Consider the following 120,321-nt stretch of genomic DNA (forward strand, 5'->3'; position numbering starts at 1 on the left):
TGAAGATGATGCAGTTTCCAATAATTTTCTTAAACTATGGAAGAAGATAAGGTATACACATGCAATAGGAAAATAAAAAAGGTACAATGTGCAACTTGCAAAGCACAAAAAGTAGACCAAAAAATCAATTGTTATTTCTAACTTTCTAAGCCAGACGTTTTGTATCCTAGAGCAATGTGTCAATTAAATTCAAAGAGGTTGAGGATCAATTGTCAAATCTCCTTACATCTTACAAAATTTACAAAACTTTGAGCCATTTTTCTTCTTAAAGACTTGTCAATTTTTCCTTTCACTTTCCAACTTCAACGGAAAATTAAGGTATGTAATTAAATTTGTATATTTAGATTTAAATTGTTGATTTTTCCTTTCACTTTCCAACCTTCAACGGAAAATTAAGGTATGTAATTAAATTTGTATATTTAGATTTAAATTGTTGATTTTTCCTTTCACTTTCCAACTTCAACAAAAAATTGAGGTATATAATTAAATTTTTATATTTAGATTTAAATTGTTTTTTTTTTTAAAAAAAAAAAATTAATTGTTTTGATATTTATATTGCTATTCTAGATAATTGTTTTTATATTTAATTATTTATTAATTGATATAGTTTTTGTTTCATATTTTAATTGTATAAAATAAATAATTGTAGTTATTTGAGATTATGAAAAAAAACAACAATTTTATTGAGCTTTAGTCAAATTCTAAACGAGCTCATGTTAAAATTGGTGAGTAGAAACAAATATTATATTTCCAACCTATTAACAATCATGCCTTCTTGGACCCCTGTTGCAAGGCCCGTCTTCTACAGCCTCACAGATATTTTGCATTTTGTCCGACTACAGTGAAAATTTTTTGCTCCCCCTCAATGAATATCCTGGCTCCGCCCTTGATGCTAGTGGCTCTTTATTATCGTGCATTTCAGTTGCTTAAATAAAAATATTATAATTTAATAACAAAATTATTAAATGAAATGAGGCTCATATATAAACCACTAATGCGGGCCAAAAGAGAGGGAGAGACATTAATATATGAGCATATTACATAATCAATTATTAAAAATAAATAAAACTAATAATAATTGAAGTGTGACAATAACAAAATCCAAAGGAATCAAGTAAACCAATAGATTTTGAGTGACCAAGAGACCACCAACCACAAATGCTATTGGCCTCGTATATTTTATTTTTTGTTCTTTCTTTCAAACAACCTTTACCCATCAATATCTGCATGCATCACCCTTCATCTTCACCTTGATGGCTAGATTATCATAGTTGCCCAAATTAATCAATTTAGTAAGAAATGAAGAAATAATAAAAATATGTGGCTTTTCGTAGTTGGCTTGTTCATGTACATGCAAGACTTAAATTGAGGTGTCACGCGTTTTCAATTATTCATTACGTCACGTAAGCCTCTACTTGACCATGGCATGTATACTACTTGAACGTACTTCCCATATGGCGTGACTTGTAAAGTTTGCTTATATTCACGTTATTTTAACAAGTGTGCATTTGAGAGCGTGTGAGAGTGAAATTATATATGCCTAACAATTATTTATTTATTTATCTGTGATGGACCTTTTTCTCTCCAGGTGGTGTGGTTTTGACGTGCACCAGCACCACCATTGCACCCACCACCACACAAAAGAGTAGGGGACAAGTAAATGGTTGTGGGGGAAAATAAAATAAAAATAAATGGATTGTGGGAAAAAAATAAAAATAAAAATAAATGGTTGTGGAGAGCCGTAAGAGCATAAAGAATATGCCGTCAACGAGGGTCACGACCATGGTAATAGATGCGAATCTTGCGATACTGTGAGAGAATATTTTTATAGTTTCAAGTTTCAGAACAAATATTTTTATAGTTTCAAGTTTCAAATAAATCACCCAGTAGATCAATGGTGCCAAGGAAATTTTTATGAGGTTGGACATGCAATAGGTCTGGGTTCGATTCCCGTAATAGGAATCTCTTAGCCTATTAGCGTTATCTACCTTGAGTTTCATTGATGTTCTGGTAGAGTGGGTGTTAAGTTATGACTCGAACAGTCTTAACTCTTGAGGGAGTGTCTGCGGTTCCTACCGTTTAAATTCCTCCTGAGCGGCACTCTGCGGGTTGGTGATATTATGGTCACGCTTAGCTAAAATAACTACAATTTGCCTCCCCCACCAACCTTTTTAATTAAAAAAAGAAAAAAAACAAAAAAAGAAAAAAAAGAAAAAAAAAAAGTGTCACAACTTTCTAGTTGTATCAAAATTTGGCCTCATTTGTTAATATTTTTTTAGACATAAATGTAAAAACAATTTTAAGTATTTTTTGTTTTAAAATGTTTATTAATATTTTTGTTTTAAAAATATAAAACAAAAGGGAGAAAGAAAATGTGTTATCAGACAAAAGCTATTTTTTAAAATATTTTACTCGCAGACTAATTTCCTTTGAGAAGCAGAAACGGTATTTAGGGAAATAGTATGTAAATTATTGCCGAAAAATAACTTACTTGGTATTTTATTTATGGTATAAAATACTTATGGTAGACTCTTTCAAATTTCGACTATTATTTTTTCAAATTAAATGGTTGAGATTTTACTATTTCAATATTAATCACTTTTAACAGCTTAGTATATTTATCACTCGAATATTGCTAGACATCATTCCGTCCAGATTCACTCTTTTTGCAAATCTATTATTAGATTTATGGAATTCATGCGGATTCTATAAATTTAATGATTAATTTACAAATTTTTTGTACAACATAATGATTTTTATCATTTTTCTTTATTACTTTACTATTGTTTTGTATTAGGATTACTCTCTGAGTCTTCGACTAGCTCTCATAAATGACCGGCCATCAGGTTTAGTTTTCGGAGCACTCCGACTATCATTCTAATTTTACTTTTAATGTTTATGTAATGCAGTATTTTTTTTTTTTTTTTTTTTTTTCTATTCAAATAAGGAAAGGGAAAAAAGAGAATTACAACAAAATATGGGTTGGCAACCCAAACAAAAAACCACTCAATTAAAATGATTAATTTGAATTGAATTTCCTTTTATTGCACTTCCTTGACCGATCACATAAATCAGGGAGCCATTATCTAACGGGACCCAAGTAAATTAGAATCCCGACAATCCAAATCTACGGTCCTAAATTTTCCAGAATCATCGACATTACATTAATAATCATGTGACCGAGAAACCACCCAGAAGAATCTCAGAAATTGACCACGGCTTTTGCCTGCCTGGGGCAAGGGACGTGACGAAATCGCTGAGCGACGCGAAAGAGACCAACCCAATGAGAATGGGCCACGTGGAAATTCGACAAAGGCGGCCTAGTGTCGGAATAGCGTCCAGGTTCAATGAACCGCAAAACTCCCTCCTTTCTCAGGCCCTTATTTAAGCCTTTCAACTGATTCCGGACTAACAAACACCAGAGAAAGAGAAAAACATTAGATTCAGAAATTAAAAAAGAAAAGCTTCTTAGAAAAATTCTCAAATGGCGTTCGCTGTTACTTCTTCATCTTCCGCCGCTGTATCTGGCTCTGGCTTTCCATTTTCCAGTTCTTCCTATGAACTCAAAGGTACATCATTTTTTTTTTTTTTTTTTTCGATTTTTCACATGCGTTAGATTTTGTTTGATCAATCGTAATGTAGCTGTAACTGCTTGGTTTCGTTGAATTTCAGTTTGAAAAACTGAAATGAAACGGCGTCGCTTAAGAGAGAAAAAATTATTTCTCGTGAATTATGTCTAAGGCGTGTGGTTTGTGTGTTTCGGTTTTCAGCTCCACAAATTGGTTCGTTTCGGCTATCGGAGCGGGCTATGAATTTCTCTCGGAGACGGTGCTCGGTCAGACCGGTCAACGCCGAGCCTAAGCGGAGCGATTCGGTTGTTCCTTTCGCAGCAACTACCGTTGCCCCTGGTGAGTTTTGTGCATCATCATCATCGATTGATTAGTTGAGGATTAAATTAATGATAATAATGAGTTGTGTGAAAATTCTGATTGTGTTAATTTTTTTCTTATTTTGAATAATTTTGCAGAAGTGGTGGAGAAAGTAGAGGTAGAGGTAGAGGACTATGAGCAATTGGCTAAAGAGCTGGAGAATGCTTCTCCTCTTGAAATCATGGATAGAGCCCTCGAGCAGTTCGGCAACGACATTGCGATTGCGTTCAGGTAGGATTTCTCTTTGTTCAATTCGATTAACTTTTGTGTTAGTTCATAAGATAAGCAGAGAGTTTTGGTTAAACGATTGTATTTCTCTGCACTGATTACATGAAAAATGCTAGACCTTTTTAGCGGCTATTAAATTGATTTAAATTGTTAATTAGGTGATTAAATCAATTATTTTCTATTAGCTTAAATTTTTCGAGATAACCGGAGATTTAATTGCTCGACTCTTTACCTTTCATTGCAATTAAAATATTTCAGATAAGGGGTGATTTAACCAACTGTAATTGCAGCATCACTCTTACATAGCATTTCTGAATTGAAATTTTTGCCATTGAAACAATCTGATTAGTAAACACATTGTTATTTATTTCTGCAGTGGTGCTGAAGATGTTGCTTTGATCGAGTATGCACATTTAACCGGGCGACCATTTAGGGTCTTCAGCCTGGATACTGGGAGGCTAAACCCAGAAACTTATCAATTCTTTGACGCGGTGGAGAAGCACTATGGCATCCGCATTGAATACATGTTTCCTGATGCTGTTGAAGTTCAGGGATTAGTAAGGAGCAAGGGTTTGTTTTCCTTTTATGAAGATGGGCACCAGGAGTGCTGCCGTGTGAGGAAGGTGAGACCCCTGAGGAGGGCGCTTAAGGGTCTCCGTGCCTGGATCACCGGCCAAAGAAAAGATCAATCTCCGGGTACTAGGTCTGAGATTCCGGTTGTTCAGGTGGACCCAGTTTTTGAGGGATTGGATGGAGGGAGTGGTAGCCTGGTGAAGTGGAATCCGGTGGCAAATGTTCAGGGTCAAGACATATGGAACTTCCTCCGTGCCATGAATGTGCCTGTGAATTCATTGCATTCACAAGGATATGTCTCAATCGGTTGTGAGCCGTGTACGAGGGCTGTCCTGCCAGGGCAGCATGAGAGGGAAGGAAGGTGGTGGTGGGAGGACGCCAAGGCCAAAGAGTGCGGCCTCCACAAGGGAAACATTAAGGATGAAAACGTAAATGGTAATGGAAATGGAGCACTCCATGCTAATGGAACCACAGCCACGGTTCCTGATATTTTCAACACCCAGAATCTGGTTACCTTGAGCAGGGCCGGAATCGAGAATTTGGCACGCTTGGAGAACCGAAAAGAACCATGGATTGTCGTGCTCTATGCGCCATGGTGCCCCTTCTGCCAGGTAAATAATGTTTCAGACTATTTCAAAATTCTTTTACTTCTCCTTCCTGGATTACTCTAATCGGATTTTGTTTGAATTTTGAACAGGCAATGGAAGAATCATATGTTGAGTTGGCCGATAAGTTGGCAGGGAGTGGGGTGAAGGTGGGAAAGTTCAGAGCAGATGGTGAGCACAAGGAGTATGCCCAGCAAGAACTGCAACTAGGAAGCTTCCCCACAATACTTTTCTTCCCCAAATACAATTCTCGGCCAATAAAGTATCCAACGGAGAAGAGGGATGTTGATTCCTTGATGGCTTTTGTGAACGCTCTCCGGTGATGTGAATCGGAAATAATATAATCAAAAATCGTAAATAGAAGAAAGTCGGTAGGCAAAGGATGGAGCCATGGAGGTGAACCCGGAGTTCCATCATAAACTATCATTGGTTGCGGCCCAGCAGAATTGGTACTTAGATGTGCCAATGGCATTTAGAGGCTAGAGTGTTTTGTATATCGTTGGTATGGAAGTGTCTTTGTTTTTGTGTTATTCTTGTAAGAGTTTCCTTCAGATGAAGGAATCTGCTTTCTTGGTTTCTAGATGAGATTGTCTGGGATCAGTAGTCTGTGGGTGGAATAGGATTATGTGTAGTCTGTAATTTGCAATTTTGGATGTTTATTGCCAATTTTGTGTTCATCTTGTGTTTCATTGGAAGACAGTAGCATAAAGCCCAATTGGTCTGCTTGTTTTCATTTGATATCGGAATCGGAATCGTAAGATATGACGGTTTTTATTTGGAGAATAACTTCTATAGGGTCTTGGCACAAACCAAGGTCTTTGTGCCCTCTAATAAGAAGGCGACACATCAGCGTGGAACACTATAAAAAAAATATGATGTTCCACCTAATTTTTTTTTTAAAATACCTAAAACAAAACATCTTATAGAATAAACTTTTCATATTTTTCTCCAAAACTATCCCAGCCTCCAACCTGCTGCCGGAGACAACGCCGGCCAGTACAGAGAAAGCCGGAGATGACGTCGTCCGGTATAGAAAACACCGGATCAGAACGGTGCTCCTCCTCCCTCTCTCCAGTGCTTCTCTCTCTCACCGGCGGCAGATAAGTTATGTCGGACGTTAGATGGTTACAACCCCCGGCTCAGCGGAGCGGCCCCAGCTGGGACCTAACCATTTCCGTAATTTTCACTACCTTCGTGAGAACTCATTCAAATCCCCCAATTTAGTTGCCGGGAAGGTATCAGACAACTCAGGGCCTCTACTTGTTTGGGTTTCGAGAATAGCGAGAAAAAGCAACAAGACAAAAAAGACCCAACATTGAATGAATTCTATAGATTTTGTTCAAAATCCAAACAAGTCACTCAGTACAACTCGAGAGAATTCTCTCTTCTTTTTTGTTTTTACTCGGCAACAAATTAAACATCTTTAGTCCCCAGATCTTTCCTTTTCCCATCATTATCCAGGGTAACAAACACAAACCACCCACAGATAGAATCAAGTAAATAAATCCAAAACTAGAGCGAAAACAATCAACAAAGAACAAGTATTGCACCGGGAGAGGGAGAGGGAGCACCGGCAGCAGAGAAAAAAAAATTTCTCTGTTGCCACTGGTGAGAGAGAGGGGCACTGGAGAGAAGGAAGAGGAGCGAAAGAAAGCAAAGAAAATTGCTTTTGGCGGAATGAAGTCTCAGCTTCGTTCTCATTGTATATATAGGCAAAGAGTTACAATTGTAATCAAGTTTGACAAACCCAAACTTGATACAAACTAGGAGACCTAATTCAATACAAATAAGTAAAACAAATACAACTAGAACACTAAAGAGAAGAGATAAGAACAACTATAAGGATAATACTAAAAGATAAGAACAACTATAAAACAGACTCTATTGGTTCCTTAACAGCCCCCCTCAAACGAATGGGAGGGGGAGTAACCATGAGTTTGTCTCTGAGGAAAAGAAATCGAGAGGAGGTAAGGCCCTTTGTAAAGATATCAGCACATTGATCTTGAGTTGGGATGTAGCTAGCACAAAGATCTTTGTGAAGAATTTTCTCACGGATGAAGTGGTAGTCAACTTCTATATGCTTGGTACGAGCATGGTAGATGGGATTAGAAGCTAAAGCAATAGCTCCTATGTTATCACACCAGAGTACAGGAGGATCATGGAGAGAAACTTGCAATTCTTTGAATAGCATTCGAAACCATGAGAGTTCAGCAGCTGTAATGGCCATTGCACGATATTCAGCCTCGGTGCTAGATCTCGAGACAACAGGCTGCTTCTTGGCATGCCAAGATACTAAGTTGGAGCCGAAGAAAACACAATACCCTGTAGTGGATCTGCGATCAAGAGGATCCCCTGCCCAGTCAGAGTCACAGTATGCCTGAAGTTGAAGAGGACCTGAAGTGAAGTGAAGACCATGATCTGGTGTGCCTTTGAGATACCTTAGAACTCTTTTAGCAGCCTTCATATGTTCTGTAGTTGGACAATGGAGAAATTGACACAATTGATTGACAGTGTAGGCTATGTCACGTCTTGTGAGTGTGCAGTATTGTAGAGCTCCAATGATATGACGATAGGTTGTGGGATCTGGTAGAGTATCACCATCAAGCTTGGTGAGCTTCTTGCCTGAAGTGCAGGGTGCGGCATAGGGCTTTGCTCCAAGCATTTGCACACGATCAAGTAAATCAATAATGTATTTACCTTGATTTAGATGCAAGCCAGTTTTGTCACGAAGGACATGGATGCCTAGGAAGTATGAAAGGCAACCAAGATCTTTCAACTTAAATTCCATTTGAAGGCCGTGGATGAGAGTCTCCATGATAGATGAATCTGTACCTGTTACTATGATATCATCAACATATATCAGTATGTAAATATGAACAGAGCCTTGATGAAGCATAAAAAGAGAGGTATCTACTAAGGATCCAACAAAACCAAGATGGAGAAGAGCTTGTGACAATCTATGAAACCAAGCTCGTGGGGCTTGCTTTAGACCATAGAGGGCCTTTTTGAGCTTACAAACATGATCTGGAAAAGCTGCATCAACAAAACCAGTAGGCTGCTCCATGAGGACTTCTTCATTCAAGTAACCATGAAGGAAGGCATTAGAGACATCCAATTGCTTGAGGGGCCAATTGTAGTGGATTGCTAAGGATAGTAGGATCCGTATAGTGGCTGGTTTTATAACTGGACTGAAGGTTTCAGTGTAGTCAATACCATCTCTTTGTTGGAAACCCTTAGCCACTAGTCTTGCCTTGTATCTTTCAATAGTACCATCTGATTTTTCCTTTAGCCGAAAAACCCACTTATTCTTGATGATGTTTCGATGTGAAGATCTAGGGCAGAGAGACCAAGTACCATTGTCAACTAAAGCTTGAAGTTCACTTTCCATTGCAGCAAACCATTTAGGGTTAGAAACAGCCTGAGCAAATGTGGTAGGGATAGAAGGCAAGTGTGTAGCATGAAAGGATTTTAGTGGATGCTTGGTTGATTTTAAGGATAGGAATAGCTGATAGTTGGGAAAAGACTTAGGTTTGGAGTTTCCAGTCATAGATCTTGTGACAATATGAGGAGAGGCTGGTTCAGTAGGTGCAGGCAAAAGCTGAAGTAAGGATTGATCTAGGTGGGGGATAGGATCAGGGGTAGGTGGTAGTAATTCGGCAGTAGGGGTAGTCAGGGGAGTGTTTAGAATAGGTACTTGTGCTGGGGAAGGCAAGGTGATTGGGGGTGAGGTCTGAACAGTATTAGAGTCAGAATTATTCATAGAGTAAAAATGAGAATGATCAAGAACAATACCTGTAGGGGAAGGATCTGATCCGTTAGGGGATGAAGATGCTGCTCTATTCTGTGCAGGGAACACCAATTCATCAAAAATAACATGTCTAGAGACATATACACGATTGGAGATGGGATCAAGGCACTTGTAACCCTTTTGGTGGGTACAATATCCAAGGAAGATGCATTGTTTGCTTCTGAATTCCAATTTGTGTTTGGCATAGGGTCTTAAGAGAGGATAACAAGCACAACCAAAAGTTTTTAAAAAGGTGTAGTCTGGCTCCTTATTGTAGAGTTTGGTGAAAGGACTTGAATTTTGGAGAGTAGGGGTAGGCAATCTATTGATGAGATACACGGCAGTACTGACAGCTTCAACCCAGTATTTAGAAGAAAGGTGGGATTGAGCTAGGAGACTAAGACCAGATTCAATGATATGCCTATGTTTTCTTTCTGAAACTTCATTTTGTTGAGATGTATGTGGACATGTGACTCGATGAAGAACACCATGTGTTGACAGAAATTTAGTAAAGTTATGAGAGGTGTATTCACCACCCCCATCTGTTTGAAGTTATTTAATTTTAAGGGAAAATAAATTTTCTATCAAGCACTTGAATTTAACAAAGGTTTCAAAAACATCTGATTTGAGTTTTAGAGGAAATAGCCAGGTGTATCTAGAGAAATCATCAATAAAGATAACATAACATTTGCTTCCATTGATTGAAGATAAAGGAGAAATCCATACATCACTATGAATAAGCTCCAATGGAGCAGTGATAATACGACTTGACTCAATAAAGGGTAATTTTTTGCTCTTTCCTAATTGACATGAAACACAAATAGATTGACTCGACTTAACTGAAGACACAGGAAGGTAGTAGTTGTGAAGCAGATGCTGCAAGATTTGATGACTTGGATGCCCTAAGCGGTTGTGCCAAACTGAAGAAGACACCCTGATCCCAATTTTCCCAGTAAATGCTCTAACTTTATTTTTGGTGAAGTGTTGTAGCCTTAATGGGTAGAGACCATCTTCACTTGCCCCTTGTAGGAGGATCTTCCCTGTGAGGTTGTCCTTAATCAAGAAATAGGTATCAGTTAGTTTAAAATGACAATTATTGTCACGAAAAAATTTATTTATTGAAAGTAAATTTGTTGTAGCATCAGGACAATGTAAGATATTTTTAAGATGTAGGAGTTGATTTGAGCGAAGAAAAGAGGAAGAGCCAGTGTGGGAGATACCAAGTCCATTACCATTACCTACTGCTACTGTCTCATTACCCTGATATGGTTGCTGCAGAGTTAGATTTTCCAAGTCATTAGTGATGTGAGTATTGGCTCCACTGTCAGCAAGCCATTCATCTTCATCTTGTAGATCGTTGGATTGGGAAACCATTGCAGCAAGTTCAGATGGTGGATGTCGTCCTTGGAATGAATAATCCATGCGATGAAAGCAGTCCAATGCTTGATGATTGGAGCGGCCACATATCTGACAAAGAGGTTTGTTGGATGAGAGGATGCCAGGTTGAGAATTTCTCCTTGTAGTGTAGTTATTTCTCCTTGGAGTGTAGTTGTTGGGAGAATTGCTTCTTGGAGTGTAGTTGCTAGTGCTTCCAGTAATAGTTTTTCCTTGGGAGAAAGCAGGGGTTGGGAGTATACCAGGAGATCCGTTGAAAGTCTTCTTTGAGGGATAGGAATTTCTGTAATTGGAGAAATGTTTCCTTTGGTTGTTGAATCTCTGTTTGTAACCTGGCTTCTGAGCCGTCATGGCAAAGGATTGTGGTTCATCAATGGCAGCCTGATGTTCAATGAGTTGCTCGTGTCCAAGTAATTCAGACTGAAATTCTTCAAGAGACATAGTGGTATTCTTTGTTATCATGGAGTAGGTCATGACAAAAGAATTGTAGGTGGAGCTTAATCCACCAATGATGTAGGATACAAGGTCATCATCGGTGATGGGGCTGCCGGCGATAGCTAGCTGGTCAGCCAAGGATTTTGCACTTCGAATAAAGGTAACACATGGATTATTACCTTGTCTGAGAGTCTGAAGTTGGCGTCTCAATTGAGTGACGTGAGACCTTGATGGAGAAGCATAACGAGTGGCAAGGGTTTTCCATACTTGATTGGAGGTTTTACACCCATAAATAGTAGGCACAAGTGGAGCAGTTAAGGTTGCAATGAACCAACTGAGAATACATTGGTCTTTCTTTTCCCAGAGAATATATTCTGGATTTGGGACATCAGGAGTAGTTTTGTCCGGAGAAGATGGAATAAGCTTTGGTGGGCATGGCTCAGAGCCATCAACAATGCCCATCAAGCCGTTAGTTTTGAGGATGGGCTTAAATTGAAATACCCATCCGAGATAGTTGCTGTCATCGAGCTTGGATTGACAGAGATGCGCAATGTTTGGCATTGTGAAGGATAGAGCAGCGTCGCTGGATTGCGTCATGAGTGCAGTATCAAGGACACGGCAAGGAGATGCGGCTATGGTCTAGTGCGGCAAGGAGAAGAACAGCAATGAGGCTGTAATTTGGTGCAGCAAGAAGAAAGAAAGTAGGTGCGGCAATCTGGTGCAGTGCGGCAATGTTGGTGCAGTACAGCAGGTGCGGCAAGAGAAAAGGTGATCTGAGGGCAGCAAGAAGAGCTGCGAATTTGCCTGGAGAAGAAGCTGATTCCGTTGAAGAAGGCCCAAAAATTTGAGAGGGTCAAGGATCTTATTGAGAGGGGTATGAACCGTAAGGCTCTGATACCATGAAAGAAAGCAAAGAAAATTGCTTTTGGCGGAATGAAGTCTCAGCTTCGTTCTCATTGTATATATAGGCAAAGAGTTACAATTGTAATCAAGTTTGACAAACCCAAACTTGATACAAACTAGGAGACCTAATTCAATACAAATAAGTAAAACAAATACAACTAGAACACTAAAGAGAAGAGATAAGAACAACTATAAGGATAATACTAAAAGATAAGAACAACTATAAAACAGACTCTATTGGTTCCTTAACAGAGCACCGTTCTTACCCAACGTTTTCTATACCAAACGGCGTTATCTTCGGCTTTCTCTGTATCGGCCGGCGTTGTCTCCGGCATTGTTTCCGGCGGGGTCTCCTCCGGTAGGTTGGTGGCTGGGATGGTTTTAGAGAAAAATATAAAAAATTTATTCTAGAAGGTGTTTTGTTTTAGGTATTCTAAAAGAAAATTAGATGGAACACCATATTTTTGTTATAGTGTTTCACGTTGATGTGTCGTCTTCTTATTGGAGGGCATAAAGGCCTTGATATGTACCAAGACCCTATAGAAGTTATTCTCTTTTAGATTTAATATTGGAATTGCAAGTCTCTCGTCTCTTGTTATTGTAGGCCGGCAGAATGCTTAGGAGAAAGGATTTGGATCCCCTCCAATTACTAGAAAATTGAGTTTCTATTTTATGAAATTTTAGCGGTCATTTGCATCTAAAGGTATAAGGTATGTCACATATTACCAATATCAAAACTCAAAAACAAACACAATCACACTAGCTTATATATCAAATCTAAATTAAAAAATTAATTTTTTTTTTTTAAATAAAATAAAATGAAAAAGACAACCCTCCAAAGAAGAGAAGCCACCCTAAAGGAAGGTGGGGGCAACTCGCTGCCACCTCCACCCATCTAGAATGGCGCAAGGCCACCCCTAGTCCATGGGGTGGTGCGCAGCCACTCCAAGCAAATCAGGGTGGTGCACCCCTAAGCCATGGGAGGCTTCTCCTCCTTGGAGAGTTGTTGTTGTTGTTTTTTTTTTTTCATTTTGTTTGTTTTTTTTAAAAAAATAATAATAATTAATTAATTTTTTAATTCAGTGTGATTGTGTTATTTTATGGGCCACGTGGCTACCCCCAACAGATCTGGGGTGCCGCACAACCATCCCTATGCCATGGGGGTGGCTACGCGCCATCCTAAATGGGTGGGGGTGGAGGCGAGCCGCCTTCACCTCCCTCTAGGGTGGCTTCTTCTCTTTGGAGAGTTGTCTTTTTCATTTTTTTTTTTTTAAATAATTAATTTTTTAATTCAGTGTGGTTGTGTTATTTTAAGGTTTTGATATTGGTGGATATGTGGCATAACTTGAACCCTTAGAATGAAATGACGGCTAGGATTTCAAAAAATGAAAAATTCATTTTTCTAGTAATTGGAGGGGATCCAAATCCTAGGCGAAATAGGCAATAAGGCCTCAAGTAAAGATACTATCATTAAGTTTTTTTTTTTTTTTATAAAAACAAAATTAAAGCCTAAGTTATTACACACACAAAAAAAAAAAAGGGTTAGTCAATGCTCTTTAATTAAGGTCAAAAAGTAATATTATGACAAAAGTTTCAAGGCTCTTTAATTAAGGCCTCAATTACGGTGAAAAACTGATAACTGAATTTTAAGATATTAAGACTTTGGAAGATTCCCTAATTTTTTTATTTTTTATTTTTTTTAATTTGAGATTTTTAAATTCATAAATCTTAGCTGTACATTTTATCTAAGCGTCTAAAATAAATCATGTTTCAACATTTAACGAGCAAACATGGCTTATTAAATTCTTTGAGGATAGTTTCCTCATTAAATGCTAAAACATAGCTTATTTTAGACGCTTAAATAAAATGAACGATTGAGATTTATAAATTTGAGAATCTCAAATTTAAAAGGAATTCTAGAGGATCTCAAGAGGAAAAGAAGAATTAAGGTTCTCTTCAGTTCAAATGAACCGGATAATATCCAGTTAGTTATATTGAAGGGGTATTTTTGTCATCTCAAAAAGTGAAAAGACAAAAACACTCATTCCACTATAACTAACTGGATATTATCCAGTTCTGGAGAGGATCCTGTTCCGGAAAAGAAATACAAAAATAGAAAGTCACATTAATTACACCCTTAAAGCATTTACTAAACTTATAATTTCACATGAATATAACCACCATACTGGCTAAATTCATTCATTAAAATAATGTTTAGAATAAAGTAAATTTTGTTTTGTACAAATTAAGTTCTACGCAAAAATAATTATACGTATCTCAATATAAAAAATATGACATTTGTTGAAATTAAATATCTCCCAATAGAGATGAATTTTGCAAGTTATTTGAAAAAAAAAAAATTAAGGACAAAAAGCAAGAAGAATGATTTAAAATAAAAATAATTTAAATATAAAAAAGGCGTTATCTAAATTAATTGCCTTAAGTCTTAAAATCACTAAGCCAACCCTAAATAAGATTTAGAAAAGGATAAAACGATGATTCATACATGCAATAATTAGTCCTAAACTAGATTTGTTGCACTCTCCAAACCATGTGTGAAACCACAGAGTTTTCGTTTAAATGGGGTAGGAGAAAATTCTTCAAATCAAAGTCTATTTGACATGTGTTCTTTAAATATATGAAAAAAAAAATACATATAAAAATCACACGTAATAGCTGAATAGACTGAATTTAAAAAACTTTATTGTGTGTAAAGTAATACTCTTTCCCATAGCATGTCAACTATAGAGCTCGCAACCTTAGCCCAGCCCGATTTTATCTTGGGCTAGGATTTTCTCGTATTGGAACGCTTATCGTATGTAGGTTTATTGTCAATTGTAAATACCATATCAACAAAGTAAAATGAAAGCGTGGTGAATATCATTTCTCTTATCTATATAGTAAACAAAAGTGGATGAGTAGGAATTTTATTAGTTTACTAGCGAAGAGAATCCTCTAAACTATTACAGGATCCAGCACTTTGTCAATTCACTAAAAGTTTGTGAGTTGTAACAAAGGGAAGCAACCACTAAATGGTGGGTCAACCATCATGTTTTGTGTCCTCAACCATCACCTCCCTAATTAGAATTTCAATTTTAAATTGCTCAGAATCTCAAACCTTTTTCTGAAAGCATCTTTCCTTTTGCTAAATCAATCTAGAAAATTCTTCTAACTCAGTCTCGGACTATTCGCATGTCGTTTGAGCTCGGGATTTCAATAAGCATGACCAAACTTGGCTCTGCAGTACCAGATCAGCTGAGCAACCAAGTGGGGTGGTTGAACAACATTATACATTCCAGTCTTTATACCCACCAAACCTTTTTGGAATTCTCTGTTCTCTGTAAAGGAAGAACTTATACAAGGGAATCCTGGACATCATTCTTGTCTTGTCTTTTTCTTTTTCTTTTTTATTTGACAGTGACCATGTAAGCAATCATAACTAATACAATGGGCAATCAGCTAACAAGTTCTCGCTTTCTCTTATTACTCTTGTCAAAAAGCCCAAGAGCAATCACCTAATATGTCATCAAGGCAGATGATTGATTGTTCATTTGAAGCCCAAAAACTTCCTACAGGATTAGGTTTTACTCGCTCCTAACACTGCCAAATCTGGCATTAGGTAATGTTGTTGTATCCTCCTTTCTTGAATGTTGATCAACTTAATTAACCCTCCTAGAAGACTAATTTAGAATCGCTTATAATGCATAATCTCTCATACAGTAAGGAATCAATATAAGATTTAACACCCAAACACTGACAATATACCTACGGTCGGACTAACTTTATGTAAAGTAAAACGAGTGTCTTCTTCAGATTACAATACACAAGCTAACAAGATCTTCTTCTTTTTTTAAAGCAAAAATAATATAAATAAAGGAAGAGAATAAACGTGGATATCTTATCACAGTAACCCCTATTCACTCGAAAACCAATATTCTAAGAGGCATAAATGATAAAGGAGCCGCAAACGCTCCCTCAAGGAAATTGCGGCTATAGCTCTAGATATTAACATTGTTCTTGTGATTCAATCCACCTATTCTTTGCCATTGGACCACACTCAACCTCTGACAGTGTCTTCACACTTCCAGTCTCTGAAAAATTTCAAATAGTTTATATGTCGTCACATAATTACTATGAAACCTTGGCCATTCATGGCACTTGTACTTATATTATATTATTACTCCTCTGGGCAAAGAGTGTTAAAAAAAAAAAAAAAATGGTGGGTCACGATCACAAAGTGGGCCGGGCCTACTTCAGTAAAGTTTATGTTGAACAAAATTTTACAATTATGAGTTTAAACTATACTTTTCAAATGTGTTGCCTTTCTACTAATCACAATTGGCAGTGTTAAGCACTAGCAAACACTTTTCCTTATGTCAATTACACTTTACTGACGTCTTGTTTATCGCCAAAAGTGATTACTGTGTTCAATGGAAGAGATTGTTTAGCAACTCTAATCATGCTTTTCGTGTGGTTTAGCGGTTTTAAAACTTGCGATTTCAAAAAATAGTAGTTTTGTTTGTTGGTGTGTTTTGTGAGGTGTTTTTTTGTTTTTGATTTGAAAAAAATATCGTGGTGTAATATAAAAATAAAAGTAAATTTGAGTATTTTGTATTTTCTGCTGTTTGTTAATGATTTTATTTTGAAAGTAAGAAAAGAAAAAAAAATAGAGATGAAGAAAATTCTAACAAAGAGAGCAGGTGATTTTAATGCACTCTTAGTGAAAATGTACTTTTTAAAAATATAATTAAAACTTTGGTAAAATCTATCTGGACAGAAATTTCCGGAAATATCATTCAACCCATTTAAAATAATGCAAAGTGTCTATAAACATTTAAAATGTACATTAAATTCTTAATATCATTAATAACAGTTTACTAATTTAGACTAAATTTAATGTGCCATTTAAATGTTTATAGACACTTGACACTATTTTAAATAGGTTGAAGGATTTACTTCAAAACTATGATTTACTTCAAAGCTTTTTGCTTTGTTTGTAAGAGCTTTAGGCTCGCAACTTTTATCAATGAATGAATATGATATGTTTCAAAAAAAAAAAAAAAAAGGTTGGAGGATATTTCCTCCAGACTGGTTTGAAAGAAATTTATGTCCAATCTATAAAATAGCGTTGTTTATGTGATCAATCTTTAAAATTGTATGTTTTTCTAAAAAAAAAAAAAAAAAGGAGAAATGTTATTTAGAGTATGTTTGAGATTGTACTTGAGAAATAGAACTTTTAAATAAATAAATAAAAAACGTTTTTTTTGGTAAATGCTTTATTTTTAAACTTCTGCCAAAAATGCGTTTTGGTAATTTTTAACTCTTAAAAGCGCTTTTAATTTTTTTTACTAAACATGTATTTTTTTTTTAAAAAAATAATCTTTTAAACTCCTAAAACGTGCACCGAAACTTGCCCATAACATTTTAAGAATGCTAAGAAAAAAATTATTTATATATTATTATATGCTGCAAAATTGGGTGTAAATTGTAAAATGAAATAAAAGAGAGGCATGAAGGAAGAGGCGGGTCCATTTCCTCCGTGAAAAGACGTTGATGAAGGTGAAGTCCAAAACGTGTAAGACTTGATGAAAGTAGACCATAAAAGCGGCTGCAGTAACGTCTCTTTGAAAAGGCCAGCCTGTAAATTCAATAACCCTCTCAAATGTCCATGGAAATTTGCTTTTATCGTCCTTTCCACATGATTCAGTTTACAATATACTCCAAATCTCCAAACCCCTCTCTCACAAAAGCCCCCCCCCCCCCAAACATGTTCCCACAGTGCCTTCTTACTGCTGCAAAGTGTTCCAAAACAGCTAATATATGTTTTTTTTTAGCTTGTCTTGGTTGGTGTATTTTTTTCATTTTTTATTTGAAAAAAAATAATTTTAAGTATTTTGTGTTATTAGTTACTTGTTACTCTATACACTCACTCACTTAACGTATTTTAAGTGATTTTTCACGTTAAATTGGAATTGAACAATATAAATTAAGCGTGAAGAGGAGCAGCGTTGCTCATTTAACAAAAGGGAAATGCTAGATATTCTTTTACTATTTTTCTGGTGTTCTCCCAATTGTGATGTGACTTTTAAAATTATCGTTAAATTTGAAATTATCATTATTGACTTTTAATCTATTGATAATTTTAAAAGTCACGTCATAATTAAGAGGACACCAAAAGAACACTAGAAAAACATGTAACATTTCCTTTTTTTTTTTAAAAAAAAAAAAAAAAAAAAAGGGAGGGAAAACAAAAGATGTTATTCCATGTGTTTCTTAGTTTCCAGTTTTAGGGTTTAGGAAATTTTTCCCAATTATTGGGCCAAAAAATCCAAAAGCGAAAAAAATGTATATGACCTTTTTGCCCCAAGTTCACAAAAGGCAAAAGGGAAAGCGACAGAGGACGTCACTTCCATAAGACTGTCGGCTAATTGATTTCACAGGGTTATTTGAGTGAATACAATGAAAAGAAAAAGAAAAAAAATGTTGAGCTAAAACTAAGCATCTTTTGTGAGGCAGAAAAGTTCAGAAACCCCAAACCACACGGAGTCCTCTTTTCTGTGTCTGAGAGTGTCTCCTCTCTTCTTCACACTGTAGATCTCTTGCGGGTCTGTCAGACCCAAATCTTACACACCAAACTCCCCCACCCCCAACAAAACAAAACCACAAATAATAAAGAAAAAAAAAAAAAACGCCCAAAAGAAAAGAAGAAAACTTGGAAGATAATGCAAGGATCTGTAGCTGAAGCAGAGCAAGAGGGTGAGGAAGTAAAGCTCAATCCCCTCTTCGACAATGGCAACTTCTAAGCTTACCCTTCTGATCATCATCCTCTCTGTTTTCCTTTCCCCTGTCTCACAAGGTAAATGAAAAAGAAACAAAACCCACTTGTAAAAAAAAGGCAAGAAACCAACAGTTTTCTCATTATCTTTTCAATTGTTGATGTTCTTTCTTGCAGCTGAATCTCCGCCATTACTGCCAAAAATCAAGCAGCTGCAAAAAGCGCAGAATCAAGACGCTCAACCCTTTGTGGGAGTGAACATTGGCAGCGATGTCTCCAATCTAGTATCGCCATCAGCTTTAGTTTCTTTCCTTCAAGTTCAGAAGATCTCCCATATCCGAATCTACGATGCAGACCCCGACCTTCTCAAAGCTCTGGCTCGCACGAAGATCCGCGTCATCGTCAGCGTGCCCAACAACCAGCTCCTTGCCATTGGCTCCTCCAACACCACGGCGGCGGCTTGGATCGGAAAAAATGTCGTCGCTTTCTACCCCGAGACCCTCATCACAGCCATTGCGGTAGGCGACGAGGTTTTGACCACAGTGCCCTCCTCTGCCCCTCTTCTTCTCCCAGCCATTGAGGGACTCTACAGCGCATTAGTGGCAGCAAACCTTCACACCCAGATCAAGATTTCGACCCCACACGCCGCCTCAATAGTTCTTGATCCTTTCCCACCTTCTCAAGCTTTCTTTAACCAAAGCTTGAGCTTTGTTGTCCTTCCTCTGCTTCAGTTCCTTTCGAGAACTGGGTCCCCTTTGATGATGAACCTTTATCCCTACTATGTCTTTATGCAGAACAAAGGCGTGGTTCCTTTAGACAACTCTTTGTTCAAGCCATTGACACCCTCTAAAGAAATGGTTGATCCCAACACTCTGCTCCACTACACCAACGTGCTCGATGCTATGATCGACGCCGCCTATTTCTCAATGAAGAACTTCAATGTCACCGACGTTCCGCTCCTCGTCACCGAGAGTGGCTGGCCTTCAAAGGGTGACTCCAAAGAGCCGTACGCCACGGTTGACAATGCGGATACGTATAATTCGAACCTGATCAAGCATATTCTTGACCGCAGCGGCACCCCTTTGCGACCGGAGATCACGTCCAGCGTGTACATATACGAGCTCTTCAACGAGGACCTGAGGTCTCCGCCGGTTTCGGAGGCGAATTGGGGGTTGTTTTACGGGAATTCGACGCCGGTGTACTTGCTTCATGTTTCGGGAAGTGGGACTTTTCTGGCCAACGATACGACGAACCAGACGTATTGTGTGGTCATGGATGGGGTGGACTCCAAGACATTGCAGGCGGCGTTGGATTGGGCGTGCGGTCCCGGAAGGGCCAATTGCTCGGAGATTCAGCCGGGGGAGAATTGTTATCAGCCTAATAATGTGAAGAACCACGCTTCTTATGCGTTTGATAGCTATTACCAGAAGGAAGGGAAGGCTGCCGGGTCCTGTGACTTCAAGGGTGTGGCTATGATCACCACCACTGACCCTAGTAAGTGTTTTATTATGTTTTAGCTTTGAAAGGATTTTGGTGTTTGAGATTTTTGTCTTTGAATTTACTGTGATTATGCTGCAATTAGCTGCTAAAGTTGGAAACTTTGGTATTTAATGAGAACCCCAATTTGGCTAGGCACTTGAGGAGGGAGGAGGAATGATCTTTCCTCTGTTCCTTGGGGCCATTTGTGGCTAAATTAGGGTTATCAATTCGGGTTTGGTCGTGTTGAGACATGAATTTAAAATTATATAAGGAAAACCTAACCTAGTCCATTTAATTAAACATATAAGACTCTTAACCATAACCGGCTAATTTCATGTTAGGTTCGGCTTGGATTGTGTCAAAAATTGTTAGTTCTAAAACATGGTTATACGACTATATAAGTCAACTCTAACTTGACTCATTTAATTAAACGGATCATTCTCCTTAATTCTAGTCAGCTAATTTTGTATTGAATTAATGTCGAGTTCGTAAATAGTGTTAAAAATTACGGCCTTAAGAGCATCCATATTAAGCTCTTCAAATAAAAGTTAAATTTGAAGAGTCACTTTTAAAATGAACCAAATATCAAATTCTATATCTTCCTCTACTTTAGTTAAATATTATTATTTTCTTATGTTTTTAATTTTTTTTTTGTTCTTGGTAGATGAGAGGGAGAAGGAAAATGAATATATAAAATTAAAAAACTAAATAACTTTCACTTTTTGAACACTTTGTATTTGGAGAACCTTGTTGATTAAAAGTTAAATTTGAAATAGAGTAGAAAGCTTGTTAAACACTATTTTTACAAGTTTTTTCAAATTTTTTAAGAAAAGTCAAATTTAAAGAGCTCAATGAGAATCCTCTAAACCTAGATAGCTAGTAAAGGCGTGAAAAAGCATTTAGCTAGGAACTTTGATTGCTTTGCTGGCTAATTCCATTCCACCGTGGTAAAGTACTACATTCCAGACTTTCTAGTGGAGACAACACATGCTCCACGGCTGCAGACACGGAGAGAATTCAGTGGTCACAGGGCATCACTCTGATGGCTTCAGAGACTGAATGGTGTGTGGCACCCACTTGGCAGAGGTTCATTGTCTCTTGTGTGATTGGAATGAGGAAAAAAGGGGTTGGTAATTGCATTTCCTAATTGGAAATGTGAAGGATTCTCAACAATGATCTTCCTTTGTGAACCCCATATATATTTATGGCCAGGCTCTGCAAAAGATTCTAGAAATGTTGTCCTGGTTAAGATTGCCTTGGGCATGAGGTCGCTTTCCTGCAATGTTATTGCAAGCAAAATTCCATTACATGAGCATCCATTATTGCCCTGCATCTAATGGAGATTGCCTCGGGCAAAATGGGCTCCACATTATTTGTACATTTTCTTCTTATTCATCTGCCCCATATAATACGAGCTTTTGTTTGTTTCCTCCCTTTTGGGGAACTATTTGCAGGTCACGGGGGCTGTATATATCCTGGAAGGTGAGAAAAAACTGGCTTTTATTCTTACTCTTTCCCATGAATATAATAATGAGTAATGCTACTCTTTTTACACTCATTTATTTATTACCATGTTTTAAGTGGTTGATATGAGAAATCTCTTAAAACACACTACATTGGCCAGTGTGAAGAGTAGCGTTACTGTTTTCCCATGAATATAATAAGTACAATATGTAGTTTTATGCAGCAATTTTCAGTTCAACTTTCAATTTTTAATTGAACTTGCATTATGTTGTTCTTAGCAAAGTGTATTTAACTTTGTGTACAGTAAGATGGTAACCAATAAGACAAGACAGGTAGTGAACTCGACAGTAACAAGCGGTGCAGCCGACAGTGTAAGATTCATGGTCACCTTGGGCAGCTGCAGAATAAGTGCAATCAACAAGGGGTTACACGTTTTGGTAGTTATAGCTTTCAATATTTTGTTGTTCATTTCTTTTATGGCTCCATGGTGAGGTAAAAAATAGAACAATTTTTTGAAATGTAATTTAGTTTGTAATAATCTTTCTTATGATCTGGTGCTATTTTTTTTTTTTTTGGAACAAAAAAAAAGTGTTCTTGATGTAGTACAGAAGAACCACGTCTTGACTATAAGCAAACAAGAAGCCAGGAACTTGAAAAGAACACTTGAAATTGTTCTTATCACCAAAAAGCTAATAATCTAAAGAGGGAAAGATTCAACTAAGATGGTTGGTAATTGAATCACCTGAACCACGTCAAGCTGGGTCTCCCGTTGGCGCTCCACTCGAGCGGCTATCAAGTAAATGTACGTAAGAATCACATGCAATAAAGGAAAAAAAGTGAGTTTTGTAGTCTAAACTTTAGATAGAGAATGCAATAAGCTCTAACAGATCATTTACAACAATTACAATCAGTTCTTCGGTAAAATGAGCTGCTTCATGGCATACCTGTAATTTAAAATGTGCCATGAAGCAGCAGTTCTCGAGCATAGTATAGCCCATCATATTATGTTAAATAACCAGCAAGCCCATGGCGAGCTACCAAAGCAAAAATAAGTCCAATGGCGGATTAGCGAATTAGCTATTTGAACAGGTAAATCTCAGTTTTTTTTTTTTTTTTTTTTTTTTTTTTAATATTTGTTATTCAAATTACTAATAGTCCAACCAGCAAAATGAGTTATTAATACGTCCAGCCATGTCAAAGAATTTTTATTTCGGTCAAAGTCAATGAGTTGTTTCGCTGACGACTACCTCGTACCTGACGTCTCTATACAGAGAGTAAAGTTGCAGTTGCATGCAGACTGTTTTTGGTCTATGAAAAAAGAAAACAAAATTCCACAGTTCTTGGCGACTATCAGCAGCAGCAGCAGCAGCTCCAGAGCCTGTGATGGTCCTCTGAATCCGGTAACTCCAGAGCCACTGTTATAATTCTTGTTTGTTGGAATCATTTTGACATTGTGTAGGTTCTATTATCAGTTTAGTACACAGCTGGATAATATTATAGGATTAACTAAAGTGTTGTTTGGTTTTATGTTAGACTTTCTCTTAACAATTTTGTTGTCTGATCGTAGATTTTTATCTATCTGTTAGAAGGCCTGGCTCTCTTTCTGTACTGAATTGGATTTTTTTTCTTCTTCTTCACAGAAATGAGAATTTAGATTTTTTTTTATCTATCAGTTGTATGAGTAGTTAATATGAGTTACTGGATGTTATTTATGGTTTTGAAGAATTGTGGATGAAGACTGTTTGTCTTCTAAGAAAAATGAAAAAGAAACGAAGAAAAACAAAACAGTTATGGTCCTCTCAATCCGCATAAGTCAAATTCTTGTTTCTGTCCTCCATGGCTGATGGCTCCATCTTAATTGTTACTATTAATGGTGCATTAAGAATGTCTTTTGACTGTTGATATTTCTTGTCTTTACATGCTTATAATCTTGTAGGTGTTAGATTTGGGTTATCTTTGCTCTTCGATTGAGATATTCATTCTTGATTATGGATTTTGACTCGGATGATGCTGGTTGCCTAAAATCGGATGGAACCAATTATCTATTATGGTCATATATGATGCGCAATTTCGAGTTGGAAGGAGAATTATGGGACCATGTCAGTGGGTCAGTGACTCGTCCTCACCCCAAAGATAAGAGTTATGCCAATTTGCTAAAGCAATGGGAGTCTATGAATGCAACAGCTCTGTCAATTATCGAAATGTATGTTGATCATTCCCTTCGAAAACATTTGGCGAAATATAATTCTGCCAAGAGTGCATGGGACTACTTGGCCAGGTTATATGCCCATGATGATGAGTCCAATTTTGCTAAAAAGTATCGGCTTGAGATGGAGATTCAGGCTGTAAAACAAAGCGGTTTCCCCATAACAGGACTATATTGTTTCATGCAATGTTATTGGCAGCAATTAGCTGAGATGGAGCCAAAGGAATTGAGTGATTTAGAGAGCTACAATAAGTACCGTGAGGAGTCTCGGTTACTGCAGCTTCTCTTAGCTTTACCAGATGAATTTGAGCCTACTAGAAAGCATATACTTCAACGTTCCACTCTTCCCAGTGTTTCTGAAGCTATGCGAGAGTTGTTAGTTGTGGAGCATAGACTAATTAAGGCTCAATTGTCATCTCTATCATTTGAGGACAGCGATAAGAGCGAGACAGGAAGAGATGAATGTCTTTATTGCTATGGAACTGGGTGCCAGAAGCTGGATTGTCCCGCCAAGAAGAAGAATGATCAGACAAAGAGAACGGGTGGAAGTAGTAAGGATTCTCATCAATCTGGTGGGTGTCAGCCATCTATCAAGAAGCCTATGCAGTGCCCAGACAAAAAATCTCAGCCATCTTCCTCCTCATCTAAATCTGCATCATCTTTGACCCCAGATAACAATCAAACTGCTCTCTCTATTGACCAGTATCAATACATGATTAACATAACGAATCAAGTGGAGTCTGATCTTTTTGGTAGATCTCCACTAGAGAGTGGGACGTATCTGCCTCCTTCCAGAAAAGGTTTGTCTAGTTTTCAGTCCCTAAGCATTCCGTCTTCACATTGGAATATGTAGTTTCATACATTTATGAGTTGCTCTAAAATTACTTCCTCCCCCCTCCCCTCTCCATAAAAAAAAAAAAAAGAGGAGTTGTTCTGATTCTTGTCATTTTATCTATCTCTTTTAATTTATCACAGTATATAATGTTGACAGTGCAGATGAATAAAGTTGATTAAATCAGTTCCATAAATATCAATTTATTTTAATTCCATTTAATGATCTGTTCTATGTGAGTACAAAATATATTAATCTACAGCTTCGATGACTTGGCCAGGTGATAGAGGTGCCCTTTTGCAGAGGCCGCTTCCATCTCGAGACCCTTTCCCTGCAGTGAAGGAGGCTGTTCCGGGGAGGAGTCTTATCCGGCGAGGCTTTCTCAACCCCCAGCCCCCACCGGTTGCTTTGGGCTTGCGTAAGGAAGGTGACTTCAATCTGACAGGTATGGATCCTTAGCCTTCTTTTGAGAAGAATCTTGCGATCCCTGCTATTACAGGTGGGGTTTCCAGCTTACCTAGTATGAGCTTTGATCCCATGGAGGAGGTGGCGGTGGTGATCATGGCTATGGTGACAGTGTCTAGTGTAGACCAAAATGTTGGGTTGTCTTTGTTAGGCGATGCGGAGCTTAGTTTATCTGGTTCGACGTTGGAAGCCCTACGGTTGAAATGGAATTTTTTCTGAGGCTTAGTTCATGGGGTCATATTTATAGTTGCTTCTAACTAGGGTTTCATACGGATGTATTATTGACGCCTCTTCTATTGTCTCCCTCAAAAATAGTGAAATCTCGTTGAAACTCTGTGAACGTAGTCCTTAGTAGTGAACCATGTAAATCTTTATGTTCTTTAATTTTGTTTGTTTGTTTGTTTGTGTTCTTCTTAATTTTCATGTCTTACCGGTTCTGGGAAATATGATAGATTTCCTAATAGTCTTTGGCTGTGGTGCCGGCACCAAAGGAGGAAGATGTCTGTTAGGTTGGGTGTGAACCAGCGTGCACCGATGGGTTTCCAAGGCTGGAGGGCTTACCGGACATAGCCCTGATGTCGCCAGTAGGTCTTGGGGTCTTTAGGTAGCCTGCCGGTTGTCTTGGCAGAAGAGATCCGGGTTGTTGAGTATGCTTTGCCGGTTGTTTTGGTGTCCTTGTCATTGCCCACTCCTAAATCTGCAAAGTGTTACAACTATAAGTTGTAGGACAACATATTTTTATATATGGATGATAGCCGGATCGTCAAGGTAGTGTTGGTTTTCAGTGCTCCTCCTTCAGAAATGCTGGGCTTGGATTGTCTCCAGGCTTCGCCGATTGCTGAGCCCCCTATTGCTGTTGAAAAGAAGACAGACTTGGTTCAATCCCAAAAGTGGCCGGTTGGATTTGCTTTTGGACAGTCTTCGAAGTTGGTGGTGAGGGATCAGGGAGGGCGATTTTTGGAATGAAGAGGACGTATATTTTCCTTACCCTTTGGGTGATTTTCTCCCTGTCACTCTCTAAGATTGGACTATGATGGGGGATTCAAGCGAGGGGATTGAAGACTTTGAAGTGGTTCTCCCTTGGAAGGTAAAAGGGTAGAAGGGAGCTTCTGAATTTAGAGTGCTCATCAACTATGATTCTAAGGGAGCGTCCTCTAGGTGTAGGAAAGGCAAAGCTCATGCTTTCTAGCTTTGAGTGCTTTGTGTGGCCTTCGTATGGGATTCAGGCTTTTGGTGCTCTGAGGGTTTTGGGTTTGAGGGCTTTTCGGGTTTTGTGGGTTTGTGGGTGGTTTTTTCTTGTTGTTACGTTTTGGTTTTTCTTTTGCTCGTTTTAGTTATGAACTTCTTGTGTACTTAGAAGCGCCTTACTTTTTTTTTTTTTTTTTTTTTAAATAAAATTTTCCATTACTAAATTAAAAAAAAAAAAAAAAATCTTTTAGTACCTGTTGGGACTAAAATTCTTTTAATGTTTACTCTGTTTATGTCCTTGAGAAATTTGCAAATCTTCTTTCTTCTGTAAGGTGGTGCTCAAGACTTGCTTCCAGTTCTCATTTATAGAACATGTTTATGGGTGATGGTGATGTGTTATGTTCTGATGTTTGTTGATAAGACCATTTCTTGCACTTTTGTTTTCGCCAAACTTCTCGTCAATTATGTGCTTACTATGTTATTATTATATGTGTAAACGATAATTAGGGAATTTATTTTATAGGGAAAGAGGAAATATCCTTTATAATCAAGTACACTGCAACTGATTCCAGAAACCTAAGAGTGTGTCAGCTCTCAAGGCCAACTAGGGTGGTGAGGCAAATACTAAGACTTCCGACAAACGGACTCTTCTCTTAGCTAGAGAATATTTCCCTAGGTTTCAAATAAAGAAGGAACTGCCTAATTCCGTAATTAGGTAGCAACAACAGAACAAACTACCGGACTGGTTCTTGAATTCATTTTGGCGGTATTTTCGTTGGTTACATGTATTGATACCGTATCAGTTTTGTGTTCAATTTCTCTGATAAAACAAAATAAATAGAATATGAAAGTTTTCAAAGTTTTTGGTCTTGTAATGAAAGCTGAAGTATTTTCAAGATTGTGTCTATTTTATTAGAAAAAGGTTAACAAAAATCAGAATTGAAGTGCCAAAAGCACAGACAACTAATTGGAGTGGAAACTGGTAAAAGATAAATTTAAACGCATTGTGGCAATAGTATCCAAATATAAAGTGGTTACAAAATCATGCCTTTCCCTGCCCTGTTCCCAGCAAGAATGGAAGATGTTGATGCCAATCATAAAGAGTTATTTTAGTGCGTGTTGTTTTCTCGTATTTACTGGCCACATCTAACTCAGATATTCCATCTTGCTTATTTTAATATCCATATTGCTATATCGGAATCTTTTGTTATATTAAGATAAGGCAGTTCTAAAACCCAAATGTGTGGCAGGGGACACTGGTTTGGTTATGGCTTTGAGTACAACACTGAAAATTCTAAGTTATAACGTCTGGTTTGGAGATGTGGAGAGAGATAAGAGGATGGAGGCTCTGGGTGACATTATTCAATTGCATGCTCCAGATGTCATTTGTTTCCAGGTGTGTCATTTGGGTTTCATCACATAGGTCTTCTCCAATTAACTGTTTATCATATTTATGCTTAGAATGTTTGCTGGGCAGGAGGTTACACCCTATATATATGACATTTTTAGGCAATCAAGTTGGTGGAAGGCATATAATTGCTCAATTTCAGATGAAATGGCTGTTACACGACCATATTTCTGCATGCAGGTTAGATGTTATTCTTCTTTTTCAAATCTAGGTTGAACTTAGTTGCAATTGCAAGCTTATTTAATGAAAAAAATTGCTGTCTAATGGATCACATATTTCACTTCCGTTTGACCTTTTAAGGAGGTCAAGCCTATTACTTGGTTGTTCTTGTGATTTTTCTTCTATATTATATCTTGCTTATATATTGCACTCTCTTTGGGTTACGGCTTTCAAGATGTATTATTCTTCTATATTCCAAATTAATGCAATTTGAGGGAGAGTGGGAGTCTAACTTGGTTTGTCATTCGCAGTTGAGTAAACTTCCAGTAAAATCCTTCAGCCTCAAAATGTTCAGCAATTCTATAATGCTGAGAGAACTGTGCATGGCAGAGATTGAAGTAGGGGGAAAACCGCTGATTGTAGCCACAAGTCATCTTGAGAGCCCCTGCCCTGCCCCTCCTAAATGGGATCAGATGTACAGTGAAGAACGCGTGGCACAGGCAAAGCAGGCGCTTAACCTTCTTGAGAAATATCCAAACATTGTTTTTGGTGGTGACATGAATTGGGATGACAATTTGGATGGGCAGTTTCCTTTATCTGATGGATGGCTTGATGCCTGGGCAGAGTTAAGGCCCGGGGAAAATGGATGGACATATGATACCGGTTCCAATTTGATGTTGTCTGCTAACCGGCCTTTGCAAAAGCGGTTAGATCGATTCATTTGCAATTTGCATGATTTCAAATTAAGTGCAATCGACATGATAGGAATGGAACCTATACCAGGACTATCATATTGCAAGGAAAAGAGGGTAAGAAATAGGGTCCAGAGGTTGATGCTCCCTGTGTTGCCTAGTGATCATTATGGCTTGCTCTTGAAGGTTAATAGCCAGTAAATCATTGGTTTGGCATGATAACTGGTTCAAGAGAAGTTACTGCTGTTTCTGCAATCCTGTGATGCTGTTGCATTGTTGTGTGCTGCTTTTGTAATATTCCGTTTCTATGTTATGTTATGTAATGTAACTGCTATGTTATGTAACTACACTCTGCATTTTGTTGGTATGGTTTATATCATGGAAGACTTTATTATTAATGTTGTTTGTATGCATGTCTGTTACTTACTGTCTTGGTTTTATTTGTTTGGTCTGTCTTTGAAGTATTTTGGTTGCTCTTCATTGTGGAATCTTTTAGATGGAAATGAAATGCCTTGTTGCTTTCAGATATTACTCTGAGCTTCAGTTATGGTGGTTTCAATACTGTAAACTTTGATCAAGAGGGAAACAAAGGGGAAAATTGCATCCTAGATAACTTGGGTGACCAGGCTTGTGTTACCCTTTGCTTTTGCAATTGTCATGAGGGATATATTTTCTTTTTCTTTTTCTTTCTTCTTTCTATGAGATCTTAGGTACATAAAATGCTTAGATGGGAAATGAAAGAAGCAATAAGAATAAAACTCTATACCACACCATTTCATTATTTTCTGTTTAAATATGTTGAATCAATTTCATTGGTCTTCAAAATTGCCTATCATAATTCATAGTAGGAGTTCTATGATTAACAGAGTTGCATTATGAGCATTGTCTATTCAAGTAAATGATTAGTTTGCTCATATTTAAGGTAGAAATTTGATCTATTAAGATAGGTGCTGAAATTGCATATATATATATATATTTGGAAGGTGATATATAACATTTCTCATGTGTTAAAATAAAAGAATATATATATTCTTTTATTTTTTTAAAAAGACAACCATGCTGTCTGGATTGAACCACAGCCACAGGCCCACAGGCCCACAGGGCGAATATGGGTCCAAAACGTGCACCTAAGCGACTTGTCGTGTTAATTCAACGACACCTTTAATCAGAGTACAAACTGCAACGAAGCGGAGCGGGGCGCACAGCAAAAGCGGCAAGAAATTCGAAATGGAATTCTCAATTATAAAACACAGATTTTCATTCCCTTTCTACACTCGAGCTCTCACAGTAAACCCCAGAAAACCCTCTCGTCTCCTTTCGATTCCAATGTCTTCTTGGGCCTGCAAAAAATGCACCTTCATCAACCCTCCTTCTCAAAAACCCACATGCCAAATCTGCTTAGCATCTTCTTCTTCTTCTTCATCATCATCTCCACCTTCTCCTTCAGCCCCAAAATGGCCATGCAAGGCCTGCACTTTCTTGAACCATTACAAGAGCTCGAACTGCGAGGTCTGTGGCACTAGGGCCTCGGTATCGAGCTTCGATGATTTGAACGATATTGATCTTGATGATGATGAGTCTGGGTTGGTGGGGTCCGTTTTCTTGCCATTGCAGCGTTGCAAGAGGAAGGTGCGGGACCCAGTTGTGGGTGACGAGGATTGCGTTGAATTGGGTGGGTTGAGAGGGGCTAAGGCGTCGAATAAGGCAGTGGCTGTCTTGGGTGAGCTTTTTGATTCTTTGGGTGTTTGAAAGTTTGGATTTTTCGGTGTTTTGGCTTGTGGGTTTTGGGTTTGCTTTGTTTTATGCTATAGCGGTTCAAATATGCAATGGTTATTAGTTTCATTAGCTTTCGTCTGTTATTAGTGTAAAGGGGTTATCTTGCTTCTGCAATGTTTGGAGATTCTTAGGGTAAAGTTTGGCTTTTGTGTTTTGGCTTGTGAGTTTTAATGGGTTTGCTGTGTTTTATGCTTTAGTGGTATAAATGTGCTTCTTTTGTTACTCATTCATTAGTTTTCCTTTGTTATTAGTGTAGATGGGCTATCTTGCATTTGCAATCTCTGTTAGGGTAAAGTTACTTGTTGCTGTTAAATTGCTGGGCAGTGTAAATGAATGTGAGTGGTCTAAACGTGATATCGTTTCTTTCTTTGACAAGCTATAGTTTGCCCCTTAAGTGGAACTCAAGGGGCAAACTATATCGTGATTGGTAATTGTGGGAATTGCTAGAGGTTATCTACCATATAGACAAACAGATTTCAATCTAGTGGAACTCAAGAAATTATTCTCTGGAAATGTTTGGTTTCTAATGCGTGTTTAGGTTTCTACGACTTGTATAATTGGTGAACTTTAGACCAAATGTGATGGACTTCAATTAAACATGTGGCAGAGGAGACTGGTTCAGGTACAGTATCTAGTTCGTTGAAGATTTTGAGCTACAACGTTTGGTTTCGAGAAGACCTGGAAATGCATAAGAGGATGAAAGCCCTTGGTGACCTTATCCAACAGCATTCCCCTGAACTCATATGTTTTCAGGTTCTCTCTATCTCTCTCTAGATTTGCTTTATATATGAATAAATCTCAGTTATGGTCACTTTGATCTGCAGGAGGTTACTCCTAATATATATGATATTTTTCGCCAATCCAGCTGGTGGAAGGCATATCATTGCTCTGTTTCATATGAGATTGCTAATTCAAAAGCTTACTTCTGCATGCTGGTAAGGTTTGGATCACCTCCTAGACTAAAGTTCATACTGTATGTTTATTTATCATAGTATTAACATGCTTTTGATATGCAATACTCACAATGGATAAGTACGTCTTTCCTGTTATGCTTGCTGCCAAAACCTATTACATTGTCAACCGCTTTTCCAGGATTTCTGGTATTGTGTGAAATAAGGCATTGTTGATTTAGCAAGTTGCGTGGTTTGGTTAGTTGATGATTTGTTTTGGTAAGTTATTTAATTGATGATTATGAGCTACTAACATATCACATGCCCTTTAATTGATATGCAGTTAAGCAAACTGCCTGTGAAATCCTTTAGCTGTAAAGCCTTTTGCAATTCTATAATGGGAAGAGAACTATCTATTGCTGAGGTTGAAGTTCTGGGGGACAAAACTTTGGTTGTTGCTACTAGCCATCTTGAGAGCCCCTGCCCAGGGCCCCCGAAATGGGATCAGATGTATAGCAAGGAACGTGTAGAGCAGGCAAAGGAGGCAGTCAACCTTCTCAACAAGAATCCAAACGTGGTTTTTGGTGGTGACATGAACTGGGATGACAAGTTAGATGGTCAGTTTCCTTTACCTGATGGATGGGTTGATGCATGGCCAGAGTTGAGGCCAGGGGAACAAGGATGGACATATGATACCAAGTCCAACCAAATGTTGGCTGGTAACCGTTCACTGCAGAAACGGCTAGATCGATTTATTTGTAATCTTTGTGATTTCAAGATAAGTGGAATTGACATGATTGGGATGGATGCAATACCAGGCGTATCATATAGCAAGGATAAGAAAGTGAGGAAAGAGATCAAGAAGCTGGAGCTTCCTGTTCTGCCTAGTGATCATTATGGCTTGCTTTTAACCATTTCTAAACAGTAGTGTGTTTCTGGTGAAGAATATGGTGAAGCTTCTTTTTGTCAATGCTTCTGTGCATGCTTTTACATGCAGTTTTGTATAGATTTCAAAAAAAAAAAAAAAATGATGTAAATGAGGGGCATCTAGTTTTGCTATCTGTATGCAACTTTTTGGAAAGAATGATGTACTTTTAGATATCTACTGGAATGTTAAATTGACTATTTTGTCTTGTCATCCTTAGCCTCAATTCACAGATTTTCCATAACTTAATTGTTTGTTCCCTTCTTTTCTAGTAATATTGAATGGCAGCGTGTTAAAACAATTACAATATAAACTTTTTATTATCAATAAGTTCCATCATAACAAGTTTTGTGGTAGGCAGGCACAGGAAGAACAAACGAGAGATATCTTTGTTGAAGTTCTTATGTTCCTTTGCCATGGCAGGAACACTAAGCCAATGTTCGTCTTGTTTGAATTAGGCTTTATCCCCTGCTTTTATTCATTCAACCTCTCATATCTACCTGAAGTTGCAGGAGCTTCTAGTCTAAGATAGTCGTAGAGGATTCCACAGAGTGCGTCTCCACCCCTGGCCTGTGTGAGAAATATGGAGTTATCTCCCTTGACCAGCAATGATGAGGAAACGCCAATGCTAAACAGTCGGTACAATCCATGAATCCCATGTCTACAAACTGTGTTATCTGTCCCTAGGTTCAGAACTTGGAACACCAGATGTTCTACATCCATGTAATTGACATGGACCTGCAAGACAGTATTAAAGGCAAAAACTTAGAGAAATTGAGCAAACTGAGGGATATGATTTTCTCACAATTTCACCAATCTTTACCTTAAGATCAGAACGAGTTGCTGATGCAATGGCCAGTCGTAGTTTGTAAATTCCACTGGTTAGTGAATCAAGGTTAAACTGTATTTTCCATGTTGTTTGAAGATACTTACCATCTACTCCCTTTCTGTAAAAATTCACTCCCAATGTCAAGACAAAAAGTTCATTTTGAAGTGCAAAATTTCAAAAGAAAAAAAAAACACTTTGGCCAACTAACATCTGCCTCTCCTGCTCATATTATTGTAATAGAAATACAGGTGAAAGTGCATTTACATTAGGTTCTCGTGTAAAGGAAAGAAGGAAACACCTGTCTACATGGGCAAAAAACCAGTCTTTCTTTGGATCACTGATGCCTATAGTAAAAACTTGATCCAGTTCTGGGTGTATGTCAGTATATCTGTCCCACAAGCCATATTGCCTGAACCTGTATCTTGATACATATGCAGGTTAAGGAATATACGGGTTTGGCTTAGGTGTTGTATAGTTTTTTTTTTTTTTTTAATTTATTTGTTATTTATTATTTATTTATTTATTTTTATGAGAAAGAGAGTGAAATTAAATCTGAATAGTTTTTTTAAAAAATTATAGCACACCCAAGCCAAATCTGGAATATATAATACGTATTACAAAAGAGAGGCCAAAGTTGCTTACTTCTAAGGGCTATAAAGAAATAACTTGTTGACATACATCGGATTCACATCAGGAACGAAGTAACCAATAGCTGTACGATCAGGAAAGCCAATTTCCCATACATTGGGACCATCTCTGAGGGGAACAAAGGTCAAATTTCCAAGTTGTGTTTCTGAACCTGAGAATTCCAATATTATGTATGCCAAAACAGAGTCCCATGAGTACTTGAGAACATTTCTTCATGTGATTTTTTTTATATAGTCCACAATCAGCTAGTGGAAAAGCAAGTTTTGGATGAGCTCGAGGTAAACTACTTTAAGAAAGAGCACAGGAGTTATATGAAAACTGAAAAGTACCTGCAGAGAGGGTCACCTGTGCTTTCTCTAAGTAGTCACCGATGAAACCAGGAACCCAGCCATGGAGTCCATAGACCCCAGGAATAACATTCTTGATGGTGAAACTTCCATTTGAATCTGCTTGAACTCAAAACTGATAATCCTACATGCATGCGAAACCTATAACGTTTAGATTTACCATAATATGCTGAATTAATTGGAAATTTATTGTCACAGAAGTGTGCAAGATCAGTACAATGAAAGCATTCACATTTGCGTTTTAGTTATTACCTTACTTTCTATTTGCCAGGCTCCTTCAGTTCTAGCAGCTGAGAGACCAACGTATGCATATTTGGCAGGGATAAGAGAATCAGAAACATATCTGGGGTGAATGTTTACAATGAGAATGAACAGCAGTTAATCTGCTAGTGCTATGGACAAGTACAATAGACAGCATTCAAAAAGGCTGCTAGTAGTTTTTGCCACTTTCAGCCCCCATAATATTACTTTTAGGTAGTCATAGTGATGTCACCATTTGAATGTTTTGAAAAGCAGAGGGAATTATTGAAGCTCATGTGAATGGCCTTTTCCTAGAGACAATAAGTCATTACCTGTCTTTAACAAACAGTCTTCCTGATGCTGAACCACGTTCTTTAGCAGGAAGATAATAAGAGGATGAGACAAAATCATAGGGCCAGGCTGCCTCTTCAAGCAGCCTCTAAGATGAGCCAATCATGAGAACAACCCCATTAGTAAAAACTCCATAGAGCAAATCCCATATAACCTAATAAACTCTCATGGTTTTGAGTATTTGATCAGTCCTATTCTTTGCATACCAGAAAGCAATAAAAAAAAAAAAAGTCAAAGTAAGAAGTCTATGGAAAACCAGGCTGAGTTCTAACAGAGAAGAACTACTGGTGTGCCTACATTTTCTGTTTTGTTCTTGAAAGCCAGATGTTGGTCACTGAGATGTACTTAAAAGGTGCAATTAAGCCAATGCTATGAAAAGGTACCTGCTTTTTGGCGTCTGTCCATAGGTTGTAAGCATTTGATACATCTGCAGTTGAGTTAAGATATACAAAGATTGGGCCAAACATCTTCCTCCATGCCTCTCCCTTCTCAAAATGTGCTAATATATCACTCCCAATATAATGGGTTCCATGAAACATCTGTTACACCAAAAATCCACAAAATTCAGCTAAAACTATAATATAATTCTTCCCATTGGAATTGGATTCATATTTCAGTTATAGTTTGATAGATACTGCATTTTTTTTTCCAACAACTGTGATTCAAGTTATAGTACTTCTTTTGCCTATGGATTTATGCATGATATCTATCATTTTACTTGGCGCTATTCCACTGAAGTCTCAAAATTTTCTTACAGTATATCAACTGCTTTAGACAATTTATGATAGAATTTGCATCTTCCTGCAATTTTAGAGCTGAGAAATTTACAGCGAGGCAGGTTGGACCGGTGTGGACAGTGAGATTTTGCTTGGTAGGACCACCATTACGAAACTCATTGCTAGGGAAGATGACCCAGAATCCTATAATGGGACCAGAACTTATCCATCCATGGACTCCACCATCTTTGTTGTCCATTGAATACTGGTACTTGTCATCAACCTGCATTCAGCCACATACAAGATAAGGCAATTTCTAGAACACGGTCTACTCAACAACATAAAAAATGTTGGTTATATTTATATATATGCAAGCACCTCGTCTTTGAGATCAGGATTAATGGGATTTATCAGCAAAACTGATTCTGGAACAATCAGTTGTTTGCCTCTATCTGGTAGTAGATCTTCTGGCATTGGCATTATCCTTTGCTTCTCGTCTGTAATTGCCATGTAGAGGAACCTACTCCAGTTTCATGAGGTAAAGATAGATTATACCTCATAGATTTTACAAGCATCAGAGTTGGAAATAGGTAAAGATATAGATTTTACTTCTCTCTTCGCAACTTAAACACCATCCTTGTCTGAGCAAGATCAAAGGGTTGGCATCCAGGAGGACGCTCATATATTGCATAGCAGTGGAAGCCTGAAACACCACTCTTTAATATGTACCTAAAAAGAAGATTGTATGTCAGAAACTTGGAATAACTCTGCAGATTAATTGTAAACAAAAACAAGAAGCTTTATGTCATGAAATACAACCTTGTGTCCACACTGAGCGGCAACTTGATTCCTGGAGTTGATGGATCATATGTACTCTTGAATGAAACCTCTAAACGGTCATTACTCATCTGGATGACACTATATTCAGCCCCGCGGAATCTGCGTCATAGAACAAAATAAGTTTTAGCTCATTGCAGATCATAGTTGTGTGTTTTTTTTTAGATAAAAAATCAACACCAAGTGTAACAAATTTAGGTCCCAAGAGAACAAAGCATACAATTGATATCTATCCTGCCCCCCTGGCAAACTCCAGTTGATGTCCCAATATCTGCACATAGAGTAAAGGTAAGAGTAACAAGCCAAAACAAAAAGAACAACAAAGTTAGAGTTCCAACATTTTATGGAGATTACCCTCTGCTAGATTCAGTTGATTTGAGGTCTAAAAGGTTGTCCATTCCTCCATACTTGATGCCTGATATATACCCTTGAGGTTTCAATATTGTGAGCTTTACCAACCCATTGCCCAGTATAACCTACACCAATACCAAAACTAAGACATTATACAGAGAGATAAGAGAGAAGAAAGAGGGACTCATGGGGGGCCATAGAAAAACTCACAATAGGGGCCTTGGGTAATCAAGCTCACTTTTTCATTTGCCATAAAAAGAAATAAATACTTCTTTCCCTCTATTTGTAAACTCTCTATATAGAGATTAGTGCATATGAAGATGGTTGTTGGTTATAAGGGAATTGGTATATCCTTGAAGTATCAACATCCAAAAGTTTGACCTTCACCTTGTTGATATCACCCATGTTAGTTCTTATGTTTTGGAAGTTGTATGCTGAACAAAGCTGCTTAAAGAGCATTAGCTGTCAATGAATTTTCTTCAATTGGGTATGTCTGAAAGTGACAAAAAAACTGGTTTCTCTGAATGATATTTGGCTTGGAGAGACAGAAGAGCAAACAAAGGATGGAAAAAAAAAAAAAAAAAAAAAAAAGAGTAGAAGAATGAAAAATGCGGTGAGCGTGGATCGAACACGCGACCTTCAGATCTTCAGTCTGACGCTCTCCCAACTGAGCTATCCCCGCAAGTTGATAAGATCCTTACTTATATATATTTAACTTATAACATCACGCTCTACTCTTATTTGGTTGATAACCTACAACTTACTGATAAGTTCACCGAATTTTTTTTTCTAAGAAAAATATTTTTACATCCCCCAATGGCCCAATTAAATTAAATGATAAGACAAACCAACTGGGCCAAATCCCACTAATCTCATTAGGGCCTAAACTCATGCTTGAGATACATCCTCTTGCCCAAATTGCAGGGGATCGTGTGCAATATTCAGAGGCCTTGTTTGGAAAAATAGATCCTATTAAAGGCCTTTGACAATTGCTTATTCAATTGCAGGAACATGCAAATTGTCCAAAAATCTCAATCCACAAAAGAAAAAAAAAGCCTCCCCATGACTGCAATTTACACCCATCTTCGACTATTTATAAAATATGAATACTATTTAATAGACTGTTATATGGTTGCATATAACTCCATGATATGATATTAAAAATCAGTCGTTGGATGATTCCACATATATATCAATCTATTATATAGCATGGATAATTGAAAAGAAATCATGAATGACTTCATCCAGGTGAAAAGTACAAACATGAAGTAATTGAAAAACTCAGCAAATAGGTGGGTATGGATCCAATCATGGTATAATGCGTCTCTAGAAAAACTAGAAGATCAATACAAGACACCCAAGAGGGGGGGAACAGGGAAGATCGATAGAAGGGTCGTAGACATTGGATCTAAAACCCAATTGGGCAGTTGATTTTAAAAGTAATAGCACCGACAGCATATAGATTAAAGAAATCAATTAAGTATTTGTACTTGTCTACTTGATACCTGAGTCAACCAGAACACCATGCCTTGTACTTTTATTTAACCTCTTATTTCTCAAAAACAACAAACTTATTTAGTGCTCACGTATACTCCCTCCACCTTCTGCAGCATTTTTCTTCTTTATCTACTTTCTTATTGGTGGGCATCATTATGGGGTATGGGAATTTTTTGGACTGAAATTTGGCAGGTGAATAGTTAATACCAAGGCACTCAGAAAGACCATGAAAAGAGAGGATAAAAGGTTAGAAAGGTTAACCGGAAATTCGACAGAATCACCTCTTAAGTTGGTAAAGGTGAAAGAAAAGAAATTGATATAGTTTGAATACGGGTTATGAATTTGTACTTATGTATAAAGTTTGAGTAAGAGTTATGAGTTTGTACTTAGTCAAAGGTCCTCATTGTTAAAAGATAACCAATACAATATGATATTTGACTCTGTCATTTATCTTCTATTTCAATTAAATATTTCACGTAAAGAGAAAATTAGTTATAGTGTATTCCATCGAAGTATAGGTGTATACTTTATTCCTAATACAGGGTAGGTCTTGGGCTTCTCCTTAGGCGGGTGGCATTGATGTCCTGATAGCTTAACGGATTTCGACAGATGTGCTTTATGGGCTTAACATAGGCTATATACAAGACATTTAAACAATAATCATAATTTGCAGCACCATTTCGGTAAACTCACCCAAGTTTATGTAGGGTGGGTTTTGGGTCTTTGGGTCCTCTTTTCGGTCTACTCCTTTGCCAAACATAGCCGTAATAATTGAATGGAATTACAAGGAACAGTTGATCCAGAAAATGGACATGATCAATGGGGCTGCATAATGCTTGTAGCCTGTCCTCCAAGTAATAAATTTTGACCTAACTTTGCCTTTGTTCTATGACTCATAGTAGCAGTAAATACGGCAGCAGTAAAAAGATTATCAAATAATTGAATGAAATAAACATAATCCAATAAATTTCACGGCCAAAGGATCTGAGGGGAATAATATTTGCATTTAGGGCAGCCCCCCAATAAGTGCACGTGAAAGGGGTAGCTTTGTAACTTTATCTCCTCCAATACATTGAAGTTCTAAACCAATCAAGAACCGTCCATGTCAAGTGGGGCCTACAAAATAATACCAGATCATACTGAATGAGCGGCTCGTGATTGAGCTGGACCATCCACCATACTATGTTGAACGCACTCAAGTGTTTAGACCGATGAAACACGCTGACAGCTCACAAGCCATCTTGCTCTGCTTCTTTGCTTCCCAAAAGCAATGGTGAGCTCTGCTCACAACAAGACAAAACTTGAAAGAATATACTTATAGTCAGATTTGGAGAGTGAAATGAGAGACACCCATCACCTCTATCTGGTTTCTTTGCAGAGGTGCAAAGTTTCTTTGTTTATGGAGATCTAAGTTTTCCATTAAACTCACTTTCTAAGCAGTTACTCTCAAAGCTTAGTAACAGAACAAGAACAATGGGAGAATGCAGGGCTTTTTGTTTTCTCATTGCTCTGGTTCTTGCGGTTGTTCATGGCGTTAATGGTGAAGACCCATATCGGTTCTTCACGTGGAAAGTCACGTACGGCGACATCTACCCTCTTGGTGTCAAGCAGCAGGTACTTAATGAGTTCATTTCTCTTGCTCTGCCTCTTCAACTCTGTTTTTTTCTTGCCTGCTGATCTTTGGAAAATGCTTCTTGCTTTTTGAAACCAAAAGTTATTCTTTTGCTAGATTTTTGCGTCGGAATTACGAAAAATGCTTTTCTTTTTTTTAATGTCTGGGATGCTTGAGTAAATGTGAGAAATGTTGCAGGGTATCTTGATAAATGGGCAGTTCCCAGGTCCTCAGATCGATGCTGTTACAAATGATAACTTGGTTATCAATGTGTTCAACTACCTAAGGGAGCCATTCCTCGTCTCTTGGTAAAAAGCCTTATCTTTTTCTGTTAGGATTACTTTATATTCTTTACTCGGGGGAAAAAAATGCGGTAAAACGAAAAATAAAAGAGAGTAAAATGTATAAGTCCAGTTGTTTGATTGTTTGATACCCTCGGAAAGAAAATGTCCTTCTTTTTTGTACTAAAACTGTAACTTTTGGCAACAACCAGTGAGCAGTTACTGTTCACAGTTCAAAACATATATAACCCCAATGCAATTTTCTATTCTTTCTCAGCAACCAAACAGAGAATTACACCTTTTTTTTTTATTAATAAAAATCGATTTTTCTGTTTTGGAATAATTGGATTCCCGAAATAGTTTTTCTTTTTGAGGGGTGCTTTTGTACGATAATCTTATAAAAGTATAGTTCCCTTTATAGTGACTTTTGTCGTGATGGGTCTTGTTAATTTACATCTAATGATCTAAAGAAGTTAAAGGCACGTTTGTGTCAATACAGACATTAACTTTTAGAACCTGACTTTGTTTGAATGGTGGTTTGTGGTTAGATCTTTAACTTTCTAGTTTCTATCTTATACAGCTCCAAGGACTCATTGATTGGTTATTCAAAAGTCCTTTTAAAAAAAAATCAGTTTGAGCAGCTGATGAGATATGATAAATTTCAATCTCCACGAGCTAGATCTGTGTATTCCCACATCTATTTTACAATAATTATATACTATATTACATTTACATAGTAAAAATGGGTATATCAGAGTTAATTAATGACCCTTTTAAGATGAGGTCAAATTCAGGTCCTGAATCTTACCCGGCTTACCTAATGATATAGTTTTTACACTCAAGTTTTAATACGATTTGAACTCGACACACTACATTTAGGTGGGTAATTTTTTATATTGTCCACAAACTCGATACGAACGCAACACAAAATTAATAGGTTATAATTGATGGTTGAGAGGTATGATTCGTTTAACTAAATGTGTCGGATTAGGTTTAAGGCATCTGAATCACTTCTTTTCAACGGTCGATGGTGTGCACCAATGGGGTAGCTGATATCCTTTATGAATGAGTAGGGCCTTTAGTATTAAATTTCACAGCTGCCATACAATATGCAGCTTTTCCATTCTGTGGGGTTATGGAGCAAAATGCTGAGCAACCGATATTGAATTTGACTACTTTGTCGTATCTCATGTCTACAGGGATGGCATACAGCAGAGAAGGAACTCATGGCAGGATGGAGTTTATGGCACTAACTGTCCAATCCGACCGGGAAAGAACTTCACTTATGTTCTCCAAGTGAAGGATCAGATCGGTAGCTACTTCTACTTCCCATCATTTGGATTTCAGAAAGCTGCCGGAGGGTTTGGTGGCATCAGAATATGGAGCCGTCCAGGGATTCCAGTTCCCTTCCCTCCTCCTGCCGGGGACTTCACCATTCTAGCTGGGGACTGGTTCAAGAGAGAGCAACACGTAAGCAGGGGCACCAGATCCTTAGTGTCATTTCACTTTCTTGGTTTACAGGTTTTGTTTCCTTAATATTTTCACTTTGGTTTTATAGATATTGAGACGATTCTTGGACAGTGGTCACAATCTCCCCTTCCCTGATGGACTTCTCATCAATGGTCGTGGATCAAATGGTTACACGTTTACTGTTGATCAAGGTGTCTATTAATGTACTTCTCTCTGTCTCCTTCACTGCAATTGCTCTTAGCCATTGAACTTTTCATAACTACTGCCCTTGTCTTCATTGTTGTCCACAATCTGAATTATGAACTTAATGATTAGATCTCTGAATTACTTGATACACGGTTTTGGCAACAAAAATAAAACTAGAGGAGCGAGTACAGTTAGGATATACATGTTTATAATTAATCTCATAATTAGGGATCACATTATTTCAATAATTTGTTTGCAGGTAAGACTTATAGGCTGAGGATATCAAATGTGGGGCTTACGACATCAATTAACTTCAGAATTCAGGGACACCTGATGAAACTGATAGAGGTAGAAGGGTCTCACACGCTTCAGAACACCTACAGTTCACTTGATATCCATCTTGGCCAGTCATATTCTGTCTTGGTCACAGCTGATCAGCCTGTTCAAGATTACTACATTGTAGTTTCTTCACGCTTCACCACTCGGGTGCTGACATCAACAGCCGTTCTTCACTACAGCTATTCACAGAAGGGAGTTTCTGGTCCCGTCCCTGTTGGGCCTACCACTCAGATTGCTTCGTCCGTTAGCCAGACCAGATCTATCCGGTAATTTATTTTCTTTCAGATTCTTATGTCTCTTACTGGCATTTTCAATTTGCCTTTTGGGTTCATACTCTTTCTCTCACCAACTTTCGAGCCATATGATTCTTTCCATTTTAATATTTGTTGCAGCAGAATGTTGCCTCGCATGCATATTAGCACAAAAAGTGTGGTGCTTTGATATATACTTATGCTAAATGTTTCTAGAGAGTAGAGAAGCAATCACCTTAAAGAAACTAGCTAGATTATTTGTGGAATCTTTTAATGATTTCTTATTTAGCAGAACAAAATATTTCATGTACATATTTCATTCTCTCAAATCAGTTGGAATCTGACTGCGAGTGGGCCAAGACCTAATCCTCAAGGTTCCTACCACTATGGAATGATCAAGACTAGCCGCACAATCATGCTTGCAAACTCTGCTCCTTATATTAACGGCAAGCAGAGATATGCAGTAAATGGTGTCTCATTTGTTCCAGCAGACACCCCACTGAAACTTGCTGACTTCTTCAAGATCCCTGGAGTTTTTAGCGTTGGAACCATTCCTACCTCTCCCCCCGGGGGAAATAATGCCTACCTCCAGACATCCGTTATGGGTGCTAATTTCAGAGAATATGTTGAAATTGTGTTCCAAAATTGGGAGGACACTGTCCAGTCATGGCACATTGATGGCTATTCTTTCTTCGTTGTGGGGTAAGCATATCTTTTCCAACTAATTATATACTTGCATTGGAAAGCCACAATCTTTCAGCTTGTATATCTCAATGCTAAAATGTTTGTTGTCAATGACTAGAATGGATGGAGGGCAATGGACACCTGCAAGTAGAGCACGCTACAATTTGAGAGACACAGTTGCCCGCTCCACTACTCAGGTACAAGAAAAGTTTCATTACAAAATGATTAGTCAATTTAAAACTTTCTTAGAATCACTTATAACTCTTCGTCTCACCTAATAAGGAATTAATGAGTAATGAGCTACTCATCTTCTCAATGTGGGATTGGGGTGTTACAGTTTTATGATTTTTCTTGTTTTGTTTATGTTTGTGATTGAATGCAGGTGTATCCCAGAGCATGGACTGCAATCTACATAGCTCTGGACAATGTGGGGATGTGGAACATAAGGTCTGAGAACTGGGCCAGACAATACTTGGGTCAGCAGTTCTATCTCCGGGTCTACTCCCCTGCAAACTCTTGGAGAGACGAGTTACCAATCCCGAGGAATGCCCTGATTTGTGGAAGGGCGAGAGGCAGGCGTACAAGACCTTTTTGAAGTGGCTAGACATAAATTATTGTCACGAGAGGGTGGCATGATTCTTAGTCTGAAGTAGGCGGTAAATTAATAATGCAAGAGCTCAACTTGAGCTTTGAGTTAGTTGTTATTTCTATTGTTCATTCGTCCCCCATATGGGTTCTGTCTCAATGACTCTTAGAAGAATAGGCAATATGCATTGTTTGTAGAATTTCTTCTTTCATCTCCACTGTCCATCTGAACACCATTATTGTTAGATTTGTAACTTTATCATCTTTGGATTGGAGATGTGGGTATGTTTGTTAATGTATTTTGACGTGACATAAACGTGAAAATAGTTCGTGTTTTTAAGAGTGTTTTGTGTTGGAACAAAAACATAAAGTCGTTAACAAAGATGGGTCTATGCCATCACTCTGTCAAAAGTAATTATAGTACTAATTCAACTGAGATTTATACTGGAAAATCAAATTAAGCAGAAAATCTTTCCATGGTATGACAGTAGTCAAGCTTTGTTATCCTCCTAAACATTAGGATTAGTACATTCACCTTTGTAATAACCATGATCATTATCATTTGTTAGAACCTAATATTTAGCTGGGCCCTTTGTGGATCATGCTTGACAAGAGCACACTTGGGTTTGTAGGATAGTGGGTATGGGAATGGATTTATAGTTGGAGTGTTTAGTGATTCCGGGTTAACAGGTTAATGGTTGGGCTAAGTGGGCCTAGTGTTACGGTTATGTGGGCTTGCCAGACAATAGCCCATTATATAAGTGTGATATGATAATAAGTAATAATATATGTATGTATAGGTGACGTGGCTGCTCTACTCCCAGCTCCGGACAAGTCTGCTCTCTATTTTCAATATTCTTCGACCTCCTTTTCGCCATAGCCATTATTCTCTCGCTTACGATATCACAAAACACTTGTCCGTGCTTCTGGCAATGCATCCAGAGAATATTCCCCAATTCGAAACCGCTTCCTTCTGCACTCTCCACCTTTTCTGTCAGCAAAAGATGGCCATGGATGGATGGAATTACCCCACGTCCCGACATGCGAATCTGGTTTCACCCATTTTGGCTTTCTCCACAGAAACTCCCGCCATGCCATGCCATGCCTTCATGCAACCATACATATGTATGTAAATCACGCGTGCGCTTTACATGACCACCAATGCCCGACCGCCGTGACGCCTAGAATGTCTACGTGTCCCCCTGAGAAGGAAGGCCGACATGCGAAGCTTGTCTACGTGGCACTACACGTGCTGTCGTGTTAGTGATGATCATCATTTTGCATATATATATATATATATATATATTACCGATGAGATTAATGGGAATGTGAACGTGGGGATGTGTTTGAGTAGACAGTCTTTCGATCAGGCGGAATAAAGGGAGTTTGTTTGAATTTATGGAGTCTTTGGTATGTTTCCCTAAGGACATGCACTGCTTATGTCACAACTATGCTTTTAACGTCTGGTTTTTCTTTGTTTTTTTGTGGATGCCTTTAATTCTTCTCTTATAACGTTTGATGGTTTGAATATTTTAGTCAATTTTGTGAGAATTTAAACAAAAACGGTTTGGTATATGAAATTAATACTTTACTGGTCAACTCGTTTGGTTAGTATTACTAAACTGATTCACGATTCTTGCGGCCGGATAGGATCGTGTTTCTGAGGTTTATCGAACAACGAAATATAAATATTGTCTTATAAATTCACTTGATGCTTCGCATGAATATCATGTGACATATTATTTATGGGTGAAAAAATTAAGTAACAAAATTTGATAAGTAAATTTAATTATTTAATGGGTAAGATGTAAATGTAAGTTAATAATTTCTTTCAATTTTTCCTTTTCTATTGACGACAAAGAATATCCAGAAAAGACCCAAGAAAAAAAGGAAAGAAAGAAGAATATGTTTAGTTTGAACTTTGCTTTTGAATTTCACCTTTCATTTTCACCCAATCACGAAGGCATTTTTGAATAAAACAAAGCCTGAAATTGCGTGTCAAAATTTTCCCTTCTCCAATCAAAACTCCGAAGGACTTAACTGACCTCTAAGCCTGTGAGTAAGAAAAAGAAGCACAAAAGGCCAAAACTATGTAACAGAGAGTCTCAGTATTTATTCTCTTCTGTTGCAGACTAGGCCAACCCTCTCTCTCTCTCTCTTAGGAGATCATGAAGAGGGTTGAAGACGAGAGCTCTTTTAAAGGGTCTCCATCATCATCATCTCTTGACAACGAAGAATACCCTTCACAATTACCATCCCATATGAGAGTTTCTATGCAGCGTATGGACGACAAGTTGCCGGAGATAAGCTTGATTCGGTTGAAATCGGCCGTTGTTAGGCCGTATGTTCGATCAAAAATGCCTCGGCTTCGGTGGACGCCTGAGCTTCATCACTGCTTCGTGCATGCGGTTGAACGTCTTGGAGGAGAAGACAGTAAGCTAGCTGCATGTCTTTAATTAATTACCAAAAGAAGAAGAAAAAAAAAAAAAACAAGAAGTAACGTTACATATATATGCTTTTTCTCAACAAATTAAGGAATCAGGATATAATTAATTTCTGTAGGAGCTACTCCGAAGATGGTTTTACAGATAATGAATGTGAAGGGGCTTACCATATCGCACGTAAAGAGCCATCTTCAGGTTTTGATCTATTTAACTACAAAAGTGCTCATGGTTTTGATAATCTTCTAACAATTGTGCTTGTTATAATTTACAGATGTATAGAAGCATGAAGCATGAGCAGATGATACAAGGTAACATGTAAATCACAAGTTTACTATGAATAGATGTTATTGTTGATCAATTTTTGGACATTTTCCAAGATCTGGTTGTTAGAAACAGAACTTGAAAAACATATATAATTAACATCCAAGGCGACCTCTTCTTTAATCTGTATATATGCATGTGTGGTGTTTGTTGTGCGCAGAAGCAGCTATGGCAGCGAAGAGGATTAATGGTAAGGCACATGGTATCCCAGATTCAAGTTACTTGAGCTGTTGCCAACAAAATCATCAGGAAAAGAACAAGGGATTGGTTGATAACAACTCCTTCTGGTTCAGAAGCAGCAGCAGTGGGAGTTACTGCAAAGAAGAGCTTGCTCTCAGGACTAGAAGCATGGCTTCCCAATGGTTTGTCTATTTGTAATATTATATTTCTTATAATTAATATGACTACTCTAATCCAACAATATCCAGACAGCTTCTTAAATTCATGAGAATAAGAATCAGCTGAAAATGGGAGTCAAATTATACGTATTTCAGTTTTTGTCGACTTTGGTGGCAGGGTGGAGAAGCAAGAAATGTGGATTGCAAACAAAGTGATGGACCAATTACCATGCCAAGAAATAATAAGCAAAGCATGGGAGCAAAAACCAGATTCTTACATCATCTTCAAGGATCTGCTCAAGAACCGCGCTATTGATCAAGTATTCTCTCTCTTTCACTCTCACAAACACAAGCGTTAAATCACCATTAATTTATCTCAAAAGTATAAGCTAAATGGAAGAGGTGTATTTAATGAATAATACTAGATATCATATTTTATTGCACAATTATTCCACAATGCTCATATATCAATTCTAGTCATTTTTTTATTTTTTAAGAATATTTATTGATCTAAGGGTTAAATAGGACTAGCATATTAGTATCGTAGAATAATTATGAGATAAAAATGTGGTTTCTAACCTTATTCATATTCTATTAAGACTAAGGCTAACACCATATTTTTATTTTACAACTATTATCCCACAATGCTAACCTGGTAGTCCAACTAACTCTTGAATTTTTTTTTACTAATCCAAGGGTGGGTTAGGGTTGCCACGTCAACGTTGTGAGATAGTTGAGGGATAAAATGTAGTTTTTAACATTACTCTTTAATTATTTAATTAGCATTTTAACACTCTCCTTACGTGTATGTATGTGAGATTGTAGGAGTCAGGATTTGAACTCACGACTTTTGCTCTGATACTATATTAAATCACCACTTATTCTATAGTTAGTTAATGATTTATTTGATTAATTATCTTACTAGTATTGTATAAGTAAGAATCATTTGCATTATAAAATCAATCAAGCAATAAGCTAGAGCAAAATGTAGTCCTTAAGATAGTTACCTAGCTAGTGGTCACTAGCTAGACTTTAAGATAGCTAGTAGCCACTAGCAAAATGTAGTCCTTAAGATAGTTACCTAGCTAGTGGGTGGTCATAAGCAATATATATAACACCGAACTATCCAAACATTCTTAATTTGCCTCTATATTTTCTCTATTTCTTCTGCTTTTCTCTTTAATTTTCTATTTTATTATGAAATTCTTCTAACACGTGTGGGTGTCAGTGTCATGGCTCTAAATTATATTTCCATATTTATCATACTTTCAGGGGAGCAATGAGCAAAAAAGAGTCTTACTAGGGGCTTCGGGTTGCAAGAGCAATCATCAAACATTGGAAAGTTTGACAGAGAATATAGAGCGAATGGATGATTGCAAAATCTCTTTATCAATGAACTCAAAAGCGTCACAGTCTTTGTTGAAGCTGAACCAAAGTGCAGATCATATCAATGATGTCTCTCTTGAGCTCACTCTTGCTTAAAATCATGCCCATAATTATATACTTTGACAGTTTTGGAACTTCAAAATTTGTCTCCTCCTTGTTTGATATAGTCCTCCATACTCTATTTAACAAGATATTAAATCAGGTGTTAAGTATATAGTCACTAATTATCTTAAAAGCTTAAGTTAATAGAAACTAATAAATTTAATTAACATTTTAACTTTCTCTTCACGTGTAGGTTCAAACTTTCCATTAATAAGTGAGATTGATTATTATGTGAAATGTTTAACTGCAATGAAATGTGAATTATGAAGATAGGGTTTTAACTCATAATATATGTTTTGATTCAATATTAAGTCACCGTAAAAACTTATAAGACCAACAAGAATAAATGAATTTAATAATTTAATTAATATTCTAATACTAGAAAACAACCCTAACAATTTTATCAAATTATAAGGATTAGCAAGAATGGGTGGCACAAGAAGCTTGGGAGATTAAGGTGAGCTAGCTAGCTAGTAGTCCTTGGCTCTCATATGTTGTTTACAGGTTGAGATCGCATGCATGCAATACTCTATATTTTTATCTCATTTTTATTAAACTTTTTTGATGTGATACTGTTAATTAATTTTTGGATTTTTTTTTATTTTTTTTTTAAAAATGGTTAATTGATAGTGCCACATCAACAAATTAAGTGTGAGTAATGTTATATATTAAAAATGGGTATTGGGCCTAACTCAACCCAAAAGCTAGCTCAAGAGTTGAGATTTCCTCTCATCTTATAAATGACCTATCTCCTTAATACCCAAGCAATGTGGGACTTCCAACACGCCCCCTCACGTGTGGCTGGAGGACATCCAAGCCAACATGTGCGACAGTGGGAGACGGTGGGCCACAACCAATTGAACTTGGCTCTGATACCATATTAGAAATGGGTATTGGGCTTAACTCAACCCAAAAGCTAGCTCAAGAGTTGAGGTTTTCCCTCACCTTATAAATGACTCATCTCCTTAATATCAAAGCAATGTGGGACTTCCAACATTATACACTACATTTTTATCATACTTTTATCTTACTTTGATGATGTAGCACTACTATTTAATCACTAGAATTTTTTTTAGTAATGCTAAATATGTAGCAGTCCCAATTTACCATTAGATCAATCATTTGTCCAAAAATAAAAAATAAAAAATTTAATGGTTGGTTGAAATTGCCTTGTGAGCGTTATATATCATTACCTTTTTTTTTTTTTTTTTTTTTTTTTCCTAACAAGGGTTGGTTAGTGCCTAATGTAGCGCGACTTAGTGGGCTACAAAGAAGAACAACAATAAAGAATGTATAGGTATTTTTAAATCTTGATATGATTAAAGAATCTAATAAATCTTCTCTAAACACTAGATACTCTCTAGGGTTTGAAGGAAAATAAAGAAGAAACTCAACTCTGAGACTTCTTATTGATAAAAACTCACATATAATCAAAAGCTACGTTCTTAGGGGCTATAAGCATGTATTTATAGCCCCAAACTCCTAACCCTAGTAGTAAAAGGAGTTTAAGTCGGTTAAGACTTTTACGCTAGCCGTTCGAATGGGACATATCCCCATTCGAACTGTTCCTAAAATAAATGAACTAAAAAGTACGTAAACGACTGGCCTTTCGAACGGAACAAACCTCCGTTCGGACGGTCCTAAAGAAAACTGAAATCCAAATACGAGACTGAAAATGAAAACTCAACCAAGTCAAAGACTGAAAAGGAAACCTAAACAAAGCAAATGATTGAAAAGAAAGATAGGCTTTCGGACGGCTATCGAACAGCCAGTGAATGGACGCCTCGGGTTTTTGTATGGAGAGGCCTCTGGATGGAGGTCGTTTGGACGGCCTCCGAACGATTATTGAACAGAAGTCTCGAGAATTACAATGGGGAATTCCTGGAAGAGGCCCTTTGATCTACATAAGTGCCACATTAGCTTATGTAAGAGTTAATTAGTGCCACTTCAACACAGTAAAATTAATTAAAGACTAGTTTCAGGCCTTTCTCTCTCTCAATTAGGTAATGATATTGTAGGAATTTTCAATCTAACCACAAAAAGATGGCCGAGAAAGAGAGTTGGGTGAAAGAATTTAAGTGAAATTGGAAAATGTGAAGATCAACGAAAAGGCGAATGAATATGGTTATATGAGCAAATCCAGGTAACTCATCAACATGGGATGGGGGTTTCTTTTTTGCTATGGCAGTTGGCCCAATTAACTATAGAAGCACGGATTATAGATGACGGCATCCGCAAATTTAAAACCTTCACAACCGCCACCTTCCCCTCATTTTCAGTTCTCAAACGGCTATATATTCTCCACTCCCCAGCCTCATTTCACATCAAACATTTTCTTTGGAATATATTCTCTCAGCAATGGCGGTTTCTAAGCAGCTTCTTCTGGTGGTGCTTCTTGGTGCACTTATTTGCGCCACTAATGCTCGGAAGCTTGTGAGTCAAAAGGGTGCATTTAACGAAGAGAAGAATTTCTTCCACCACTTCCCTGGCTTTGGCGGTGGGATAGGAGGTGGTGGCTTGGGCGGTGGGAGCGGCTTGGGTGGTGGAGCTGGACTTGGTGGGGGCCCTGGCTTGGGGGGAGCCGGAGGTGGAGGGTTTGGTGGTGGGGGTGGGGGTGGGCTAGGTGGTGGCTCTGGTTTTGGAGGTGGAGCTGGAGGTGGGTTTGGGTCGGGAGGAGCAGGAGGCCTTGGAGGTGGAGGTGGTGGAGGGTTTGGTGGCGGCGGCGGTGGCAGCCTAATCGGTGGCGGAGTAGGCGGTGGATATGGTGGAGGAGCTGGCGGAGGGTTTGGAGGTGGATTGCCTTGAGTTCATAGTCTGTGTGCTTCTACCAATGCTGCTACTATTTATGTCTTGTTATGATGATCATGCTGTTTGGTGTACGAGTCCCATATTTCATTATATTATGTAATACTATGAGTAAATAATGAGGAAATAAGCTGAAACTTCCTCTTATTTCCCCCGAGTTATTTTACTTTAATTTATTTTTTTAGTCGATAAACATGCAGCAATATTGTTGAATAAAGGCGCGTAGTGAATATATTGTCTCGTGGTGAATATGTTTTCATGTTATTTAAACATATTGTTTAGATGAAGTGGCATGATGTACATAATTTACATGTAACAAAACAAAGCAAAAATTAAACTATAAAACAATTTTTCTCTCAATTTCATTTACAATTGAGAGGATTCCGATCCTTATGATCTTTGTTACAAAGAGAATTACTTGTTAAAGGATATCTTAAATTATTAAATTTATCTATTTATATCAACTTAAGCTTTTGAAATAAATAATAATTTCACATTATCACGTGTAATCATAACAATTTTCTTTATTATTTGCCTGGAATGATGAGAAACCAAATGGCCTTTGATCATGCATGTTCAAAACGCATATAAAGGATTTGGGCTTCCATGTAGTGGGAAAGCCCACTGGTGTTAATGTTGACTAGTGTTGTACCTTTAAAATATGGGTCAAAATATCAAAAGTCAAGAATTAACTTCCAAGCATATATCTCATTTATAACGGTTAAGCACATTAATGATTGGGGACGCATATCTCATTCGTAACCACCAAATTAATGACCGAAATCACATTGATTGCAATGGCGGTTTCACATTGATCATAACAGTCAAGAGACAAGATTATTAATTCACTCATCAATCACTCTTGAATCTCATTTTCCTTGCCTGGTTACCATTCTAATCATCAGGCAACCTACATGATATATAGGCATATGCTATAGAGCTTAAGGTACGCAATACATTCTTGAGAATATCAAACTTTGAAATAAGCTAACTTAGGCATCAGAGTGAGACCCACCGGTACCCCACCAGCGAGTTCTCCTGATGGACTATTATTTTGCAAGAATTAAAGAATCACGAAGACCAACGAAATTGAAGATCAAGGATACCACGAAGAATAGACCAAAAAATGCCTCAACAACCAGGAAAATGGAAAAGATTCATATTGAAATTGAACCCATTTAGACCATGTAGGAATCAACATTATGCATATATCCAGAAATCATTAGAAAATTGTTAGTTTTTAGATTCCCAATGAGAGAAGACAAAATGCATGTCCACCCCACAATATGGTCGATAAGCCAATTCTCTCTCCCACATAATGCATGTGTAACCTACTTCATGAGTCACGAGCATGGCTGAGGTAGTTGAAATCCGCCGCTCAATCAATGAATTGGATATATATATATATATATATATATATATATATATATATATATATATATAGAGAGAGAGAGAGAGAGAAAGTAATAAGGAATTCCAGTGTTGATAATTCTGGAATTGGGCATACTTTTTGACAGTACAGTTAAAGAGAAGGGAGGAAAGGATCATGTATTTTTAATAGATCCTGTAATTTTCACATGTATTTGAACATATGTTAATTTAATGGATTGAATAAAAAAATGATTTCCAACCCAATATGCAACCAGTTTCTAATAAGATGATTAGATTAAACATACAAAGTTATAACAACTCCATTTTTTTTTCATCTTAAATTATAATGAAAACCTGAGAAGTTGTAGAATAAGGAAGCTTGTTGCCCTGGAGTCCACTTCGAGATCGATGTTAATCTTGCAGCTTTATTATATATGTAGGAGATAATTCCATAGGAGTTGCTGAAGTGGGAGTAGTTAGCTAATATTCCATTAGAAGGTGCATGTACGAATTGTTGCATACAATGAGACAATATTAGAAAAGAGAAAAATCTTCGAAAGGTATTACCAAAAGAAACGGATCTTTATTAAAATATTTTGCGCTGCATTTATAATTAAGCTCTTTCTCTACCTCTCTAGGAACAGACAAGTAGAAGGGAGAAGGTGATGGACAAACCTGCCTGTGGTTGGCCTAAAAGTGATTTAGATTCTCTAACAATTTACGGTTAATATTGCTAAAGAGTTCTTATAGGTCCACATGTCCAAGCGCCAAGCGGGTGAGCAGACCGCCCGATATCTGTTCTGTTCGAGTAGGTTGTCTTTGTAAAAGCTCTATCACATTTATTGTTCGAATTGTTAGTAATTTGAGAAACAAAATTGCTAAAAAAATTTACCCCGCTTCAAGTGTCCAAAGCTGATCAACTCCCAGCCACCACCAAACCAACCAAGAACAACTAATTTTAACAAGGGTTGCATTATTCCAAATTCCAATGATAATTAATACAAAAACCCAAACATTCCTTATGTGATCGTCTCATACCCAGTTGGTCATGATCACATGGCATCCGCATGGCTGTTTTCTCATCTTATTGGTTTGCTTAGGTGGAATCGACGACTGCCTAATCCTGCATTTGATAGGTACAAAGAATGACACATGGATTTTCTGCATATTTATTTTGCTAAGATTATATATATTTTGGCAGCATAATGCATCTCCCTTTCTCGCTAGGATATTTCAAGAAGATACAGTCACCTACTCCACCATCTCTAGTTCATTATAATACTGGAGCTATTGCTAGAATATACATGCATTCTCTCCCCAATTATTTATGTTTTTTGCTAGAATTAGGCAAGATATTTTTGTCAGCTTATAGTTTATCACATTAGACAATCACATAGACCTTTCTTGAATTGGCCTCCTGCCAATTTCCCTTTCCCTTTAAAACGCAGTAATGAAGATGGAGGACCAGTGAAATTGTTTATGATTATACGAGCCCTCTGGGTGCTTATATAAAGAGGGAGAATTAAGACAAGCTGGAGCTCAGGCAGGTTGGCTTGAGTCATACTAAGACTTGCTTGTTCAAAGAGCTAGCTAGCTAGCCATGGGTGCGAGTGCTAAACTTCTTTACGTGGCTCTTATTTTTCTGAGTATTACTTGTGCTTTGAGTGTTAGCAGCACTGGTCATGGCCGGGGTGCTGAAGAAAGTAGCTTTGGTGGTGCAAGTGGGGGGAGGTTTGATAATGGTGGTGGTGATAATGATGATTGCTCGTATGGAAATTGGAGGAGTTGTGGGAGTTTCTTTGGAAGGGGTGGCAGAAGTTTTGGTGTGGATGGTAAAGGAGTGGGTCAAAGTGGAGGGTCTGGTGGCAGTGATAGTGGAGGAGGTGGTGGTGGCGGTGGTGGAGGTGGAGGCTCTGGAGGAGGTTCTGGACATGGTAGTGGATATGGTGTAGGTGCAGGGGTTGGGGAAGGAGGTGGTGGTGGTGGTGGCGGCGGAGGTGGTGGTGGTGGGGGTAGTAGTGGTGCTAGTGAAGGGTTTGGACATGGTAGTGGTTTTGGTGCAGGAGGTGGACCAGGTGGTGCTGAAGGAGGAGGAGGAGGTGGCGGCGGTAGTGGTGGTGGCAGTGGTGGTGGCTCTAGTGCCAATGGAGGGTCTGGTCATGGTAATGGCTTTGGTGTAGGTTTTGGTGTTGGTGGCATTGGAGGTGGTGGTGGAGGTGGTGGCGGCGGAGGTGGTGGCGGTGGCGGTGAGGGCAAAGGTGAAGGTGAAGGATATGGTCATGGTGAGGGTGGTGGTGGTGGTTTTGGGGTCGGTGGGGGTGTAATTGGTGGCAAAGGTTATGGTGGCAAGAATGGAATTGGCATAGGATTCGGCATGGGCATTGGATTTGGGTTTAGTATTGGAGGTGACGGAGGTGATGATACCAATGCTAATGGTGAACCCTAGACTCTTAGAATGCTTCATTTTAGCTGCCAAGTTGTTTGTAGTAGAGGAAAATACCAACTCATCATGTTGATCATCTCTATGTCACATAGACAATATATATAATTCTATTTTGTTTCAAAATAAATGTTTGCATTTCCTTCATTGTAATTCAATAAACTTTGGTCTCTTAAGTAATTATCGCAATGAAATTAGAAAAAAGGAATGTTGTGAAATTCAATATGCACTATGAAATGATTTTTCTCAACTTTGTTTGAAATTGAGAGGATTCTATTCCGAGGAGGCAATAACCCTTATTTGACCCGTTAAAGCTATAGGTGTATAACAAAGGGATAAAGTATTTTTTCAATTTAGTTTATTATAGTGACATTTTTCTTTAGTCTATGTGATTCTCACATGCATTCTAAAAAAGATATGAAAATCATATGCTATATGGACAAATTTTAGTAGTAGACTAGGGATAAAAAATTTTCAGCCCATTTTAAAGAAAAACTTAGTTCATAATAAAAAACTAAAAAATGTAGTCCTATAACTCTTTTAAAACTTGTTAATATGTGTCAGCATGTGATTGAATGATGTTAAATTTATTTTAATGGCTGACGTGGCTCCAAACACATGCTAGCACGTGTGAATAAACTGTAAAAGAGTTGTATATGTCACTAGTTCGAATCCACCTTCTCCTCTCTTGTGCCGACACGTAAAAAATAAAAATAAAAAAATAAAAAAGAAGATTGGTAGGTATTTTTCATAATGGACCTGGAGCCCCATCCAGATTGATTACTCTGCAGCTCAATTGGTCTGAGCCCAAATCACCTGCTGGTCCTGGCTCAAATTGGCCCACCATATCACAATAATCTCAGTGATCAATCTGGCCCGGCCCAATTGAGGCCTATCGCAAGCAAGAGCTTCTTCTATCTCACCCGCCCTAGAGAGCCGTTTAACAGAGCTCTCTCATCGTCAGCTTCCTCTTAAACCTCTCCCGAGTTCGCATAGAAAGTCGACTCATCAGACCCGAGAAGGAAACACACCATAATGGCTGACGTGGTGCAGTACCGGCTAGAGCGCATGGTGGATGAGCTCGACGACCTCGAGCAGCGCGGGCTCTTCACGCGCCTCGAGATCGCCGAGATCGTCAAGCAGCGGCGTAAGTACGAGTATCGGCTCAAGCGGCCGAGCCCGCTCAAGCAGGACTACCTGACCTACATTGACTACGAGACCCAGCTCGACGCTCTCCGCCGCCTCAGGAAGAAGGCAGTGGCGCGTGAAGTCGGGGCCAAGGGCAACAAGAAAAAGAAGCAGTCCTTCTCGGACTTCGCCGGCGTGTCGAGGATCGTGGAGATTTATCGGCTTGCGGTTACGAGGTTTAAGGGCGATATCGGTTTGTGGTTCAGGTACCTTGAGTTTTGTAGGCAGAGAAGGAATGGCAGGATGAAGAAGGTATATAGATTTTTGTTTTTAAGGTTTTATTTTTTTGTGTTTGTCCTTTCTTTGGTTGCTGTGAAAGTGAAGGAAAGTGTTGCCTTTGATTGTAAAATGATAAGGTCAAGGAGTTAAAAGTGTTGCAGTTGATTGTAGAGTGAGGTTTTGACTTTTTGTTGTTCTATTACTTCATTTTGCGGTGTTTGGTTGCTGTGAAAATTGGAGGAAAGGGACAAAGAGGTAGGCTTTTTTGCTTTATTTTTTTGCAGTTGTTATTAGTTGTTGGAAAAGCTCAACAAGCAAAGCCAATTTGGCAAATTAGGCTAAGCAGTGTTTGGTTTTTTTGCTCGTTTCAAATGAATTGGAGCACGAGAGATTGAGGTGAAACTGTTTGCAGCTATTTATCCTAATAATCCTATTGTTTTTATAAGTTATAATCAATCCAATTGGCTTGCGTTGGGCTTAGTTTAAGTGTGGCTCTCTGCTTTCTCATATCATAGCAATCGAAGAAGAGATTTTATCATTTGAATTTTTTGTCTTTTGTCTCAATTCATATTCTAAGGAAATATTGTTCTCTTCCTAAACTTCTTGCAGGTCCTGGCCCAGGTGATAAGGTTTCATCCCAATGTCCCGGGAGTTTGGATTTATGCTGCAGCTTGGGAATTCGACCATAACTTAAATGTTGAGGCGGCGCGTGCTCTCATGCAGAGCGGTTTGAGAGTGTGCCCTACTTCAGAAGACCTGTGGGTAGAATATCTTCGGATGGAACTCACATACCTTAATAAGTTAAAGGCCCGGAAGGTTGCACTCGGAGAGGATGAGGGAACTTTGGTTCGTGATGATAGACTTGTTGATGAAAAACAATGGAGAGATGAAAACAAGGAGTTATTTATGTCTCTTCAAGATGAAAAAGAAAATGATGTTGGATTGAATGTCGAAAACAAGGATTCGAAGATGAAATTAGATTTGTTTCGACAGCAAGGATTGAGTGTTCTACGGACTGTCTATAGTACAGCTGTTGAAGCTATCCCTTCTAGTTTTAGCCTGAGAAAAAGGTTGTTTGAGATATTGGAAGCAATGGACCTAGCACAGTCAGAAGAAATGCGTAAGGAAATGCTAAATGACATGAAGAGAGACTTTTCAACAGAACCAGAATATTGGGACTGGCTTGCAAGACTGGAAATTGTTGATCCTGGAAGCACACAAGAGATGAGTGAAGGAGAAACTGTGCTTTCGCAGACGCAAATAGCAGTTCAGGTATAAATCCTTGTGAACTAGGGAAACCTTCATTTGTGGTATGAATTATTGTTCCTGTGTTGTTGATAGCTAGACAAACATCTGAGATATATATGTAAATTCTGAATGTATTTCTGTTTTGTGCCTCTATATATATAAATCTAATGGTCACCTTGGATGCTTTTTCCATACATAGGTTTATGAGGAAGCTTTAAAAAATGTTCCTTCAGCCATGATGTTTAACCTGTATACAAAGTTTTTGATGGGTGTTATTGCTCCCCAAGAAGAGGAGAACCAAAATTCTGTGTTATCCAATCATACTGTAGATTATATGTCACATCTCTTGACGGTATATGAGAAGGCTGAGACAATGGGATGCATTACAGAGGATCTTGCTTGCCAACATATTTCATTTTATTTGCAATTGGGAAGATTGGACGAAGCTAGGAAACTGGCAGAAAAGCTTTGCAGTGGAAAATTATCAGATTCAGTACAGCTATGGCTTTTACGGGTCTCAATAGAAATTAGAAGCGTCACAAATGATTCTCCTTCTCCAAGTAAAGCTGATTTGCTATCCATCTTCGAACTCCTAAGAAAAGTTTTGACGGAAGTGTCCGTTTCAAAAGCTGAAAGCTTGTGGCTAATGGTATGTTATCACTTACCCCATACTTCTCCCTTTTCTCCTGTTGAAATTTTTTTTTGATAAGTAAGAAGATTTTATTATTCAAGTTTTTAGAAATTAAGATTATTATAATTGTCTGTCACAGCATTTGTATCATTGTGTCATTTGACTTCAGCATTTTGATGTTCGTAGCTCTAAGCTTAGGCTAAAAATATGTTGGTATTAATAATAAAGATTTCTGTTGACCTACACAATGGCTTAATGAACTGTCCACTACTGTAAATATTCATGAACTAATAATAGAAAGTGTTTTATCTAAGCTCTTTGTAATATGCAGAATAGGTTTCATGAGACCTCAAATTCCTTTGTTACTCATGAGCCTGTTCGCCTTGGTGGTTGTATACTTCTGTACTGCTGGTTGTGCTTAATTTCATATTATTTATATGCTGAGCTCACAACAATGCCTTAATCACAAATATATAGTGCTTGGTTTGGATATTAGCAGGAAGCTTGATGCATAATATAGCTATTAAAAATTAAGAAAAATCAAATATTATTTTTAAAGTGTTCCATTACAAAGAATCCGTTTGATGTTTTCAGGTAAGTATCTTAAATATGAACAGCTTGGGGGTTTGACTTCTAGTTGAAAATACTTGTATCAATTGTTTTTGTTGGACCAAATCAACTTGAATTGGGTCGAATGACTCTAATTCATGTTTTTTGTGCGTGTGTATACATACTAGTATCCTTCTTTGGAAGGTCTGTTAGATGATTTTATCTGACATGATCTCATATTGCAGGCCCTCAAGTTCTTTGCAAATCAGAAGCATATTTTTGAGAAGTTGGTAGAGATGTCTCTTTTTTCATTAGCTAAAGATGGTGGCAGTGATAATGGATTTTCCCTTTCTACTGCTATCATAAATTTTGTTCTTCAAAAGGATGGAATTCAGCATGCAAGGGAGATATATAAGCGGTATGTCTAGATCATGAGCTACGGAGCCTTTTTTTTTAAGAATTGTCTCAAATTTTAAATTATCTGCATTACCACCTGTGATAAATTATACTCCATGATGCACCGCATGTATTTTGCATGGTTTTAGTAATCTTGCTTCTAGCAATTGCCCTAACTGGAAATTTTGAACTTTTTATACTGTTTCAATTGCAGATTTCTTGCTTTACCGCGTCCTGGTCTTGCTGCATACAGAAACTGCATTGAATTGGAATCAAATCTTGCATCTACTGGTGATAAAGATGGCCTTGTAAATGCCCGGAAGTTATATGAATCTGCACTTGCAACTTACGACCAGAACGTGAGCATGTGGCAAGATTACTATTCGATGGAGATTAAGGTAAACTTTGCTCCGCCCTACATTCTTCGAAGTGTGGGATATTCCTTCTATTTATTCTAGAAGCCGACACCCATGGCAACTAAAACAACTCGCCAAATTTTGGCTCACCTAGCTTAACTTCTCTGCAATTTTCATTTTCAAAATCAGAGCCCAAGAATAACCTCTAAAAAAATCTCTTTGTTGAGTTTATTGTTGCTAAAATTCTGGTTGGTGCACTCAAAAGTTTTGAGTAGGGGGGCAATTCTTGTTTACGTGTCACGTTTGGATTGCGTCAAAACATGGGTATAAGACTATATAGATCAACTTTAATTTAACCTATGTAATTAAACGAGTCAAATCTTCAATCGTAACTCACTAATTTCGTGTTGGATTTGTGAGTCATGTAAAAAATTATTATCTCTAATTTTGAGCTCACTCTAATGCTTTTGTGCTATTTGTTCTCTAATGAGAAGACATAGTTTCTTGTTGATGCATTTCTTTTATTTTTTTTAGACATTCCAATTGATGGAACTCGTGTATCTCACAAGATAAGCTCACAGTTTTCTTCTTTATGTTCACTACTTTAACAGATGGGAACATCAGAAACAGTTACTGCTGTCCATTGGCGTGCACGAAAGACTCTAAAAGACACAACTGCGTTCATTGCATCTTCAGATTTATGATGATTTCCCAATTTTGATCTCTTTTTTTATTGTTTGAATGTATTTTAAGAGAAACAGATGAATCATATACACAACCAACACAAGTGAGAAGATTTCATTTTCTTTTTCTTCTGTGATTTTGTTTTTTAATATTAATTACTATTTTACACAAACAGAAAGAGAGAGAGAGGGATTGAGAGATAGCCATCAGCCATGGCTATATTCATAAATAAATCAGAAGTATGTGCAATATTTTTGGAAGCACTTTATTAGTACATAAAAATTTATAGGAAAAATTTTACATGGAGAACTTTTACTTTGGAATCTTATGCTACATTTTTTTTTTCTCCTTTTTGGACAGAATGCTACTATACTAATTTACAATTTCAAATGGAACGAGAAGCCCGACAATTGAGATCCTAGGAAAATGGAAACTTCTCAATACTCCTCAACTATACTCTAGGCCACTGTGGACTCACCACCTGTACAAGCCAATCAATTCATCAAAGGCACATTCAAATAAAACACAATTAACTTATAAAAAATAAAAATAAAAGACAATAACCTAGAACGACAAACATGATTTCTTAGACACCAAATAGAAATGCTCTTCACTTTCACTTGTGCAGTTGATCTATTATCATATTTGAGTGGAGAACCTAATTTACTATTGTTATCCGGCAAACACAAATGTGTAGAGGTAGGGGAGTGACAATTCAATATCACACGCCGAATTTAAGTCATGTCGAGATATGAATATATAAGACCATATAAGTCAACATTAACCCGACTCACTAATTTTGTGTTGGGGGCGAGTTATGACGCAATATGAGTATAAGACTTTATAAATCAACTATAACCTGCTAATTTCGAGTTGAATTCATGTCGGGTTCGCAAGTCATGTCAATAATTAACATCCCTATTAAAGGTCCATAATCCTCCGCAAAGCAACTATTGACATTATGGACCAATGAACATTAGATAAACAATTTTTTTTACATTCGATGGATCAAATAGTAGCATACAAAGCCTAATGTCTTGATGTCTCTTCTCGTGCTAAATTATCTAAGACAGTAGTCCTTATGCCATTGTTGATTTTCTCTGGTTATTTATCAGAAAAATCAGTTACAGATAGCTAACCTCAAGTGTGCTAAACACTAAACGCATTCGGCTAGCAACAACTGATGGCTCCTCTGCTTGTCCCGCCACTGCCATTTGCTCTAGTTGAAGGGTCTTTACTGGAAGCCTGCATTAAACACAAAAAAAAAAAAAAACTAAAAAAGTGTGCCTCCACCAAGGATTTTACTGCTCGAAATTTAAACACCAGCCAATAGTTTCTTGAAAGCAGGTTCACAGCACAAAGTAAAGATAGCATATTGAACATGACTCAGGCAATTGGGACATGAACAGAGTTACTATCTACATGCAGATGCAAAACAATATTAGAGGTGTGGTTCAAGTGCAAGAGAAAAACTGTGTCAAATTAATGAGTATATGAGAAAATAGTAATTTAAAATTTCATTGACAAAGATGTCAGTGCTTCATCCATTCTAGGAAGCTCCCTGCCTAATACAACAATACCAGCATACTCGGTAGAACTCATGTAAAAAACGGGAAATGGAAAGTGCTGAAAGCAACTCACCATGCCATTCCCCTCAAAAAGTATGCATTTGCTATAACACCACAAAAGCCTTTCCACTGAAGCCTCACTTCATCAGACACTGAAGGTGTAGATGACCACCGAACAATAGTTGGTTGCGGTGTACACAAGATGGTGATGAATATAATACTCAACCACAGAATGCACTCATCAACCTACATTGTGAAATAGAAAAAATGAGATTCCAGTTCCCAGACGATTCAGCAAATCAGGTGCCCAACTAAGATGTTAAATGTAGTCTGCGTCTAGAAATATACTAATTCATGAATAAATTTATCAATGTTAAATGCTTCTGTAGTGCACAGTCTACAAAGATGAACCCCTTTGCTTCAGATATAATTGAATAGAGCACTAACAAACTTCACAACTATATTCCTTGGACAATAATATAACTTGTGAAATCAATTATGCTCAACAGTCGTACCCTGGCAAATAGTTCAAGTTCAACTAGGCAGAAGTGACTTACCTCTTCCGAGATAATCTTGGATTTCAAACTGGTGGTTCCACCATAACTCTGCATTGCTTCAATTTCGACACCTGAATCCTTCATATCATTAAGTTCTTTCCTTAATCCTTCATCAGTACAGCCCAGTGCATACGCATTCACCCCAGCACTGATGAACTCCTGGTACAGTTAACTAAAAGCGTTATTTGGAACAAGACAATAAAGTAACAGAATAAATAAAAAACCAACCAAAAACCAATGAATATACTTTTAGGTTGTCACCTCCTCCCCGGTCAACAGCATTCTTGAATCGCTTCAACAAACTGATTGCTATGTTGCGCGAGGAGCGGTACTCATCATCATCATCATCTGCCGAAATTGAATCATGCAACCGGCACTATGATAGATAAGACAGTAAATATATCAAGCACTTAACTAAAACCCCACAAACTTAAACGTTAAAATGAATCAGTTCAGCCAGCATTTGCAACACTGATTAAATACCAGCCATCTCTTTGAAGCTACGTGGTGCAAGACATGATGGGTCTTAAATTGATCACGGCCTTCCCAAAAATGTGAGGAAGTATGGAGTGCATTATTACATGGATTTCTTAATTGTCTGGGACAGATTGTGGTCGTATTAACCAAGGAATTCACATGGGTAATCTTGCACGGAGATGCCTCATATAATGTTATAGCTCCCGGAGAATACATGATCAGCATGGTTGAACCATGATAATATAACCTTCAAAAATACGAAGCAAATACCAGAATGAGTACAAGGGTTAGATATATCAAATAGTTTTCGAAAAGCAAAGAATTTCGATTTTAGAAAATTTCAAGAAATCTCCCAAACTTATTGTTCCAAGTGTGGCATTCAATTTCCTTTGGAGTCTCTTAAACTTAATTCAACTATTTGATCCTTTTGAAATACCAAAAGAGGAAAAATGAACAAAGACTTTATTTTTATGATGACCCAATTCACGAAATTTAAACTAATCAACTGGGTTACATCATATGCAGTCAATCTTGCAATAAAAGTTGCGTTTTTCTGTTATTTTTTTGCTTACACCAAAAAAAGAAGAAGAAAACAAAGGTGTGTATATGACTAACCTTTTCAGGGTATGGATGAGCTCATTTGGAAAGAAAAGAACTGACCCAAGAACCTGCAGGAACCGAAGAGCAGTATAAAGAACAATAATTAGCAATAGGGATTGAAAAATAGAGTCTTGGAAGGTTGTGGCACTCACTGAAACCACCAATTTTTTGAATGGCTCCAGAGATTCTTCGCTTTTGAATGGCTCCGAAGATTCTTTGCTTTTGAATCTTAATAAGCCCAAAACTTTTTGTTTTGGGAAATTATTTTATGTTTTTTCCTGGCTGCCTACGACTGTGATATGAAATCCAGTGGACGTGGCAATGGGTTGTTTTGCTTATGCAGACGAGCTTAACTATGATGGGCCCAAGACTACTCTACAAACAAGGTTCAGGCCCGGCCCAATCGAAAAGAGAATAAAATACACGTGGGTATTAAGAGAATGTTATATATTATATCCCGTCCCGCTCTCATTCTAACATTCTTTTGCGTTGATGTGATAGTGTTAATTATTCTTTAATTTTATATTTTTTTAACAGTAATTAATTCAATAACTAATAAAAATGTAGTATATAATATTATTCTGATGGTACTTAACTTAAATGGTAAATTTCTTGATGTTGCATTAGAGATTTTGGTATTTGGCATAAGGAATGTAATATATCCAAACATTTATACTTTTAGAAATATGATACTTGAAACTATAAGTAGGGACGGGCCGGCGCGAGGGACCATGGTACCCTTCATCCCCTTATTGTAGATGGATTATCATATATTTCAAAAGTTATGATTTCAAGCCCTTTTTAGTTTCGTTTTTGATAGTAAAGTACTCAAGAATTTAATAATGTTTATGTTTATCATAATAACAGTTGTGTTACTTTTTATTATTTGTTATATGAGGTTCGTATATAATGCACCTGGCAAAACCCATATACCAATAAGGATTTTTTTTTTTTTTTTTTTTTTTAAAAAAAAAAAATCAGGTTATTTCTCTAATTTAGTCTTTAATAGAATTAACAAACTACATAATATCTGTCCTTAAAGCAAAAATCATATGCTCTAAAGACATATTTTAAACTAATAAAATGAGTTAAGAACAAAATTCAATTTAATTTAAAGGAAAAATATTTATTATAAAAGAAAATAAACCATAAAAATGAAAGGCTATTATCTATTTATCTGCCACCAACTACAATCCCTCTTCCCTCCAGTCACTTCCCACACAATAGCCAATATTAATCTGCCAATAGCATTTCACCAACTCAAACCAAAACAACTACTATGTTTCCTTCTCTGCCCAACACAGCGATCTCTCAACAAACTTGTTGGTCGTCTGTCACCAACTCTGATCTCCTACCTCGGCTCCATTGCTACAACACACTCCCCATTTGACCATATACAACTTCAATGGCTCAATTGAACAAAACATTTTTTTTTTTTTTTTTTAATTGGGTAGGAAGAATTTCATTTAATTCAATCTATTCAATTGATATTTGTCTTTATAAAATGTGTTTTTTTACATATTTTAAAGATAAATATTAATTTAATAAATTGAGTTAAATAATTTTTTCTAACTCAATTTAAAAGAAAATTTTGTCCGTCCCGTATCTATAAACTAAGCTTTTATATGAAAACTCTAATGTCAATGTTTCATCCCACGGTAACCTTGGACAATATTTTGACATACAAGATCATCTCAGCATACAACTTAATAAAATGAAATAAAAATTAAGTCCTTTAGAGATGATAAATATAAAAATAACAGTGTTTATTATGAGATTGGTTGTTCGAGTTCTCACTCAACCAAAAAATGGTTCTTGCGGACGAGATTGTGTATTTGGAGTTTATACCGATGGTGATGAAGTCACAAAGTAGCTCTGCCTCAAAGGGTAAAAGAAAAAAGAAAAAAACAATAAAGAAAAAGAGCATGGTACGTCTAAGAAAGTTGAACAAAATAGAGATGAGGTGTAGTTGTCTGGTAGTGATACTACCACTCAATAACGATGGGATTTTGTTGGCTGTCTCCATTTGGAAGAGAAACCCTTTCCTCCACCCACTTCTTTTACCCACCAACCCGCTTAATTTTTTTTCCCATTTTTCTTTGGTTTAATTATTTTATGGATATTGTAAATAAGATAAAACAGAGGCGTATATATAAAAGGCAGCCCTTTTATTACGAGCAAGAGCTGCTCTTTTGGGCTCTCAGATTTACTGGTTCTTAGGATAACAGAGGACGAAGAGGAACAACACCCATATCGGTAAGTGCTTTCCAAGTCTATATCTTTGTTTCTTTCTTTCTTTGTAATTCAATGTCATATGGATTTTTTCATTAAGCATCTCTGCTTCAATGTTGTATTCTTTTTGTAAGAGATATCAGAAGATCTGTGTGTTGTGGAGAAACATTATTGAGATCTAGAAGACTGGTTTGAGATTCTAGTGTTTGAAAGGAATCTCATTGTTTCTTTATCTGTGTTGGATTGTATGATATCAGCGGCATTTTTTCGTGGTTTTCACTTCATTAAGATAGCCCAAGTGAGCTTCCCAATGACAATTATATGAGATTATATTGAGCAAGGGTTTGGGAGAAGATTTTCTTGATGTTTTCATGTACATGGCCTTGGAATGTTTTGTGGAAGTTAATTCGAAAAATGGTGTATTCATAGCGTTTGAAATTAGATCTTTTATTTTTAATAGCAGTGTATATATGACAAGTTTTCATACGTGATTTTAGAAACTGATCTTATTTCTATATGATATCATTATGGTGATTATGGCCACGTTTCAACACAATGCTACTAACTTGTCTGTGCAAATGCCGTATAGAGGGCGATACATTGATTTAATTTCCACTTTGGAACTTTTGGCCATTTTCTTTTAATTTCTTTTTGTTATTTTTGGTTCTCATTGGTGGCTTAGTTTTTAGAACATATTTTCTGTGTCTCACACTAAGTGACAAGCAGGAATTTTCTGATTATTGTTTTTCATGAGATGTGGAATCATCAATCTTTTTATTAATATAGTATCAATTTTTTGCACAAATGTTTGAAACTAAAGTGGCAATATCTTGCTTTATTCTGACAATAAGAAATATATGTGATTGTTTGGTTTCTGTTGGGAAGCTTTAATAATAAACTTCCTCTAATTCTATTGGTCAGGCATTTTCTGTTGAGAAGATGAGAGGAGGGGGTTTGTGGCAACTTGGGCAATCAATAACCCGGCGTCTTGCACAGGCTGATAAGAAGACTGTAGCTCGCCGATACTTTTCTGCAGAAGCAGAGCTAAAGAAGACGGTTCTTCATGACTTCCATGTCGCACATGGCGGGAAGATGGTTCCATTTGCTGGATGGAGCATGCCCATCCAATACAAGGACTCAATCATGGACTCTACTCTGAATTGTAGGCAGCATGGTGGACTTTTTGATGTCTCCCATATGTGTGGGTTGAGCCTCAAGGGGAAGGATTGTGTAACTTTCCTTGAAAAGCTTGTCATTGCTGATGTAGCTGGGCTTGCCCATGGAACTGGGACACTAACTGTCTTTACAAATGAGAAGGGAGGAGCAATTGATGATTCAGTGATCACCAAGGTCAAGGATGATCACATATACCTGGTCGTCAATGCAGGGTGTAGGGATAAGGATCTGGCTCACATTGAGGAGCATATGAAGGCATTCAAGGCCAAAGGTGGGGATGTCTCATGGCACATCCATGATGAGAGATCTCTTCTAGCTCTCCAGGTCAGTCCTAGATTTTCTTTTCAATGTTTTCCTGTGTCTTAGTTTTTTTGCCTTGGATTTGATTGTTTTCTTACCTTGGAATGTGTATCTCAGCTGCTGCAAGTTTAATGCTTTCCGTTTCTTCAATTACTGAGGTTGCTTTTATGTATTAAAGTAATGCTATACACACTCTCACTTTCACATTCTCTGATGTAATTTTTAAAATCACCATTGAATTTGGAATGAATCATTATTGAATTTTGATTTAATAAATGATTTTAAAAGTCACATCAAATGTGATAGTGGGAGTAAAAGACTCTATTTAGATATAACGTTCAAGGAGACTGCAAAGACTTATTTTCTTTTGGTACATGTTGTATTTCTCTTTATTACATGGGCTGGCTTCTTCACCAGAAGTGTACCCTGTATGTTGTTCTTGCCTTGTGCTATGTGTGTTTTTCCTTTGTTCCTTCTTTTTCTCTTCCTTTTTTCATTTGTCCTTAATTATATGAAAATAAAAAATAAAATTTGCAAGAGAACTATTATATCACAATAGCTGAAAGATAATGGGTTTGATCAATTGAAACTTGGATTATATCTGCCTATATAAGTCATTGAAACCATATTGCTTTGATTTCTGGAAGGAAATGTGCTTATGCTTGCACTCTCTCTGAATAAAAGACACTGCTTCTTTAGCTGGTTTACCATTCTATTGAGTAGCATGTATAATTTATACAGAGTTTTCCTTTAATTTCTCTGGTGCAGGGTCCTCTGGCTGCCCCAACTCTTCAGCACCTGACGAAAGATGACTTGAGCAAGGTGTACTTTGGGGACTTCCGTATATTGGACATCAATGGAGCACACTGCTTTCTAACTAGGACAGGGTATGCTGCTTCTGTTTTTTTTTTTTCTCTCTCTCTCTCTCAACAAAAATAACAATTTTGCATGGTGAGAGTAAATGCTAAGTTTCCTTTTGGAATTTTTAGCTAGTGACTGCCACAGGGCTTGTATGCATTTTTCTGTTGACTGAGAACATGAGGTGAAGCCTGATTAAGTTCTGATTTTCAGGTACACCGGAGAAGATGGTTTTGAAATCTCAGTTCCTTCTGAGCATGGGGTGGATCTTGCCAAAGCAATCTTGGAGAAATCTGAAGGGAAGGTAAGGTTGACAGGTCTGGGTGCCAGAGACAGTCTGCGACTTGAAGCCGGGCTCTGTTTATACGGTAACGACATGGAACAACATGTAACTCCTGTTGAGGCAGGACTCACATGGGCCATAGGAAAGAGAAGAAGGGCCGAAGGTGGTTTCCTAGGTGCTGAAGTGATACTCAAGCAACTTGCAGACGGTCCGCCGGTGAGACGTGCCGGGTTTTTCTCCTCCGGACCGCCTCCCAGAAGCCACTGTGAAATTCAGGATGATAAAGGAAAGGGCATTGGGGAAGTGACCAGTGGGGGATTTAGTCCCTGCCTAAAGAAGAACATAGCAATGGGGTATGTGAAATCTGGATCACACAAGGCCGGCACCAAAGTTAAGATTGTGATTCGAGGAAAGACCTACGATGGGGTTGTCACGAAAATGCCTTTTGTACCAACAAAATACTACAAGCCAACCTAATTAACTCCAGAAATTTCTAATTTGTTCATCTTGTGACATGTTTTTGCTAAACTTTGACTGCTGGTCGATTTTAATTTCCACTTTCTATTTGCAAGAAGTCCGAGTTGAAATGTAATACTATATGTTTTTTTCATTGCTTTATGAAATTTCGTAGTTACCAAAACTCTTATTTGGAATGTGTTGAGTGCACTTGGGATAGAAATGGATTAGACCCTCTCTATTTCATCTGAGACGTTATATATACCATTAAATGCAACAAAATAAATCTTGATCATAAAATAATTCATTTTCATATTTCACTTGAAATAGAGAAGATCCTTATCCCTTAAGATAATGATGGATTGTTTTAATCTTACATAATGAATCCCTTGTTTACTAAAGATATAAGCTCATCCATAATAATTTGACATAACCCACCAACGGGCTATTGGCCATTGATTTCAAGTGACTCTTGTCCTTTTATTATACATTCTTTGGAACATATTTGTGATGCTGCAATTCTATTACAAATTGATGTGTCAGTCCACGTGATATTATCACATCAGAGATCAGACACAATCAAGTAATGATTCACGTGACACTGTCACATCAACAAAAATCAAACTTAATTATCTAGTGATTGACGTAATAAGTTTCTTTAACTGATGTAATAATGTCACATGAATTGTCATGTCAATTTTTAAAAGACTTGTAGTAAAAACTAACCCCAGCAACACTCACTATGGTTCTTACTTTTATCAGATTTCAGCTCACAGTTCCACCAAGGGTTTTGACACTATCAACACCCCCACTTGATACAATTCATTTACGATTTTTTGAACCCAACCAGTTATCGTGCTTGGGACGCCCACTCCTTCCATGAAAAGTAAGCCAAGATTTAGTCTCAAATTGACTGCTCGAACTACCCTCGACTTCATTTTTTTTTTTTTTTTTTGAGAATTTAAAAGATAAAAGGAAGTTATAACCAATGGTGGCATGTGAGGGGGGGAGAAATCCTAGAGATAGAGAGAAGTGAGGCCCCAAACAAGAAAGTTAAACTCAACCAAGGAATATAATATAACAAAGTCTTGCATATGCAAACAGGCCGCTCTTGCAAGATGTTAGAGGCTTATCCTAATGCTTCGCCAAAACTGACCACAGCATGACAGGAAAAAGGACATTAGAAAGGTAACCAATGGTGTCCTCATATATCAAGAAGCAACCTCCGAGGGTCCTCCACCACATCTTTAATACGACGCAAGAAGAAGACTGCCTCTCTTCCATCAATTAGTCGATGGTCATATGTTAGGGCAATGTACATCATCGGCCTGGAAACAACTTCCCCACCAACCACCATCGGACGGTTCACAATTGAGTGCATGCCCAGGATGGCCGACTGCCAAAAAAAAAAAGTAAATCAACAATAGGTGAAGAGATTAGATATTAGTAAAAGGAATACAAGAGAAGCATCTGCAGGATAAAGTAATGGAAATGTTCACTAGTGGAACCATCTCATGACTCATTTTCTGAACATGTATAAACGTTAACATGCATGAGTAGTTAAGTCACCAAGGAACTGGCATGAATCATGTATCAATCCTTGTACCCCAAATATGACTATAGTTTAATATTTCCAGGAACTATATCTGATATCTTTGTTGATACAGAATCGAGCCAAAAACTCCGAAGTGACCAACGGGTAGCAAGTCCCCTAGAATAAGGATGTGAGATGGCCAAGCCTCCACTCAGCTGATTTTAAGAGGTTGTCTACAACATGTTAATGTGTTTGTGCACGCAGATGCACAAGGAGAATTCCCCTTATCATCAAAACAAAATGTAAGCAGTACGGGTATATGCAGTATCATACCTGAGGGGGATTAATGATTGGGGTACTTAGAAGGCTTCCATAGACGCCCCCGTTAGATATTGTGAATGAGCCTCCAGCCATCTCATCAATTGATATAGAGCCATCATTTGCCTTCTTTGCAAGGGTGTTGATCTCCTTCTCGATATCAGCAAAGTTCATTTTCTCAGCATTGCGGATAACCGGAACAACAAGGCCCTAGAAAACAGAACTCAGTGGAAGTGACCCGATTTAGATATAACCAATGCAACTTGAATAAAATATGTATCTCAATTATTGCTAAGCATTCTTTTTAGATACAACCAATATGTAATAAAATATTTGTTTTTGCATCAAGAGTTTGGTTAAAAATTTTATTCCATTACTCCAGAAATAGTTCATGTTGGCCTTATGTCAAAAAAAGAAATTCTGTAGTATGAAGCCTTAGCCCCGCTAATATAAGTTCCAGGCTCTGCAACTGTCAATGGACCGAATTCAATTATCAGAACACATCCAAACACTCCATTCTCAAGTCACTGCATACTTGAAATGATTGGAATAGAGACGGACCTTTGGTGTGCCAACAGCAATACTGATATCAATATAATCTCTATAAATGATGTCATCCCCGTCAATGACAGCATTGATAATTGGCTGATTCTGGAGCCCACTTACAGCAGCCTGGAACAGGACAAGCAACAACACTGGAAATCAATGTTTATGAACATGCACGTAGATGTGTTTGTATCTGTACATGGAAAGGTACTGAATAACTGCATATGATAAAACATACTTTAATAAATCCTGACATAAGTCCTAACTTCACCCCATGCTTCTCAACAAAAGCATCTTTATAATCAGAGCGGAGCTTCATCAGATTAGTCCTGATTTGCATAGCACATTGGTGAAGGGGAATATATAAGGCAATGTGTCATAATTATTTCAAATACTCTGAGAAATATTAAGCAGCATAACTAAAGGAAGAAATTTTATTCCAAATCAGCACATTATGTTGATAACAAATTTACGGTTACATTTAGACTACACACACAGACATCAGACATCTTAGTCACAGGGATTGGTTCTGTAGAAATACAGGTACTTGGGTCGATGAAGTGCAAAAATCAGCCACACTGATTTAAAGTTTGGGACAAAAAGCTTACATATCTACTTCATTGAAAGTAGTCAGCATAGCGAAAGTGTTCTGAGAGTCTTTCAAACGAGTTGCAACACGTTTCCTCAGTCTTGTCATTGGAACCTACAATTATATAAGTTGCAAACAACAAAAACTGAATAAGGAAAAAGACCTATGAAAGTAAAACTTAAACTAAACTTTTAAAGGAACCGCTTAAGATAAACTAATAGATGGATAAGGGAAGATCTCCAAAACTTACTCTTCTTTCCCTTTCTTTGGGAGGAAGTTGAGGTTCAGTTACTGAAGGTTTAGGGCGTGGTGGAGAAGGAGCTTTAGGCTTAGGAGGAGAAGTTTCAGCTTTAGGCTTAGGAGGAGAGGTTTCTTCCTTAGGTTTATCCTTGTCTGCCTTTTTCTTTTCTGCAGATGGCTTAGAAGCAGCCTTGCTAGGCAATTTCTCTGATGGAGCAACATGTGATACATCTCCACCAGACTTTGAGATAACAGCTATCTTGGTACCTGGTTCCACTGTTTCACCTTCTTTGGCAATAAACTATAGAAAAAATGCAAAGATGAACATTACAAATTCAAAATACCTATGTAACCAGAAAGGAGAGGCACATTCATAGTGTATTCTAGCTTCTAATCATTACATACTGCATCCCATCTGATTACCTTTTGGAGAACACCAGCCTCAGGACTAGCCACATCAATTGTAACCTATTTGTATTATATGTAAAATAGTTAGAACTGATCAAAAGATTTGATAATGGTTCAGAACTGGAAAACTTATATTAGTGCCATTTCACTAAGTACCTTATCAGTTTCTATCTGGGCAATAGGCTCATCAACCTCTACATGATCACCAGGTTCTGCTCTCAATTTATCAACAATAAGTCACATAAGAGATTTGAGTATATGTGTCATAACCTATTCACAAATAGGCACAAAAGATAAATTTTCGAAAAGAAAAAGGAATTCAAATACAGTCAACTAGGACGACATACGCTTTAAAAATTTTGCTAGAGTCCCATCAGTGATGGATTCACCCATGAAGGGCACTACGGCATCAACCAGATCACCTTGGTAAACAGATAGAGCATTTGTGTTAAAGAATATCCAATAATATACACCAACATGCATCAAATTCAGGAAAATGCCCCAGAAGATCATGAAGATATCGTACCATTATTGGAAGAAAATGACCTATACTGCATATAGATAGGAGAATCTGTTTGAAGAAATGACACAACTTCCCTATACACCATGAAAAATGTTAGGGAAATAAGATACAGAAAAGTTGATTGAAAAGGAGAAGTCAAACTTGCTCCAACTACAGCACATATGACTTCCTTCTTTTTCCGATCCTTTCCTTTACAGCATAGGCTTAGAAAATAACAAAAAAGACATAAATCCCAGATTTCCCTTCAAAACGTGTCAGGGGCAGCAAGTAAGGAAGAGTCGCTGACCTTGCTGTCTTTGAACTAACCGGACAAGCTGCAATTCAAAAGGATCAATAAAAGAGGCACTCAGTTATCCAAAATAATCTTTTATCCCAACATGACATGCCTAAACAGTCACTGAAAGTCTGATTACCTAGACAACTACGGCGAACAGCATTGCCTACAATTCTTGAGCCTCTTCCAAGAAGCAATGGCTGCACAAATGTTTGTAAAAATACAACAAGGTAAGAAGTTCTGCTTCAGAATGACAGCAAAGCACACCATCATATTAAATTTAAACACGATTCCAGAAAACAATGAGAAAGAGGACAAGAGAATTTCTCTAAGGAATCTATGAGAATGTATATAAACTTGCTTTCATCAGACAGTGCACTGACCGATAAACCTAAGATCTCACATGGTTGGCAAACAACTTACTAAATAATACTCCCAACCAGCGATGTAAAATCAAAGATCAGTTGAAGCTTGGGATTAGCACGTTATGCATTAGCATCCCCTTATTTTCTAGGGTAACTCTCAGTGGACTTCCCAAAATCCTAACCATTATTCTTTTTTAAATGGCTCAGACTTTGCAAATTCAGCACACAACTTATTGTTTAACAATGAATTAAAGAAAAACTAAAGATCTTCTCAAGGTAGTAAATTCTATTAGAATGTTAATTTATTAATTAATTTCACTACTTCTTAGTAGCTTAAACTTTTGGGATAAGTTGATAACTGGAGATTTATCATGGTAACATAGTAAAAGTCCTGAATTTGAACCCTAATTCTAGACTTATTGAAGGGGAGTTTAAGCACACAAGTGAAGGGGAGAAGTAGAACATTAATTAAATAATTAAATTCATTATTTCTTATAGGCTTAAGCTTTTAAGACCACCGGTAATTCAACAAATTCTGAGGTGGTAATATCTGAACCGTTCAATCAAAACCAATGGTTAGGATTTTACCATTTTCCCGATCGAGGTGTTCGATAGCACAACCAAACAGAAGCTCAGGTCGAAAAGAACATTACAAAACCACACGGAGGTCAAGTGCAGGCAATTCCATTTTGCATTTGATATCACATTATCAAATATCTGAGTGCTAATCCTAAGTAGTCACCTAATCTCATTTTTGCTAAAAGAAACAAATGAAATTCACAGAGACTAATCGAATTCCAGAGCTACCTCTTTGACTGTGGCAGTGTAGCCACGCGTCGCTTGCGCGGTTGCAGGCCGAGCCACCAGCAACGACCGTTCGAAAACCTAAACGGAAAAAGAAGCGCACAAATATAGAAGAAGACGACGATACTGAAAAAACTCTGGAAAAAGAACCACATTAGTGTATAGCAGAAGTTTCACCGAAGCAGAGGCGCCTCCGCTGGCAACTTTTCGCCTTATGATCGCCCACATAATATTGCTCGTATCAATTTCCCTAACACATTTTTCACAACAAATCAATTGAATCTGTAATCAGAAACTTTGCTTAGCTCTTTTGTACAGATCTGATATAACTGTGTTTATAGATCGAGAGAGAGATTGGACCTGCGGAGGAGAAGGTGGAATGTTTTGGTGGCTTTTCGTTCACTGATTAACAGACAACAAGGAGGGAATATGTGTTTTTAACTCCTAACTGCATATTTTTTAACGTGAGAATAAAAATTACAATTAGATTTTAAATGAATATTATTATTGAATTTTGAATTCAAGAGTAATTTTTAGTGTATTATTAAAAAATGTGAATAACTATATGTATCTCTTTTTCATAAATTATGGACTTTTACGTGAGTTTGTACAGTTGATCGCATGCCGCGGGTAGTTCAACTAATTAAAGAGACATATCGACTGCGAAGAGACAAGAAACCAGCAAAGATGACTTGTTAAGAGTATCATCCAAAAAACACTTTGATACTTAAGTTAACGAGGGATTCTTAAGATAAATAGAAAGCTATGAAGACAAGAGTCACCCGTCGGTAACTCTCTTGGGATGGGAGTTAACCCATTAGTATTAGTCCTCGCCAATTGTTGGTCACAAGTACAACCCAACTCGAGGGGTAAATAAATCTCCTTATGCCTAGGGGTGCGTTTGGCAAACGACTTGAAAAATGAAATGAATTGAAACTGCAGCATATTTGATTGGTTTTGAAAAAAAAAAAAAAAAAAAAAAGTAAGAATGTTTTATATGAAAAGTCAAAAAAATTTGTTTTGTAGTGATTTTTTTATTTGAATAGTAATAAAAAGTGATTGATATAATGTAAAAAGTAAGAATGTTAAGGTTAATTTTGAGAGAAATAGTTGAATTTTTTTTGGGTACTTTGGCAAACACAGCTTAAAGACCAATGGGGCCGGAAGTAGGCCAAGGTGAAATGGACCTTTGGTAAATGGTATCATGGGTTAGAGTATCTCAAGTATTTTTTAATTTAACTGTCTTACTTATTCTTCTTGAGGTAAAAGTGTACCAATCCAAACATCATTTAAGATTTACAAGCTTTTGAAACATGATCCGAACTCATACAAGTTTGTTAGAATTTTTGGTTTATTCAAGTCGTTGGGACAAGATGACGAAAAGGAACAAGTCTTTGGCACGAGGCTTGAAGAGGTAATTTGAGTGACGATCCGTTTTTTAATATATGTTTAATCAAAGAAATAAGAAGTGCCTATACTATTATATTACCGTGTTAAATAAGTAATTTCCAAAAATTTAAATGAACAAATAAAAGAAAATTTAATTAGATAAGAAAGTAATATTCTAACCATATAAATAGAATATCCAACAGCCTAAGGTACCACAATTGAGTGACAAACTGAGTTTTCAATTGAGCTGACTTCCAATCCCAGGGCTAATTGGCCCAATTCCAACCACTCGATGTAAATTTAAATAATCGAAGCTATCCAATCCAGACCACATGTCTTGAATTCCGAGTATTCAACCAATCAATATACAATATCCCTGTTCATATATTATATGCAAGAAACTAAAAGGAAAATTTATATTCCTTTGGACACTCCTTTTGGCTTTCGAAGAAGTTGCTAAGATAAAACTTGATCAGAATTAACATTTGTCTTTGTCATTCTTAGAGCTAGATTGTACAAACAATTGGTTGTATAAATAGTCAAAGAATTAAAGAATCGCTATGCACCAAATCTTAAACTAAAAGAGCTTGCTAGCGAATTCATCTATGGCGGTTCCATCCATACATGAAGAAGCTGACTTTTTAGCTAACTCTCTGAGCTGTGACAAGCTTCTCCCCAGCTTCAAAGCCACATTCATTTCAAACAACTCTCCGTTTTCTCTTTTCTCCGTATCTCTTTCCTCAAGTGTAGCTTCAATGGATTCTGAGAGTAGCTGAAAGAAACCAGCGCAGTTTCTGTACATCTCAAACACCATCCCAATTTGGCCACCATGCTCGAATGCATTAACCATGCTACCTAAAGCCCCCGCAGCCACCGCTACTATTGCAGCCCAAGAGCCGCTACCAACAAAAGCAGATCCAACGGCTGCAATGGCAGTGAGCAATGGACCTGCAATGGCTAAAATCTTGTTGATCTTCAACACCAAGTTGCCTAGCCTTTCGTAGTCCTCAATGTCCTTTCTCTTCACCACCTCGACGATCTCTCGCATTTCTACTTCCATTTCCTCACTCCACCCATTCTTCTTCTCATCTCGTTGCTTTCCTTGAGAGGACTTGTTTTTCTTCTGGAGTTGCTGATTTGAAGGCCACCAAACAGATGGCTCAAACTTTGCAGGGAATTTGTCAAGCATGGCTCCTAGCAAGGGAAGTGGGTATGCTTTGTCGACGGCCAGAACCTTTTCCATCACGCCCTCCACATCTTTTTCCATTGGAGTCCCGAGAGCCATCATAGTTTGGATTTGGGTCTGGATCTGCTTGAACAATCTTGTAGCATTGCGTTGCTCCTCTGCAAGCTGTGAAGGCTGAATTTTATTCATCACAAGCAACATCCCAGTGGCTGCAGAATACAAGAGCGTGGACGACAGTTTCAAAGCCAAAAGGGGCATTCCGGCTCCACCAATGGCTGCAGCACCGGCCATGGTGGCAGCAGTGAGGGTTATCATGTTGACGGAGTTGAGAAGAAGGGTATTCCAGTTTTCACGCTGTTTTCCCATGTTGGCGTGCATCTCCACCCTGTCAGCCGCGGCCTCTAAGATGGCATATAGTTGGGTAGTCGCAATTTTGTCATCAGTTGATGTGGTAGTGATCTTTTCTACCGGGACTATGCCCGTGAATCCATCCCTTTTATTCAATTCCTGAACCAGCTTTCTCGTTGGTATTTTTGGAACTGAGAAGCAAGCGATCGCTTTAGGAAGTTTAGGGACATGAATAGCAGCATTGATTTGCCTGGAACAAGAAGATGATGAAGATAATCGGAGAGTACTTGAAGCCATTTGATTGATGTTTTCTCTGAGCTTTTCTTGTGTAGGGGGAAAGTGGGAAGGTTGAGAATGGAGGTAGGGAGGCAGGTTGAGTCTTATTTATAGCATCCAACTGCAACTCAAATGAAGCGGTCAGATAAGGAAAACATTGACCGGCTGAGTGGTTTGACTCGGCCTAGTGAGTGTCCGGACCCATTCCGTATTCATAATTTTCAATTTTAAAATTTTACTCGCTTGTCTTGGGCCTCTCATGCGACGCAGTAAAACTGTACGCGCATGTTAAACCAAGATCAAGGATTACACCTGCAACGGAGACCATGCGACGTAGTAAAACTCGTACGCCCATGTTAAATCAAGATCAAGTATTACACCTGCAAGGGGGGATTTAAGATTTTTAGTTTGGGGAATAAAATTAAAATATATATATATATATATATATATATATATATATATATTTTTTTTTTTGAAAAAGATTGAGATTCTTATTCAAAAATCACAGTGGAAAAATACAACTCATGAAGGGGGAATGACTTCCTCCCTCCTTACAATACCATAGATACAAGGCGGAATCTCTTCCCTCCATAAAAAATCTATGACATGGTCGGTAGCGTTTTTTGCTAACCCGTGGGCGGCATAGTTGGCTTCCCTTGGACAATATACAGCATATGCATTGCCCATAGTCTGCAGCCCATTCTGGATGTCTTCGATAAAGTGGCCGTAACTACTTCTGCATGGGTCCAAAGAATTAATTGCCTTGATTATCTGTTGTGCATCTCCTTCAATTATACATCCTGCACCACCAAGATCCTTGCCCAGCATCATGGCATATAGCCCAGCCATTGCTTCAGCTGTAGCTGGGTCAAATAGCTGCGCAATTGTGATGCTTCGTGCTGCACAAACTTTGCCCATAAAGTCTCTAGCTATGATCCCCAATCCAATGCAGCCTTTGTTCTTTGAGACTGCAGCGTCCCAATTCACCTTGTACATATGCCGAGAAGGTGGCTGCCATTCGACGCTCTGAATCCCCTGCAGGGCTTGCGAATTGTCATTTTTTCCATCCTCCATTTCATTTGCTTTCGTGAATTCCTCCAGAAAACTGCATGCATTGCGAGCCAGCTGGTTTGGGGGAATAAAAATCCCTCCATGAATCACCGTATTTCGTCTTAGCCAAATGTGCCTGGCGATGGTGGCAAAAAGTTCTAACTCCTTCATCTCGCACCTCCCTATCATTGCTTCAAAAACTTTAATAAATGCACTCTCCCCACACACCCTTTTTTGGAACTTGATTATGCTACCCCCCCATACATCTTGAGCTGTGGGGCAACTCCAAAGAATGTGCTCTACCGTCTCTACATCTCGTTCACATAAGGGACAAAGATTTGTGTCGGTCACGCCCCTTTTAAATAAATTAGCCTTCGTAGGGAGTAGGTTTTGGCAAGCTCTCCATATGAACATTTTAACGGCATTTGGGACCCTTATTTTCCAGCAAGCTTTCCACACCGAACTCTCAATTTTCGGGCGTGACCCTCCCCCTCCTTCCAAAGCCATAAACTCCATCTCCATGTGATATGCGCTCTTAACAGAGAAATCCCCATTAGTAGTGCATCTCCAAATCAAACGATCTTTTGGACTGAGCGGACTAAGCGGGATATTTTTTATTAAATCTGCTTCCTCCTTAATAAAAATGCTGTCTATAAGGGGTCCGTTCCACACCTTCATGTCTTGGTCAATAAGCTCCACCACTCGTGCTTGGGCCGATAACACCCGAACAGGAGTTTGAATGGAGAAGGATATTGGCTGTGAAATCCATCTATCCCCCCAAATTCGTACATCTCTGCCATCCCCTATTCGCCAAATAAGCCCACGATTGAGAACCGATTTTGCGGATATAATGCTCCTCCATGCAAAAGAAGGTCGTTTCCCTACATTTGCCTCCAAAATCGAAACCTTGGGATAATACTTGGCTTTGAAAATTTTTGCGACTAGTGATTCCGGGTTTTGTAACATTCGCCAAAGCTGTTTTGCCAACAGAGCCTTGTTAAAGGTCACCAAATCCCGAAAACCCAAGCCTCCATCAGCTTTTGCTTTTCCCATCCGTTCCCAACTCATCCAATGAATTTTTGAAGTATTCTCCTTGTGTCCCCACCAAAATTTCTGCATCATCCCATTAATCTCTTTGCATAAGACATCCGGAAGTTTGAAGACACTCATACAATAAGTGGGAATTGCTTGGGCCACCGCTTTCAATAAAACTTCTTTCCCGGCCTGTGATAGAAATTTAACCTTCCAATTATGAATACAATTCCACACCTTGTCTTTGATTCTCTTGAAAGCTTGCACCCTCGACCTTCCTATCAAAGTTGGTAACCCCAAATATTTATCATAACTATTTGATGCTGGGAGACCCGACAGTTGGGAAATCTCGGATCTTCTTTCACTAGGAGTGTTCCGACTAAAAAATAGTGAGGTCTTCTCCTTATTTAATTTTTGACCGGATGCGAGTTCATATTTTTCTAATATTTTTGTAAGTCGTCTCCATTCAACCAAGTTTGCCTTACAAAAAAGAAGGCTATCATCTGCGAAAAAAAGATGGCTGATGCGTGGGCCATTTTTTGAAGTGGGAACTCCAGTAATTACCCCTCTACTTTCAGCGCTTCTTAGCATCGCACTTAAAGCCTCTGCACAAATAAGAAACAGATATGGTGATAATGGATCACCTTGTCTTAGTCCCCGCGATGGAACAATGTGTCCCATTGGAGTACCATTGACCACCACCGCATAAGTGACAGAGGTAATACACTCCATTATCAAGTCAATCCACCGCTTTGAAAAACCCATTTTTGTCATGACTGCCTCCAAAAAAATCCACTCCACCCGATCATAAGCCTTGCTCATATCGAGCTTTATTCCCATAAAGCCCACCTTACTCCACATTCTAGTGTGCATTGAATGTAAAGTTTCATATGCAGCTAGAATGTTATCAGTAATCAATCTGCCTGGGAGGAAAGCACTCTGATTACAGGAAATAATATGAGGTAGAATAGATTTGAGCCTGTTTGCCAAAACCTTGGAGATTAATTTATATATCTCGTTACACAGGCTAATTGGTCTGTAATCCGTCACACATACAGGATTTTTAATCTTTGGGACAAGAACAATGTTAGTAGCATTAATACTTCCATCCAATTGAGCACCATTTAAAAAATGTAAAACTGCATGGCATACCTCCGGGCCCACCGTGGCCCAATTTTGTTGATAAAAGTCTGCTGTGAACCCATCCGGACCCGGGGCCTTCAACGACGCCATCTGATCAAGGGCTTGCTTCACTTCCAGTGCCGTAAAAACACTTGTCAAATTCTGGTTCATATGAAAAGTCACCTTGCTCTCAATTCCACTGGTGCACTCCTCCAAGCCACTAGGATTTGCTGATGTAAGGAGAGTTTTGAAAAAACTGACAAAAGCTTCTCCCACGGCATCTGGCGAGTCACACACCCGACCACTAGCATCCTTTATTGAAGTCACCTGATTCCTCCTCCTACGTTGTTTAGTGCACGCATGAAAATATTTTGTATTCCGGTCCCCATTTTTTAACCACTCCACCTTAGCTCTTTGTCTCCATTTAAGATCTTCTTGCTCCAATAAACCATGCAATTCAGCTTTAATCTCTTCTTCATTTTGGTGGTCCGGTTCTCCTTGCTTAGCTTGCATCTTTTCTAAAGCTGCAGTTTTTTGTTGTATTATTTCATCACTAGACAGCACATGCTTCTTCACCCATACTTGCAACGATTGTTGGCAAGAAGAAAGATTGGTTTTGACCCTTGTCCAAGGATTTTCGTCCATTGATTTTGCTCTCCAAACACGCTTTATTGTATCTTTGTAACCATCTAATTTGGTCCATCTTGCCTCAAAACGGAACTGCCGCTTGTTCTGCCTTCTAGCCTTGCCCTTTGAACCAAAAGAAATAAAAATAGGATTGTGATCTGAACTACGTCTGGCCATTACGAAGACTTCCGCATCAGGGAATAGTGAGCACCATTCTCCATTGGCAACTGCCCTGTCTAGTCTTTCCTTTGTGAAAGCTCGCCCATGCCTCCCGTTTGTCCAAGTGAATTTTGGGCCCCGAGACCCCAAATCACTTAAATTACAGTCCGTGAGTGCCTTTTGAAAATCCTCCATAAGGATTCGGGCCCGTCTCCCCCCTCCCCACTTCTCACCAAGATGAATAATTTCATTGAAATCCCCCATGCATAGCCAAGGCACGGGGGAAAACAATGCAATATGTCGCATCAAAGCCCATGCCTCCTTCCTCTTTGCAGTTTCCGGATGCCCATAAAAGCCAGTGAATTTCCACTCAATCCCATCATTCGTTCTTTTGATCACCGCATTGATATGTCTACGGCTAAAATTTTGTATAGTGACTTGAAATTCATCCTGCCAAAGCAGAACCAATCCTCCACTTCGACCCACACTTTCAACCACAAACATTTGATCATATCCCAATTTTATTCGTAGAAATTCAATTTTTTTATTCATCATTTTGGTTTCCATAAGAAAAACCAAACGGGGTTTCTTTTCCTTTACCATATGGCAAAGGTCACGAACCGTCTGGGGGATCCCAAGCCCTCGACAGTTCCAACATAAGGCGCTCATTGTTGATGGCGGGGCTGTGATTCAGCCTCCGCCATGCTAGTTGCTATATTAACATTTGATTTTCCCTTTTTCCTTTGGCTTCTTCCAGCCTCATCCGCCGAAGAAGCACCTTTTCTTTTGCCTTGCTGCAATTGTTCCCCATCTTGTGTGCTCTCCTCTCCACTTCCAGCCCGTTCCTTACGTCTCCACACAAGTGACTTACGTCCCTCCCCTGTCTGCTCAGTATGCCCCGCGTGTCCCTTCCTAGCTCCCTTAGGAGCTACTTGTCGTTTTTGGGCAGCAGGTGGTGATAGCTTATGAGTTGAAACCTCCACGTCATTAAAAAATTTTGTCATATTATTCTGAATTTTGTCCACATATTCCTTCTCTGCTGTACCCCAAACCATTTTTTCTTTTAATGCATCCCACTGGCCCACATAGACACTAGATCCTCTTGTGGTTTGGAAATTCCCCCGAATATCTTCTTTTTCATTAATCCTCCAATCACTATTAATTGTAGAATCCCGTGATTTCAGCCCCCAATCACTGTTATTAGGGGAACCAGAATTTCCTCCATCAGATATGCCTTCCGTATCGTCATCATAGCTCATAACTTTCTTTCCATATTCGGCTCTTGCCGATTCTGGCGTTATTGTCTGCTGCGAAGGGAAAGATTCCTCCCCTTCTCGCGGTGTTTGCTCCTCCGTGCCGGACTGCCTTCCACCGTGGTTCACCCCCTCTCTTCTGTCTTTCCCTCTTCTGTCCCGTGTGGAGGCATGCTTCGTCCCTTCGTCAGTGAAGTTTGCATCCCACGTCTGCTCCGTCCTCAAATTTTGTGGACGTCCTCCCCCAAGCCCCAATCTGCGTTTTGCTGTAGAAACTTTGAGCCAAGAACCAAATTGATCCTCCCTCTCTATCTCTTTCATCTTTCTTTCTCCCACACCTCCACACCTTCTATTCCCGTGCCAAACTACTCCACAACTGTAACAGAATTTTGGAAGCTTTTCATATTGAAAAGCTACCCAAATCTGCTTATTCTTCACCATTATAGTTCTTCCTCTAGCCAGTGGTTTAGAGAGATCAACCACAATTTTCACCCTTAAAAATTTACCCCAACCGATACCATCATCTAGCACATCAACATCCTCGACCTCTCCAACTGATGATCCAATCTGCATACCAACATCTTTCCCCATGCAAGCTAGAGGCAGATTATACATCCTCACCCACAGTGCCGCTTTATCGAAATCCAACTCCGAAATAGGAGTCAACCCATCAAACTCGGCCAAAGAAATAAGATAGCCGTCGAAAGTCCAAGGCCGTCCCTCCATGATCCTGATTTTATCCCATACATGTTCAAATTCAATGAGATAAAGATTAGATCCCACCTCCTTGAATGTGACTCTTCCACTCGGCTTCCAAATCCGGATCAAAGGGGTTCTAAAGATATCTTTTCCAATATACCTATCTGCCAAAAGTTTTCCAACCAAACAAGATTGACCACGTTGAATCATAGGATCCATCGCACTCTCCTGGATTACCATTGCTGCACCTTCCTCCTCGGACAGTGAAAACTTACCCCAAAGGGTCACCAACTCCTCGGTTGTGTCTCCCATCCCCTCACAGACAGTCTCTCGAACACCACTCCTCACAGATAACTCTCCCCTAGAAAGGTTCAAGAACAAAACTCTATCTCTGTAAGCCCTATTAGGAATCGCCGCCAATCCCTAGCAGAGCGTAGAGAGAAGAGACTTTTATATATATATATAAGGAATAAAAATTAATTTTTAAAGGTTTATTTATAATTAATTTGTTTTGGATGGCTTAGAGGGGCTTGCCATACTGTAGTTCCGCCCTTGCTACTTGCTACGGTAGACTAGGACATTTGGATATAATCTTTTAAGCTCCCATTTCAATTTGAGATAGATTCCATCTTCAGATTTTATACTTGTGGTTCTTTGGATCCAAATTCCATACAATAGTGCAGGTACTCGGGTTGCTTGCTCAAACACCTCACTGAATAGTTTGAATTCAGACAAACTCTCACATAAGGCTACTGTTGGGATTATCCTACATCGGTTGTGGAAGGGGTTGGTGGTCAGTTTCTAAGTGTGGGAGAAAGACTTACCTTTTAAGTTAGCTTTTGGGGTTGAGAAAGGCCCAATACCACCAAACACTACTATCAGAACCCACAACATCTTCAAATCGCTTGTATGAAATCCCCCGACGCTTCAAACCTTTTTATGAACACATAGCATTAATTGAGAAATTTGTAAAAGTGATGTTCACCTTTGAAATCCTAGGCATTATTTACATCTACGTGTCTAAGATATGTAGAAGCCACCCCCATTGGTGGTTGGGGGTGGCGCGAGGCTTCCCCTAGGCCATGGGGGTGGCCTTCCACCCATCCATGGTGGCCGCGCACCATCCCAAATGGGCGGGGGTGGCGGCGAGCAGCCCCCACCTCCCTCTGGGGTGGCTTCTCCTCCTTGGAGGATTGTCTTCTTAATTTTGTATTAAAAAAATTAAGGAAAAAATATAAAAAAGTCCTCCAAACTACTAGCCGTTTTCAATTTAGGTCCTTAATATTTCAAAAGTGATAAAGTAGTCCCTCAAACTACCAAACTATTACATTTTGGCCACTCCATTAGTCAAAACCGTCAGTTTGGACGGAAACTGCAAAACGTCGTCGTTTTGTTGGGGGGCTACTTTATCACTTTCTAAATATTATGGGCTAAAATGAAAATGGCTAGTAGTTTGGAGGGCTTTTTTATATTTTTTTCAAATTTTTTTTCTTCATAAAAGGGCATTGTAGTAACTTACCCATAACAAAAAGACGTCATTTTGCAATTTCCGTCCAAACTAACGGTTTTGACTAACGGAGTGGTCAAAATGCAATAATTTGGTAGTTTGGGGGCTACTTTATCACTTTTGGAACATTAGGGGGCTAAATCGAAAACGACTGGTAGTTTGGAGTGCTCTTTTATATTTTTCCTAAAAATTAATTAATTAATTTTTTAATTTAGATTGGATATAATCAAATGTGGTTCGGTTTGTTTTTGGGTTTTGATACTGGTGGATACGTGGCATATCTTAGACCATTAGACGCAAATGATGGCTAAGATTTCAAAAAAATGAGAAACTCATTTTTCTAGTAATGGGAGGAGATCCGAATCCCATTAACCATGGAACTGCACCAAGAACTTGTCTTATTGGCTAGCTTGATAATTTTATAAATAAGGGAGACTCCCTCACATTGTCGTGTAAAATCCGGTTCTTACCATGGACTAGCGTGTTTGTCCCATTATTTCTGATTCTCTGCACATGTTGCCCTTAATTTGTCTCAAATTGGTCAGTAGTCAAGGTCTTTTAAGGTTTGAATTGTAGCAATTTACTCCATAAGAGTTCAATTGTTATCAAATAAATTATTCTGCATGTCTACATTTGGTTAAATTTCTAAAGAAAAACTTTCCTAAGGACCCCCAAACTTCCACCCGTTTTGAAATACCCCTCATGAATTTCAAAATATCTTAATTTAGTCCCCTGAACTTTCAATTACTTTCAATTTGGACCCCTCCGTCAAATTTTAAACGTCACATGACGTTTATACCCCTGACTTTTGTATAAAATTTCAACTTCTAAAACGTTTTTTTATTTAAAAAAAAAAAACAAAATCAGGAATATTTTGGTCTTTTTTTGAATTTTTAACAGCTAAATTAACGGAATGATCCAAATTGAGAGCAATTGAAAGTTCAAGGAACTAAATTGAGAGATTTTGAAGTTCAGGAGGGTATTTCAAAATGGGTGAAAATTTGGGGGTCTTTAGTGAAGTTTTCTCAATTTCTAACTATGCTAGCTACCATGTCATTACCACCTCGATCTATAATTGTTTTTTTTTTTTTTTTTTTTATGTTTTTTTTTTTTTGGTTTTATATTTATACTTATAATTTTTTCTTTTCTTTTTATTTTTAATTAAATGAGACACGTATCACTTTCTAATTGAATATGATATGGCAATACAGTTAAAAATTTAACAAAATGATTTATTTAATAACAATTAAACCTTAGAGAGTAAATCGATAAAATTTGAAAGTGATTCGATTAAAATTAGAACATCTTTGAGAGTGATTGGATAAAAATTTATACCTTAGGAACAACCTGAACATCTTTCCCAATTCTTGGCCCATGCATTGATTACATAGGTCACTTTCATTTTTATATCTTGAAGCAATTCCCTAGATTTCCTCCTATTGCTAGGTCTGTGGGCTATACAATGAAAAAGACCCTCCATTATAATTTTTCTGTTCTAATTTTTTTTTAAAAAAAAAACATTATTGATGCAATATAATTAGGGCTGACAATTTAACCTGTAATCCGAGAATATTCTGACACGAACACGACACATAATTTTAGGGTTATGGTTTAAATTAAACGGGTTCGAGTCTTAAATGGGTCACCCATTTATGACCCTTTTAATAAACGTGTCATGTTTGGATTTGACATAAACAGATTTGCGGGTTAACCGGGTTCGTTGGTTGACACGTTTATACAATTTATATATTTTTTAATTTTTAATTTTTAACTTTTCAAGTAAAATTTTAAGTTTAACTTAATTTAGGGCTGACAATTTAACTCACGACCCGCAAATTTGACATGTACACGACACATAGTTTTAGGGTTAGGGTTTAGGTTAAACGGGTTCATATTATAAACGGACCACCCATTTAATAAACGTGTCGTGTTCGAGTTAGCAAGTTAACTAAGTTGACACGAACCCAACATGTGAACCTATTTTACCAGCCCTAAATAAAACCCACAAAAACCACTTGAACGGCGGCATGTACACTGTGCAAATAGAATGCATCACTTGAGTGCTATTCGACAAGAGATCAAGCAGTGGCGCAAGTCGATTGGAGGTAGGCATAACATAATGCCTTGCTCGAGTCCCACTCGAAAGGCGCTCGAGAGAAGCCAAGGCAAAATGTGCCCCGCTTGAGCAATTGCTCAACGAGCGTTTAAGCGGTAGCAAGGAAAAATGCTCTGCTCGAGAGACGATCAGGAGGACCCACTTGAGGTGTTTTTGACCGGCTCCAAATTAACACATGAAAACATGATCATTGCTTGCACACAATATACATTCGATGCTCATGCTACTTGATTTTGGTGTTGTTCTTTCCTATATTAGATTACAACTTGCTCTTCTGCTTCTTCTTCTTCTTTTGAATTTTCCATCTTTAGCTGATTCGCCACCTTCTTAGAACTTTACTCTTGTAATATTCATGGAAAAAAAAAAGAAAAATAAAAGAAAAGACATTATTCTTCAGTTTTTAGTGACAATTCAATTTGAAGTTTTCTCTTTATTTATACAGTTGACTTAACACCGGAATTCAGACAAATAGACACGTAAAGACAACCAAAAACAGATACATACTAAATGGGATTGAATTGGAGTCCTTAATACACTCGTTGCTTGTTTACGGGGAGGTGATGTCAATTAGTAAGAAGATAATTTACTTTCCATCATATCTCCCCCTACCAATCTATTATTTTTTATTTTTTGAAAGAACTACATATATCGGTGCATGAGATAATTGACGGTTGGGTATGTGATAGGATTCTTGAGGATTCTAGAATCCTCTCTTTGCTTAGTCCCTACTCTTGGCTGGGTCGCTAAGTTAATTTCCTTCTAAAGATTGTTTTCTTGCAAGTTACGCATTTACTCTTGAATTTGTATTTTCATATTTAACTTAATTTCTCCCCTATAAAAGCTGTAGATGCCGTATGGCAAATTCATCAAAAGGAAAATTACTCTTGCTTAATGCAAGAATAGGAGGCCTGATCCCTTCGAAATGATCATAATATTTTTTTTTCTTTACTTATTCTTTCTGATTTCTTGTGATAGATATATCCCTCGGATCCTATCAATATGTTCAAGCACGTCAAATAATCTACTCCACATGTCTTGAATTCCGAGTATTCAACCAATCAATATATACTCCTTTTGAGTTTTGACCCTTCAACAAATTGCAGTAGGAAATTCAAGTTATTATATGCAAGAAACTAAAAAAAAAAAAGATTATATTCTTTTGGACACTCCTTTTGGCTTAAATATTGCAGAAGTAGCTGAGATAAAATTTGATCAGAATTAGAATTTGTCAATGTTATAGGTTTGTATAAACAATTGGTTACAAATATCAATCAATGAATGAAAGAATAGCTTTATATGCACGAAATCTTAAACTAAAAGAGCTTGCTAGCGAATTCATCTATGGCGGTTCCATCCATACGTGAAGAAGCTGACTTTCTGGCAAGTTGTCTAAGGTTTGACAAGCTTCTCCCCAGTTTCAAAGCCACATTCATTTCAAACAACTCTCCATTTTCTCTTTTCTCCAAATCTCTTTCCTCAAGTGTGGATTCAATTGATTCTTGCAGTAGCTGGAAGAAGCCAGCGCAGTTTCTGTACATCTCAAACACCATCCCAACTTGGCCACCATGCTCAAAAGCATTAACCGCGCTACCTAAAGCCCCCGCAGCCACCGCTACTACTGCAGCCCATGAGCCGTTACCAACAAAAGCAGATCCGACGGCGGCAATGCCAGTGAGTAATGGACCTGCAATGGCTAAAACCTTGTTGATCTTCAACACCAGGTTGCCTAGCCTTTCGTAGTCCTCAATGTCCTTTCTCTTCACCACCTCGATGATCTCTCGCATTTCTACTTCCATTTCCTCACTCCACCCATTAATATTCTGACCTCGTTGCTTTCCTTGAGAGTACTTGTTTTTCTTCTGGAGTTGCTGATTTGAAGGCCACCAAACAGATGGCTCAAACGTTGCAGGGAATTTGTCAAGCATGGCTCCAAGCAAGGGAAGTGGGTATGCTTTGTCGACGGCCAAAACCTTTTCCATAACGCTTTTCACATCTTCTTTAGATGGACTCCCGAGAGCCAGCGTGGTTTGGATTTGGGTCTGGATCTGCCTGAACAATCTCGTAGCATTGCGTTGCTCCTCTGCAAGCTGTGAAGGCTGAATTTTGTTCATCACAAGCAACATCCCAGTGGCTGCAGAATACAAGAGAGTGGACGACAGTTTCAAAGCCAAAAAGGGGCATTCCGGCGCCACCAATGGCTGCAGCACCGGCCATGGTGGCAGCAGTGAGGGTTATCATGTTGACGGAGTTGAGAAGAAGGGTATTCCAGTTTTCACGCTGTTTTCCAATGTTTGCGTGCATCTCCACCCTGTCAGCTACGGCCTCTAAGATGGCATAGAGTTGGGTAGTAGCCGCAATGGCGTTGGAGTTGGGTGATTTATCATGGGTTGGTGCGGTACTGGTCTTTTCTACCGGAACTATTCTTTTGAACCCATCTCTTAGATTCAATTCCTCAACCGGCTTTGTTGTTGGTATTTTTGGAATTGAGAAATAAGGGATGACTTTAGGAAGTTTAGGGACATGAATAACAGCATTGATTTTCCTGGAACAAGAAGATGATGAAGATAATCGGAGAGTTGAAGAAGCCATTTGATTGATGTTTTCTCTGAGCTTTTCTTTGTAGGGGGGAAGTGGGAATGTTGAGAATGAAGGTAGAGAGGTTGGTTGGGTCTTATTTATAGCGCCTGAAATGAAGCGGTCAGATACGGAAACCATTGACTGGGTCGAACTGGGTTGACCCGGCCTATTGGCTGACCCATTCCCTATTCATAATTTCAAGTTCAAAAGTCCTCCCTCGTATGTCGTATCGGGTCTCCTATGGGACTGCGACGTAGTAAAACTTGGAAGCTAATACAACTAATATTTTCCGTTGCTACAAAACTTGGGCCTATATTTATTGAGTAATCAATGCTACATAGTATAAACACTCTCACTCTTAAATTTAATGACCTGGCTTTTAAGACTACAAGAATTAAGAATTATTTATTATTAAATTTTAATTTAATGATGTTTTTAAAAGCAGTGAGTGTGAGAATGAAGGATATGGATCCACTAAAATTCTTAAGAGAATTTCTGTTTCTGAAATTTTAGATTTATACTGTCTATTTTCTATCTAATGGTTATTATTCTATTACGTGTCTCACTACTAATAAAATAATAAAATATTTATTATTTTATTATTTTATTGGTAGTGGGACACTTAGTAGAAAAAATAACTATTGAATGAAAAATGAATGGCCTGAATTCGAAATTCCAAAAACTGAAATTCTTAGAATTTCAGTAGATTCTGATGGGAGAATAAGAGTGTTGAAGTTTGAGTGGGAGTATAATATTACTCATATTTATTAGTGTATTTCAAATGGTATTATATATTTTTTTTTAGAAATAATAAAAATGTTTTGACGTGACATAGAAGTAAGAAGTGTTCGCTAGTAGGATTTACATTTGAAAAAAAACTTTTTAAATTTTTTTTACTTTTATTATACCTACTTAGTTTGAGAAAATACAAACATATGTATAGCTCATTATTTACTTATAAAAAAAAAAATGTTTAAATGAATAATAATAAGAGTGGGTGTGTGGCCACCCTAATTAAATTGATGAAATGGATGACAGGCAACCACATAGTTTTATTCTAGTAGCCATACGGTTAGATGGAGAGCTGGCCACGTAGCCACCTCTCCTCTACTAAGGGTGGCGTATGACCATTTTACTTTTCTTTTCTTTTTTGACTGGTAAGTTAGTTCATGTTTATGTAAAAGTTAAATATGTATTTTGTCAAAATACTTTTATAAGAATGTCTGAAATTTTTTAATAAAAAAATGTATGTGTTTTTTTTTTTTTTTTTTTTGACATGTCCACACAAGAGGAAAATGTCATGTTTTGATTTATTTATTAATGAATTTGAGAAGAATAAGAAATTCAAATTTAACACAGAAAACAAAAGGAGAATAGGATAACAAACATATATAGGCTTGGTCTGTTTCCTTTACTTCTATTTTTATTTTGGATCAAGCAATACGGCTATCTTTAACAGGTCAACATCAACAAGAGGTCAAAAATTCAAAATCAACAAAGTGGATTCTTCAACTAAAAAAAAAATCTAAAACTGGTGATGGAAATTACTAAATTAGCAAATATGTATGCCTTTTTTCGTACGTCATATCAACTATTCAAAATTATTAGCATTTACTAATTGATACCCATCATATATTTCGCCTTGCTATTGGTGATTTCATGGGCAGTGTCATCTGAGATGGATTTCATTTTAAGTTTTTATAGCTGCAAATTGCGATTCATTAGATTCCGATTACGAGCAGTAAAGCAAGTAATAAGTTGCTCAAATGTTCGATCAAATAAGTATATATTAAGAAAAGCGATAAAGGCACATAGGGGTCAAGATCCATATAGTATTGACAAACTCTCACATAAGGTTACCCTATTGCACGGCTCCATTATATAAGCTAATCTACATTAAAGTAAAAACCAGAATTAAGTTTTACGGATTACAAAGTTGAATTGACATATTCTCTTATGAAATAGTTTCTTTTGTTGTCTGCCCTTAATCACACGTTGCTTGCTTTCTTTTGTCGACATGCTTTGAATCTCGACATGGTTTTCTCATATTGCTGTCCTGGGATGCTGCTAGGTACTTTCTTAACACAATCTTATTCCCTTTACTGCCTTTGCCATTTCTTCATAACTATCATCATGATTTACAGCCTAGATGGCATCATGATGCAGGGCAACAATGGTTAACACCTAATGCCCATTGATTTAAATTTTATTAATTTACTTTCTAAGGTTTTGATAAAATGTTTTAATTTTTATAAAGAAGATTCCGTTTACCTTTCAGTTAAATTTCAAACAATATTGCCACATCATATCTAATCAGAAGGTGACACAAGTAGCCTTTAATGAAAAAATAATATATATCAAAAAACAAAAGAAAAAAAAAATTACCCCTTGCAATGAATTAAGATTGTGGTTTATAGCGTTTATTGGCATTAAATATAAATACATTGAGCTGAAGTGTTGCTTACAATAACACTATTTTAATTAAATAGATTGGAAGATATTTTCTCATATTAGTTTAGAGGAAATTTCTATCCTAAGTCCCTTAAAAATTGATGTAATAGTTTCTATAATATTTAGTATGTTAGAGACTAAAATGTTGACTATTATATAATAAATCTACATAAAATGTTGGCGCTTAGATGAGTTCATATTAATTAAGGTAACTCGAGCATTTTTTTTCATTGAACTGTCCCACCTATAGTATTGTTCGTAAGGGAAAAATAGTGTACCAATCGAAAACTTCACTTAAGATTTACAAGCTTTTGAAATACGATCCGAATTCATATTGAGATTGTTAGATTAATTCTTGATTTTTTCAAGTCTTTGGCACAAGATGACAAAAAGGAAAAAGTCTGTGGCACGAGGCTCTGAAGTCTAAAGAGGTAATTGGTTTAATGTCAAGGGCCAATCAATTTTGTAAGTTATATATGTTAAATCTCAAAGATCCACTTACTTTCTAGCCTTTTCTAATTAAATAATAAAAATAAATTTAATTATATTAAACATAATATTCTAACCATATAAATAGAATATGCGACAGTAACCACAAATGAGTGACAAACTGAGTTTTCAAATGGGTTGACTTCCAATGCCAACCACTCAATGTAAACATAAGCCGTTCAATCCGAACCGCATGTCTTGAATTTCAAGTTTCACCAATTCGATATACAACTTCCCTGTTCTGGCTGTTCATGTATATACACACTCTTCTTTGCCACCGTACGTCGTAAAGCTAATGCTCCACCAACAACTTGACCGTTCAACGAATTGCAGTAGAAAATTCAAGTTATTATATATATGCAAGAAAAAAAAATTATATTCTTTTGGAAACAACTTTTGGCTTTTGCAGAAGTAACTGAGACATTTTTTGTATAGAATTAGCATTTGTCATTGTCAATGTTAGAGCTAGACTGTACAAAGAATTGGTTGTACAAAGATTGAAAGAATTGCTATATATGCACGAAATCTTAAACTAAAAGAGCTTGCTAGCGAATTCATCTATGGTGGTTCTATCCATACGTGAAAAAGCTGAATTTCTGGCTAGTTCTCTGAGGTTTGACAAGCTTCTTCCCAGTTTCAAAGCCACCTTCATTTCAAACAACTCTCCATTTTCTCTTTTCTCCAAATCTCTTTCCTCAAGTGTGGATTCAATTGATTCTTGGAGTAGCTGGAAGAAGCCACCGCAGTTTCTGTACATCTCAAACACCATCCCAATTTGGCCACCATGCTCGAAAGCATTAACCGCGCTACCTAAAGCCCCTGCAGCCACCGCTACTACTGCAGCCCATGAGCCGTTACCAACAAAAGCAGATCCGACGGCGGCAATGCCAGTGAGTAATGGACCTGCGATGGCTAAAACCTTGTTGATCTTCAACACCAGGTTGCCTAGCCTTTCGTAATCCTCAATGTCCTTTCTCTTCACCACCTCGATGATCTCTCGCATTTCTACTTCCATTTCCTCACTCCACCCATTCTTCTTCTCATCTCGTTGCTTTCCATGAGAGGACTTGTTTTTCTTCTGGAGTTGCTGATTTGAAGGCCACCAAACAGATGGCTCAAACTTTGCAGGGAATTTGTCAAGCATGGCTCCTAGCAAGGGAAGTGGGTATGCTTTGTCGACGGCCAAAACCTTTTCCATAACGCTCTTCACATCTTCTTTAGATGGACTCCCGAGAGCCAGCGTGGTTTGGATTTGGGTCTGGATCTGCTTGAACAATCTCGTAGCATTGCGTTGCTCCTCTGCAAGCTGTGAAGGCTGAATTTTGTTCATCACAAGCAACATCCCAGTGGCTGCAGAATACAAGAGCGTGGACGACAGTTTCAAAGCCAAAAGGGGCATTCCGGCGCCACCAATCGCTGCAGCACCGGCCATGGTGGCAGCAGCGAGGGTTATCATGTTGACGGAGTTGAGAAGAAGGGTATTCCAGTTTTCACGCTGTTTTCCAATGTTGGCGTGCATCTCCACCCTGTCAGCCACGGCCTCTAAGATGGCATAGAGTTGGGTAGTCTCAATTTTGTCATCAGTTGATGTGGTAGTGATCTTTTCTACCGGGACTATGCCCGTGAATCCATCCCTTATATTCAATTCCTGAACCAGCTTTCTCGTTGGTATTTTTGGAACTGAGAAGTAAGGGATCACTTTAGGAAGTTTAGGGACATGAATAGCAGCATTGATTTGCCTGGAACAAGAAGATGATGAAGATAATCGGAGAGTTGAAGCCATTTGATTCATGTTTTCTCTGGGTTTTTCTTTTGTAGGGAAAGTGGGAAGGTTGAGAATGGAGGTAGAGAGGTTGGTTGAGTCTTATTTATAGCATCCAACTGCAACTCAAGTGAAGCGGTCAGATACGGAAAACATTGACCGGCTGAGTGGCTTGACTGGGCCTTGTGGGTGACCGGACCCATTCCCTATTCATAATTTTCAATTTCAAAATTTTACTCGCTTGTCTAGGGTCTCTCATGCGACGTAGTAAAACTGTACGCCCATGTTAAACCAAGATCAAGTATTATACCTGCAACGGAGACCATGCGACGTAATAAAACTCGTACGCCCATGTTAAACCAAGATCAAGTATTATACCTGCAAAGGGGGATTTAAAATTTTTAGTTTGGGGGACAAAATTTAAAAAATATATATATATATTTAAAATGAATAAAAATTAAATTTTAAAGGTTTATTTATAATTTTGTTTTGGATGGCTTGGAGGGGCTTGCCATACCATAGTTCCGCCCCTGCTACTTGCTATGGGAGACTAGGACATTTTGATATAATCTTTTAAGCACCCATCTCAATTTGAGATAGATTCCATCTTCGGATTTTATACTCGTGGCTCTTCGAATCCAAATTCCATACAATAGTGCAGGTACCGGGGTTGCTTGCCCAAACACCTCACCGAATAGGTAGAATTCAGACAAACTCTCACGTAAGGCTACTGTTGGAATTATCTCATATTGGTTGTAAAAGAGGCTAGTCGTCATTTTATAAGTGTGAGGAAAAACTTCACATCTTGAGCTAAGTTTTGGGGTTGAGAGAGACTCAAGACCACGCAACACTAGTATCAGAGCCCACAACACCTTCAAATCGCTTGTACAAAATCCCCCAACCGCTTCAAACCTTTTTATGAACACATAGCATTAATTGAGAAATTTGTAAAAGTGAAGTTCACCTTTGTGCTTCTTCCAAATGTCATATCCCACATCACCTTATAATTATTGCCTTGCCTTAGCATTAACCAGGTTCGAATCTCCTCCCTTTACCAGAAAAATGAGTTTCTCATTTTTATTTTTATTTTAAATCCTAGGCTTCATTTGCATCTAAGGGTCTAAGGTATGTCACATATTCAATGTATCAAAATTCAAAAACAAACACAACCACACCTGATTATATTAAATTTAAATTGAAAAATTAATTAATATATTTTTTAAAAAACAAAATTGAAAAGATAACCCTCCAAGAAAGAGAAGCCACCCCCATGGGTGGCTGGGGATGGCGCGAGGCCACTCCCAGCCATCCATCCAGGTGGTCGAGCGCCATCCCAGATGGGCGGGGGTGGCGGCGAGCAGCCTCCACCTCCCTCTGGGGTGGCTTCAACTCCTTGGAGGGTTGTCTTCTTAATTTTGTTTTAAAAAAACTTAGTTAATTAATTTCTTAATTTAGATTTGTTATAATCAAATGTGGTTCAGTTTGTTTTTGGGTTTTGATACTGGTGGATACGTGGCAATGTGGCATATCTTAGACCCTTAGACACAAATGACAGCTAGGATTTCAAAAAAATGAGAAACTCATTTTTTTAGACATGGGAGGGGATCCGAATCCCATTAACCATGGAAGTGCACCAAGAACTTGTCTTATTGGCTAGCTTGATAATTTTATAAATAAGGGAGACTCCCTCACATTGTCGTGTAAAATCCGGTTCTTACCATGGACTAGCGTGTTTAATTTGTCCCATTATTTCTGATTCTCTGCACATGTTGCCCTTAATTTGTCTCAAATTGGTCAGTAGTCAAGGTCTTTTAAGGTTTGAATTGTAGCAATTTACTCCATAAGAGTTCAATTGTTATCAAATAAATTATTCTGCATGTCTACATTTGGTTAAATGTCTAACCATGCTAGCTACCATGTCATTACCACCTCGATCTATTACTGTTTTTTTTTTTTTTTTTTCTATTTTATTTTGGTTTTATATTTATACTTATAATTTTTTCTTTTCTTTTTATTTTTAATTAAATGTGACACGTATCGCTTTCTAATTGGATATGATATGGCAATACAGTTAAAAATTTAACAAAATGATTTATTTAATAACAATTAAACCTTAGAGAGTAAATCAATAAAATTTGAAAGTGATTCGATTAAAATTTGAACATCTTTGAGAGTGATTGGATAAAAATTTATACCTTAGGAACAACTTGAACATCTTTCCCAATTCTTGGCCCATGCATTGATTACATAGGTCACTTTCATTTTTATATCTTGAAGCAATTCCCTAGATTTCCTCCTTTTGCTAGGTCTGTGGGCTATACAATGAAAAAGACCCTCCATTATAATTTTTCTGTTCTAATTTTTTTTTAAAAAAAACATTATTGATGCAATATAATTAGGGCTGACAATTTAACCTGTAATCCGAGAATCTGACATGAACACGACACGTAATTTTAGGGTTATGGTTTAGATTAAACGGGTTCGAGTCTTAAATGGGTCACCCATTTATGACTCTTTTAATAAACGTGTCATGTTTGGATTTGACATAAATAGATTTGTGGGTTAACCGGGTTCGTTGGTTGACACGTTTATACAATTTATATATTTTTTTAATTTTTAATTTTTCAAGTAAAATTTTAAGTTTAACTTAATTTAGGGCTGACAATTTAACTCACGACCCGCAAATTTGACACGTACACGACACATAGTTTTAGGGTTAGGGTTTAGGTTAAACGGGTTCATATTATAAACGGACCACCCATTTAATAAACGTGTCGTGTTCGAGTTAGCGAGTTAACTAAGTTGACACGAACTCAACATGTGAACCTATTTTACCAGCCCTAAATAAAACCCACAAAAACCACTTGAGCGGCGGCATGTACACTGTGCAAATAGAATGCATCACTCGAGTGCTACTCGACAAGAGATCGAGCAGTGGCGCAAGTCGATTGGGGGTAGGCATAACATAATGCCTTGCTCGAGTCCCACTCGAAAGGCGCTCGAGAGAAGCCGAGGAAAAATGTGCCCCGCTTGAGCAATTGCTCAACGAGCGTTTAAGCGGTAGCAAGGAAAAATGCTCTGCTCGAGAGACGATCAGGAGGACCCACTTGAGGTGTTTTTGACCGGCTCCAAATTAACACATGAAAACATGATCATTGCTTGCACACAATATACATTCGATGCTCATGCTACTTGATTTTGGTGTTGTTCTTTCCTATATTAGATTACAACTTGCTCTTCTGCTTCTTCTTCTTCTTTTGAATTTTCCATCTTTAGCTGATTCGCTACCTTCGTAGAACTTTACTCTTGTAATATTCACGGAAAAAGAAAAGAAAAAGAAAAGAAAAGACATTGTTCTTCAGTTTTTAGTGACAATTCAATTTGAAGTTTTCTCTTTATTTATACAGTTGACTTAATACCGGAATTCAGACAAATAGACACGTAAAGACAACAAAAAACAGATACATACTAAATGGGATTGAATTGGAGTCCTTAATACACTCGTTGCTTGTTTACGGGGAGGTGATGTCAATTAGTAAGAAGATAATTTACTTTCCATCATATCTCCCCCTACCAATCTATTATTTTTTGAAAGAACTACATATATCGGTACATGAGATAATTGACGGTTGGGTATGTGATAGGATTCTTGAGAATTCTAGAATCCTCTCTTTGCTTGGTTCCTATTCTTGGCTTGGTCGCTAAGTTAATTTCCTTCTAAAGATTGTTTTCTTGCAAGTTACGCATTTACTTAATTACTCTTGAATTTGTATTTTCATATTTAACTGAATTTCCCCCCTATAAAAGCTGTAGATGCTGTATGGCAAATTCATCAAAAGGAAAATTACTCTTGCTTAATGCAAGAATAAGAGGCCTGATCCCCTCGAAATGATCATTATATTTTCTTTTCTTTAGTTATTCTTTATGATTTCTTGTGATAGATATATCCCTTGGATCCTATCAATATGTTCAAGCACGTCAAATAATCTACTCCACATGTCTTGAATTCCGAGTATTCAACCAATCAATATATACTCCTTTTGAGTTTTGACCCTTCAACAAATTGCAGTAGGAAATTCAAGTTATTATATGCAAGAAACTAAAAAAAAAAAAGATTATATTCTTTTGGACACTCCTTTTGGCTTAAATATTGCAGAAGTAGCTGAGATAAAATTTGATCAGAATTAGAATTTGTCAATGTTATAGGTTTGTATAAACAATTGGTTACAAATATCAATCAATGAATCAAAGAATAGCTTTATATGCACGAAATCTTAAACTAAAAGAGCTTGCTAGCGAATTCATCTATGGCGGTTCCATCCATATGTGAAGAAGCTGACTTCTTGGCAAGTTGTCTGAGGTTTGACAAGCTTCTCCCCAGTTTCAAAGCCACATTCATTTCAAACAATTCTCCATTTTCTCTTTTCTCCAAATCTCTTTCCTCAAGTGTGGATTCAATTGATTCTTGCAGTAGCTGGAAGAAGCCAGCGCAGTTTCTGTACATCTCAAACACCATCCCAACTTGGCCACCATGCTCGAAAGCATTAACCGCGCTACCTAAAGCCCCTGCAGCCACCGCTACTACTGCCGCCCATGAGCCGTTACCAACAAAAGCAGATCCGACGGCTGCAATGCCAGTGAGTAATGGACCTGCAATGGCTAAAACCTTGTTGATCTTCAACACCAGGTTGCCTAGCCTTTCGTAGTCCTCAATGTCCTTTCTCTTCACCACCTCGATGATCTCTCGCATTTCTACATCCATTTCCTCACTCCACCCATTAATATTCTGACCTCGTTGCTTTCCTTGAGAGGACTTGTTTTTCTTCTGGAGTTGCTGATTTGAAGGCCACCAAACAGATGGCTCAAACGTTGCAGGGAATTTGTCAAGCATGGCTCCTAGCAAGGGAAGTGGGTATGCTTTGTCGACGGCCAAAACCTTTTCCATAACGCTCTTCACATCTTCTTTAGATGGACTCCCGAGAGCCAGCGTGGTTTGGATTTGGGTCTGGATCTGCTTGAACAATCTCGTAGCATTGCGTTGCTCCTCTGCAAGCTGTGAAGGCTGAATTTTGTTCATCACAAGCAACATCCCAGTGGCTGCAGAATACAAGAGAGTGGACGACAGTTTCAAAGCCAAAAAGGGGCATTCCGGTGCCACCAATGGCTGCAGCACCGGCCATGGTGGCAGCAGTGAGGGTTATCATGTTGACGGAGTTGAGAAGAAGGGTATTCCAGTTTTCACGCTGTTTTCCAATGTTTGCGTGCATCTCCACCCTGTCAGCTACGGCCTCTAAGATGGCATAGAGTTGGGTAGTAGCCGCAATGGCGTTGGAGTTGGGTGATTTATCATGGGTTGGTGCGGTACTGGTCTTTTCTACCGGAACTATTCTCTTGAACCCATCTCTTAGATTCAATTCCTCAACCGGCTTTGTCGTTGGTATTTTTGGAATTGAGAAATAAGGGATGACTTTAGGAAGTTTAGGGACATGAATAACAGCATTGATTTTCCTGGAACAAGAAGATGATGAAGATAATCGGAGAGTTGAAGAAGCCATTTGATTGATGTTTTCTCTGAGCTTTTCTTTGTAGGGGGGAAGTGGGAATGTTGAGAATGAAGGTATAGAGGTTGGTTGGGTCGTATTTATAGCGCCTGAAATGAAGCGGTCAGATACGGAAACCATTGACTGGGGCGAACTGGGTTGACCCGGCCTATTGGCTGACCCATTCCCTATTCATAATTTCAAGTTCAAAAGTCCTCCCTCGTATGTCGTATCGGGTCTCCTATGGGACTGCGACGTAGTAAAACTTGGAAGCTAATACAACTAATATTTTCCGTTGCTACAAAACTTGGGCCTATATTTATTGAGTATTAATGCTACATAGTAATTATTACTCATATTTATTAGTGTATTTCAATTGGTATTATATATATTTTTTTAAGAAATAATAAATGTATTTTGACATGACATAGAAGTAAGAAGTGTTTGCTTGTAGGATTTACATTTGAAAAAAAGTTTTATTTTATTTTTATTTTTATTATTATACTTACTTAGTTTGAGAAAATACAAACATATGTATAGCTCATTATTTACTTATAAAAAAAATGTTAAAGAGAATAATAATAAGAGTGGGTGTGTGGCCACCCTAAATTGATAAAAGAGATGACTGGACAATCATATAGGTTTATTGTAGTAGCAGCCATACGATTAGATAGAGAGCTGGCCACATAGCCACCTCTCCTCCACTAAGGGTGGCGCATGGCCATTTTACATTTTTTTTGTTTTTTAATAGCAAGTTAGTTCATGTTTTGTAAAAGTTAAATATGTATTTTGTCAAAATACTTTTATAAGAATGCATGAAATTTTTTAATAGAAAAACGTATGTGTTTTGAATTATTTATTAATGAATTTGAGAAGAATAAGAAATTCAAATTTAAAACAGAAAACAAAAGGAGAATAGGATAGCAAACATATATAGGCTTGGTCTGTTTCTTTTACTTTTATTTCTATTTTGGATCAAGCAATACGGCTATATATCTCTAACAGGTCAACATCTACAAGGGGTCAAAAATTCAAAATCTACAAAGTGGATTCTTCAACAAAAAATAAAAATAAATCTATAAGTGGTGATAGAAATTAGCAAATATGTATGCCCTTTTTCGTACGACATATCAACTATTCAAAATTAGTAGCATTTACTTGATACCCATCATATATTTCTTGCCTATTGGTGATTTCATGGGCACTGGCGACTGAGATGGATTTTATCTTAAGTTTTTATAGTTGCGATTGTTTGGATTCCGATTCCGTGCAATTGAGCAGATAACAAGTTGCTCGAACGTTAACCGAATAAGTAAAGTCTCGACAGACTCTCACGTGAGGTTATCCTATTGTTCGTAAGATAAACGAGTGTAGCAATCGAAACTTCACTTAATATTTACAAGTATTACGTGAATGATTTTTGCAAATACGTAATACGTAACCGAGATAGAATTTAGGTTCGAATGGAACTTAGACCTTAGATTTTAAGGGAATTTAAACCTTTTAGATTTTAAGAAAGCCTAAAAGCATTTTTCAAAGGCAAGGTTTGGGATTAATTCTGCTTAATTTATTAATAAGCTTGATGTCTTTAAATAGACAATTATAATGCATAGTAAAAATAAAATACTGAGTAAAATAAACTATTCTAATCATAATACTTATCGTTAATATTTAAATTCTAATCCATACTTTCTAATATTATCTATAAAAATAACGTTAATATATTATCCTAAAGTATTTTAATCATAAAATACCTTTATTATTAGACCCCTAACAACAAGTTAGCTTTTGAAATATGATCTGAACTCATATCGAGATCGTTAGAATTCTTGATTTATTCAAGTCTTTGGCACAATATGACAAAAAGGAACAAGTCTATGACACGAGGCTATGAAGTTTGAAGAGGTAATTGGTTTAGTGCCAAGGGACGATCTGTTTTGTAAGTTATATATATATATATGTTAAATATCAAATATATATCCACTTATTTTAAATAGCTTTTTCTAATTAAATAAAAAAAAATTAAATGGGTTGAAAGATATTTTTTCAGATTAGTTTGGAGGAAATTTATGTCTTAAACTTCTTAAAAATTGATGTAATAGTTTATATAATATTTAGTATGTTAGAGACTAAAATGTTGACTAATATATAATAAATCTACATAAAATGTGGGCGTTTAGATGAGTTTATATTAATTAAGGTAACTCGAGCATTTTTTTTTTTTCATTGAATTGTCCCACCTATTGTATTGTTCGTAAGGGAAAAATAGTATACCAATCGAAAACTTCACTTAAGATTTATAAGCTTTTGAAATACGATCCGAATTCATATTGAGATTGTTAGATTAATTCTTGATTTATTCAAGTCTTTGGCACAAGATGATAAAAAGGAAAAAGTCTATGGCACGAGGCTCTGAAGTTTGAATAGGTAATTGGTTTAGTGTCAAGGGACGGTCAGTTTTGTAAGTTCTATATGTTAAATCTCAAATATCCACTTATTTTAAATAGCATTTTTTAATTAAATAATAAAAATAAATAATTAGATTAAACATAATATTCTAACCATATAAATAGAATATGCGACAGTAACCACTACTGAGTGACAAACTGAGTTTTCAAATGAGTTGAGTTCCAATTCCAACCACGCACTCAATGTAAACATAAGCCGTTCAATCCGGACCTCATGTCTTGAATTCCGAGTTTCACCCAGTTGATATACAACTTTCCCGTTCATCTATATACACACTCGATCCTCTCAGCCACCGTCGTAAAGCTAATGCGCCACCGGCAACTTGACCGTTTGACGAATTGCAGTAGGAGATTCAAGAAACAAAAATGAAAATTTATATTCTTTTGGACACACCTTTTGGCTTTTGTAGAAGTAACTGAGACATTTTTGTATAGAATTAGCATTTGTCATTGTTAGAGCTAGATTGTACAAAGAATTGGTTGTACAAATAATCAAAGAATTGCGATATATGCACGAAATCTTAAACTAAAAGAGCTTGCTAGCGAATTCATCTATGGTGGTTCCATCCATACGTGAAGAAGCTGACTTTCTGGCTAGTTCACTAAGGTTTGACAAGCTTCTCCCCAGTTTCAAAGCCACATTCATTTGAAACAACTCTCCGTTTTCTCTTTTTTCCAAATCACTTTCCTCAAGTGTGGCTTCAATGGATTCTTGGAGTAGCTGGAAGAAGCCAGCGCAGTTTCTGTACATCTCAAACACCATCCCAATTTGGCCACCATGCTCAAATGCATTAACCGCGCTACCTAAAGCCCCCGCAGCCACCGCTACTACTGCAGCCCATGAGCCGTTACCAACAAAAGCAGATCCGACGGCTGCAATGCCAGTGAGCAATGGACCTGAGATGGCTAAAACCTTGTTGATCTTCAACACCAGGTTGCCTAGCCTTTCGTAGTCCTCAATGTCCTTTCTCTTCACCACCTCGATGATCTCTAGCATTTCTACTTCCATTTCCTCACTCCACCCATTCTTCTTCTCATCTCGTTGCTTACCTTGAGAGGACTTGTTTTTCTTCTGGAGTTGCTGATTTGAAGGCCACCAAACTGATGGCTCAAACTTTTCAGGGAATTTGTCAAGCATTGCTCCTAGTAAGGGAAGTGGGTATGCTTTGTCGACGGCCAAAACCTTTTCCATCAAGCCCTTCACATCTTTTTCCGTTGGAGTCCCGAGAGCCAGCGTGGTTTGGATTTGGGTCTGGATCTGCTTGAACAATCTCGTAGCATTGCGTTGCTCCTCTGCAAGCTGTGAAGGCTGAATTTTGTTCATCACAAGCAACATCCCAGTGGCTGCAGAATATAAGAGAGTGGACGACAGTTTCAAAGCCAAAAGGGGCATTCCGGCGCCACCAATGGCTGCAGCACCAGCCATAGTGGCAGCAGTGAGAGTAATCATGTTGATGGAGTTGAGAAGAAGGGTATTCCAGTTTTCACGCTGTTTTCCAATGTTTTCGTGCATCTCCACCCTGTCAGCTACGGCCTCTAATATGGCATAGAGTTGGGTTGTCGCAATTTTGTCATCAGTTGATGTGGTAGTGATCTCATTGATCTTTTCTATCGGGACTATGCTCGTGAATCCCTCCCTTATCTTCAATTCCTCAAGAAGCTTTCTTGTTGGTATTTTTGGAACCGAGAAATAAGTGATGACTTTTGGAAGTTTAGGGACATGAATAGCAGCATTGATTTGCCTAGAACAAGAAGCTGATGAAGATAATCGGAGAGTTGAAGAAGCCATTTGATGGAGGTTTTCTCTGAGCTTTTCTTTGTAGGGGGAAAGTGGGAAGGTTGAGATTGAGAATGGAGGTAGAGAGGCTGGTTGAGTCTTATTTATAGCAGCAGTATAATATCGAACAACACCTGAAACGAAGCGGTCAAATACGGAAAATATTGACTGGCTGAATGGGTTGACCTGGCCTATTAATGGGTACGTGACCCATTCTCTTCTTTATTCATAATATTCAATTTCAAATTTTTTTACTCGCTTGTCTTTGGGTCTCAACTTTCAACTCTCATGCGCCGTAGTAAAGCTTCAAACTTTGTTATATAAACAAAGCTAATACAACTAAGTATATATATATATATATATATAGGCTTGGTCTGTTTCTTTTACTTTTATTTTTATTTTGGATCAAGCAATACGGCTATCTTTAACAGGTCAACATCTACAAAGTGGATCCTTCAACAAAAAAAAAAAAATCTTAAAGTGGTGATGGAAATTACTAAATTAGCAAATATGTATGCCTTTTTCGTAAGTCATATCAACTATTCAAAATTATTAGCATTTACTAATTGATACCCATCATATATTTCTCCTTGCTATTGGTGATTTTTGGGACAGTGCCACCTGAAATAGATTTCACCTTAAGTTTTTATAGTTGTGAATCACGATTCTTTGGATTCCGATTACGTGCAATAAAGTGGGTAATAAGTTGCTCAAATGTTTGATCAAATAAGTATTGAGGAGAGCAATAAAGGCATAGAGGGGTCAAGATCTATAGTTTTGATAAACTCTCATGTAAGGTTACCCTGTTGCACGGCATCATTATATAAGCTAATCTACATTAAAGTAAAAATCAGCATTAAGTGTTAAGGATTACAAAGTTGAATTGACATTATTCATCAGTTTTTAGAGAGAATTCAATTTGAAGTTTTTTCTTTATTTACACAGTTGATTGAATACCGAAATTCAGCCAAATGGACATGTGAAGATAAAAACAGACATGAGACTCGATCATTACGTACTAAATGGGATTGAATTGGAGTCCTTAATACACTCGATGCTTGTTTACGGGGAGGAGATGTCAATTAGTAAGAATATAATTTACTTTCCATCATATCTCCCCCTACCAATCTATTATTTTTTATTTTTTGAAAGAACTACATATATCGGTACATGAGATAATTGACGGTTGGGTATGTTCAAGCATGTCAAATAATCTACTCCACATGTCTTGAATTCCGAGTATTCAACCAATCAATATATACTCCTTCTGAGTTTTGACCCTTCAACGAATTGCCGTAGGAAATTCAAGTTATTATATGCAAGAATCTAAAAAAAAGATTATATTCTTTTGGACACTCCTTTAGGCTTAATTGCAGAAGTAGATGAGATAAAATTTGATCAGAATTAGCATTTGTCAATGTTATAGGTTTGTATAAACAATTGGTTACAAATATCGATCAATGAATCAAAGAATAGCTTTATATGCACGAAATCTTAAACTAAAAGAGCTTGCTAGCGAATTCATCTATGGCGGTTCCATCCATACGTGAAGAAGCTGACTTTTTGGCAAGTTGTCTGAGGTTTGACAAACTTCTCCCTAATTTCAAAGCCACATTCATTTCAAACAACTCTCCGTTTTCTCTTTTCTCCAAATTTTCTTCCTCAAGTGTAGCTTCAATGGATTCTTGGAGTAGACGGAAGAAGCCAGCACAATTTCTGTACATCTCAAACACCATCCCAACTTGGCCACCATGCTCAAATGCATTAACCGCGCTACCTAAAGCCCCCGCAGCCACCGCAACTACTGCAGCCCATGAGCCGTTGCCAACAAAAGCAGATCCGACAGCTGCAATGCCAGTGAGCAATGGACCTGCGATGGCTAAAATTTTGTTGATCTTCAACACCAAGTTGCCTAGCCTTTCGTAGTCCTCAATGTCCTTTCTCTTCACCACCTCGATGATCTCTCGCATCTCTACTTCCATTTCCTCACTCCACCCATTATTCTTCTGACCTCGTTGCTTTCCTTCACAGGACTTGTTTTTCTTCTGGAGTTGCTGATTTGAAGGCCACCAAACGGATGGCTCAAACTTTGCAGGGAATTTGTCAAGCATGGCTCCAAGCAAGGGAAGTGGGTATGCTTTGTCGACGGCCAAAACCTTTTTCATCACTTCCTTCACATCTTCTTCAGTTGGATTCCCGATAGCCAGCATGGTTTGGATTTGGGTCTGGATCTGCTTGAACAATCTCGTAGCATTGCGTTGCTCCTCTGCAAGCTGTGAAGGCTGAATTTTGTTCATCACAAGCAACATTCCAGTGGCTGCAGAATACAAGAGAGTGGACGACAGTTTCAAAGCCAAAAGGGGCATTCCGGCGCCACCAATGGCTGCAGCACCGGCCATGGTGGCAGCAGTGAGGGTTATCATGTTGACGGAGTTGAGAAGAAGGGTATTCCAGTTTTCACGCTGTTTTCCAATGTTTGCGTGCATCTCCACCCTGTCAGCTACAGCCTCTAAGATAGCATATAGTTGGGTAGTCGCCGCAATGGCGTCGGAGTTGGGTGATTTATCATGGGTTGGTGCGGTACTGATCTTTTCTACCGGAACTATTCTCTTGAATCCATCTCTTAGATTCAATTCCTCAACCGGCTTTGTTGTTGGTATTTTTGGAATTGAGAAATAAGGGATGACTTTAGGAAGTTTAGGGACATGAATAACAGCATTGATTTGCCTGGAACAAGAAGATGAAGATAATCGGAGAGTTGACGAAGCCATTTGATTGATGTTTTCTCTGAGCTTTTCTTGTGTTATGTGTTGTAGGGAAAGTGGAGAGGTGTTTGAGAATGGAGGCTTGTGGAGTCTCTATTTATAATACGGAAGGATAACTGAAACGAATGGTCAGAATCAGATACGGAAAATATTGACCAGATGACCAGGTTGACTCAGCCCCTTGGCTGACCTTTTCGCTAATTTGTAATTTTCAAGTTCAAAATTTTCTCCCTGGTATTGGGTCTCTCATGGGAAGTAGCAAAACTCGTCATTAGAACTGGTAAGCTATGATAATAAAACTACAATTTTCCATCACTATAAACCTTATTTATACTTTTAAAAATTATATTTTTATTTTATAATTATTATTTTTTTGATAATATTTACTTGATAGTTAATTAGTCTTCATCAACCCCAGAGAAAAATTATTGTGTGGGATACCGAATGTTTTTTTATTTCTAAATTACTAAGCAGGATACAATTATTTTTATTCTCATTTTAGTATTTTAGTTAATTAAAATAAAATTTAGCTCTAATAAACTGAATTTAATAATTAATTTCAGCAATTCAATACAAAGAAAACTTTATTTGTTTGTCTTTCTCTTCCAATCTGAACAGGCTTTCAAAGAGGACGATTCAATTCAAAGAAAACTTTATTTGTTTGTCTTTCTCCTATGCGAATGCGACATAGTAAAACTTGGAAGCTAATACAACTAATATTTTCCGTTGCTACAAAACTTTGGCTACATATATAGCATAGAACATTCTCACTTGGCTTTTAAAACTACCAAAATTATTTATTATTGATTTTTAATTTAATAATGCTTTTAAAAGCCGTGAATGTGAGAATGTGTTTAACGATCCAAGGAAAAATGTTAGTCAAATCTATGCTATCATCCCAAAATGATTAAAGTAACTAGGCAAAGTGAAACTTAATACTCATGATTATCTTTATAAACCACCTACTCTATGTGAGCCTCTTCTCATCTTTCCAAAATGGGATCAAGGTGTTACAGTGTGAGTGTTGGAGTTTGAGTGGGGGGTGTGTGTACTATTACTCATATTTGTTGGTGTATTTCGATTGGTATTTTTTGTTTAATAAATGATAAAATTGTTTTGATATGACATCGAAATAAGAAGTGTTTTTTATTAGGAGAAACTTCACTGAAAATCCTCAAACTTTCACCCGTTTTGAAATACCTCTCATAAACTTCAAAATCTCTCAATTTAGTCCCTTGAACTTTCAATTACTCTTAATTTGGACTCTTCCATCAATTTTAGCAGTTAAAAATACAAAAAAGACCAAAATATCATTGATTTTTGTTTTTTGTAAAATAAATAAAAAAAAAACGTTTTTAATGTTGAAATTTTATACAAAAGTCAGGAGTATAAACGTCATATAATGTTTAAAATCTGACGGAGGGATCCAAATTGAGAGCAATTAAAAGTTCAAGAGATTAAATTGAGAGATTTTAAAGTTTAGGGAGGGTTTATCAAATCAGGTGGAAGTTCATGAATTTTCAGTGAAATTTCCCATTTCTATTAAGATTTACATTTGAAAAAAAAAAAAAAACACGTTTTTTTTTTTAGTTATACCTACTTAGTTTGAGAAAATACAAACATATGTATAGCTCAATATTTATTTATAAAAGAAAAAAATTAAAAAGAATGGTAATAAGAGTGGGTGTGTGTGACCACCCTGAATGAATGAGAGAGATGACTGAACAACCATGCATCTTAGTCATATTTATATTAGCCGTACGGCCACCTCCAACCAAAATATAGAGAGTTGGCCACGTAGCCACCTCTCCCCCACTAAGGATGGTGCATGGCCCCTTTACCATTTTTTTTTTTTATAAAAAATTAAATATTAAGTTAGTTGATGTTTATGTAAAAGTTAAATATGTGTTTTTAAGAATGCATGAAATTTTTTAAAAGAAAAGGTATGTGTTTTGAATTATTTATTAATGGTGTTGGGTCATGGATTAGTCAACAAAAGGCCCAACGGGCCTTTTTGCCCAAAGCTCCATATAATACTGGGTTACTGAGCTCTTGGTCGACTTAGCCTAGGGAGGTCTCAGGCTCCTAGCTTGAGGCATTACTTATGGGCCAAGATAGTCAAAGACCAAAGGGTGCATTGGTCATTCCATCATAGAGATATGACTGGTCCTCCGCTATTCAGGTTATCTATGTCGATCAAGATACGTCAGTTGGCTTCCAAGCTAGTGTAGGTGACGGAGTCCAACTAGAGCATTCTGATTTAACATCGTGCAAAAGCTAGGATACTTATCCCCTGATCTTAGTCTACTAAGATCACGGAACAACAAACAAACACTATCTCACTTTTCAAATGTTTGCATAACAGATATTAAGGGATAAGATCCCTAAATGTATAGGAGATCAAACTCCTCTCATGCCTATAAATACAAGTCATTTATCAACACTAAGGTAATCGCAACTTTTGCTATCTAAGCTTTGTGTTATTTACATCTTCATTCTTTGATTATTGACTTAGGCATCGGAGTATCCCGCCGGAAAACTACCGAGGACTCTAATCCTATTGTTTGCTCTTGTTTATCAGATTGACCCGTCCTTAGACACTGTAGTGCAACGATCGACCTGTCCTCGGACGCCGCTATGCAGCCCAGGAATTGTGCTACATCATCCATCGAAAAACTGTATTCTAACAAATGGATTTGAGAAGAATAAAAAATTCAAATTTAAAACAGAAAACAAAAGGAGAATAGGATAGCAATTAGCAAACATATATCGGCTTGGTCTGTTTCTTTTACTTTTATTTTTATTTTGGATCAAGCAATACGGCTATCTTTTAACAGGTCAACATCGATAGGAGGTCAATATCTACAAGTGGATATTTGTAGAATATTTCAAAAAAAAATATATATATATATATTTTGAAAAATTCACTTGCAAGGCGCAGCTTTTTGTTTTGAGCTACTTATTAATGGGTTGACCTGGCCTATTAATGGGCGACCCATTCTCTTCTTTATTCATAATATTCAATTTCTAAATTTTTTACTCGCTCGTCTTGGGTCTCAACTCTCATGCTCCCGTAGTAAAGCTTCAAACTTTGTTATATAAACAAAGCTAATACAACTAAATGTATATATATCTTCCGTTACTACAAAACTCGGTCTTTTTCTTTTCTTTTATTTTTCTAATTTCGTCTCTTTCTTTTATTGCTTATCTTCAAGTCAAAAGCAAATGTACGGCTTGGTAATTTGTCCTCCAAATGTTTTCTGTTTTAATTACTTGATAAAAAAATAATTTGTTTTTAAAATCCTTAATAAAGGACTCAAAACTCACAATACCATTTAAGAAAACAAAAATCACACGTTCTTATATGAATATTTTGACACAACAACTACTTATTTTTGTATGGCCACTCTAAGCGATGGAGAAGCCACACGTACGGTCACCACAACAGACCAATGGTAGTTGTGCAGCTACCTCGATATGAGTGGCTGTACAATCACTACAATATTGGCTACGTAGCTATCTCTATCTACTATCTTGGTCAAACGTGGTGACCACCTTTATGTAGATGATATATATGCCAGTAATGCCACACAGCAATCACAATAAGTTAAACGGTGACCACACCACCACTCTTTTTAATTTTTTTTTAATTTTTTTTTATATGTTTTATAAATAAGAAGTCAAGTACTTTGCATTTATTTTTCATTTCTTCTCAAAACAAGTGGATGTACCCTCCATAAATATTTTCTCAAATGGGGATCCTCCATAAAACTTTGCATTCATTAAGAAATACTTATCACTCATACATCACATTAAAACACTTTTTCAAACTGAGACAAAAAATTAATTATTGGAAAACACCAACAAGCATATCTTACTACTTGCTACACATTTTTCTTACGACATAATCCACTTAGCAAAATTATAGCATTTACTGTAACGGCCTAAGGAAAGCAATATCTACTTCTGCCCTATCACTCCAAAATAACTAGTCAAGTTGTAATTGGAGCTTTATAAAATCACTTATAAAGCCGAATCTCACTTAGTAGGTAACCAATGTGAGACTTAGCATCCATTAACTCATTTATAATCCATTAACTCTAAATGACTTAATTATCTTCCCAATGTAGAACGGAAGTATTACACTCTCCTCCTTAAAACCCTGACATGCATTATCGTCAAAGCCCCTTCATACAGTGCTCTAATACCACATGACTTTACTGGGTTGCTCTGATACTATTTGTAATGATCGATGTAAAGTGCTAGCTACATCTATGGTATTATTAAAAAATGACTAGTTAAGTTACAATTATAACTTTCTAATATCACTTATAAAAGATCATCTCCAACCTAAGGAACCAATGTAAGACATAGCACGCATAAACACATTTATAATTGAGAAATGCTTGACTTCATTAAAAAGTCTATCTTTTGGCCATTTTAATTTTAGATAGCATGGCTTATTTTTCATAAATCTATTAATTTATTGTTTAAAATTTATTAATTTTAAAATGAGCCATGCTACATTGGATTAAAATTGTCAAAAGATTGACTTTTTAATGAAGCCAGACATTTTTCTTTATAATTCACACACCCTATATTGTAGGGTAATAATCTTTCCAACTAGGGATTGTGGTGTTACATTTCTGTGTGGCTTCCAACTAAAATAACAATTATAGATTTTCATGCTATCTAGATATATGTTGTGGATGCCCCTTCTAATATTTCTCGTCTTGTTATTGGTAATTTTGAATTTGGACTCAGTGTGATACTACAATACATTTTTTGTGGAACATTCATTTTAAATTAATGGTCCAGATTATGACAATAGTACCCAAAAAAATAAAAAAATGGCTAGGGTGGCTGAATGCATGACTACTTGGTGCATCATAATTAGAAACCCTCCAAAACCATCATGAAGATCTTCGAAAATCAATCACCTTTAATTTGTGGCAAAAGGAAATTTCTAAATCAGTGCATCTCATTAATCAAAACATGCCACCTTTTCAAATTAATAGATGCAATAACCCCTTTATGGGTATTAAATTACATGTAACAATTTAAAAGATGCAACGCTATCAACTAAAAATAATTATTAATTGAAAAATCAAAATATCCGCAAATGTGTCACTTTGGTAGCTGCAACCACCCTGGCCATTCGATTTTAAATTTTCTCTAAATTGGTACGTAATAGCCTAATATATAGGGATAGTTTTCATACCCATCAAATATTTCCAATCACAAAACAATAAAATTAAGCCTGCAATATAATCAATCGTCTGCACTAATAGCTGAGATAAAATTTGAGAAGTAGTATTTTTGTATGTTATAGGTTAATTTGTATAAACAATTGGTTTGTACAAATAATCAATGAATCAAAGAATTGTTGTGCACCAAATCTTAAACTAAAAGAGCTTGCTAGCGAATTCATCTATGGCGGTTCCATCCATACGTGAAGAAGCTGACTTTTTGGCAAGTTCTCTGAGTTGTGACAAGCTTCTCCCCAGTTTTAAAGCCACATTCATTTCAAACAACTCTCCATTTTCTCTTTTCTCTAAATCTCTTTCCTCAAGTGTGGCTTCAATGGATTCTTGGAGTAGCTGGAAGAAGCCAGCGCAGTTTCTGTACATCTCAAACACCATCCCAACTTGGCCACCATGCTCGAATGCATTAACTGCGCTTCCTAAAGCCCCCGCAGCCACCGCTACTACTGCAGCCCATGAGCCGTTACCAACAAAAGCAGATCCGACGGCTGCAATGCCAGTGAGCAATGGACCTGCGATGGCTAAAACCTTGTTGATCTTCAACACCAGGTTGCCTAGCCTTTCGTAGTCCTCAATGTCCTTTCTCTTCACCACCTCGACGATCTCTCGCATTTCTACTTCCATTTCCTCACTCCACCCATTATTTTTCTGACCTCGTTGCTTTCCTTCAGATGACTTGTTTTTCTTCTGGATTTGTTGATTTGAAGGCCACCAAACAGATGGCTCAAACTTTGCAGGGAATTTGTCAAGCATGGCTCCTAGCAATGGAAGTGGGTATGCTTTGTCGGCGGCCAAAACCTTTTCCATAACGCTCTTCACATCTTCTTTAGATGGACTCCCGAGAGCCATCGTGGTTTGGATTTGAGTCTGGATCTGCTTGAACAATCTCGTAGCATTGCGTTGCTCCTCTGCAAGCTGTGAAGGCTGCATTTTGTTCATCACAAGCAACATCCCAGTGACTGCAGAATACAAGAGAGTGGACGACAGTTTGAGAGCCAAAAGGGGCATTCCGGCGCCACCAATCGCTGCAGCACCGGCCATGGTGGCAGCAGTGAGGGTTATCATGTTGACGGAGTTGAGAAGAAGGGTATTCCAGTTTTCACGCTGTTTTCCAATGTTGGCGTGCATCTCCACCCTGTCAGCCACGGCCTCTAAGATGGCATATAGTTGGGTAGTCGCCGCAGTGGCGTCGGAGTTGGGTGATTTATCATGGATTGGTGCAGTATTGATCTTTTCTACCGGAACTATTCTCTTGAACCCATCTCTTAGATTCAATTCCTCAACCAGCTTTGTCGTTGGTATTTTTGGAATTGAGAAATAAGGAATGACTTTTGGAAGTTTAGGGACATGAATAACAGCATCGATTTGCCTGGAACAAGAAGATGAAGATAATCGCAGAGTTGAAGAAGCCATTTGATTGATGTTTTCTCTGAGCTTTTCTTGCGTTATGTGTTGTAGGGAAAGTGGAGAGGTGTTTGAGAATGGAGGCTTGTGGAGTCTGTATTTATACTATGAAGGATAAGTACTGAAACGAATGGTCAGAATCCGATACAGAAAATATTGACCAGCTGGGGTGGACTCAGCCCCTTGGCTGACCTTTTCACTCTTCATAATTTTCAAGTTCAAAATTTTCTCCCTGGTATTGGGTCTCTCATGGTACGTAGTAAAACTCGTCATTAGAACTGGTAAGCTATGATAATAAAACTACAATTTTCCATCACTATAAACCTTATTTATACTTTTAAAAATTATATTTTTATTTTATAATTATTATTATTTTTGATAATATATATTTAGTTGATAGTTAGTCCCCATCAACCCCAGAGAAAAATTATTGTGTGGGATACCAAATGTTTTTTCTAAATTACTAAGCAGGATACAATTATTTTTATTCTCATTTTAGTATTTTAGTTAATTATAATAAAATTTAGCACTACTAAACTGAATTTAATAATTAATTTCAGCAATTCAATACAAGAAAACTTTATTTGTTTGTCTTTCTCTTCCAATCTGAACGTACGGGCTTTCAAAGAGGGCGATTCAATTCAAAGAAAACTTTATTTGTTTGTCTTTCTCCTATGCGAATGCGACGTAGTAAAACTTTGAAGCTAATACAACTAATATTTTCCGTTGCTACAAAACATGGGCTACATATATAGTATAAAACATTCTCACTTGGCTTTTAAAACTACCAAAATTATTTGTTATTGATTTTTAATTTAATAATGCTTTTAAAAGCCGTGAATGTGAGAGAATGTGTGTAACGATCTAAGGAAAAATGTTAGTTAAATCTGTGTTATCACCCCAAAAGGATTAGAGTAACTAGGCAATGTGAAACTTAAAACTCATGACTATTTTTATAAACCACCCACTCTATGTGAGCTTCTTTTTATCTTCCCGAAATAGGACCAGGGTGTTACAATGTGAGTGTTGGAGTTTGAGTGAGGGGTGTGTGTAATATTACTCATATTTGTTAGTGTATTTCAATTGGTATTTTTTGTTTAATAAATGATAAAATTGTTTTGATATGACATAAAAATAAGAAGTGTTTTCTATTAGGGGAAACTTCACTGAAGACCTCCGAACTTTCACCCGTTTTGAAATACCTCTCATAAACTTCAAAATCTCTCAATTTAGTCCCATGAACTTTCGATTACTCTCAATTTGGACCCCCTCCGTCAATTTTAGCAATTAAAAATACAAAAAAAAAAAAAAGATAAATAAATAAATAATAGAAAAACCAAAATATCCCTATATATATTTTTTTAAAAAAAATGCTGGAAGTTGAAATTTTATACAAAAGTCTGGGGTATAAACGTCATGTAACCTTTAAAATCAGACGGAGAGGTCCAAATTGAGAGCAATTGAAAGTTCAGAGGACTAAATTGAGAGATTTTAAAGTTTAAAGAGGGTTTATCAAATCGGATAAAAGTTTAGGAGTTTTCAAAGAAGTTTCCCCTTTCTATTAAGATTTGCATTTGAATTTTTTTTTTTTTTTTTTTGTTATACCTACTTAGTTTGAGAAAATACAAACATATGTATAGCTCAATATTTATTTATAAAAGAAAAAAGTTAAAAAGAATAGTAATAAGATGGGGTGCATGTGACCACCCTAAATGAATGAGAGAGATGACTGGACAACCATGCATCTTAGGCATATTTATATTAGCCGTACAGCCACCTCTAACCAAAATATAGAGAGTTGGCCACGTAGCCACCTCTCCCCCACTAAGGATGGCGCATGGCCCCTTTACCATTTTAAATTTTTTTGTTTTTTTTTAAATAGTAAGTTAGTTGATGTTTATGTAAAAGTTAAATATGTGTTTTTAAGAATGCATGAAATTTTTTAAAAGAAAAGGTATGTGTTTTGAATTATTTATTAATGGATTTGAGAAGAATAAAAAATTCAAATTTAAAACAGAAAACAAAAGGAGAATAGGATAGCAATTAGCAAACATATATCGATCGGCTTGGTCTGTTTCTTTTACTTTTATTTTTATTTTGGATCAAGCAATACGGCTATCTTTAACAGGTCAACATCTATAGAAGGTCAATATCTACAAGTGGATATTTCAAAATATATATATATTTTTTGAAAAATACACTGGGAAGGCGCAGCTTTTTGTTTTGAGCTACTTATTAATTAATTAATTAGAGAAAAATCAAAATATTAATATAAAACAGAAAACAAAAGGAGAATAGTCTTTTATTGTGGATCAAGCAATACGGCTATCTCTAACAGCTCAACATCTACAACTGGTCAAAAATTCAAAATCTACAAAGTGGATTCTTCAACTAAAAAAAAAAAAATTCTACAAGTGGTGATAGAAATTACTAAATTAGCAAATATGTATGCTACCTGAGATGGATTTCATCTTAAGTTTTTATAGTTGCAAATCGCGATTCTTTGGATTCCGATTACGTGCAATAAAGAAGGTAACAAGTTGCTCGAACGTTTGATCGAATAAGTATTGAGGAGAGTGATATAGGTACAAAGGGGTCAAGATCTATAGTCTCAACAGACTCTCATGTAAGGTTACCCTGTTGCACGGCACCATTATATAAGCTAATCTACATTAAAGTAAAAATCAAAATTAAGTGTTAAAGGATTACAAAGTTGAATTGACATATTCTCTTATGAAATAGTTTCTTTTGTTCTCTGCCCTTAATCACACGTTGCCTGCTTTCTTTTGTCTACATGCTTCGAATCTCGACATGGTTTTCTCATATGGCTGTACGTCCTGGGATGCTACTAGATACTTTCTTATCACAATCTTATTCCCTTTACTGCCATTGCCATTTCTTCATAACTATCATCATGATTCACAACCTAGATGGCATCATGATTCAGGGCAACAATGGTTAACACCTAATGCCCATTGATTTAAATTTTATTAATTTACTTCCTAAGGTTTTGATAAAATGTTTTAATGTTTATCAAGTAGATTCCGTTTACCTTTCAGTTAAATTTCAAACAATACTACCACATCATATATAATTAGACACGAGTAGCCTTTAATGAAAAAATATTATATATATATAACAAAAAAACAAAAGAAAAAAAGAAAAAATTACCCCTTGTTAAAAATCCACATTAATAAGGTGGAATAGCAATGAAATAGGATTGTGGTTTATAGCATTTATTGGCATTAAATATGAATACATTGAGCTGAAGTGGAGGATATTTTCTCAGATTAGTTTGGAGGAAATTTCTGTCTTAAGTCCCTTAAAAATTCATATAATAGTTCATATAATATTTAGTATGTAATTAGAGACTAAAATGTTGACTATTATATAATAAATCTACATAAAATGTGGGCGTTTAGATGAGTTTATATATATATATTTTTTTTTTCATTGAACTGTCCCAACTATAGTATTGTTCGTAAGGGAAAAATAGTGTTAGTGTACCAATCGAAAACTTCACTTAAGATTAACAAGCTTTCAAAATATGATCTAAACTCATATCGAGATTGTTAGATTAATTCTTGATTTATTCAAGTCTTTAGCACAAGATGACAAAAAGGAAAAAAGTCTATGGCACGAGGCTTTGAAGTCCGAAGAGGTAATTGGTTTAGTGTCAAGGGACAATCAGTTTTGTAAGTTATATATGTTAAATCTCAAATATCCACTTATTTTAAATAGCTTTTTCTAATTAAATAATAAAAATAAATTTAATTAGATTAAACATAATATTCTAACCATATAAATAGAATATGCGACAGTAACCACAATTGAGTGACAAACTGAGTTTTCAAATGAGTTGACTTCCAATTCCAACCATTCAATGTAAACATAAGCTTTTCAATCCGGACCACATGTCTTGAATTCCGATTTTCACCCATTCGATATACAACTTCCCTGTTCTGGCTGTTCATGTATATACTCCTCTCAGCCACCGTAAGTCGTAAAGCTAATGCTCCACCAGCAACTTGACCATTCAACGGATTACAATAAGAAATTCAAGTTATTATATATATGCAAGAAAATAAAAAATTATATTCTTCTGGAAACTTTTGGCTTTTGCAGAAGTAACTGAGACATTTTTTGTATAGAATTAGCATTTGTCATTGTTAGAGCTAGATTGTACAAAGAATTGGTTGTACAAAGAATCAAAGAATTGCTATTTATGCACAAAATCTTAAACTAAAAGAGCTTGCTAGCGAATTCATCTATGGTGGTTCCATTCATACGTGAAGAAGCTGACTTTCTGGCTAGTTCTCTGAGGTTTGACAAGCTTCTCCCCAGTTTCAAAGCCACATTCATTTCAAACAACTCTCCGTTCTCTCTTTTCTCCAAATCTCTTTCTTCAAGTGTGGCTTCAATGGATTCTTGGAGTAGCTGGAAGAAGCCAGCACAGTTTCTGTACATCTCAAACACCATCCCAATTTGGCTACCATGCTCGAATGCATTAACCGCACTACCTAAAGCCCCCGCAGCCACCGCTACTACCGCAGCCCATGAGCCGTTACCAACAAAAGCAGATCCGACGGCTGCAATGCCAGTGAGCAATGGACCTGAGATGGCTAAAACCTTGTTGATCCTCAACACCAGGTTGCCTAGCCTTTCGTAGTCCTCAATGTCCTTTCTCTTCACCACCTCGATGATCTCTCGCATTTCTACTTCCATTTCCTCACTCCACCCATTCTTCTTCTCATCTCGTTGCTTACCTTGAGAGGACTTGTTTTTCTTCTGGATTTGCTGATTTGAAGGCCACCAAACAGATGGCTCAAACTTTGCAGGGAATTTGTCAAGCATTGCGCCTAGTAAGGGAAGTGGGTATGCTTTGTCGACGGCCAAAACCTTTTCCATCAAGCCCCTCACATCTTTTTCAGTTGGAGTCCCGAGAGCCAGCGTGGTTTGGATTTGGGTCTGGATCTGCTTGAACAATCTCGTAGCATTGCGTTGCTCCTCTGCAAGCTGTGAAGGCTGAATTTTGTTCATCACAAGCAACATCCCAGTGGCTGCAGAATATAAGAGAGTGGACGACAGTTTCAAAGCTAAAAGGGGCATTCCGGCGCCACCAATGGTTGCAGCACCAGCCATAGTGGCAGCAGTGAGAGTAATCATGTTGATGGAATTGAGAAGAAGGGTATTCCAGTTTTCACGCTGTTTTCCAATGTTTGCGTGCATCTCCACCCTGTCAGCTACGGCCTCTAAGATGGCATAGAGTTGGGTAGTTGCAATTTTGTCATCAGTTGATGTGGTAGTGATCTCATTGATCTCTTCTACCGGGACTATGCTCGTGAATCCCTCCCTTATCTTCAATTCCTCTACCAGCTTTCTTGTTGGTATTTTTGGACCTGAGAAATAAGTGATGACTTTAGGAAGTTTAGGGACATGAATAGCAGCATTGATTTGCCTGGAACAAGAAGATGATGAAGATAATCGGAGAGTTGAAGAAGCCATTTGATGGAGGTTTTCTCTGAGCTTTTCTTTGTAGGGGGAAAGTGGGAAGGTTGAGATTGAGAATGGAGCTAGAGAGGCTGGTTGAGTCTTATTTATAGCAGCAATATAATATCGAACAACACCTGAAACGAAGCGGTCAGATACGGAAAATATTGACTGGCTGAATGGGTTGACCTGGCCTATTAATGGGTGACCCATTCTCTTCTTTATTCATAGATAATATTCAATTTCAAAATTTTTTACTCGCTTGTCTTGGGTCTCAACTCTCATGCGCCACAATAAAAGGTTAAAGGTGACCACACCATTTTTATTTTATTTTTTTATTTTTTATGCTTTATAAATAAGAAGTCAAGTACTTTGCATTTATTTTTCATTTCTTTTCAAAACAAATGGATGTACCCTTCATAAATATTTTCTCAAAGAGAGCTGCTACGCGTCCCGAAAGTTTTCCCGAATTGAGGTTCCCGATTGACGTAGAGTTGGTAAAACAAATTGCAGTTAAGTTACTATTATTAAAAAAAAAAAAGAAAAAAAAAAAAGAAATAGACCTATCTCCTTCGGCCCCAAAAGAAAAAATTTCTCTCCCCAACACCACAGGTCTGCTCTCTCTCCCCCACCCTCACGCATTTGGCTTCCGACAAGGCCCACGCCCACGCCGACCCACTGCACCAGATCGGAGCTGACGTCCACCATCCGGTGCTTCTCTCCCCACGCTCCTCTCTCTCTCGGCGACACCCGCAGTTGACAAGAGGGATTTTTTTTTTTTTTTTTTTTCAGATGGTACTTCTCACAGATCTGTAGTATTCTTTATTTCCTGTGGAGCCAATGAATTCCTTTTAGAGATTATTTTGCACCAACCTTGATGCTGCTGGTGTTGGGTAGAGAGAACTGTGATGTGCTGTGCGTGATTTTTGGGAGAGAGAGAAGCATGCTGAAGGTGAAGGGGATAGCATGCGTGGGTGGGGTGGGTGAGTGGGTTTACTTTTTATTAAAAAAAACAAAAACAAAAAAACTTAACTGTAGTTTACTTAACTACAGCCACGTCAGTCGGAAACTAAAATTCTGAAAAATTTTCCGGATCTCTAGCATTTCTCTATCCTTTATGGGAAGGACCTCTATCAACCTCTTTTGGAAGAACAAACCAACAACATGAATGATAGCGAGTGGGCTCTACTTGATCGTAAAGCCCTGTCAGTTATCAAGTTATCATTGTTAAAATTAGTTGCATACAACGTTGTAAAGGAAAAGACCGCAGCAGGTCTAATGGTGGCTTTGTTGAACATGTATGAGAAGCCGTCGGCTAACAACAAAGTGCACCTAATGAAGAAATTGCTCAACCTAAAGATGGCGGAAGAGGCTTCGGTGGCGCAACATCTCAATGGGTTTAACACTATCACAAATCAATTGTCCTCGGTGGAAATTGATTTTGATGATGAGGTTCACGCGTTGATCTTCTTGGCGTCTTTGCCAAATAGCTGGGAAGCCGTAAGGATGGTTGTGAGTAACTCTGCAGGAAAGAGTAAACTAAGCTATGAAGACCTCAGGGATTTAATTCTCAGTGAAGAGGTTCGCATAAGAGATGCGGGGGAAGCCTCTTGTTCTGGTGCTGCTTTAAACCTCGAGACTCGGGG

General features: G+C 37.5%; 17 protein-coding genes, 1 non-coding gene and 3 pseudogenes across 19 annotated transcripts; 9 read left to right on the top strand and 12 right to left on the bottom strand.

The window, feature by feature from the left end:
• The first annotated feature begins 3,423 nt into the window (after positions 1 to 3,423).
• On the top strand, positions 3,424 to 6,097 carry LOC132172106 (5'-adenylylsulfate reductase 1, chloroplastic-like). The gene is made up of 5 exons (XM_059583555.1): positions 3,424 to 3,569; positions 3,771 to 3,908; positions 4,028 to 4,160; positions 4,534 to 5,341; positions 5,428 to 6,097. Exons 1-5 carry the CDS (start codon positions 3,485 to 3,487, stop codon positions 5,656 to 5,658), a joined length of 1,395 nt encoding a protein of 464 aa, XP_059439538.1. The 5' UTR covers positions 3,424 to 3,484; the 3' UTR covers positions 5,659 to 6,097.
• A 12,224-nt stretch (positions 6,098 to 18,321) lies between these two features.
• Positions 18,322 to 22,133, top strand: LOC132171337 (glucan endo-1,3-beta-glucosidase 1). The gene is made up of 4 exons (XM_059582629.1): positions 18,322 to 18,711; positions 18,808 to 20,124; positions 21,564 to 21,591; positions 21,878 to 22,133. Exons 1-4 carry the CDS (start codon positions 18,645 to 18,647, stop codon positions 22,062 to 22,064), a joined length of 1,599 nt encoding a protein of 532 aa, XP_059438612.1. The 5' UTR covers positions 18,322 to 18,644; the 3' UTR covers positions 22,065 to 22,133.
• A 758-nt stretch (positions 22,134 to 22,891) lies between these two features.
• On the top strand, positions 22,892 to 28,927 carry LOC132171080 (uncharacterized). Of its 2 annotated transcripts, none has more exons than XM_059582295.1 (6): positions 22,892 to 22,973; positions 23,510 to 24,579; positions 24,874 to 25,056; positions 27,515 to 27,660; positions 27,742 to 27,852; positions 28,143 to 28,927. In XM_059582295.1, the coding sequence occupies exons 2-6, from the start codon at positions 23,562 to 23,564 to the stop codon at positions 28,722 to 28,724; spliced, it is 2,040 nt and encodes a 679-aa protein (XP_059438278.1). In that variant the 5' UTR covers positions 22,892 to 22,973; positions 23,510 to 23,561; the 3' UTR covers positions 28,725 to 28,927. The 2 variants fall into 2 exon arrangements, with proteins under 2 accessions (XP_059438278.1, XP_059438279.1); XM_059582296.1 differs by having other exon boundaries at positions 24,892 to 25,056.
• A 775-nt stretch (positions 28,928 to 29,702) lies between these two features.
• Positions 29,703 to 32,327, top strand: LOC132171287 (uncharacterized). The gene is made up of 4 exons (XM_059582571.1): positions 29,703 to 30,243; positions 30,907 to 31,052; positions 31,124 to 31,234; positions 31,533 to 32,327. The coding sequence occupies exons 1-4, from the start codon at positions 29,751 to 29,753 to the stop codon at positions 32,115 to 32,117; spliced, it is 1,335 nt and encodes a 444-aa protein (XP_059438554.1). The 5' UTR covers positions 29,703 to 29,750; the 3' UTR covers positions 32,118 to 32,327.
• Positions 32,328 to 32,588: 261 nt separating this feature from the next.
• Positions 32,589 to 36,838, bottom strand: LOC132170108 (probable rhamnogalacturonate lyase B; annotated as a pseudogene).
• A 204-nt stretch (positions 36,839 to 37,042) lies between these two features.
• TRNAF-GAA (transfer RNA phenylalanine (anticodon GAA)) lies at positions 37,043 to 37,115 on the bottom strand. Its single transcript has one exon. It is a non-coding gene; the product is annotated as a tRNA-Phe (tRNA).
• Positions 37,116 to 39,193: 2,078 nt separating this feature from the next.
• Positions 39,194 to 43,680, top strand: LOC132170768 (L-ascorbate oxidase homolog). Its single transcript, XM_059581868.1, has 8 exons — positions 39,194 to 39,544; positions 39,741 to 39,850; positions 41,023 to 41,293; positions 41,382 to 41,484; positions 41,739 to 42,084; positions 42,403 to 42,771; positions 42,872 to 42,950; positions 43,136 to 43,680. The coding sequence occupies exons 1-8, from the start codon at positions 39,404 to 39,406 to the stop codon at positions 43,346 to 43,348; spliced, it is 1,632 nt and encodes a 543-aa protein (XP_059437851.1). The 5' UTR covers positions 39,194 to 39,403; the 3' UTR covers positions 43,349 to 43,680.
• Positions 43,681 to 45,505: 1,825 nt separating this feature from the next.
• Positions 45,506 to 47,995, top strand: LOC132172771 (myb family transcription factor PHL11-like). Its single transcript, XM_059584342.1, has 6 exons — positions 45,506 to 45,771; positions 45,901 to 45,977; positions 46,054 to 46,090; positions 46,264 to 46,465; positions 46,620 to 46,761; positions 47,714 to 47,995. The coding sequence occupies exons 1-6, from the start codon at positions 45,507 to 45,509 to the stop codon at positions 47,921 to 47,923; spliced, it is 933 nt and encodes a 310-aa protein (XP_059440325.1). The 5' UTR covers position 45,506; the 3' UTR covers positions 47,924 to 47,995.
• A 2,279-nt stretch (positions 47,996 to 50,274) lies between these two features.
• Positions 50,275 to 54,551, top strand: LOC132170109 (glycine-rich protein 5-like). Its single transcript, XM_059581013.1, has 4 exons — positions 50,275 to 50,555; positions 50,610 to 50,720; positions 54,199 to 54,261; positions 54,310 to 54,551. Exons 1-4 carry the CDS (start codon positions 50,288 to 50,290, stop codon positions 54,549 to 54,551), a joined length of 684 nt encoding a protein of 227 aa, XP_059436996.1. The 5' UTR covers positions 50,275 to 50,287.
• Positions 54,552 to 55,497: 946 nt separating this feature from the next.
• LOC132170927 (uncharacterized) lies at positions 55,498 to 59,947 on the top strand. Its single transcript, XM_059582087.1, has 6 exons — positions 55,498 to 55,985; positions 56,562 to 57,224; positions 57,400 to 57,849; positions 58,626 to 58,798; positions 58,991 to 59,174; positions 59,744 to 59,947. The coding sequence occupies exons 1-6, from the start codon at positions 55,581 to 55,583 to the stop codon at positions 59,834 to 59,836; spliced, it is 1,968 nt and encodes a 655-aa protein (XP_059438070.1). The 5' UTR covers positions 55,498 to 55,580; the 3' UTR covers positions 59,837 to 59,947.
• Positions 59,948 to 60,040: 93 nt separating this feature from the next.
• On the bottom strand, positions 60,041 to 63,273 carry LOC132170928 (uncharacterized). Its single transcript, XM_059582088.1, has 8 exons — positions 63,171 to 63,273; positions 63,034 to 63,086; positions 62,425 to 62,665; positions 62,189 to 62,317; positions 61,942 to 62,100; positions 61,458 to 61,630; positions 60,956 to 61,061; positions 60,041 to 60,297 (listed from the first exon to the last, which is right to left on the bottom strand). The coding sequence occupies exons 3-8, from the start codon at positions 62,641 to 62,643 to the stop codon at positions 60,268 to 60,270; spliced, it is 816 nt and encodes a 271-aa protein (XP_059438071.1). The 5' UTR covers positions 62,644 to 62,665; positions 63,034 to 63,086; positions 63,171 to 63,273; the 3' UTR covers positions 60,041 to 60,267.
• Positions 63,274 to 65,079: 1,806 nt separating this feature from the next.
• On the top strand, positions 65,080 to 68,501 carry LOC132172457 (aminomethyltransferase, mitochondrial). Its single transcript, XM_059583966.1, has 4 exons — positions 65,080 to 65,274; positions 66,172 to 66,750; positions 67,495 to 67,613; positions 67,798 to 68,501. Exons 2-4 carry the CDS (start codon positions 66,190 to 66,192, stop codon positions 68,342 to 68,344), a joined length of 1,227 nt encoding a protein of 408 aa, XP_059439949.1. The 5' UTR covers positions 65,080 to 65,274; positions 66,172 to 66,189; the 3' UTR covers positions 68,345 to 68,501.
• Positions 68,502 to 69,356: 855 nt separating this feature from the next.
• LOC132172141 (dihydrolipoyllysine-residue succinyltransferase component of 2-oxoglutarate dehydrogenase complex 1, mitochondrial-like) lies at positions 69,357 to 74,359 on the bottom strand. Its single transcript, XM_059583591.1, has 15 exons — positions 74,285 to 74,359; positions 74,102 to 74,174; positions 73,928 to 74,005; positions 72,895 to 72,955; positions 72,768 to 72,795; positions 72,485 to 72,555; positions 72,306 to 72,380; positions 72,115 to 72,170; positions 71,974 to 72,018; positions 71,561 to 71,851; positions 71,330 to 71,424; positions 70,960 to 71,050; positions 70,737 to 70,847; positions 70,191 to 70,385; positions 69,357 to 69,719 (listed from the first exon to the last, which is right to left on the bottom strand). The coding sequence occupies exons 2-15, from the start codon at positions 74,150 to 74,152 to the stop codon at positions 69,528 to 69,530; spliced, it is 1,440 nt and encodes a 479-aa protein (XP_059439574.1). The 5' UTR covers positions 74,153 to 74,174; positions 74,285 to 74,359; the 3' UTR covers positions 69,357 to 69,527.
• Positions 74,360 to 75,890: 1,531 nt separating this feature from the next.
• On the bottom strand, positions 75,891 to 77,451 carry LOC132170110 (probable F-box protein At4g22030). Its single transcript, XM_059581014.1, has 2 exons — positions 77,363 to 77,451; positions 75,891 to 77,226 (listed from the first exon to the last, which is right to left on the bottom strand). The coding sequence occupies exons 1-2, from the start codon at positions 77,449 to 77,451 to the stop codon at positions 75,891 to 75,893; spliced, it is 1,425 nt and encodes a 474-aa protein (XP_059436997.1).
• A 10,550-nt stretch (positions 77,452 to 88,001) lies between these two features.
• Positions 88,002 to 89,277, bottom strand: LOC132173076 (probable F-box protein At4g22030; annotated as a pseudogene).
• A 3,460-nt stretch (positions 89,278 to 92,737) lies between these two features.
• Positions 92,738 to 93,997, bottom strand: LOC132172951 (probable F-box protein At4g22030). Its single transcript, XM_059584515.1, has one exon. The coding sequence runs from the start codon at positions 93,995 to 93,997 to the stop codon at positions 92,738 to 92,740; it is 1,260 nt and encodes a 419-aa protein (XP_059440498.1).
• Positions 93,998 to 98,246: 4,249 nt separating this feature from the next.
• On the bottom strand, positions 98,247 to 99,522 carry LOC132173017 (probable F-box protein At4g22030; annotated as a pseudogene).
• Positions 99,523 to 102,501: 2,979 nt separating this feature from the next.
• LOC132170112 (probable F-box protein At4g22030) lies at positions 102,502 to 103,966 on the bottom strand. The gene is made up of 2 exons (XM_059581015.1): positions 103,939 to 103,966; positions 102,502 to 103,886 (listed from the first exon to the last, which is right to left on the bottom strand). Exons 1-2 carry the CDS (start codon positions 103,964 to 103,966, stop codon positions 102,502 to 102,504), a joined length of 1,413 nt encoding a protein of 470 aa, XP_059436998.1.
• A 1,285-nt stretch (positions 103,967 to 105,251) lies between these two features.
• LOC132172976 (probable F-box protein At4g22030) lies at positions 105,252 to 106,526 on the bottom strand. The gene has a single exon (XM_059584543.1). It carries the CDS (start codon positions 106,521 to 106,523, stop codon positions 105,252 to 105,254), a length of 1,272 nt encoding a protein of 423 aa, XP_059440526.1. The 5' UTR covers positions 106,524 to 106,526.
• A 5,396-nt stretch (positions 106,527 to 111,922) lies between these two features.
• On the bottom strand, positions 111,923 to 113,197 carry LOC132172904 (probable F-box protein At4g22030). Its single transcript, XM_059584466.1, has one exon. It carries the CDS (start codon positions 113,192 to 113,194, stop codon positions 111,923 to 111,925), a length of 1,272 nt encoding a protein of 423 aa, XP_059440449.1. The 5' UTR covers positions 113,195 to 113,197.
• A 4,230-nt stretch (positions 113,198 to 117,427) lies between these two features.
• On the bottom strand, positions 117,428 to 118,888 carry LOC132170113 (probable F-box protein At4g22030). Its single transcript, XM_059581016.1, has one exon. The coding sequence runs from the start codon at positions 118,886 to 118,888 to the stop codon at positions 117,428 to 117,430; it is 1,461 nt and encodes a 486-aa protein (XP_059436999.1).
• Between the last annotated feature and the right edge of the window lie 1,433 nt (positions 118,889 to 120,321).

This window comes from Corylus avellana, chromosome ca2, assembly GCF_901000735.1.
Source record: "Corylus avellana chromosome ca2, CavTom2PMs-1.0".
Lineage (NCBI taxonomy): Eukaryota > Viridiplantae > Streptophyta > Magnoliopsida > Fagales > Betulaceae > Corylus > Corylus avellana.

Coding starts and splice junctions, on each gene's coding strand:
- LOC132170768 (XM_059581868.1), top strand. CDS start 39,404: ATGGGAGAATGCAGGGCTTTTTGTTTTCTCATTGCTCTGGTTCTTGCG. Junction 39,851..41,022: donor GAGCCATTCCTCGTCTCTTG/GTAAAAAGCCTT, acceptor TCATGTCTACAG/GGATGGCATACAGCAGAGAA. Junction 42,085..42,402: donor AGCCAGACCAGATCTATCCG/GTAATTTATTTT, acceptor CTCTCAAATCAG/TTGGAATCTGACTGCGAGTG.
- LOC132172141 (XM_059583591.1), bottom strand. CDS start 74,152: ATGTGGGCGATCATAAGGCGAAAAGTTGCCAGCGGAGGCGCCTCTGCT. Junction 72,171..72,305: donor TCTAGCAAAATTTTTAAAGC/GTATGTCGTCCT, acceptor AATTGAGAGCAG/AACCTGGTGATCATGTAGAG. Junction 71,852..71,973: donor AGGCTGGTGTTCTCCAAAAG/GTAATCAGATGG, acceptor TTTTTTCTATAG/TTTATTGCCAAAGAAGGTGA.
- LOC132171337 (XM_059582629.1), top strand. CDS start 18,645: ATGGCAACTTCTAAGCTTACCCTTCTGATCATCATCCTCTCTGTTTTC. Junction 18,712..18,807: donor CCTTTCCCCTGTCTCACAAG/GTAAATGAAAAA, acceptor TCTTTCTTGCAG/CTGAATCTCCGCCATTACTG. Junction 20,125..21,563: donor GATCACCACCACTGACCCTA/GTAAGTGTTTTA, acceptor AACTATTTGCAG/GTCACGGGGGCTGTATATAT.
- LOC132170113 (XM_059581016.1), bottom strand. CDS start 118,888: ATGGGTCACCCATTAATAGGCCAGGTCAACCCATTCAGCCAGTCAATA.
- LOC132172457 (XM_059583966.1), top strand. CDS start 66,190: ATGAGAGGAGGGGGTTTGTGGCAACTTGGGCAATCAATAACCCGGCGT. Junction 66,751..67,494: donor GATCTCTTCTAGCTCTCCAG/GTCAGTCCTAGA, acceptor TCTCTGGTGCAG/GGTCCTCTGGCTGCCCCAAC. Junction 67,614..67,797: donor TGCTTTCTAACTAGGACAGG/GTATGCTGCTTC, acceptor TCTGATTTTCAG/GTACACCGGAGAAGATGGTT.
- LOC132172771 (XM_059584342.1), top strand. CDS start 45,507: ATGAAGAGGGTTGAAGACGAGAGCTCTTTTAAAGGGTCTCCATCATCA. Junction 46,466..46,619: donor AGAAGCATGGCTTCCCAATG/GTTTGTCTATTT, acceptor CTTTGGTGGCAG/GGTGGAGAAGCAAGAAATGT. Junction 46,762..47,713: donor AGAACCGCGCTATTGATCAA/GTATTCTCTCTC, acceptor TCATACTTTCAG/GGGAGCAATGAGCAAAAAAG.
- LOC132172106 (XM_059583555.1), top strand. CDS start 3,485: ATGGCGTTCGCTGTTACTTCTTCATCTTCCGCCGCTGTATCTGGCTCT. Junction 4,161..4,533: donor GACATTGCGATTGCGTTCAG/GTAGGATTTCTC, acceptor TTATTTCTGCAG/TGGTGCTGAAGATGTTGCTT. Junction 5,342..5,427: donor CATGGTGCCCCTTCTGCCAG/GTAAATAATGTT, acceptor AATTTTGAACAG/GCAATGGAAGAATCATATGT.
- LOC132170110 (XM_059581014.1), bottom strand. CDS start 77,451: ATGGTCTCCGTTGCAGGTGTAATCCTTGATCTTGGTTTAACATGCGCG. Junction 77,227..77,362: donor GAGAGGCCCAAGACAAGCGA/GTAAAATTTTAA, acceptor GCTATAAATAAG/ACTCAACCTGCCTCCCTACC.
- LOC132171080 (XM_059582295.1), top strand. CDS start 23,562: ATGGATTTTGACTCGGATGATGCTGGTTGCCTAAAATCGGATGGAACC. Junction 24,580..24,873: donor TCTGCCTCCTTCCAGAAAAG/GTTTGTCTAGTT, acceptor ATTAATCTACAG/CTTCGATGACTTGGCCAGGT. Junction 27,661..27,741: donor CAGATGTCATTTGTTTCCAG/GTGTGTCATTTG, acceptor TTTGCTGGGCAG/GAGGTTACACCCTATATATA.
- LOC132171287 (XM_059582571.1), top strand. CDS start 29,751: ATGGAATTCTCAATTATAAAACACAGATTTTCATTCCCTTTCTACACT. Junction 30,244..30,906: donor TAAGGCAGTGGCTGTCTTGG/GTGAGCTTTTTG, acceptor AACATGTGGCAG/AGGAGACTGGTTCAGGTACA. Junction 31,053..31,123: donor CTGAACTCATATGTTTTCAG/GTTCTCTCTATC, acceptor TTTGATCTGCAG/GAGGTTACTCCTAATATATA.
- LOC132170109 (XM_059581013.1), top strand. CDS start 50,288: ATGGCGGTTTCTAAGCAGCTTCTTCTGGTGGTGCTTCTTGGTGCACTT. Junction 50,721..54,198: donor AGCTGGCGGAGGGTTTGGAG/GTGGATTGCCTT, acceptor CTGAAGGAGGAG/GAGGAGGTGGCGGCGGTAGT. Junction 54,262..54,309: donor TAGTGCCAATGGAGGGTCTG/GTCATGGTAATG, acceptor GTGGCATTGGAG/GTGGTGGTGGAGGTGGTGGC.
- LOC132170927 (XM_059582087.1), top strand. CDS start 55,581: ATGGCTGACGTGGTGCAGTACCGGCTAGAGCGCATGGTGGATGAGCTC. Junction 57,225..57,399: donor AGACGCAAATAGCAGTTCAG/GTATAAATCCTT, acceptor TTCCATACATAG/GTTTATGAGGAAGCTTTAAA. Junction 58,799..58,990: donor GCAAGGGAGATATATAAGCG/GTATGTCTAGAT, acceptor TTTCAATTGCAG/ATTTCTTGCTTTACCGCGTC.
- LOC132172976 (XM_059584543.1), bottom strand. CDS start 106,523: ATGGCTTCGTCAACTCTCCGATTATCTTCATCTTCTTGTTCCAGGCAA.
- LOC132170112 (XM_059581015.1), bottom strand. CDS start 103,966: ATGGGTCACGTACCCATTAATAGGCCAG. Junction 103,887..103,938: donor CGTACCCATTAATAGGCCAG/GTCAACCCATTC, acceptor GCTTCGTTTCAG/GTGTTGTTCGATATTATACT.
- LOC132170928 (XM_059582088.1), bottom strand. CDS start 62,643: ATGCTGATCATGTATTCTCCGGGAGCTATAACATTATATGAGGCATCT. Junction 61,631..61,941: donor CCAAGATTATCTCGGAAGAG/GTAAGTCACTTC, acceptor TTCACAATGTAG/GTTGATGAGTGCATTCTGTG. Junction 61,062..61,457: donor TTTTTGAGGGGAATGGCATG/GTGAGTTGCTTT, acceptor TGTTTAATGCAG/GCTTCCAGTAAAGACCCTTC.
- LOC132172951 (XM_059584515.1), bottom strand. CDS start 93,997: ATGAATCAAATGGCTTCAACTCTCCGATTATCTTCATCATCTTCTTGT.
- LOC132172904 (XM_059584466.1), bottom strand. CDS start 113,194: ATGGCTTCTTCAACTCTGCGATTATCTTCATCTTCTTGTTCCAGGCAA.